The following is a 142,078-nucleotide window of genomic DNA, read 5'->3' as shown; positions in this document are numbered from 1 at the left end:
CCCAGACCCCCGGCCGTAAGATACGGCTGTGCCATTCGCATTGAATCGCCTTCTACTTTTTCATTTCAGCCTCCTACTTTTAAATTTGTTGAAAGGCCTGTATATATATCTTTTTTTTCATGATACATAGGGCATACATGTACCATTCTTATGATTATGACCATAGGACATGACAAATTAACGTTATAAGTTGATTGTATCATAGACATATAACAGAGGGACCGCTGACTTCCTTTCGCGCCAAATTATCTTCCTATTTTCACAGCGCCCTCACCGGGAGTCATAAGTTTTCTTTGGCATATATAATGTGGGCAAACTCCCAGGAATTAGTTTGAAACCTTTGCCTTAAAAATTTATAGTTTTCATTAAAAAGCATAAATATATTGTTCAATTCAAATATGTATATGTAATTTATTGAAATAACTTACCGTGAAACAATAAATTCTTTTCCTCAAAATGCACCGAACAAATATGCGAAGTGTTCGGATTAAAAAATCTATCACTGCGATTGACAGCTGCTATCAATTTTGATCGCCATTCTTTGTCCTGGGGGAAAGAAAAATAACTGATGTGCGTTAAATTGTTTTTCGTCTTTTCATTTGAGTTGTGGCAGCCGACCACGCAGCAATGCTTACCACCCATTGCCCAAAATATAGTAAAAACTTCAATCCGCCATTATATTTGTTTATTTACCATGACTCCCGGTGAGGGCGCTGCGAAAAATTTAACATCGAGCTCGTTCGGAACACTCGGACTCTGACGCAATGGGCGAAAAAATCCGAGAATCTCGAAAGAAGTCAGCGGTCCCTCTGTTATATGTCTCTGATTGTATCTATTAGTTAAGCTTCTTAGTGTAAATAATACAAAGAAACTCAATGATTTAGGAACGTTTCTACAACAGGCTACAAAGTTACGATCTTCGTGTAATTTTTTTAATGCTGTACTTGCAACGACATATTATTTACATGTACTGTTGATTGTATGTTGAAATGCATTGTATATCCTAAAAATTGTATCTGTATGTCTATTCATTCTCTACTAGCCGAGACATGTACAGCATCGACACCATGCTGCGGCCAGGCCAACTGAGCTGGGCTGTTCATGTTCAAAGAATGTAACAGCTCTCGTACGGACAGCTATAAAATGACTCAAGCTCCAGAGGTGATCAGGAAAAACCAGTACAAAGACTCCCTGAAAGTATCCACCAACCTGTTCCACATCGAACCTGACACAGGGGATATTGCGACAGAAATTAAAGTAAAATATAAATATAAACAATAAATTTCAGTTTTGGAAACACATGAGATTATGATGGACAAGCTTCACGCCAGCTGTCTTTTCATGAAGGATGTTGGTGTAAAGCGTCGCTGTTCAGACCCTCATGTATTTTCAATCTTTTATTTATCAAATAAATTTTTCAAAACTTAACTTTTGTTGAGGAAATTTCAAAAATCATACATCCATGTCGCAGTAATGAAAAGAACACAAAACTGAAAATTAATTGTTTAAATGTTGTCGTCATATTCTGGTAAATGAAAACGATGTCGTTGTGGGTTTTTTTTTTGGGGGGGGGGGGGTTAAACATAAATAAAATACAATCATGAAATATACTTTTGAAAATCCCAAACATAAAAGAGAACGTTTCTCAGAGTGTATATCAACATTGATATGTTGAAATATATGTGCATAATAATAAAACCTGTATAAAATTCCAATATCACAGGAAGTATAATTTATATAGTTACTAGGAAATAGAAGAATTTAAATTAAGTAAGTCCATATACATTGTAGTACGCTGTGAAAAACACACCATACCCGTATCAAGGTTTTATTCTGTAAATTTACTTCCTATACCAAACATTTTTTAATTAGTCAACTTCAAACTAACCCGGCATTAAGCCATCTAAGGCAAAATATAGGGGATTCCCATGTATATTTAAAGAAGCACTACGTCACTATATGTACCAATGAAAAAAAGATCCGAAATGAAATACTTCCTTGATCACGAAGTACATATATACATTGCATATGTCTCTACGGGGGGGGGGGGGGGGGGGGGGGGGGGGGGTCCACCGCGTGTGTTGGAATTAGTACTTTTCTATTTTACTAATACCGCGTGTGTTGGAATTAGTACTTTTCTATTTTATTGCATTTCAGGCTATTTCTATAAGCCCCTATGCAAAACAAATTGTACTAACTTCCTACAATGTTAGATAGAAATTCAAAAGGAAAATGTAATGGTGGTTAGCTGGTACAGTATTCAGAATGATGTATCCCTACGCCAAGTCATTTGTAATACTGTAATATAATAATTTGAAATTACATGTAAAGCTCACATAATTAAAAAGACGATTTCAATGTTCTAAGTAGGATACATACTTTAAGGTGCTCTTCCGACCTCTGAATGTTGTACATAATTGATATACATGTATACCAATAGTCTTGCAAAATCTGGCTTTAACAATTTTACATTTGCTGTTATCAATCGTAGAATCATCACATGTTTTGCTAATTTGATGTTGTCTTCTACTTTTTTGCATGTAATACATATACACAGATGCTCCTGTACGTGTAAATATCGTCGTACCTTAAGATCATTACCAGTTATAAATGTAATATTACAATAAACACTTGTATATATGCATGTTCAATGCAGTAGTAGGGAAAACACACACCAACAACAATGTATAATTAATAAATATGAATTGAATGATAGGTTTATGAATATAAATTCAACGTAAAGCGAAGAACCGTCGTTCACTCTACCAATCATTTTTAACCCCCCCCCCAAAAAAAAAACCAGTTCTCTTACAGTCTGTAGATTGAGTTGATAAGGATTGAATACATATGCTTTATATAAATATCGATAGTTTGCTTTCTTAGCGTAAGATGACAAGGACATAAAATTACAGTTCGTCTTCTACATCCACCTGTACTTAACTAGGGATGTGAACATGAAATGTTTCATTATTAGATTAGTTGGTTGCATCATTTAAGGATAGTTTGATATTTGGGACATTTAATTTTACTTAACTATGAAGTTAAATAAGTAACAATAATTACGTCTAATTTTGATGTAAAATATTTTGTTAATGGAGTCAGAGTTATCTTTCTTTGAATTCCAATTTGCTTATAAGGACTCGGCATTTCCCAAACAAATTCCTATTGCCGTATAAAAACAATAAATTTACATACAAAGGAAAGCAATTTCAGTGAAGAACATTTCCTGCGTGAACTGTATGCAATCATTTTCGTCCATGGTATGTCTAAACTTCCTAAAAATGTTTCATTTAATCTCGTCGTTTTGTCGGACATTCGGATAACACAGTATTAGTAGAAATAAGAGACAAAACATAGCTACAAAAATGATTGGATATTTACAAACAAAACCTAATGTCGTTTATCTCAAGTTCACCAAAGAATGTTCTTTATCAATATTTAAAGATAACTTTTGTTTACAATCATATCTCAAAAGACCAATCATATATCTCAAAAGACCAATCAACTTTAAAAACAGGAGAAAATTATCACTCAATTCAGAATGTCTTCACATTCTTTGAATATTGAAAAAGGCAGACCTAGCCATGTTTTAAGGACTGCGAGGCTTTGTAGATTATGTGACTATAAAGATATAGAAGACGGGTTTAATGTTATCCTGAAATGTCCATTTTACATCGATTTGAGAAAGAAATATATTAAGGGTTACTATTACACAAAACGAAGTGTCTTTAAATTCGTAAACATCTCAGTGTAGACAATACTAAAGAACTCAATATCTTGGAAAAATCCTTAGTACAAGCTGTGAAAATACGAAGTTGAGCTTTGTAAGTCATTGTAATTACATTTATAGTATTTTTCTAATAACATGTGCATCTCATAATGTGATTATAATTATTAAATTTGTAATTTTCCTCCTATCTTCTCCTGTCCACTCACCCGTTGGACATTACCTTATAAAATTATATATATTTTGTATGTACAGGTACTAGATGTATGCCGATGAGTTGTATAACTCAAGAGCAATAAAGAATTGATAATGAATAACTTGTTTCCAAGCTATGTACGAGGGTTGTCCCAAAATTCCATGAACAAGCGGCGTTTTTCAATTATCTAACGTCACTAAGAAATTAAACTTTTACAACATGAGGAGCCTAATCGTAAAATAAATAGTTTTCCAAAAAAGCTAAATAAAGTAGAAAGATGAAATTTTGGGTATTGGTCAACAATGGTATACTTGCTAATATATAACAGTTTTTATGAAATTAAATCAATACTTTAAAAGTCCATTTCACGGAATTTTGGGACAACCTTCGTATTGGGAGATACCTATGAGACGTGTGTACAATCAGAAGTGGCGGAAGGGTGCTTGTCACTTCCCACTAATTATGTACAGTGTACATGTATATACAAAATCACGTGCGCACAATTACATCACATGCCACATAAACAATTAATCATATGCCTAATAAACAATTAATCACATGCTTAATAATCATACATGTATACACAAAATGATATACAACTGCGTGACTTGCATTACATACTGGAGTACAAATAGACCCCGAGTGATGAGTATGCCGCACCACTACACAATCTGATGTGTAAACGACACGTGATCTAGATAGCGTTACGTGGTGAGATCAAACAATTACTATATTATTAATACTGTTAACATTTATTGACAAGTCAAGTACAGAACATTTTATTTAGAGTTGGTATATTTACATGAATGAAAAACATGAGCTAATAATAGATCTTTGAAACTTACTATAACATATTTACATACTAAGCATACAAAATCAATAATTGATAAGATATACAATCGATTTAAAACCAGAAAACCTAATAACATGCAATTAATTAATTGCATGTAAGTTATGTTGTATAAAGTTAAGGCATTTAAGAGAAGCGTAGACATGGTACACACAACATATAGAAACATCACGGTATTACAAAAGTTCAGGGACAAAAGCAGTCATTAGCATTATGTTACACATAGACGCACGTGTACACAGAACATTGGAAAGTGTGCACATGATTCATGCAGATGCAGATGGCTGGCGAAACGGATAAAAATCTGCTACAAGTATTGTTCGGACGGTTTTGCATCGTGAGTGGAATCGAGTTACAAACTTTCACTTATCAAACAAGTTGTGTTCAACAGACCATGTCAGCATTGTACAGCTGTTGAATGTTGCTGTGCAGGATATTATAGGACGGACAAACACCACCAAATGTTTTCCCATAGACTTCCATACAAATTCCAATCACTGTCAATTATTTATTAAGCCAATTTTCAAAAAAGCAGTCACCATTCAGCAAAGTTCATCATCTCCCCTTCAAAATTCCACCAAAAAATATATGGCTTGCCGTTGCGTTTTTCCTTCAAATTTTGGCCTGTTTACAACTAGTGTAGATCCGCACTGAATGAAATTGTCCATCCAAATATCACCTCTCCACTCAGATCTTCCCTTATAACTTCTGTATCTTTCTACATATTCTGTTATGTCACCTGTCATTTTTATCACTTATATTTCACTATTAAATTCCATCACAAAGATTTTCTGTTAATGACCAATCAGATCTCCTGTCAACTTTTCTTCTCCGCACAACTTTGGGTGTCCACAATGGCGGCGCCCTGTAGCTAGGCAATTCTGGTGTTTTTCCTATAACCAAATGGAAAACAAAGTGAAAAAGTGGCCAATTTGACATTTTTAGATAACATGCACATAGTACATGTAAAATATGTAACATGAAAAAATTACATGAAAAAACATGTAAATTATGACTATCTATATAATGTAACCCCTCACACATGATGAACTCAACTGTGATATGAAGCTGTGTTGAATGTCAACTTTATAATGACTTTTTACAGTGCTTATTGAAGTAAAAAATGTAAATAACAGTCTTATTGTCTTATTTTTGATGTTTTCAAGAGGATGTGAGGATTCACATGTAATTTACATATTCAGGGTACATTCTACCCGGTTTTTGAAAAAATGGCCAAAAAATCTTGATTTATCAAGGAAAAATGCTTTCAAAATGCATTTACTTTTCCAATTCAGAATGAATTCACTAAGCTGCTGACAGCCAATTAATAGAAGGTTATCAAAACATATGAGAGGTAATCTGATCTAGTAGTGTTGTTTCTCTGTAACAGTAAAACTGTCACTACCCTCTTTAACTCAGATACATTTTGCAGTGAGGGTTGCTTGCTAATTCCTATCATGATAATAAATTATTACACGATATCACTTAAACTTGACATGATGCTGATAGAGCACTGGAAAAAGCACATCACAAGTGAATTTCACTTCAGACAGAATATTCCTAGCAGAATTATATGTCAGTTTTCAAAGATGGGAAAATTCAAAAAAGGGAATAATTATGGTTTTAAGCCAAAATATGTGCCTCACAACAAGGGGAAATTACATGAAAAAAAAAGAAAACTCACCTGCACCATTCACGAGAGTTGATAGGGAAACCCTACAACTGGTGACGCATCCACCCTCTCTGTGCGAGGAGCAGGAAATGATGCTCAGGCCTGGGTGCCACCGACTGCTTCAGCCAAGACCCCTGAAAAAGGAAGGAAACCATGAGACTTTAAATCAGGCTGAATCCTCAGGGTTACGATTACAATTCTTCTAACTTTCTTAAATTATGAAACAAAACCTCTTTGAGTAGAAAATATTTTTTCTAATTCTCAGAATAGGCCCACATATGGCCAAATTGGCTGAAATAAGGGGTATCCCTAAGATCCTGTAAATTTAATTAGCTTAATTAATTTTATAATTAATAAACTCTCTAAATTATAGCAACATTACAATAATTGTTCATTCATATGAAGAGAAAGTTACAAAAAACAGTTGTTAGGGACTGTGATGAGCCCCTTGACTCAACTTTGAGAACAAGTATAGTCAAAGGGAAGTAACTCTAATTTCTGAACATGAACTTGCCTGGTTAGGAAGTAATCAGGTACATAACTGATTTCGGCAGGTGTGAAAATGACTCCTACAGACTGCTGCATCTGGAAAAGACATGTGGCATGTTCAACGCAGAGTTCAAAGAACGTGGGCGGGCCAATCCAGGCTGTGATGGTGACCTAACCTGGGACTTGGACTCTGAAGAGAGGCGTGGCCTGGGCACTAGGTTACGGCTTAAATGTAACACCTGCACCTACGTGTCCAAAATGTATAGCCTCTATGTCGAAGTAGAATCCGGTTCCAGGGGAAGGAAAGCAGCAGCAATAAACTATGGCCTACAAATAGGTCTCAGTCAAACCCCCATTGGCAGTTCTTCTCTTCGTAAAATCCTCATGTCAACCAACACCCCACCTCCAGCCGAGTCTTCTCTACAAAAAACAAGCAACACCATTATGCAAAAAGTAATCACCTTAAACAAGTCTGATATGAAAAAAAGATGTAAGAAATTAGTTGATATTAATAAATTGAGGGGAGGCCAAAAGTCCAAAAACCATAGGAATTCAGTGCGATGGGATGTATAATAACGCCCTATATTCTGGGGTAGGGGAAACCCCCTTCCAGCTAGCTACACAAACCGTCTTCTCAATTGCAGAGAATGTGACCAGTAGTCACAAAATAATATCTTTAGTAACTAAAAACAAAATATGCCCCAAAGGACAACATCTCAAGAACAATCCCAGTCATGTGTGCACTGAGCAGACATGTGGGGCGAATATACCTATGGCCAAAAACATCGGTGATGAATTCACCTGGGCCAAGGAAGGCATGGAAGACTCCGAGTCAGTTTCCACTCTGCCATAAGGGCAACTCTGTGGGCCTTTTCCACCTTTCTTCCCTCCTCTGGCCAGTAGACAGTTTGTAGCCCATAGCCAGAGGGGGAAATCCTACCCATCCAAATGATGCAGGTGCCCCCTTGGGGGCCCCGTACACTTTTACGATTTACTTTTTCTTTCAAATTATCAAAAAATGCATCCATTTTATTGTAAAACTGACAAATGGCGCTAAAAATGCACTACTTTCTTACACTTACCTCATAAACTGGTTCTCGCTACCTCAGTATAGGACAAACACCACCAAATGTTTTCCCATAGACTTCCATACAAATTCCAATCACTGTCAATTATTTATTAAGCCAATTTTCAAAAAATCAGTCACCATTCAGCAAAGTTCATCATCTCCCCTTCAAAATTCCACCAAAAAATATATGGCTTGCCGTTGCGTTTTTCCTTCAAATTTTGGCCTGTTTACAACTAGTGTAGATCCGCACTGAATGAAATTGTCCATCCAAATATCACCTCTCCACTCAGATCTTCCCTTATAACTTCTGTATCTTTCTACATATTCTGTTATGTCACCTGTCATTTTTATCACTTATATTTCACTATTAAATTCCATCACAAAGATTTTCTGTTAATGACCAATCAGATCTCCTGTCAACTTTTCTTCTCCGCACAACTTTGGGTGTCCACAATGGCGGCGCCCTGTAGCTAGGCAATTCTGGTGTTTTTCCATTAAAGTCGTGTTTGATTATAACAAAATCGATTGGAATTTTACATATATAACCAATATAAAACCTATCTTATCCTCGTAGTATATATCATATGTACACACCCATGCATACTAGTAGCAGACATAAAACCAAAGCGGATGATGTTAGAATGGGACTCGTTTGACGAGAATATCAGTGCATTTTGATGAATTTGATTTTAAAATAGACAAAGAGTTTCCATTCATGACAAAAACATTTTTAGCCATCTTGAATTCATTGGAAACCCCCACTGGGATTGTGTTTAAATAAATCATGTATAATATGCAATTAAATCAACATCTCAAATTCCTATTTCAGATCTGGTTTCTTTGTAATCAAACATATGCTTTACTATATACATTCAGTGTATTTTCGTGTTAGCAGTCGGTAATTTTATAGAGAAACCAAAACTTTGAGAACAAGTAACTGTGTAAAACGTTTGTAGAAAGGTTTTGAACTGTGTCTAGATAAGTTTCATACAATGTGTTCAAATCAAATATATCATATGTCGTCTCGTATGTCAAGTATTGGCTGGAGTGAAGCAATCTACTGTTAAATAATAAACTCTTTATCATCCATTTATGACATGTATATGTGCATGTATTATTATGATTATATCTATATTACCGAGAAAACCAATCAATCACTATTTCATTCATTTCCATATTAGTGGAGTACCGGGTGTTATTAATGACTTGATTTTAACCAAAGGTATTAAAAACCCAACTTTGACCAATGTCTTGAAATACATATTTAAATATCGTTTATATATGATATTTTTAATCTTCAGAAATAATACATTTCTGTAAAATAATTTTTGATATCTACTCACTTATATGTACAGATATTTCCAAGAGCGAAATAGAACCCGTGACTTTTTTTAACATACTTGTACATGTAGCTGCATTTTTCTTTTGTGTTTTCGTTTAGACTAAACTTTCATTTTTGTTTTTGTAACAGGGGGGATCATTGGCCAGATTTGGTTTTGATTTGAATTCCACTGTACTTTCTCATTAGGTGAAAGTGATACTTTACTGTTTTAAAGAATATCCCCATGTGCTCTGAGCGAATATTGACATCAATGCTGTGTAGCGGTCAGCTGAGTTCGATCGCCGGTGACCAGATAGCTCAGTTGATAGAGATTCTGGGGGGGGGAGGGGGGGGTCGAATCACGTTCTGGTCCGTTGAATTTTCTCCCTTCCTGTTACAGCTGTTTACTGTTGTTATGTGTGACATATCATGCGTAGAAGTGTGGGAGTGGCACTTGTATTTGTTATTGACAAATCAAAATTGTAATGTTAAACACTTTTAGAAAATTTATTTTATTTATTACAATTGCATTATATTGTGCTGTTTTAATTCCCATCAAATCATAATTATGCTGCATTTCTTGAATGTAGATCTATACTCGGCCTTAAATGGACTCAATCATGAAAAAATTGCCTTTACAAGATAAATATACTTTCCAGTAATAGATAGACATTGAAAAATATATATGTTGACATGCTATTTTCGTTGTTATTGCTTCTCAAAAGTAAGCACCCCATCAACATTAAGGAAAATGCACTCCTCCTTCTTTATTTTTCTTTTTAATTATTATTTTCCCAAACAAATGGGCTGTAATAAGCAACATAGACTATATACCCTTTATTTAATGGTATGTAGTCATTTATTCTAATAAATTAGAATAAATATTTTCACAATGTATCCTTTATGAGCCCAAACATGTGAAAGGAAATACTGTAGGAGATACCATTTGACGTCAATATTGGTCTTTTCCCTAATTTTGATGGACTAAACCTTGAATAAATTGTTTTTGATTTACAGATTATTATCTTAGAATAAGGATTTGAGCAAGAAAATCATATGTTGACATATTATTTTAGAAGCTATCAGAAGTACACCCCCCCCCCCCTTAAAATCTTGAAAAATTATACATTATCATAATTTCGTAAGACATGTAAAGTTTGAGCATATTTACAACCTTGAATAATAATTTGAACTATGCTAAACTATAACTATTATAAGATACATGTGGTTTACACTTAAATTTTACATTTTATCTGAAAAAAAAATTCTAGAGAGGCTTTGAACAATGTAAATGTAAAGCGAAAGTAACAAACTGAATTTTGATGATTTTGCTTATATGATTAATGTATACGTGTAATGTGTGATATATCTTATATCCTGAGACAAAGTTTTATATGAATCTCTACAGGTCATGAAATCATTTACATGTACATAAATTGGATGTATGCACATGTACACATACACTACTTACGCCGGTCTAAGTAGATGCAATCTCAATAAGGAACTAATAGATGCCGCCCCAATAATTTTGAAAAAGGAGAGAGGATGAGGAAAAAATGACAAATTCATGACGGTAGGTGAAATAAAACATATTATTTGCAGCTGATCTTTGAAGCTTGTGTCAATATCAGTAACATTGTAGCAGCGAACACAACTACGATATCTGTGGTCACTGGAGCAGCAAATTGTGAACTTTTCTTTTTTACACAGCGTACCATGTATTTGTTGATGATAATTTGGAACCTATTCTAACCCGGATCCTCATAAATGAAATATTATCATGATGCTCGTGGAATTCTGAATTGGTCTGACCCCCCCCCCCCCCCCCCCACCACCACCACTTTCTAATGTCCCTCAATTCCATATGTTGAACATTTGGATCATAGTAAAACTTTTACATACATAAATAGTCAGTGTACACTGAATGACTCACGGACATGTACAATGTAATTGACACACTCTCATCCACCAAAATGTTGTTTGTTCTCCAACCGATTTTTTTTTCTAAATCTATAATCATCTCTATCTCCCCCCTTTAAACAAAAACACCACAAAATCTCAACTTAAGATTTGACTGATAAGAAGATAAGAACACCCAGGAAGGAACTGATATCGGATATTCATATCTCGTATCGCCATGTAAAAATCAAATGGATATCGTTAAAGTATCACATTTCGGAAAACGGAAACGTGGTTCCGCATTTACAATTGATTGTGACAATGGACTGATATTTGGTAAGTGCATTTCAGACACCGCCATGCAATGTACAGGATGCACAAGATTATGCGATAACCGCCTTAATTTGACACCTGTAAATGTTATCGACAAATCAAAATTCGAAAGCTAAGCACGTTTGGAAGATTTTTTTTATATAATTCAAACTACTGTAATGTTTTAATTCTCAACAAATTAATTGTGCTGCATCTCATGAGCGAATGGACTGATACTTTATAAGTAAGTAGCAGGACGCACATGAGAAGGTCGTTGTATCGAACTAGTGAAATATGTTCTTTTTATGTAATTTTAAAACTGCATTACAATACCCTTACATAAAAAACAAACACGTCTACAGTGTAACATGTAAACATACACCAATGCACTTGACGCGCAATTAAATTACAGTACTAAACGTGTTTACAGCCGTAACATAACTATTGAACGTTCAATCAATAGGTAAACACAGACACGAGTTAAATGACCTGCAAATGTAATTTGACAACTAACGAGTGAAAATGGTTCAAAAACTTACGTATTGCTAAAACACACGATTTTGTTTCGTTTTCTTCGTCAAGTACAGTGATAGCGATACGATTGAAGCGCCGATGGTACATGTAGTTGCACACGTATATATGAACTATTGCAATTTCGTGGGCCAACCCTTTCCATAACTCAAATGCATCCATTACTAATGAATAATGATCACATTAATCAATAGCAGTAAAAATAAAGTGAAGTATTGTTAAAATTGGTCAGTATATCCGCTAAGAAACCTCCCTACATTAACCTGACCTGCCATCCTTCTTTACAACAGAATATTAAAAAAAGTTGATTTGAACTTATATCTTTTGATATTATATACATCGAAAGGATTGGGTAAAGGTTCTGACAGCTTACTATGTCCTTTCCTGGGATCTAATTATTAATTACTAACCAGAAAATTTATTACGTAATAAAATCAAATAAGTGTTGAACACGTGAAAACAATAAAGTTATCAGTTTCTTACACCGGAGTCTCGGAATATCATTGAAGGTTTGGAGAAAACTTAAATATTCTGACTTATTTCAGTAAGAAATCGTCAATTGATATTGTACTCTTCTCGCGAATGGCTATATTTGGTAAATGGCGAGTACAAAATATAATTAAACAGTACTTACATGTACTATAAACTGGATTTATTTTTATCACTCTGTGACACGTGTAATATTGTAAAGAAAAGAAATATGTTCTTAATCACCACAACAGTTTATTATATTGCACATCAACAGTAATACTTGTACTTCACACAATGCTGAAAACAATTTAATTGGTAATTTCTAGACCGCACAGCAATAAGTGTAGAGTAAATAACTTTTATATAGGCTACAGAATAGGCAAAACTGTTTTACAAAATAATATTCAATAAGACTCAATACTATAATATGTTTTATGCCTCCTATGAGAAGAAACCGTCCAAGCAGTGCCAAATAACCCAACATTGTAATGCAGTTTTGTCGAATATGTCATTTATTGAATGACAAAAGGTAAATTGTTAAGTAAAATGTATAACAAACCATTAAGGGGGATCACCTGAACAAACAATACCTGTTGAAACATGTACATAGGTGTCAGCTAAAGTGTGATCCCCCTTTGAGACTGACTAGAAAATTACATGTAGTGAAAGTACAATTACAAGTTATACAGTACATGGAACATGCATACAATATATACATAAATGAGTTAATACTTGGAGGCGTCCAAAAAATTAAATTGCGCCACAAGCCCTAACACAGTGAGAGATTGACACTAACCAAGGAAAGAAAAAAGAAAACAAAAACAAACAAACCAAAGAAAGTAACTCTGTAGAATCACTGTACTGTGATGTTCAACTAATCACAAGAAAGTACGATGATAAACTAGTACACAAAAGATTATTCATCCAGACTGCAATGGACTCTTTTACTCACTGTAAGGGAGAATGTAATTTATGATCAAAAGATGTGTAAACAATTTGTCATTCAAAAGACGATGTCATCAACAAATATGCAGGAGTGAAATACGAAACTGTGGCTATTTACATGTAAGTGTACTTAGGAAAATATTGCAAGAGGATGTAAACAAATCACACTGATTTGGCTGATCACAGATGATATAAGCAATGGCACGTATTTTAAAAAAAGTCGTGTACATACATGTATAGCATTACAAAAAACACATTGAGGACTGAGAAGGATGAGAAGGTTTGTGTCTAGTGTCAAAAGTTACTGATTTCAGTGCACAAATTATGCGATTCGTGCACCGCCATTTACACCCTTGTACATGAAATTATTATAGTATAGTGCACTCAAAACCCATTGCCACCAAATTTCGCATTCTCACTTAGATAAACAACATTTAAGCAAACTCCCAGGTTTACACATAAGCATCAAATTGTACTAGCAGGTCCTATAATCCTTTAAATAACCTTCGATATATTTTTAATAATTTTTTATCAGCATTTCAACAAAATGAACATTATTTGAGATTTCAAATGTAGGCCGATTGAAAACTCTGATGCATATATTACTCTAGTAAAACATTGATACCATACATTATTTATTATAAAGAAGAAAAAACCTTTAAAATTGTAATTTAACTAGTTTTATATATGTATCATAGCTAAATAACAAACAATTTCCCGAATATACACCCGAGGTGTTCACCGATACCGTATATAATGTCCATGCATCTGCTTAACAAAAGTCATTATATTGCTGCAGTAACAAAAACACATAACTTTAATATCACTGAAACTAATGATTGTTTTGATTTATCTGCACTTGTTGATTTCATCATGTTTCAAAAATAAGGTATAATCATTGACGTAGTGGTGTAAATAAAACCGCCATTTACAATGTATTTGACATGTAATGAAAGTACTAAAAGAAAGGGTAATGAATAGCTCTACTCCTGAAGGCATACATAGGCTCTGCCTACTGCCTAATCCTATTATGATATACAAAATAAAACATGTTTAGATTAAATTTAAAGATTCTTTACAGTTACCAATACACATGTATTTAAATGAAAATATAGGAATTTTCTGGTATATACAATGGATATGTACATGTTTCAGGATATATTAATAGATCTGTTCTAGTGATAGATACATGCATCTACCCAAATATCAAAACAATCGACAGCAATCTAAAATATGTATTGATACAATATTAATAGGTATATAACATTGAAATACCCAATAAACACTTTTAATGTATTATATTCAGTATAAGCATAACTGATCTGTACAATTTATGAAAATTCTAAGTCTCAAGTTGTTTTGAAAATAACAAATACCATTGGTGTTGTTAGTGATAAATTTCAAAGAATGGATAATTAGATAGATAAATGGATGAATGGATGGTTAGATCGGTCATCGAACACAAAACGTGATCGATAGATAGATTGAGTGATTAGTAAACAATGACATAATGCTTTCTAAATCAGTCCACTGATCATCGAAGACAAAAGTATGCTATGATAATATATCCAGATCTGAGAACTAAGTGACGTCATCTCTGTACCTCTGTGACAAATATGGAAAAAAAAGATGTCATATCAAGCGTTACCGTTACTTAAGGACAGAAATTCAAAAGTCATTGACATCATAAAAACAAATTATACAGATGAAAATGTTCATAATTACCTGTTGATAGTAAAACGATCATATACCGCCTTGTAACACTCATCATCTAAAAAACGAGTTAGGAAAGGTTTGTAGTGCCGTGTTACTTTGAACGTTAAAAAGAATTAGCCGAATCATGGTTTCAATTTGAAAGATCTCACATTCTATATGTTTGAAGAGTTATCAACGAATTAAAGCATACTGCTCCATACCTGTCCCCTACCGACGCCCCATTGATTGACGGATGTAATATTCGAAAGAATGTATATCTAATGTTGTTTGACCTTGAACTGTGACCTAAAACATTAGTACCAAGTTACCCTGTTTACCAGTATCGAATTAATTTGATTTTTCGTTGTTCATACAGCTGACACATGTAGTTTTTACCAGGGATAACATAGTCTTATTCAGAAGATTATTCTTAAATTCAATTCATAAACATATAGCAAATTTGGGTTTGAGAACTAAAACAACAAAAGTTCGGAACTCCGACATCGCGCGTCGTACCGTTTGCCTAGTTTCGATGCAGTTCAAAATATGGGGGAGGGAGTGAATAATACAAATGAAACACAAAACAACAAAACGATAAACATTCATATCGATATCTGTATATTAATTCCTTATAAAGGACTCCTGAACCCTGTTTGTAATACTATTTACTATCAACTGTTCAAAGGCCGATTTTGAATACCCGCGATTTAAGAATGCGGTAAATTGAGAACTGCCGACTGATCAGACTTTGCTTACCGTCTACAGAAAAACTACTTGCACGATTAACATATTTGATATATATTGTCATTGATGTGTTCCTTTTGCGATTAATGAGCTTGAAATGTTAGATTGGTGAAGCGATTATTTACACAATCAGCGAACGAGTTTCATCACGATCCCGATGAATATAAAAACGTAGCAATATCCAAATTAATTTCTTTCACACATGCCCATAAACATTACGAAATTAGAATTACATCTGTAGTTTGCCACCCCGAAAGTACACTACAAGTTTCAAATGAATCATTGCAGGCATATGAAACGGAAGAAGTCGGGAAAACCAATGGGACAGACTGACAGACAGAACGGACAGACTGAGAGACACCTATAGCCCCCTTCAGTTTTGCAAAACCGGTGGGAAACTATAAAAAAATGATATAACGTATTAGTGAGTGGATTATAGGTATATAAATAAATGATCTGTTTTATCCTGGGACATACATTGGTAGGCATCTGTTGACAGATAGTCGCTGACACAAGATGAACAAGACCGCTCGTAATACTCCTGTACCCTTCCGCCTAATGAGCTATATTCTGCACAGTGTCCTGGAAACAATGAAGGTAAATTAAGAAAGCCATTTGGAAACTGTTTGAACACGAATTCACATACCAATTTGTAAAATGCACTCGGACTGTATTTTGAAGACCAAGACTAAAAGAATTTAAAAGTCATTGCTAGCGCATATTATGGCATAATTGTCTCTTCTTCCTCTTATAATCGTACTGCATTCGTGTGACAGTCCTATTTTTATCACAACAGATTTGCCTCACCACCTTCCCATCATTGGACATTTGATCTGCTATTCCTTAGGAGTGAAAAACGAATATCTGGCAATATACCAGTGTGTAAATATTATAGCAGATGAAAATAAGACAATTTTAATATGAAAAGATGACAATCATTACATCTGTTTGTGTCGCGAAAACAGACGAACACAGAACATACAAATTAGGTGAACGCAGGAATGCTCGTGTACGCTTGAGGACACAAACAATTACATGGTCGATGAATGCCCTTCTCTGATTTCGTGATAGCCCAAGCAGCACTGTATCACAAACACTTAGGGCATTGAATATGCACCCCCACACCACTACCGCTTACATTATCTTATTTTTTTTCTGATCTAGGATCGACACACTTTTTGACGTTTTCAAGTATCTGCGCCAAATTATCTCTTTCGGAGGCTTCGGGCGTCATTGTTTGCATAATCATTGTGTAATTCGAAACATTCGAAGCAAAATTGATCCCGATTCTGAGTGATTGATCAATGTAATTAGATATTGGGGAGTTTTAAAAATGTAATGGAAGTGTAATGTGTTTACCTATATATCAGCGCCTACCAGGGCTCTTACCTCGTCAATTCAAAGGTTTGGGGGACGACTGTAATAAAACAATTTTCCTTAATAAAGGTCATTAGCGATATGATTGAAAACAAAGCCCTACAAATATATACAAATAGTGTGTAGGCTATACCTTATCTAGGTTAATAATCACTAAGATAATATGAAATAGAGGATCAAATAATATCTAATGATTGGGTCATTTGCATTGGGTGAATTAACTGTCAGCCACACACTGTCCAACCTCGGACTACCGCTTACACTGTAGCCTTATTCAGAGCATACAGTACCAGCGACAATCCCTCAACTGCTGTGCACACTGCAAGCCTATTGATACATGTATCAAACGAAAAATTTGACGGAAAACTTCATCAATGCGCGCATTGATAAAAAAGTTTTCCGTCCAATTTTTCGTTTGATATAAAGGAAGAGAACAAGTGGTGACTGGATGTATGCTGCATTGCGTTCGAGGAGACGTTGAACACTGGTTGTGTCGTAGGAACGGTGGTATCAAGTAAAAAGCTCAACATCTCTTCATCTAAATTGCCCTCAATGACTGAGCTCCATTTTCATTAATATCTCCCAGATCAAAAGACGCTGCTTGCTCCGTCATGTTATCAAACTCGTAAAGCAGACCGGGAACTCATGTTTACAATCTGGTCTACTTCTACCAGTCAGTGTCCTACGTAATCAAGTTGTCTATTCTGCCATGTCATCACTACTGACTAGGCATATGTGTGTTGTTTCTTTAAATCAATTTGTATTTTATTCGTATCTTTGGTTGTGTTTATGTTTGGTAGCATCAAACGAATTCATTTCGTTTATAATGCTTGTGTGGAAATTCCCGTTCTATAAATAGCGCTAAAATTAGGACAGGGAAGACGTATTCCAGAGAAAAGTAATCCCGCGTGCTTATTGCAGATGAACTACAATCTTCGCTAGTCAAGGCTTTACGATCCCTTGGCAAACCCTTGGCAAATTAAGGGCGATTTTCGTAGCTTTGAGTGGCGCACTCTAGAGGATGGAGAAAAGAACCCCGTTTGGATTACATCATGTTTCAGCTACCGTTATAAAGTTGTTTATAAATGACTGCGCTCGTTGTTTAGAAATGGCTGCGCTCAGAGAGTAACGCAACGTGGTATGCAAATCATTCAAAATATTAATAATAAACTAAACTATCTCTTAACTGCATACTTAAAAAAGAAATCAGTGAGAATATTATTTAGAAAATAAACATGTGGTGAACCAATGAAATTTATGAAGTCGTTGAGTCTACGTCTAAAATGGCTGCAGAACTGTAACTCTCTGAAAAAATATTCTGACAGACAGAGAGCTACAGATCCACCCTTTATAAAAACCTTCAATTTACGGCGCACAAAAAGCTGCGCACGGTTGAGGCCTGATATCGTTGTATTCTTGTGTTGCTGTCACATAAATTTAATATAAAAAAATTCTTAACATATTTTCCTACTATTCTTGTGTCCAAACATACCTTCAAATATTCATTAAAGTCCCATACGACCCGAACACTCGCCGCTTCAAATGATTTCGTTTGTTGACGTAGCCATGTTAGGTAGCCGGTCAATTCGAACTCTGTTGCTATTGGTATCTATTCATAAAATTCGCTATAAGTCATGTATTCGCTCTTCATTTGTTATAAACACGAATTATTAACAGAAATTAAAAAATATAGTTTTCCTAAAGGTAAAATAAGCTCTTGACAAATGAAAATGCTACAAAAGCCCATTATGGTCCTTAACACTCCAGTGGCAGGGATGGAGACCTAACCAAAATGCAAGCCGCGTTGCCGTGAGTTTACCTATTTGAATAATTATTATTTAACGGAACTGGGATGATATATTATTTAAAATAATTAACTAAAATATTTATGGAGATATTGGTTCACATCTAGACGTTATTGTGTAAGTATGGAAATGAACCGGGATTCGAATTGACTGGCTACCTAACATGGCTACGTCAACAAACGAAATCATCAAAAGCTGTGAGTTTTCATGTCGTATGAGGCTTTATTGAATATTTGAATGTATTTTTGGACACAAGAATAGTAGGAAAATATGTTAAGAATTTTTATGCCCCCGAGATCGAAGATCGGGGGCATATTGTTTTTGTCCTGTCTGTCATTCTGTAATACTGTCATTCTGTCTGAAACTTTAACCTTGCTAATAACTTTTGAACAATAAGTGATAGAGCTTTGATATTTCACATGAGTATTCCTTGTGACAAGACCTTTTCGTGGGTACCAACATTTGTGATCCTGTGATGATATTTGACCTACTTTTTGAAAACTTTAACCTTGCTAATAACTTTTGAACAATAAGTGATAGAGCTTTGATATTTTACATGATTATTCCTTGTGACAAGACCTTTCCGTTGGTATTGAACCTTTTGACTTTGACATTTGACCTACTTTTAATTTTAATTTTACATTGGTCATAACTTCTAAATGGTAAATATTAGAGCTTTCATATTGTACATGAGCATTTCTTTTGTCAAGATCTTTCTACTGGTACCAAGATATTTGCCCTTGTGACCTTGACCATCTTCGGAATTGGTCATTATCGGGGGCATTTGTGTTTAACAAACACATCTTGTTTTATATTAAATTTATGCGACAGCAACACAAGAATATAACGATATCAGGCCTCAACCGTGAGCAGCTTTTTGTGCGCCGTAAATCGAAGGATTTTATAAGGGGTGGATCTGTAGCTCTCTGTCCGTCACAATATTTTTTCAGAGAGCTACAGTTCTGCAGCTACGTCTAAAAGTAACCCCACGCGTGTAAGGTGAATTCCAAATTGGGTAAAATAGCTCTGACGCAACTGTCTAAATCTGGGACAGACAGAACATAAAACAACGAATTACAAGACTTATTGTACGGTACTGTATTAAATAAAATGCACTTCTTTACGCAGATACGAGTCTGAATTGCGCACGTGACATCATTGGTTTGAATATGTATTTGATACATGGCCGAGTGACAGTTGTAGGTATTTAAACATTCCTTTGTTTTGCACGTGATCTAAGGAACACGTTCTCTGATTGAGCAGGGGACTTTCCCTGTGTCCAATCATATGCTGAAAGTTGAGGCTACGAAAATCGCACTAAATCTGCCAAAGGTTTGTAGAGAAGCGGAGGGGATCGTAAACCCTTGGCTAGCAAAGATGATGAAAGAGAAGGTAAACAAAACCAACTCTATAATGGGACTTGTACGCAGAACAATGGAATTCATGGATAACACCACATTTAAATTACTTTATACAGCCTTAGTAAGACCACACTTTGAATATGCGAATCAGGTCTGGTGTCCTCATCTCATCAAATTGAAAACGTGCAACACAGGGCAATGAAACAACTTCCTGGCATGTCTAACCTCAGCTATTCAGAAAAATTACAACTGCTAAAACTCCCAACATTAGCATATAGACGAGTTTGAGAAGACATGATCGAAATGTATTAAACATTTAAATAGAAATATGACCCTGAAGTTACCAACTTGATCAGAATGAACACCGACTCAACAACAAGAGGACACAGTTATAAGATATTTAAAATCCGTCAAGAAATATCTATTTGTGCACAGACCCGTTGACATCCGGAATAGCCTACCAATATCAGTTGTAACAGCAAAACTAGTCAAAACATTCCAGGTAAGACTTGATAAACACTGAGAGAGAGAAACCCAGCCACTATATCATAATTACAGTGAAAAAATTCAGATAACCCAAACTGGACATGACCACGAATTAAGTTCAGACAATTGCCTAGAGCTGACAGTAGAGTATTCAAAAGAACCCTAGAGTCGGAAGAGGAACTATGTAAATATGTGACCATTCGGGTTCAGCTATAATGTTTCAGATGTAAACATCCGTGATGTGGTCACTTGACAAAAAGGTATATAAAGCCTTATTCTGGTGTTGATTAATTGTATATTGTCTAACATCCCTCTCCAGAATTTTTCACTCATATGGAAATGTCTTCACCTGCAAAATTTAGGCCTATACTCGGCGCTTATGGCCTTTGAGCAGGGAGGCCTTTATCGTGCCATACTTGCTGTGACACGGGACCTCGGTTTTTGCGGTCTCATCCGAAGGACCACCCCTTTAGTCGCCTCTTACGACAAGCAAGGGATACTGAGGACCTATTCAAACCCGAATTCTCATCCCAATGCAGGTTGTAACACACAAGAAAACGTTAAAAACACAGCGGTAAGTGAGACAATAAAGTCAGCTTACCGAAGCGATTAACCTTATGGTACAAGTAAGGTCTGAAATAATTCCATTTAAAAGGCTGTCGTGTGTTGGAGTGGCATGGCACTCGTAGGCTAACCAGCAGCAGAGGTTAGCCACCAGGAATATCGTTGGTTGTAGAAAATAATACATACGATATTTTTAGACTGTAGTAGTATAGAATTTTGAATATTTGATACACTCGTAACATGTAACCGTATGCATTGTGTCTGATACTCAGAAAAAGAGAAGACAATTTAATTTTCACGATTTCAAACATTATCTTTAGACTACATGTATAATGTATTGACACATAAAATGTATTATGCTTGTCCCAAGTACTGGGGAATCCTTCACGTATTTAAACGGCAAATACGCAATTGAGTATGAATATGAATGAAGATCAGTGCTCCGATTAGGGAAAATTCCCGCTTCAGTGAAACACCCTCTCTCTTTCCTAACCGGACATGTTGACCACGTGACCACTCATCTATACACTGTAAATTTCCGAAAAATTACAGAAGCACGAAAGTAAATTACAGAAGCACGAAAGTAAAGAAGAATCAAACCAATTTTTTTATACATGTATATCCAATGTGTTGACTTGTTTGAGTAAAACAAAAATGGCAAAATTTAAACCAGGTGTGGCAGACGACGAGTTGTTTGTCTTCTTCATTCTTATCATCAACGATAGTATGAATTTTTACTTCTATGTAACAAAGACAAAATTACCTTTTTGGATGATCTTTAATGCATATTTACAAAACATATGTAGGAGAGAAAAATAAATATGTTGATCACAGATCAGAAAAAAATAAGGTGGGGTGCGTAATCCATGCCCAGGCGTCTGTGAAAAATATCAGAAATAAGATATAATAAGATATATGGCCGACTCGATGATAAATAACATTCATATGCTTTCCATTTTGTATTACTCTAATTTGGTGTACTTTGTGCTATTCACGTACCTGATGGTATTTTCACTCGAGGAGCACACACTTCTAAGGTAATGTTCTGCCAAGGGTTTATCAAGCAGTGGTAGGATAAGTCACCACTACAGGTATGTGGGATAGATGAACAACTTTTCCTCAGTGCCCGTTCTTCCCACGTTGATTTGGTAGTAGGACATTTTGATACTCTACTCACAGTAGTCTGAGATTCTCCACAAAATTCTTCATCGTAACTCAAACAGAGTTTCTGAAACGAGAAAGTGCACTTGAATTGTTATGTGGCATGTGAAGCTATGCAATATTCAATTTTTTACACTCGTATAATTGTCCATTTGTATTGTATTATTTCCCTTTTGTATCATAACGTTATCTTTATTGTATTATTTTCCATTTGTATTGTACATTCGTAATATATAATGTTTCAATATCGAATACAAATGGAATTCACATACAATGTATACTGATATATATATATATATATATATATATATATATATATATATATATAAGAAATAAATATGTACAGTGTACATAAAAAAATGTACGAAAACCGGATAGGCTCATTTTTGAAAAGTAAAAAAAAATCTAATTCGTTATAACGAGTTAGTTATCTCATTATAACGACTTAATTATCTCGTTATAACGAGTTAATATCTAGTTATAATGAGTTAAGTATCTCGTTATAACGAGTTAGTATCTCGTTATAACGAGTTAGTATTTCGTTATAACAAGTTAGTATCTCGTTATAACGAGTTAGTATCTCGTTATAATGAGTTAATCATCTCGTTATAACGAGTTAGTTATCTCGTTATAACGACTTACTGAATTATCTCGTTATAACGAGTTAGTATCTCGTTATAACGACTTAATTATGTCGTTATAACGAGTTAATATCTCGTTATAATGAGTTAAGTATCTCGTAATAACGAGTTAGTATCTCGTTATAACGAGTTAGTTATCTCGTTATAACGACTTAATTATCTCGTTATAACAAGTTAATATCTCGTTATAATGAGTTAAGTATCTCGTTATAACGAGTTAGTATCTCGTTATAACGACTTAATTTTCTCGTTATAACGAGTTAATATCTCGTTATATTGAGTTAAGTATCTTGTTATAACGAGTTAGTATCTCGTTATAACGAAATAGTATCTCGTTATAACAAGTTAGTATCTCGTTATAACGACTTAATTATCTCGTTATAACAAGTTAATATCTCGTTATAACGAGTTAGTATCTCGTCATAACGAGTTAATTATCTCGTTATAACGAGTTAGTTATCTCGTTATAACGAGTTAATAATCTCGTTATAACGAGTTAATCATCTCGTTATAACGAGTTAGTTATCTCGTTATAACGACTTACTGAATTATCTCGTTATAACGAGTTAGTATCTCGTTATAACGACTTAATTATTTCGTTATAACGAGTTAATATCTCGTTATAATGAGTTAACTATCTCGTTTTAACGAGTTAGTATCTCGTTATAACGAGTTAGTATCTCGTTATAACGAGTTAGTATCTCGTTATAACGAGTTAGTATCTCGTTATAACGAGTTAGTATCTCGTTATAACGAGTTAGTATCTCGTTATAACGAGTTAATTATCTCGTTATAACGAGTTAGTTATCTCGTTATAACGACTTAAATATCTCGTTATAACGAGTTAATGTCTCGTTAAGTATCTCGTTATAACGAGTTAGTATCTCGTTATAACGAGTTAATATTTCGTTATAACGAGTTCGTATCTCGTTATAACGACTTAATTTTCTCGTTATAACGAGTTAATATATCGTTGTAATGAGTTAAGTATCTCGTTATAACGAGTTAGTATCTCGTTATAACGAGTTAGTATCTCGTTATAACGAGTTAGTATCTCGTTATAACGAGTTAGTATCTCGTTATAACGAGTTAGTATCTCGTTATAACGAGTTAATTATCTCGTTATAACGAGTTAATCATCTCGTTATAATGAGTTAGTATCTCGTTATAACGACTTAAATATTTCGTTATAACGAGTTAGTATCTTATTATAACGAGTTACTTATCTCTAAAAAAAATCTAATTCGTTATAACGAGTTAGTTATCTCGTTATAACGACTTAATTATCTCGTTATAACGAGTTAATATCTAGTTATAATGAGTTAAGTATCTCGTTATAACGAGTTAGTATTTCGTTATAACGAGTTAGTATTTCGTTATAACGAGTTAGTATCTCGTTATAACGAGTTAGTATCTCGTTATAACGAGTTAATCATCTCGTTATAACGAGTTAGTTATCTCGTTATAACGACTTACTGAATTATCTCGTTATAACGAGTTAGTATCTCGTTATAACGACTTAATTATGTCGTTATAACGAGTTAATATCTCGTTATAATGAGTTAAGTATCTCGTTATAACGAGTTAGTATCTCGTTATAACGAGTTAATTATCTCGTTATAACGAGTTAGTTATCTCGTTATAACGACTTAATTATCTCGTTATAACAAGTTAATATCTCGTTATAATGAGTTAAGTATCTCGTTATAACGAGTTAGTATCTCGTTATAACGAGTTAGTATTTCGTTATAACGAGTTAGTATCTCGTTATAACGACTTAATTTTCTCGTTATAACGAGTTAATATCTCGTTATATTGAGTTAAGTATCTTGTTATAACGAGTTAGTATCTCGTTATAACGAAATAGTATCTCGTTATAACAAGTTAGTATCTCGTTATAACGAGTTAGTATCTCGTCATAACGAGTTAATTATCTCGTTATAACGAGTTAGTTATCTCGTTATAACGAGTTAATAATCTCGTTATAACGAGTTAATCATCTCGTTATAACGAGTTAGTTATCTCGTTATAACGACTTACTGAATTATCTCGTTATAACGAGTTAGTATCTCGTTATAACGACTTAATTATCTCGTTATAACGAGTTAATATCTCGTTATAATGAGTTAACTATCTCGTTTTAACGAGTTAGTATCTCGTTATAACGAGTTAGTATCTCGTTATAACGAGTTAGTATCTCGTTATAACGAGTTAGTATCTCGTTATAACGAGTTAGTATCTCGTTATAACGAGTTAATTATCTCGTTATAACGAGTTAGTTATCTCGTTATAACGACTTAAATATCTCGTTATAACGAGTTAATGTCTCGTTAAGTATCTCGTTATAACGAGTTAGTATCTCGTTATAACGAGTTAATATCTCGTTATAACGAGTTAGTATCTCGTTACAACGACTTAATTATCTCGTTATAACGAGTTAATATCTCGTTATAATGAGTTAAGTATCTCGTTATAGCGAGTTAGTATCTCGTTACAACGAGTTAGTATCTCGTTATAACGAGTTAGTATCTCGTTATAACGAGTTAATTATCTCGTTATAACGAGTTAGTTATCTCGTTATAACGACTTTCTGAATTATTTCGTTATAATGAGTTAGTATCTCGTTATAACGACTTAATTATCTCGTTATAACGAGTTAATCATCTCGTTATAATGAGTTAGTATCTCGTTATAACGACTTAAATATCTCGTTATAACGAGTTAGTATCTTATTATAACGAGTTACTTATCTCGTTATAACGAGTTAGTTATCTCGTTATAGCGAGTTAATTATCTCGTTATAACGAGATAATATGTCGTTATAACGAGATAATTAACTCGTTATAACGAGATAATGAACTTGCAATAACAAGATATATTATGGAAACTTTGTTGGTCCTTCTCAAGATTGTTCCTGAAATCTAAGATTATTTTTAAACAAGTCGTTGCAATAATACAATTACATGTACTTAAAGAAATAAAAAAATAACTATTACACTGTAAGAGAATCTGAAAATGTGTTCTTAATCTAGATTTTTCAGAGTTAAAAACACATATCAACTTTGTAAATGTTGGTAAAAATGCGTGTATGCTGTAAAAGTAAATCACCACAGTACCCTGTATATTAATTTACCGATGTTTGTAAGTAAATATATTACTTATCGGTTATACCTTTTTATGGTGATATAACATAAATAAATCCAATCTGCTGTTGGCTTGGGTCTATTAAAAGCATGAATTTAAAGTACATGTAGTATTAATTTTCTTTGCAAGACAGATATGTCCTGCTATCTGCTCTATCTTCATGAAAAGGTGAAGATAACGAACAGTGATCAATCTCATAACTCCTATAAGGAATACAAATTAAAAAAAATGGGCAAACATGGACCCCTGCATATACCAGAGGTGGGATCAGGTGCCTAGGAGGAGTAAGCACCCCCTGCCGACCGGTCACATCCGCCAAGAGCACTAGATCTTGACCAGGTAAACGGAGTAATCCGTAGTCAGAATCCGCACGTTAGGAATAACCTAACAATTGGTATGAAACACATCAGACAGCATTTGGCCCATTAATGATTCTATTATTTATTGGTGGATTGATAATTCAAGTATGTAGAACTGTTTTCAAAGTGAGAGAAGTGGTAGGAGTAATCTTCTGAGAAGTTGACGTCACAATTGTCTATACATGTAATTCTTGACAAACAAAATCAAATAAAAAAGAATGAAAATCCAAACTTTAAAATCAGGGATGGGGTGGGGGCAAGTGAAAGTACACCCACAATATTGTAAACAGAGGGGATGGGGGCGGGGTTTAGCGAGTATTCGTCCTTTTCTACATGAGTTCAATTCATTATATCAATTGGTAGGACGGAGTCTTGTATCTTACTTAAAATATTGTTCTATCTAAAACAGTACTTCTCATAATATTGGCCTGCTCTTAATAATACTGGACTATGTTCAGTACAGTATGAAAAATAAAGTACTGTCAAGACAAAGAACTAACGTCACAACAATGTTTTAATGATCAGGTAAACAAGTAATCCGTGGTTGAAATTACTATGTAAAGAACGTATCGTACTTTGGATTGCAAAGAAAGTTTTTATTGTAGAAAATAACGGTAAATCAACGCTGTTAAAAAGGGGGAAAGAAAAAAATGAATCATCACATGTTATAACTAACATTTTCTTGTCATCTTTACGACAGATAAAATCTTGCACAATAGTTATTATGAAATAATCATATGCAATTCAAATAATTTCTAATCAATTTGTCGCAATATTGGAAAGTAGAGGCCCTCCACAAATACTAACTCGATAAAACGAGATACTTATAACTCGTTATAACGAGATAACTAACTCGTTATAACGATATAACTAACTCGCGAGATTATTAATTCGTTATAACGAGATACTAACTCGTTATAACGAGATAATTAACTCTTTATTACCAGATACTAACTCGTTATAAAGAGAAACTTAACTCGTTATAACGAGATATTTAACTCGTTATAACGAGATACTTAACTCGTTATAACGAGTTAATATCTCATTATAACGAGATACTAACTCGTTATAACGAGATAATTAACTCGTTATAACGAGATACTTAACTCGTTATAACGAGATATTAAATCGTTATTACGAGATACTAACTCGTTATAACGAGTTAATTTTTTTTTTACTTTTTCAAATTTGAGACTATCCGGCTTTCGTATAAATGCATGGTTGACGACGATGGCTTCAAGACTGAATAAACATGTAACCCCGTAAGGCACCGATGCTAATCCTGTCTCCTATCTGATTTCTAATCGAAAGAGGTATTTCTTTTTAAAGTCAGCTCGTAGGTGACGATTACAAAAAAAAATAGGAAAACTAAAGTAGAAATCCAACTAGTAATAATCAACGTACTGAAACGAGGTGACATTACTGTATATCTATTCTGTTTAATTGCTATGCTGCTCCACCACTCTTCAATTCCGATCATATTTTATTTAGTTAACCTTCTACAATGGCTAAAGTATTGTTAATACGGCGGTAAACCCCCAGAAGAATTGGTGCCTTGAAGGTGAAAAAAGAAAAACAACAGGAAGCAGATCTAAATCTAAGTTTGAAAATTCACATGCTGTCATTGGAACAGAGTTACAATTTGGATTGGTATTTAGTTTCACTGTCACATGATTAAGGATCAGCTACTTTCAATTTTAGACTTTATCCCGTGGAAGATGAGTTATAAGAGTCGTAATATTCAAGAAACTTGGAAAATTGAAAATCTTTCATGTAGTAAATCGGCGGAGAGCTGTCTTGAATTGGACGTTGACGATACGAGGCTTAATAAAAAGCGCTGCAGCTATGCTTAGCGTTTCAAAAATCAATAGTTGCATCTGTTATATGGCAATACTAGAATCATACATTTATCATAATTTCTTATCAGTTTTATCTTTATTTTGAATTTCTATACTCATAAATGTAAATACTGTAATTAGGTTTGAACTGTACGAAAGACAACATTACTGTAAATTGTATTTGGATGGAGTGCATAAGCAACATTTTCATATTCAAACGCAAAGCTTAATCGATATTAAGATATATACGGTGTAATTACTAAATAGATAGATGGATGGATAGATACATATTTTATCTACACATTTTAACGAACGAGAAAAATACTTACATTATGGAATTCCTCAAATCTTCCAATATTTTGAAAGGTTGGCATATTATTATGTATGCTTTTATGATTGCCTCAAATAGGTGAATAGATATGATTATATTTTTGGCGAATTTAACACAAAGCACTCCAATGATTGCAGTTTTGCACAAATAAGTACCCTTATGATACAAGAAGTTCAAAGGCACTAGATTAGTGTTAATAATCCATCATATAATGTCATCATAAATAGAACTAATTTAGAAATGATTTTAAATGAAGAACATCTTCAGGTATTGTCATCCATGAGTTTTCTTTTAAGGTGACTCACTACACCCAGAAATAGTTTTTCAAATCAGTACGAATTGATTTAATCATAAAAGATATGATGATATACAATAAGTATATATACTAAAAAGGCAAAAAATATATAAATTTGGATACAAAATCGATCGATACAAATAATTTCACAAAACATTCAAATCGCCACCTTGTGACGTGGTGTCATACAGAGTATAAGCTTTAGTGTAGTGAGCTACCTTAAGATAAGAAATTATATAGTAATAGTTATCAAACTACATGTAGGAAAATTAAATCATTACCAGTCCATTGGAAATTAGTATTAGAATAACAAATGTCCTTCTTAGTCCCGCAGATGAATTACATTGTTTCCCATATTTGTTCATGGCGCATGACCTACAAATAATAACATTTACTTCATTTTGATAAAGCTTTAAAACTTCATATACAGAAGCTGCCATAGCAACGTTACAACAGAACTATATGTACAGGAATAAAGTTTTATATTACTATGTGTAAAGTGGAGAACGATTAATTCAACAAATGAACATTTATTTACCGTTTAATTAAATAAGGTAATTAAAGCTACGTAATGTCCACATTTTTCTGTACAATATAAATAGAAATTTACATAAACATTTAAGCAGTTCAAGTTTTGTTGATGTACATGTAAATAGGTTGTGGTGTTTTCAGACAATGAAGAGTTATACTGTGTTGTAATGGTATTCGTCTCCTACTTTGTTTTGATTACATAAATGACAGAAACGTCGACTTCTAGGAGTATTATTCCATCTTTCATACTCAATGGATAGTTTTTAAGAAATGAAACTTATAAATCTTTGTTTAATGCATGTATCAAACGAAAAATTGGATGGAAAACTTCATGATGAAAAAATGTTCCATACAAGTTTTCGTTTAATACATGCATTAAACAAAGAATTATAAGTTTTATTTCTTGTCATTTGATTATGTTTTTAAAATAGAAAACAAATAGTTTCTCCCATCAAAAAGCTTGAATTAACGTTTTTAAAAGGGCGCGTAGAAATATTTATATATATATAACAAAGAAATTAACAACAAAACAGTATGACTGTGCGTTCATGTCAGTTACTGTGCAGAATTAAATGCTGAATTAAATATAAACGAAGACAACATGTGGTGACTGGATTTATGCTGCATTGTGTTGGAGGAGACGTTGAACACCTGCTGTGTCGTAGGAATGCAACACAGCTCCATTTCAATTCAATATCAAGTAAAAGGCTCAACACCTCTCCATCAAAAACGCACTCGTTGACTGAGCCCCATATAACGCAGGTCAATTTCATTTTTTAAATTTTAGTTTTCTATTCAGATTTACAATATTTCAATCAGCTAAGCATAGGCACATTAAACAACGTTGTTAAATGATAAAAATGGACTGGAATCAATAAAATGCATAAACAAATTGGAAGGAGGCAAACTAATTTGGTGTATGAAGATATTGGTAATCAATTTTACCAGGTACAAGTCCATTTCTTTGTCTCTTAGCATATCTCTATAACGGAACTGTTTCCAAGAAAACGAAAACGAAAGTAACTAATTCAGCTTCTATAATTAGAGGTCGCGTCATCAAACTAACATTATGTGGGTAGCACGTAACCTGTGTGTACACATTGGGATAAGATCATTTTGTGTTACTGTATTTCAAAATACCAATCACATGTGATGAAGCATACATGTACATATACATTCTATCTCAATGTGTTAAAACACGTACTATACCTTGTTTATGATCGGGAAAATCCGAATCGATTCAGTATCTGTTGCAGCATTCTCTACCCAGAGTTTGCGTAACGAGCCTTCTGGTGAGAGAATGCTGTTGCAGCGTAAACCAATCTGTAGCGGGTCATACGCACGTCACAATTTTTTTTTCTGATGCTACACGCACACATTCATTTCTTGATTTCCGATTTTTTTCTTTGGGGGGGGGGGGGGGGGGGAGGGGGGATACAACTCCTTAGGTCTCCGTAATGGTGTAAATGCGGGAGTGATTCACTCCCGCAACATTTTCGATCAGTCTAAACATTTGCTAACTTTCTTTACGTAAATAAAATGATATTCTATGTTTCTTAGTCAATATAAAAATTTTCAACCTGCAACTTATGATTTGTGAAGCTTTATTCTACCGTTTTCTACAATTTCGATAAATTCCAATTTTTCGATTCATATTTGTGCGCCATGTTTGACGTACTGAAGAGTTTCAACTTCCGATTGTCAAGTTATTTGCATATGTCATATAAGGTAGTATTTACATCAATGGACGAGTACGGAGGAGAAAGCTATTTCGTCGGTATTGAGGGTTTGAATTTAATATCAACTTAAAAACCAAACATCAGTGTAAATTCTTTCTGCAACCATATGATTTTCCTTTCTTTGTCGAAATGGCTCGAATAACTACATTTTCACCCTGATTGTCAATGTTTAAGATTTTCAGTAGATCCACCTACGAGATCTCGCGATAAAATGCATGGCGGAGCAGACGAAGAATTTTGCAGGCTGTACAAAATGATATTTAATGAAAAACACCTTTATTAGACGTGACCGAGCACAAAGTTTGTTCTACTTTTGGTGTAAACAACATTTGGGATTCAAAAAATTATTTTGCACCATTACTTTTTTGGAATTGTAACCCTATCCCGAAAACGTCAGAATAAAAAAAATAAAAATCGGGTAGGGCTACATTATTGCAGATAGAATTGGACCAGTGCAAACACAAAATTAATGATTCAATTTTTTCGAAACCATACATTATTTTGAATAATTAAAAGATTACTGTATACCCGTGTTTATGAATAAAGTTTCTAAAATTTATCCAACGGATGGCGTATTCTAAAGAACCTCTTGCTAAGCGATTACCTCTAACAACTTTAAATATCATTTGTTGCCTTATATATTTTTCTTAATAAAATAAAAATGTGTGAATTTTTTAAAAAAAAAAATCAGAGACTAAATACACAATGACTTGACTGCATCTGAACAGCGACCGGCTTTTTTCACATACAGATTGTACCCACAGTTAGGGGCGTACATGGACAGAGGTCAAAAAGGCTCGTTGGTTGGTTGTATGTTGTTATAATTCGAGATTTTTCACTAATATGGAGACGTCACTATTGCCGGTGAAGGGCTGCAAAATTTTATAGGCCTATGTTCGGTGCTTACGGCCTTTGAGCAAGTAGGGGTCTTTATCCTGCTACACTTGCTGTGAAACGGGGCCTCGGTTTTTGTCATCTCATCCAAAGGACCACCACGTTTAGACGCTTCTTACGACAAGCAAGGGGTACTGAGGACCTATTCTAACCCGGATTTTCACGTGATCATAATTTTTTTCGAGGAGCAAAACACAAGTACATGTATTACAATGACTTTAACATTTTACTTAATATAAAAGTTTCCTGTTTAATAATAATTGCTGTTAAAATATCAGTATTTGATATACAGAAAAAAGTGAATTTTAATATTTATTTTGTTAAGTTAGTTTCTTTTGTTGGAATTTTTCACAAAGATAAATCACAAAAAATTTCACTAACTTATTTAGAATGTCAACGATCTTTTACTCAGAGATGCCAGGAATCAAAGTTTTCCCATAGTACAACATAATACATGTATTATCTTAGTATGATTTCTCATAATTTTACTGTATTCGAGTTTTCAAGATAGTAAATTATAGTCTATTTACCTCTTTTGTTGCAATTTATCTTTGCACTCCAAATCACATGCATATCACTTTTTCAACCGGTCGGTTTTCCTCCGGTAAGTTAAGTGAGGGGCGGAGCTAATTAAAGGCAGGTGTGAAGCCCCAAGCCCGAGTGAAACAATACTGTATATTGTTGATTGGATGGGAAATACCTGAGTTAAAACTGGTGCACCACCTGCTTTTATTAGCATAATATAAAAGCTTACTTTTGTTCTCAATCTATATATATGTACAAGGGATGACACGAAAATAGGATACTGGTTGTAAAGAAAGCTCAAAATCACCATTAAGTTAGTTCCGAAACAGATCGAATCTCCCTATACAAAGGGCGTTAAACATTTCCCAAATCAAGTCCAACGTAGTCCGATCCTTTCATATTTAATTCAATGAGTTTTATAGACGAAAATAATTCAAGCTGTCTGCATAGGGTCTGTAAGTCTCGTCATGTGATTGCCGAGATTTAGCGAGATTTTTAACTTCCGGGTACATCAACTTCTCAGATTGTACTGTGTAGAGAGTGATATACATAGATATAGCGTTATCAATCGATTATGTGGAGGTTTTAACGAGATAAACATGGGAATTGAAGCAATAGTGGAATCGTCGATGATTCTTCGCTTCGTGTTTGAAGAATTACGTGAAATAACCGCCAGTGTACAGGAGTCGAATAGGGTACATCTTGCAGATAAAGTGCAGGTTGGTAAAAGCGTAATGTATGAGCTAGAGAAATGTACGATACGTTTTTATATTCTCAAATAATTTCAATTGAAAATATATGCATACTTAAAAATAAAAACGGATTATGCATAAAACATGCTTTGTGTTTTATACGAACGTACTGGGTGTAATGTTATTTGAGTTTATGGTAAATGACATAAGCGATGCTATGTTTGGTAAATGTTGTATGCGGCCTATTATATAAATATAGATTTGTAAAACGCCATCTTGTCGTCCTGACGTTACATGGTGTCAGACGTTAAAAGCGAGGATTTATGGAGCAACAAAAGCCTCCTAACCATCTTTCGATGGAGGGGAATCTCGCAGAAAACTGGAAAGAATGGATTCAAGGATTTGAACTCTACTTCACAGCAACGGGAATAGGCGAAAAAGACGAGAAAGTCCAGGTCGGAACCTTCCTACACGTGGCCGGCATCGAGGCACGCCGCGTCTACAATACCTTTGGAATCACAGGTGATGTTCACAAAATAGAAGTACTCAAAACAAAGTTCAAAGAATATTGTGAGCCCCGAAAGAACTTAACATATATTAGACATGTGGTTTTTTTTTTTTTTGTTTTTTTTTTTTTTACATGCAATCAAGGTCACGATGAGCCCACTGACAATTATGTGACAGACTTGAGGAATAAGTCACAACCGTGTGAATTCGGTAATTTAGCAGATGGATTAATTAGAGATATGATAGTGTGCGGAATTCAAGATGAAGCGTGTCGTGCAGGTCTACTCAGAAAATCGGATTTGACATTGGCAAAAGCAATCGATGTGTGCAGAGCTCAAGAAATGAGTACGAAACGGCTTAAATCTCTGAAAAGATCCGAAGAGCAAGCGATAGCAGCAATACGTAAGTCACACTGTACTAGAAAATTCAGCTCACAAAAGACCACTAAACATGATAAACAAAGAACAGATAATCAAAGGCCGGAAAGTACTACAGGGAAGCCATGTCTTAATTGTGGAAGGAAACACATGGTAGGTGACTGTCCCGCTTATGGCAAAACTTGTCATGTGTGCCAGAAGAAAAACCATTTTGCTAAGTGTTGTTTGTGTAAACAGTCTAACTCTGCAAAGAAAATTCACACCGTAGGAGTCCCACCGAATGCAGATTCTGACGCGGATACTGAACTTTTCATTGGAACTCTACTTGTTAACAAAGTCGAACAAGACAGAAGTGATTGCGTTGACAATCAATGACCGCAAGGTAGAATTCAAGTTGGACACAGGCGCTCAAGGAAACATTAATCCAAAACATGTGTTTGATCAGTTGGAATTAGATGATCATCAGCTTAAAAACACTAAAATCAGATTAGTGGCATATGGTGGACACAAAATCAAACCGGAAGGCACCAAGATTCTGGAATGATCAGTGCGTGGCCGAAAGTATGACTTACACCATTTTTCATTGTCGATACAAATGCACAGGCAATACTGGGTAAGAATGCATGTACAGAAATTGGATCGATTGTGCGGGTTCATTCTGTGAAAAATGAGTTGACAAAGGACAATGTACTGAAAACATATGATGATGTTTTCAAAGGACTTGGTGAACTTCCAGGGAAACAAAATATCAATATCGATGAAACCATACATGTAACTTCAGTGATACACCCACCGCGTAAAGTCCCTGCAGTACTTCAGGACAAAGTAAGAACAGAACTTGACAGAATGGAAACGTTAGGGGTTATCACGAAGCAAGACGAACCAACGGATTGGGTTCATAGTCAGGTGACAGTGCGCAAACCTAACAAGTTAAGACTTTGCATTGATCCAAAGGACTTGAACCGTGCGATCAAGAGAGAACATTACCACTTACAAACAGTCGATCGAAAAGCTCCCGCAAGCTGAAGTATTCTCCAAGCACGGGTTTTGGCATGTCAAACTTGATGAGCCCAGTTCAAAGTTATTGACATTTAATACTCCGTTTGGGCGGTATAGATACATGTGTTTGCCCCTCGGAATCAGTTCTGCGCCGGAAGTGTTTTCTAAACGAGTTCAAGAGATGTTCTCCGATTTGTCGGGCGTGGAATGCATTTTTATAATGACATCCTTGTTTGGGGAGAGACTACTGCAGAACATGACTCTCGCGTACAACAGATGTTACAACGGTGTCGCGAAATGAACTTTAAGCTAAATAAGAACAAAGTGGAATTTCGGGTACCGGAAGTTAGGTATGTAGGACATTTGATAACAAACAATGGCATCAAAGTAGACCCCGAGAAAGACCGTGCAATAGTGGAGATGCCACCACCTGATGACGTATCAGGAGTTAAGCGCGTTTTAGGCGTTGTTCAGTATGTGTCGAAGTTCATTTCGAACTTGTCGGATGTGACCGCTCCACTTCGTATACTTCTACAACAAGACGTAGAATGGCACTGGGATGCGCCCCAGCAGGAAAGTTTTGACAGACTCAAACAGTTAGTATCTAGTACCCCTGTACTACGTATTTATGATGTACGTAAGCCAATAAGGATTTCAGGAGATGCAAGCTCGAAGGGATTAGGTGTTGTACTTCTTCAAGATGGACACCCGTTAGCATACGGTTCGCGGGCGTTAACGGAAACACAGAAGCTTTATGCTCAGATCGAACGCGAGATGCTGGCGATTGTATACGGATGCGAGAAGTTCCATCATTACACATATGGACGAAGCGTGACCGTAGAAACGGACCACAAACCCCTTGTCGCAATCTACAACAAGCCATTGTACCGCGCGACTCCTAGACTTCAACGCATGCTCATGAGATTACAGTGATATGATCTCAAGCTAGTATACGTACCAGATAAGGAGATGCACATCTCAGATGCACTGAGTCAGTCGTGCCTGAAAGAAACCCCCGAGATTCTTGTTGATGACGAGATAGACGTTGATTGGATTGAGGCACAACTTCCGGTATCACCAACAAAACTGCAACAGCTCAAAGAAGCAACTGCTGCTGACGAAACACTACAAACATTGAAAAATACCGTGTTGGTTGGTTGGCCGATCGACCAATCAAATGTTCCATTGAATATTATTCAATTTTGGAATTATCGTGATGAAATTACTGCAATAGATGGACTCCTATATAAAGGTCAACGACTGATGATACCTACCAGCTTGAAAACAGAGATGTTGAACAAGCTACGTGAAGCTCACGTGGGCATTGTGAAAACACAGACACGAGCACGAGAAATACTGTTTTGGCCCAAAATGAATCAGGACATTGAAAACTTTATTGGACAATGCTCAGTGTGTAACAAGTACAGGAATTCTAACAGCAAGGAACCAATGGTACCACAAGAGATACCTTCACGTCCGTGGGCCAAAGTCGCGGCAGATATGTTTCAATTTAAAGGTTCGGAATACATTTTGTGTGTCGATTACTATTCCAAGTATCCAGAGGTAGTTCGTATGCCTACGACAACCAGTTCACAAACAATCACTGCTTTTAAATCTGTGTTTGCTCGTCACGGCATCCCGATGGAACTATTCACGGATAACGGACAACAGTTCTCGAGTTATTTATTTCGGAAGTTCGCGAGTGATTGGGATTTTGTTCATACAACTTCAAGTCCCAGATATCCACAGTCAAACGGGCAGGCGGAAAGGTGTGTTCAAACGGTTAAGAACCTACTTAGGAAGGCTGACGAATCAGGAGGTGACATTTATACGAGCCTTATGAATTATCGTGCATCACCAATTGATGGAATAGGACTGTCGCAATCTCAGCTACTCATGAATAGACAGCTGCGTACCAAGTTACCGATTACAGCTAACATGTTGAATTCGAAAGTAGTCGAATCCTGCAAAACACAACTTGCTGCGCGCCAAGAGAAACAGAAACACTACTATGACCGACAATCTTCAACGTTGCCCATCATGAACAGAGGTGAAATAATTCGTGTACAGAAAGTCTCAAAACAATGGGAACCTGCTGTCGTAGATCAGAAACTTTTCAACCGATCGTATTTAGTGCGCACAGGTGATAACAAGCTGTATCGCAGAAACCGCAGACATTTACTTAATACGGGTGAAACTATGTTGCCATCTGATGCCTCAGATGGTACCGAACCGATGATGGACGAGTCACCACAACCGCATCAGGATCAATCTGACTCGTCGACCACTTCACCAGAGAAGCCTAAACCACATGAACTTTCGAACGCCCTGCGTCAGGAACCAAGACCACAGCAAACAGTGAGGCAACCAAAACATTCTGAGGACTTTATTTGCAAATAAACTGTTATTTGAGTTTCTAGTCATCCTAAGGAAGGGAAAAGACTGTTATCTTCTTTCAAAGACTGCCTTTTTTTTTTGAAAGGGGAGATGTAATGTTATTTGAGTTTATTGTAAATGACATAAGCGATGCTATGTTTGGTAAATGTTGTATGCGGCCTATTATATAAATATAGATTTATACAACGTCATCTTGTCGTCCTGACGTTACACTGGGGAGTGGGGTGGGGGGTGAAAAACGATACATGTACGTACCTGCAGTGTACAGTTGTATATTCAATAAACAAACCGCGGTAAATGTGCCTATCTATATCAGTTACATCACAGATGGGTTAAGCTTGTTTAATATTTAATTATTTTATAGATATGCCTTGAATCTGAGGATAAAGGTGATGTGCACTCTGAAGTCATCATCAACATGGATGTCTGATGCCAGTATGCCCATAATGGGGCAGTATAAGTGTCAATCTTCATATGACAACAAGTTTTCAAAGACAGGTACACAATTTTTAAAAAGATAAAAACAATGACAATACATGTTTGGATCTATATATATTATGATTATAATATACCCACAGCAGATAATAAATGGGTTCGAACTGTGAAGATAAAACTTTTATATGTATATTGGAAATTTTCAGATATAAGAAGGCAAATAAAACTGATGTAAAATACGCCGACAGTTGGATAAAACATACAAAGTCGGCACAGCCAAAGGTCACAACAACAATGGAGGAATAAACTGCATCCTCATTTCTCAGGGGAACCCCTGAAATTCTTAATTGAGGATAAATCCCCATTTTCAGCTCAAACAATGACAATTAAAGAGGCCTGTGCAAATGTTGGGATTTCCCTCATGGTAAGTCAGCATTATAGATTGAACAATTACATGTATGTGTACCTAATACATGTACATTAGCTATACATATATGTATTCATATATTATGTATCTATCCAAGTTTATTATAACTTTATAGAAACATTTTGTGAATGAAATATAAGTACTACTTAGGCTTCATTGTGATATTGAAATTTTAATGTTCTTTATAAACTTTACTTGCATCACGTTTTGAATACTGCAGTACATCTATGTCAAAATAAGTATGCATGCAGTATAATACTTTCACCACTAATCAGAGCACTTGTAAGTCATGTATATTTTATCAATACATGTAATGACATTTGCCATTTTAGAATGTGATGCAATGGATGGTTCGCTGCACATCAAAACAAAATATGAATATTGGCATCAGATTCAAGGACATCAACACCTAAAAGACACCCAATGCTGTGATTTGCTAGTGTGGATTCCTATTGACACTCAAATAGTTCACATTGACAAAGATGTATTATGGTCAACAAACATTTTAAGCGTGATAGAGTTTAATTATAATCAGTGATTTTTCAACATTTTTCAAAAGGGTGCTGTGACTTTTGAATTGGGAAAACCTAGACATTATTGTAAACATGCTAAATATATCATATCAAACAAGAAATCAAACACAAATTGATCTCATTCTTCTTTTATTTTACATATTCAACTTTCTTTTCTTTAAGCTCTTAAAATTTTCGACTATTCTTTCTAACTTATTTAGAACTGATGTGTCTTTGTCATGTTGTACATAAACTATTCACATTGAACTTATTTTTTAACACATACGTTTTTTTGCCAGTTTTTATTATTGGGAAAAGTGCAAGTTGAATTGGGAATTGGGAAAATATTGGTAAAATTTGGAAGGGGAAAGGGCCTATATTCGGACCTAAAATGGGTCTTTAAAAAATCACTGATAATATTAAAGTAATTTGCAGTCTAAAACACACACATAAACACATGTACATATACTTTATTATGATATCAGTGGTGCATCTATCAAAGTTATGTAATTACATATATACTATTGAATAAACATTATAGACAGAGTTTTCCTTATTTTAGATGAACCAAAATAGGTATAGACAGTGTCCAGCTTTACAAAAATCATTAAATTACATGCATTTACTAAAAACAATGGACTTTACATTTTTTTTTTTTTAAAATAATGCAGATTTGAAAACCTTTAGAATGAGAACAAAAGGCTTTATTGTTAATTGATTGTATATTGTTTAACGTCCCTCTCGAGAATATTTCACGCATATGGAGACGTTCCAAAGGGCTTTATATTCATATGAATATGTAGAAAGTTATATAGCATGTATTGTATTTATTATGCCCCCCTTCAAAGAAGAGGGGCATATTGGTTTGCACCTGTCGGTCGGTCGGTAGACCACATGTTGTCCGCTCAATATCTTGAGAACCATTCACTTGATGATAATGATATTTCATATGTGGGTTTGTTATGAGTAGAAGAGGACCCCTATTGTTTTTCAGGTCAAAAGGTCAAGGGTCAATCTAATCTGGACATAGAAATATAATGTCCGCTCAATATCTTAAGAACCCTTTGTTTGAAAGACATCTAACTTGGCACACTAATACATCCTAAGGAGAAGATGACCCCTATTGATTTTGAGGTCATGTGGTCAAGGGTCAAACTGGGCATAGGAATATACTGACCATTCAATGTCTAGAGAACCCTTTGCTTGACAGACATCAAATTTGGTACACCAGTACATCTTCAGAAGAAGATGACCCCTATTGATTTTGAGGTCACATGGTCAAGGGTCAAACTGAACATAGGAATCTACTATCCGTTCAATGTCTCGAGAACCCTTTTCTTGACAGACATCAAACTTGGTACACTAGTACGTCTTCAGGAGAAGATGACCCCTATTGATTTTGAGGTTACATGATCAAAGGTCAAGGTTTAAACTGGACATTGGAATATACTGTCCGCTCAATATCTTGAGAACCCTTTGCTTGACAGACATCAAACTTGGTACACTGGTACATCTTCAGGAGAAGATGACCCCTATTGATTTTGAGGTCACATGGTCAAAGGTCAAGGGTCAAACTGTACATCGAAATATAATGTCTGCTCAATAGCTTGAGAACCCTTTGCTTGGCAGACATCAAACTTAGTACACTGGTATATCTTCAGGAGAAGATGACTCCTATTGATTTTGAGGTCACATGGTCAAAGGTCAAACTGGACATAGGAATATACTGTCCGTTCAATATCTTGAGAACCCTTTGCTTGACAGACATCAAACTTGGTACACTGGTACATCTTTAGGAGAAAATGACCCCATATTGATTTTGAAGCCACATGGTCAAAGGTCAAGGGTCAAACTGGACATTGGAATATACTGTCCGCTCAATATCTTGAGAACCCTTTGCTTGATAGACATCAAACTTAGTACACTGGTGTATATTCAGGAGAAGATGACTCCTATTGATTTTGAGGTCACATGGTCAAAGGTCAAGGGTCAGACTGGACATAGTAATATACTGTCCACTCAATATCTTGATAATCCTTTTGCTTGACAGACATCAAACGTAGTGCACTGGTACATCTTCAGGAGAAGATGACCCATATTGATTTTGAGGTCAAACGTCAATAGTTGAACTGGACATAGTAATATATTGTCACCTATATTTTAAGAATTATTTGCTTGATTGACACCAAATTTGGTACAATGGTACAAAATAAGGAGTAGATGACCCCTATTGATTTTTAGGTCACATGGTCAATTCACTCTTGACATAGGAAGATATTGTCTGCTCAATATTTTGAATTGATGATACTACTATCAATTAAATGATGTGTGTGTATAACCCTTTTCAATTTTGCACCATGGGGGGCATATGTGTTTTACAAACATCTCTTGTTACATTTAACTTTTATATTCAATGTGGCAGGTATTTAAGGTATATACATACATGCAATTAATCTAATACGTTTGTAGGATTTATCTGCAATCTCCTTCAAAAGGGGAACCTAAAATTCACATGGGCCACACAAAGCTGAATATTTTGCATCCTCTTTTGAGAAGTGGGATTTATTTGTAAGAAAGAGTGGGGTATTAAGTGTCATGTTATTTGGAAGTTTGTCAAATATACAAAATCCTTTGTCCGCCAGGAATATATCATCAACTTGCAACTTCTCTAAAATGCCACAATGGTTCACAATTGCCGAATCAGATTTGTATCCAGCATAAAAATTGGAAAAGAGCTGCATTAGGTGTAATACATATTAAAAGTCTTTTCTTTGTGGCGACTTTTATAATTACTGAGAGCGAAAGACTGGCTATTCATATCAATTTGGTCACATTAGGTCACTTCTGTTGCATCCATTGCAATCTTCAATTCTTCTTACTTTGGTATTTCAGTTGAATGGACACTCCCAACAGTGTTCATGATCCCTTCAAACAAAATTTCATGAGCATATGAAAATTATTCATAGAAAATGGTGTATACAGCAACATTTATACCCCCAAAAAATTACTAGGTAATTGAATATTGTGAAATCTGCGCTGACCTGTGAAATTGATAACTAGTCAGTGTATAGAAAGTGCATGGTTAATTTTTCCTTAACTAACTGCTAAAATATACCTTCCCAGGGTCTTTCAATTATGATGTTCCCAATTGTCATGGATGGTTTCCTTTAATTAAGCAGGTATATTTCCCACTGCAAGTTTACAACATCCTAGTCTTCAAGGGAAGCTGTAAGAACAAAAACAATACCATTATAGAATTTGGTGTGCATATAAATTTAGATAACACTGAAATGAGAATGAATACAGAAAATCACCTGACACTAAACTTAACAAAAGTAGTTGTAATTTCCTGGTTTGGTGTACAAGTATCTGGTATTGACAATATTTGTATCGTGCATGGTACCTTTTTAAATGTTGAGGACTTGATGCCGTATACTCGTGATCATTTAGATGCACTTCATTGTTGTCTGGTACAGATATATTGGTAGCATTATCAACTTCGGTTTCTACATGTACGTTTGAAGCAGATGCTTCTGCTTGAGCAGGATTCGTAACTTTGTGTCTATGAAAAAAAGTAATATACCATAAGTTGCTGTTTTTATTGACTGAGTGGCTCACTACACAACAAAGTTGTAGTTTCTGAAATCAGCACAGAATATGAGTTTTACAATCATTCTTCTCAAGGCCATATGGCACTTTTACATAATTATACAATAAAGATATACGAGTTCTCTTGAAACACAAACAAAATTCAATCATGCAGGAGCCTATACACAGGCAAGTAGTATCAAGGGTCTCCTGTCAACCCTTTCCCCTTTTTCTAGCAAGGTTATTTTTCTTCTATATTGATACAATAAATTAGTGTCCCTTCCCCTTTTCTGGCAGAAGGGAATTATGTAGTAAAAGATGTTATTAAATGTTTGAAATCGATACCGGAGTATAACTGCCCCCCCCCTCCTTTAGGAAATTGTAGTCAATTCTTTTCATTATTTTATTTTTATCAGTGAGTTCGTCTGTCAAAATCCTTTGTAGGCCTACCCTCCCCCCCCTCTGAAATAACTATACAACGCGTCCAGTATATTCTGTCAGTTTATACACACGTGTGTTGATTTGACATTATGATTATTCAGGCGCGGATCCAGAAATTTTTTCCAGGGGGGGGGGGGGGGGGGTCGAACCTTTTCACAAAATCGAACCCGTGATATAATGTTCAACCCTTTATTTTCCAACTTTCGAAAGAAACGCTCTATATAACCACTGCACCACGCGGGCGACCTTTTTGTCGTGTATTGATGTTTTCTGGTAGGAAGTGTTATTTAGCTAAAGAGACTTGACTGAAATAATCTTCGTTTTCCTTGCTTGATAAATGATTGTACAATTTCCTTTTGGTCAATTTCTAATGAATGGTGAAGATGCATTAGTGCAAGCCCATGCCAGTCAATCTGTCCTTTTGCATAGTACTGCGCATGTAACTCTTGATGCGTCTTAATCCAGAAAAGGATCTTTCGGCCTCACATGTTGTGATAGGTAAAACACATCCAATGTGCAGAAGGATTTTCACGTTCGGGAAATGAAATGACGTTATTGTGTTAACATGAGCAAAGAAACTTCAGGCAAGCTCTGCAATCTGCTCAATCTTTTCAACTTCGTAGATGGGGACCATCTACGAAGTTGAAAAGATTGAGCAGATTGCAGAGCTTGCCTGGAGTTTCTTTGCTCATGTTAACACAATAACGTCTCCAATCTCTGAGTTCTTTCCCCAAGATCAGAAAAATTCGAATCGTCAAAAGAAGTTTTATCTTTATCATGTTCTGTTGTCTTAATCAATTCATTGTCATCAGATTTGATATCTGTCTTTTCATTTTGTGAGTCCATTGTGATTTCCGGGGTATCATCTGAATCAATACAAAGTTTTCACTTTTTATGGGCAGGCTCCTTCATTTCATTGGATTCAGTAGGTAACCTGGGAAACAAACCACAAAATGATTTGGTGACCAATTGTTTGGGTTGTTATTTTCAGTGTGTGACCACATGATGTAGATGGGGAAACCCTGACGTACCTTTTCATCTGAAAATGGCTTTATTTCTTGATGAAGAAAATGTCTGTTTACAGCAACATTTTGTATTGTTGGATAAATGCTATATATTGGATGATTCAGGACATTTACCGCTGCGAAAAAAATGAATCAAAGAACAATATTCCCCTGATTTGATTGAATTTAGAGTTTCATTCTGAATCGACTTGAGAAAATTCCCCGGTACAAGTGATCTGTCCGATACTGACGTCTCCAAAACATATTGTACACTTGTGGGATGAGAACACATCTTGTCGTAAGTTGCCTGCGACTTTCTCGAATTTTTTACAAGTTCTAATACGGTCATGACACGAAGTTCAATATGTCTCTCTTCATGACCAAAAATGGCTTTAGAGAGGGCCCTATAGAAGCAATTGCCATCCCCGTACACTTTCACAGGGCAAATACCTACTGGACCATCTTCTGGATAAAGCGTCTCGGCAATTTGTCCAGATTACCATCTCTGGGCAATATATCGGACCTCATTACACTCAGATCATAGGTGTAGTCTTTCTTGCAACTTGCATATCTTAAAGATACATTGAGCTGCAAGGCTTGTCAGCCTTTTGCTGCTGCTTTCAGTAAAGAGGCATGTAAAATATCATTTGAAATCCCTTTCACCCATGGTATCTTTTGCATCTATTACTAAGCAAGACAATTAGTGTTAAAATTGGAAGGAAATGATAATCGGATTACTGAGAGAATTTCTATTAATATTTACTTAGAATGATAAACGAATACTAGTCTGTAACATTGAGTCTGAAGCAGAGGTATACTAAAGCTGATGACTTTATGACGATGCAGTAGCATAATGACAAGATTATGACGTCAATCACTCGTAATAAGATATTAAACAAATCGTTCCTGTTTAGATTCGTTTAGAAACTCGAATAACATTTGTGATTTGATTCTAACCTCATAATGACATTACAATACTAAGAAAGTTAATTCAGAAATATATATAATATAATAACAGTCCACTCATTTTTCTTATAAATCGTTATATTGTAATTTTTTTTATCTTTGCAAATTCCGGGGGGGGGGGGGGGTGGTCCCGACCCCCCCCCCCCCCTCTAGATCCGCGCATGATTATTCGTTGAAATATGATATTACGTACCTACATCTTTGTATCCACCGCTTCCTTACTGTAGCATCGACTAGGAACCTAAATAAACTACATGGCTGAGTTTTCCCAATCTCGTGTGTGCAGCCGATCGCAAAACAATACTCCAAATTACATATTAGAGCGGACTTGCTGTTATGACTGTATATGTTGCAAATGTTGTTGTACCCGGAAGTAGTAAAAACGAAAGTGAAACCAAACGAGACTTACAGACCCTATTGTCGTCGATCACACACAGGAGAAGATAACTCCTGCAATGAAATCCTTTTATGTTTGATTTAAAGAGTCTTATAGATGGGAGTGTGTACACTGCATTTAAAATCAAGCTGAAATAAAGTATCATCTTCCAAAGAAAAAAATTCCCGTTTACCGTCATTTGCATAAAAAAAATTCTAGATTGGGAGAACTTATTTTTTTCCAAAAACCCTTAAAATTTGCGTCATTTTTATTAAATTTCACCTTATAAAAATGATAGAAAATAGTACAAATGACTAAATAGGAGACTGAAAAATCCAAGAGCTTCCGGGGGTTCCATATCCCCTGCCTCATAAAGTGGCGCCCCCCGTAATCACAATTCCTGGATCCGCCCCTGGCTGTGGGCCTGGGTTGACCCCCGACCCCTCGCCTGTATGGGCTTGCACTTCCAAACAGGGCTAGCTACGCGCCTGATTAGTAGATCAATAAGGCAACTAGTCTTATAAGATTTTATACCAAAGTCAACAGCAGGCTGAGTTCCCTATCGTAGCGGCTAGTCTAGGGGTTAGGTATGGTGGCTGATTTCTGCCATTTTACACTTTATCGTCCCGGGAAAAAACCCCGAAAAGACGACAAAATGATATCATTAGCTACTTTTCACCTCAGAATAACGAAAAGACAACACATTTTAAAACGGCACAAATCAGCCACCATACCCAATCTAATTAAAATTAGATCCTTTGATCCGCTCACGTATATCGCTTGTGTAGCGATATACGTGAGCGGATCAAAGGATCTAATTCTAATTAGATTGCCACCATACCTAGCCCCTAGGCTAGCCGCTATCCAGGCTATACAGAGTTTACGCTTGTCCGATCGATCGATACAAAAATATGTTTGTCCGATCAATCGATATAATTTCTTTTCCGTGACGTTGTACGTTAAAATTTCTGATACTGCCAGTTTCCGTGGTCACGTGGTAAAAATTCTTACATTTGAATAAAAAAAATCTCTAAATGGAATACATTTTCACTATGCAGAGCGAGTTATTTCCCCCAGAATACAGGGGACTCACAACACGATGCGGTCCTCAATTCATAGCGTCAATATAAGGATTCATTATATCTTAATGTAATTAAGTGTCAGTCAAGGGATTTTTCTGTAATTAATGAAAACTACATGTAATATGTGACTGTAAAATAATTTTAGTCATTCTAATTCTAGATATTTTGGACAGCGTTTTAGTACGGTACTGTATCTATTGTAACTACGGGTACCATCAATGCGGATTTTAAACCGATTCGCGACCGGTGCCCAATCATGAATAGGCTTATTGTTCGCCAAGTTCACCCATCTTCTTTTAGGTGTTTTATTCCGGAATTGACTCTATGGTGTTTTCCTGCAGACTGAACTTGTATTCCTCTGAGAGGAAGCCTTTCAAGGCTTTGACTAAATATCAGGGCAATATCTGTATCCATAATGAAAAAAAAAGCCCGGAAAACTGTTTGACCTCTTTTTTCCTAAAAGTAGGTCAAGAATGGACCAATCCTGTTGAAATGCAAACTGAACTTGTATTCCTCTGAAAGGAAGCTTATGTGTAAATTTCAGGGCAATATCTGTAACGAAAATCCGGAAAACTGTTTGACCTACTTATAGCCCTAAAGCAGGTCAAGGATGGACCAATCCAGCTGAAATGCAAACTCACTCTTACAATTTTTAGGGAGATATTGTGACCGAATTTCAAAGTTGTGCATGCATCCGTTACGGAAAAAAGTACAGAAAACATGACCCGTGACGGACGGACGGACAGCCAGCCAGCGAGTCGCACGGACAGCGCCATAACATAATACGTCCCGTCTAATGACAGGCGTATTTAATTATAAAAATTACAAGACTCACCTGAGTTATCTGGTGCATGTTAAATGTGAACCGAGGGACCTCTTCAGTGGTCAGTGGCTGCCCCTCTCATAGTTGATCCATTCGAGGTGTTGCCGTGGGATTGGGAATTAGTTCCCGATGTTCAGGTGTCTGTGTTCTGGGCGTCCCACGGCTACGTTTCCCCTCGACCCCCCTGACCGGGGATCTCCAAGTCGCAGTTGTTTAGGGGCATTCCTCAGAAAAACTATCCCAGTATGCTACTGCTAGTTCACTTCTGTATGGATAATATCAAGGAGAAAAACTCCGACCACGTGCATAGATTAAACCAGGTTCCTGCTTCGGTATCAGGGGGCAGTTTCGCACTATAGGCCCGGTCAACTTTTAAAAAAAAATGGAGATACCCCATATTTGAAGTGATATTACATGTGTAAAAATGTATACAATAATTTTAGGATGCATGTCAAATGTAACTGAGTGCTTAATAAAAATGTTGATATACAACATCTAGGTGTCACCATGATTCCTAGCATATAGATGGGTGGAAATACGAAACTAAGACATGTGGTCAGTTGCTGACGAAATTCCGGTGAAAACATGCATGGTCCAGCAAAAGGTCTGTAGCTGTGAGGGAAGGTGGATGGCCCCATATGATAGGCAGATTTTTGAGAATGGCAGATAGGGTTCTTGATTGTGCACAGTGTCTAAATCCCAATGTTTGGTACTGTGATGGTGTGGGGGTAGTGCGGATTAGCCAAAATGAGAGAAAATCAAAGCAAAAAAGGGGAACCTGCTCAGAACATGTTTTGTGCACCAGCAACAGTATTTATAGATTACATGTAATTTAGGGTAATCATTTATTAACTACACTAATATGAAATACAAGTATTGACATAAAAGGGAAATAGGATTTTTCATTAGTCTGTCATAATCTGACTTTGATGTATACCCCCTATCCACATGTTTCAGAACCAAAGAAACTGTCCCCTGCCACCTTCGGTTGAAAATTGTCTAATTAATGGGTTCGATCTCAGTAACTCGTACGCTGTAGCAGATAAGTGACGTAGACCCAACATACATACACAGGCACTCGACGTTTTAAATAGTATCTATAAAAAAATGTCTTCCTGTAAACATAATATTACAGGAAGACAATTATTGTATTAGGGCCTGTAGATATTTAAAACGTCGAGTGCTTGTGCATACATAGTGTATCTAAATTAATAAGGACTATTTGATATGAAATAAAATAATCTCGATTATAGACATCATTCTTTATTAGAAGACTTCCGTGGTAACAGACATCAGTCCCGCAGAAACGCAGGCGACTTCTCCAAACTTATATCATAGAATGGGCCGGCTCGTGCCGCCCGTAATGAAAGGATTGTTCTACGTTGGACTTGATTTGGAAGATGTTTAACGCCCTTTGTATAGGGAGATTCGATCTGTTTCTCGTAACTAAGGTGATTTTGAGCTTTGTTTACAACCAGTATCCTATTTTCGTGTCATCCCTTGTTAGATATTTATCACAGACACCTGTTTCTGTAAATAACGTACGACCTCTGTATACTAATAATAACACTTATTAGTATACAGAGGTCGTAAGTTATTTACAGAAGCAAGTACCTGTGATATTTATGTATAGATTGAGAACAAAATGGATAAGAAGCCCCTGTGTTTAATGCATAATTGAAGTAATATACAATGTTTGATATGCCTACATATCAAGACATTCCGAACCAGGATAAACACGTGTCTTTGTGGCACATTGCTTGAAATTACTTACCTTATTAAGATCAATTCTATGTAAAAATCGAAGAAATCAGATAGGGTCTGGCCACTCAATGTCACAGATTTCTTTGATTTTCACAGTATTAACTTTACTTGCACCATCTTACATAATTTCAACCCCACCACCGAATTTCTACCATCCGTTGCCATGGAAACCGACAGCAGTCTATGAGGGCTAATTGAACTGCAAAATTCAGTCCGTTTTGCCCATGTTTTGTCCTTGTGGTATATAAAAAATTGAAAAAGACAACTAATTTTCTCCATAAATCTCGATTCCCCATAAAATTCCCTCCTTATTTATGATATCTATATCCACCTATGGTAAAGAGTGTGTTACTGACCGCTGTACCAATGTATTATAATTTGGCACTTTGCCAAAAAGTGATTTTTTGTTGGATTTCGTTGATGAATTTAGATAATTTGGAAAATACATACAGCATTATCAACTGTCATCAAAGGATGTCCATGTCAAAGACTCTTAATGTATATAAAAAGATTAATGGTGAAACGTAGTGCAATAGATCTATTGTAGCACGAAAACTGTAGATTTGGGCATTTTGCCAAAACGGGATTTTTTGTTGGATTTCGTTGATGAATTTAGATAATTTGGAAAATACATACAGTATAATCAACTGTCATCAAAGGATGTCCATATCAAAGACTCTTAATGTATATAAAAAGATTAATGGTGAAACGTAGTGCAATAGATCTATTGTAGCACGAAAACTGTAGATTTGGGCATTTTGCCAAAATGGGATTTTTTGTTGGATTTCGTTGATGAATTTAGATAATTTGGAAAATACATACAGCATAATCAACTGTCATCAAAGGGTGTCCATATCAAAGACTCCTAATTTATATAAAAAGATTAATGGTGAAATGTAGTACAATTGATCTATTGTAGTACGGAAACTGTAGATTTGGGCATTTTGCCAAAAATTCATACTAATGACAAATAATACAACCTACATCATTTTCAGTTAAAATGAATAACATGAGCAATTGATATTTCAAAAATAAACATGGACAAGTTTAACATATTAATAAAAATTAGTTAGAGTGATTAAAAAAACCCATGTAAACATAAACTGTAATCCAGTAGGACCCCCCCCCCCTCCCCAAACACCAAGTAGATTTTGCAATCATTTCCATAAACGAGCTATATTACATGTACTGTATTGTCATGTAAACTATTATCAATAACTATAAAAAGTCTTCTCAAGATATTGGGTAGATACCAATAACTTGTTCATTGTACTGCCTTGTATTTGTTGACCTTTGACCTGGAAATCATTAGGGTCATCTACTATTTATAACCAACCAACATATGAAATATCATAATTGAACAACAGGCCCAAGATATTGGGGGGACACCATTGCATAGAATACTAGCTACATTGCACCTAGTCATTTTTAATTGATTGATTTATTGATATTTTCCGCCACACTCAACAATTTTTCAGTTTTCTGGTGGTGCCCAGTGTTTATTGGTGAAAGTGAGAACCCAGATACAATGTACCTGGGAAGAGACCACCGACCTTCCGAAAGTAAATTGGGAAACTTTCTCACTTAATACCAGAGCGAGCGGGATTCGAACCCGTGCCGACTGAGGCCGTGTCATTTTGAACGCTATGCTCCAACCACTCGGCCACGGAGGCCCCTGCTATTTTTAATCTTTTGACCTGAAAATCAATGGGGGTCATATACTACCAGTGACCAACCCCTGTATGAAATATCACTATCAATCAAAGGGTTCTGAAGAAACTGGTCAGACATCAATTGTACAGAGTATTGTATTGCACCTGGTGACCTTTGGACCAGAAAATCAATAGGTGTCATTTTCTACTGCAGAAACTGCATGAAACTTTAAAATTTATTGAAGTTTGTTCAGTGTTACTGTAATCTATGTTGACATACCAGTAATTAGTAAATTTATAATATTAACACAGAACAACTCATTTTTGCAAAGTTGTTTATTCAACAAACATGGATCACAATGTTATCCAAACAACACAATCATCTTTTTTAAAAAATCATTATAATAGTGATTTTCCTTCAACTGTTCAGTAATGAATCCTTATTCAGTAGGCTCACATAAGACACTTGCAGGTTAATTTTGCAATGTTTTAGTTACATTAGTCTTCTGACACCAAAACTTGATCTTAACTAAGTCATGGTGTTTCCTTAGAATAATAGTTTACTGAATCAGGATGGACTTGTGTCGTGAGGTGTGTTCATTGACTGTAAAACTTGCAGTTTTTTTTCCATTCTCAAGAGCTCTTCTTTGTCTTCTATATCACATAAGAGTCATGGAATGCATCTTCTGCTCTTCAAGTTCTAAAAAATGTGTTGAACAAATATTGAAAAGTTCATCTTATTTTTCACATTTTCATACAGTACACACCTAATTCAATTTGATTAAACTAAATTTACATGTACAAGATCATTCATGATGCTAGAATAGTAATTTTACCACTTAATTAATTACGTAGTTGATAGATTATCATGCCCGCCAACCCGCCCCTCAAAAATCATCTGTGAAATAACATAGATTTATATATCTGGCATTAAATTATGCACTTCTGTTGACAAAAACTCGTTTGTCATCAATATATTTCTCAGAAAATCAAAATTAAAAAATAAAATCTTCCCACAGTCTGCCCCATACTTTTTTTTGGTGACCCAGGATGATAATCTTACTAATTAAGTTGAATTGGCCTAAAGGATGTTATGTTTTGATACAGTTTATATACATGTGTTTATGCTGTATTGAAGAGCTATTAATAGTGTTAATACTCATAAATTAACAAGATGTCCACAAACCTTATTGGTTACCTGAGTATTAATCAAATTAAAAAAAATTCAAAGTATCACTATAGCTCTAAGGGCTACAAAATCCATGTTATACACTATATGACTCTTCTGGACCCACATTCACAACCCTGTGTTTTCGAAATTCGCAATTTTGGTACCCCTTTCTGTTTTTCCTTCATAAGCATTCAGCTTTATTTAAGGTAGTTCCACCCTCCTGTGATGTCATAATATTTTGCGGAGTCAATGATTTAATAAGATTTATGCATAACATGAACATAAATTGTGTTTGAGTCTTTTTCAATAGTTATTGTAAAATATCTTGTATAACCATAAAATATTTCAAACGTATATGAATAATCAATGAGCTACATTTTTCACAATGCTATACGAGTTATTTCCCCCTGATTACAGGGAGCGCGCATCACATTACTGTCATTCGATGGTGTCAAGTAAGGAATAAATAGAAAATTTGCAATTTCTGATTGCAATCAATTGCCAGTTAAGGAATTTTTTTAAGAATTAAGTGTAATGACTTGAAAACAGTATAACTGAACAAAATTTCTTAGTCACTGATTACATGTATGTGGCCCATGTGTGTTTTTCTTGCAAGCAATGTATGGTCATGATGTAACAAAGTATGTAAATATTAACTAGTCCTCAATTTCTTTAGATTAGAATCATGATGTCCTTAGTATATCAGCAATTCTTCATTATTAATTTCTATCAATATTTTCGACAACCAAACACAACAAAACATGCAATAAGATATGCCTAAAACACATGTACAACCAACAGCATACATGTACATTATCAATTTATCGTTTCACAATGAACAACACTACTTGTTGCTAAATGTACACCAGATGCCAATAAACAAAGCATGTTAATTATCTTGAATTGGCATCTCTAGTGTAAAATTTTTGTTAAAATTTACTTGTTAAGAATTTTCAGGCATTATTATGAAGTCACTCCCCCCCCCCCCCCCTTCCTTATCACATGTATGCTTTCATTGTGCTCTTAAGTCTAGGTGTCTGTTGTTTTAAAAACAGACTAATACTGAAATCCTCAGTATTAATTGCATAATTTGGACACAAATAAATGTCAAATACACTTATACCCCCCCCCCCCTTCCCCAACTCTACAATTTAACGAAGTGTATATCTGAAAAAGTTTTCTCCATAAAATTGAAGAAATCAAACCCTGGTTTTAAAACAAAATTCTCAATTTTGGTATAGAGCATTTTTAAAAGTTTTAAAAGGGACTTAATTCTCCTTGTCCCAAAGATGCTTAAAAGAAATTTGAAAAGAATTGGAAGGGTGGTTATCAAGAAAAAATATTAATGTTCAATTAACGTCTTATGATGACTGACGCACACAAATAGCAACATGTAGGTCACTTGAGTGATTGTCAACATTGACCTAATTAGAATTAATCATTTTTACAAATGATACTGAGCTCATACACATGTGTACATATATATGTGCGTCATTGACAACAAAACAACTAGTCTTTTTGAGTATGCTAATTAAGTGAAGTAATAAATTTTTTTTAGGAAGTTGTGATGAAAACGTTTCAAGTCATCATGTCGCATAAAAAATGGATGGTCTCCTGTGATTATTCTAGAGAATTCAGTTTCCATGCAGGCTCTATAACCAAGAAACTAAACCCAATGTACCACATTCCCCACATCTATTAATTTGTTTTAGGATTTATGATACTGGGATTCAAATTTGAATTTCAAATTATGTATTCAATGTGTATGTATTAATGCTGAATATTTACCTCCTCAAAGTCAGCAACTTGGTCAACTCCATCTTTAGGTGATTTGCACAGTATGATGCTCATACAGCTGAAACACGGAAAAGCACACATTAATTACATAAAATAGTGGTCATGTACTTTGGCCAAAATATGTGATTATTGGATGAAAAAGTAAGAATTCAAAAGTATTTGAATATTTACAATTTACATTTAATATTTTTTGATTTACTTCAGTTGACAGGACCTACATGTATTAAAATTTGAGGGCCCAGTTACAGGACCCAATTCAAAATCATCAATTTTTCATCATTTAATTTTTCCAAATCAAGTGTCCTAAAGTTCATAATTACAGAGATGAGAAAACTTTAAATCATAATAGTATTTGTGTGATTTCTTCTGTAGATTAGAACCATCACATATTAGTGGGGGTTACCACAGGTAAACAAACTTGAAAGTAGCCTGGCTCACCAATATATATGATTTTAACAATCTTTATCTAGAATGCACACAGGCATTCACATGTTTGTTTTTATTGTAAACTTGACAGTCAGAGAGAGAGAGAGAGAGAGAGAGAGAGAGAGATAGAGAGAGAGAGAGAGAGAGAGAGAGAGGGGGGTCATCACTTAGGATTACATAAATTAAGCCTAGTCCTTTTGAAAATGTTCACATGAAACATGATTTGATAAGTATTCCCCAATTTTTACAGATCCTGAACTCTGTGTAAATGTGATAGGAAACTCCCTGAGTGAATGTTAGGTTGGGGACATACTTAACTAGTATTCTATATTGTACACCCATGCAGTAAATGACAGGACTACTTACAATGTTCAGTCTACATGTATACCACTATAGCTGACTAGCCTGGCTGGCAGTATAAAATAAATTGGGGTTCTCATATGTTTACTAAAAGCCGAATTTTCTGATACATTTTATTCAGCCTTTACTTTAGAATTTGGATTCTAAATCAAATAGAATACTTACGTCAATACAAGTTCCAACACCGTTACACGGCAACAGGCAGGGCTTTTTCTATGAATATGTCTGTCAGCCTTCTGTTTCCCTGGTCATTTTTTTAGTCGGATGTGATGCAATAAAGCGTTAAATTCCACACAGCATTTACTTTTTCTACGAATACGTAGACGATTGGATGCTAGAGTCCGGTGACTATGGCAAAGATCAAACGGATTTGTATTCCATGAAATAAACCGGAATCCTTTAGCACAATTGAAGATAAATATAATGGTAGTGAATTAAGTGAACAAAGAGCATCTGATATTGATAAACTTCTGAAGAACAAATTGAATAAAAACTCAATTTCCACCTCCTGCCATACTGAAAACAAATGAAGGCTGTTCATATCTCCAATACAAGAGAGTGTTACAAAGGGCAATAACTCTTTCTGGTGTATTTTGGTTTGTGCACCAGAGGAAACTACTGGTTTATGTGTTTACCTTTGGTTTCTCCACAAATGTGTTTCTGTACTTTTTTAAAGTAAGATTCAATACATTTTACTAGCATGTGAGTTTACACCAAATGACTGGGCAAATATATTTTATCCCTCTCTAAAAATTACATATATCAAACCCTTATACATCATAAAAATAATTATTTCTATTGTTTTCAAGGATTAAATAAATACAAAAAAATTTCTAAAAGCTAGAACCTAGCTCAAAATAATTTTTACAATTGTTGTTTTTATAAACAATAGCGTTTAATTTTGGTTTATTCAAAATATAACATATATGTGCATATCTTGTCCAGCTGTTGTTAGAGGATCGGTTTCCATGGCAACCGTTGCTAAGTCAAACCTTTGCATGCCCTTTTTGTTTTATATCTATCATAATATTGTTACACACAAAGTTTCATAAAAATCTGTGACATACCGTGGCCACTGAATTTTGATAGTTACATAGAATCAGTCTTAAGATTCTGGTAATATCCCTGATTATATGTTAAACAAGTGATCAAACTCTAACAACTGTCTCTAATCGTTACAGGAATAACAAATATAGATTTATTGGTCATTGAATATTTTTAAGGCATGAAAGAAGTCTTTTGTTTCGAGTTAAAACTCGAATAATTATCCATTATACTACATACATATATCAAATTTCCCTCATTATGCAATGTACCAGTTGTTCAATGTAATTGTAGAAATGTTAATTGTAACTTGAACATTGCAGAAATCATTAGTGCAATGTCAATTCAGTGAGTTGAAATGACTGCTAATGTTGTTACGCTGTGCATTATTCGTAGAATGTTTAGATAAAAACTTTTAAGCTGTCAGTGTACAATTTGTTCTTTGATAAATAAATATATAAAACTTGTTTGAGGTATAGGCAAATCCATCATTTGTTCTATTGACTTTTGAAATCAAATTCATCATCATTCGATCTAAATTCAACATCTGTAAGCCGTATTAATTGCTTTATTATGACGACAGGGGGCGCGTGTTATATCAGAAATGCACTATAACCTTTCGGAACTCTTCTGGGCTTAGGTAGTAATTGCATTCTCAAGGATAAGCGATCACAAGCCAAGGCAAGATTAAAAGAGCAATGGAAATACTCAACATTATATCTAATAAATCTGATTTTAGGCATGCAGCATCGTTTTTTCGGGGGGGGGGGGGGGGGGTTGGAAGAGAAGAACAACAATGAACACTGATGAAGTATTTTTGCTAAACAAAATCCTTTTCAAATGGAGCAGTCCCAAGACTCCTTGCTGCTTGGTGCAAATTTATCATTTGAATGAAGTTGATATTAGCGAAAACGAATGGAGTAAGATCGATAACTCAGAACTTGTCACTACAACCTGCGGCTGTTTCGGTAAACTTTCCTCATATATCGCTTTAGTAATGCGCATCAGTGCTTCTTTTGTATTGCCGTTTTATTGTATTCTACAATGCATTAGACACAATAGAATACGTACTTGGCTTCAAAAGAAATGTTAGGGTAACTCCGTACTCGCATTATTATCTGGAAAAAAAAGTTTAGCTAGTGTATCTAATTTCATTTACTTTTATTCGAGTTAAAACCAATAAATTATCAAACACAATACACTTTTTAATGCATGTATATGAGACATAAATCAACAGAATCATATTTCCTTGTGCTATGTTCCCACTATCACGATTCGCGGCACGATTGAAATCGTGGTCTTAATCGTGGTGGTTGTATCAACTCCTACCCAATCTTGGCGCTAGTCGTGACAATCGTGTTGATCGTTGAAAAGTTTGTGATTGTCAATTTTTTTGATGATCAACACGATTGATTTTCAGATCGTATTGATCGTAACAAAGTACAACATATCGCATATCTATTCGTGCTCCCAAATTGTGATGATACCAGTCAATCTTTTACAATGTAAACACCATGCTTTGATGCGACGATGCGTTTCGATGTCCCACGATCTGTCACGGTAGTTATAACATAAACACACAGTAATGCTGCAAATGTCACGTTGTCATCAACCTCAACCTTAGCCATATTGCTAGTGGTCGTGGGTTGTGTTGTTCACTTAAATTAAGTCATTGGTTAATCGCAACATAGCGCATCAGTCCGGGATTAACGTATCCTACCGTATACGAACGTATCTGCACGTACACGATCGTCTCAAATCGGGAATCCGGATCGTGATGATCGTATAAGATCGAGGTCCAATCGTGAACTTGATGCAGAAGGATAATTCATACCCTCAAGTAGGAGCAGGAGTCACCCGAACTAGTTCTAATATCTCGAAATGAATTTGCGTAGTAATAAATACAAATAACATTCTTACCTGTTAGAAAAGAGTGAATATACTTATTTTCTGAATGACTTTGTCATTGTCGGAGCACACATCTTTCGGCAGATAGACATGCTCCAATTTACGAGAGCTCCAGATAATTTTTTACCACAAAGAGTATTTACCCCCTGATTTTCAAATCGATGACTATATTTGCTTTTCAAAAAAATTCAAAAGCGTATTTTGTTAATTTACTGATTATCTTTGCTCTTTTGCACAGAAGATGTCACCAGATAAATGATGCTTCTTCCGTTAAACTTGAACTTAATGTTTACACTAAAAGGCTGCTCCAGCTATTCACGTTAAAATCCTTTGTAGTTCTTTTTATTAAAACTATTCATTGTCATTTCGAAATTGATATTTATCATTGATACATTCAATTTGAATATGTCAGACACTCAGTCGCATGATTATGATCTAATTCTGTATATCATTTGTCCACGATTGATAAGTTTTTTCCCCCTGTGCTTTCGACTGCACACTAACTCTTTAAGAAAGAAAGTATAACAAGTAGACCTATATATAAATAGTGTTTTTCAAATTTTTCAAAATTGTGATTGTCATCAAAACGTATTTCATAGCGCTAAATATCATATCTGATCAAGTCCTGGGCTAACCTCAATTCATATGAATAGATAATTCATATTCATATCATACTACATGGATCACAAATACGCGGACTAATACGCATTACTTTGGGAGTGCAAATCGTATTTACATTCGCTGATGCGTAATTGTACGCATGATTTTCAACTTAAATGCGTATTTGGTAAATTTTAATGAGTATTTACGCTGATACGCACCTTATCTGGAGCTCTGTTAAATTTACATTTTATCATGAATCCTTTTATTAGGTTTTTCCACTTTTCTGTGTTTTTTCATGTTTAACAATAGCTATTACTATTATCAATCTATATTTCTTTTCCTGACGGAGTGATCTTTTTGTTTCAATACCTACATATGAATAAATTCCATCATCATAATATAAAAACTTTTTTAAAAATGCTTTAGTGGGACCATATGGATATAGGAGAATGTTCTCAACCTGCTGATTGATGGTTCTACAAAGGTTACCCATGGTCACCATTTCAATATAATGATCATATAATGATAACCACCGGTCACCTATTGATGTAATGGTCATATAAGGGTTACCTCTGGTAACCTATTGGTGTAATGCTCAAATAAAGGTTCCCTCTGGTTGCCTATTGATGTAATGATCCTATGGGTTACCTCTGGTCACCATACTAGGTATAATAATCACATAAGGGTACCCTTTGATCACCCATAGAAGCAGTGGTTATAAGAGGGTTACCTCTGGTCACTCATAGTGTAACAATGGTCAAATAAGGATTACCTCTGGTCACTCAATGATGTAAATATCATACAAGGTTACCTCTGATCACGCTTTTTTCCTCTGGTCATCCTTTGATGTAAATGTCATGTAAGGGTTACATCTGGTCACCCTTTCATGTAATGGTCATAATAAGGTTACCTCTAGTCACACTTTAATGTAAATGTTATGTGAGGTTTTCTCTGCTCACCCTTTAATGTAATGATCATACAATAGTCATACAAGTGTTACTTCTAGTCACCTACTGATGTAAATTTCATATAGGTTTACCACTAGTAACCCTTTGATGTAAATATATATTGTTACCTCTAGTTACCCAATGATGTGAATATGATATAAGGTTACCTAAGGTCACCCTTTGATGTAAATGTCATGTGAGGGTTTCCTCTGGTCACCCATTGATGTAATGGTCATATAAAAGTTCCCTCTGGTCACCTATTGATGTAATGGTCATACAAGGGTTTGCTCTGATCACCATATATATAATAATCAAATGAGGATAACCGTTCATCACCTATAGAAACTGGTTATAAGAGGGTTACCTCTGGTCATTCATAGTGTAGCAATGGTCAAATAAGGATTACGTTTGGTCACCCAATGATGTAAATATCATATAAGTTTACCTCTGGTCACCCCTTTTTCCTCTGGTCATCCTTTGATGTAAATGTCATGTAAGGGTTACCTCTGGTAACCTATTGATATAATGCTAAAATAAAGGTTCCCTCTGGTTGCCTATTGATGTAATGATCCTATGGGTTACCTCTGGTCATCATACTAGATATAATAATCATATGAGGGTAACTGTTGATCACCCATAGAAACTGGTTGTAAGAGGGTAACCTTTGGTCACCCATAGTGTAGCCATGGTTATAAAATGGTTACCCCTGGTCACCCATTGATGTAAATTTCATATAAGGGTTTCTCTGGTCATCCATGGATGTAATGGTCATATAAAAGTTACCCCTAGTCGCCCATTGATGTAATGGTCATGCAAGGTTTACCTCTGGTCATCATTGAAAAAATTATAGAAAGGTGTCCTGAGGTAACCGACATCTCAGTGTATGGATGACCTTAGGTCACTCTTGTTTATGTTTCTACTTTTATTTCAAATACATAGCCAAGTAACAGGTTGATTAACCACATGACTAATCTCTTCCTCTGTCAGAAATCCATACTTCCCGTTATCTTTTATACACGTCTTACAGACACGCCTTAAATATGTTATATTTTCTATTTACACCAATTCTAATGAGCAACTACAAAGTCAAACAAAACATAATTTAGACAAAATGCCCATGGACCATCTGCACATAACTTTGGACGACCTTTACTTGAGGTTTGGTGACAATATGCCCAGAAAATTTACAAACTGATAGACAAATGATAAAAAAAACCTCATTTTATTCTTTGGCTCAGGTAAGCTAATCATTTCACCTTAACACTGTTGTAGCATCATGAAATATAATCAACAGTAACATAATTTTCATGTCCGAAATTAATAGGTGAACAGAGGTCACCCTCTATGTGCAACATTATCTTATAATTATCTGTAAATAAATTGCAAATAAATGAAAGGATGATATTCCAAGTTCAATTTCATTTCACTACATTGTATTTATTATTAGCTAGGTTTATATCACATTCTTGTATTTGGGAAAATCTGGGGGATGCAGATCGCGATAGCAGTGAATTATCATTTAAGAATATAAGATTTCGCAATACGCAGATGATACGTCTTTAATGTGCGACGGCTCACATACATTTCTAGATGCTATATTAAGGTTGCTAGATAAATACGCACTAATTTCAGGGTTAAGAATTAATACAAGTAAAACCAGGTTGATTTGAATAGGTAGTAAAAAGTTTTCAAGAGATGTATATCATCACTCGAGATGGAAATGTGATTGGAACCAAACCTCATTTGAACTTCTCGGAATACAATGCATTATAAACCTTGACGAAATGATAAAAATGAATTACAACAAGAAGTTAGAAAACATACACATAATACTTGTTTAATGAAAATAATGAAAATTAACCCCAATTGGCAAAATTGCTGTCATAAATAAACCACTCTTCCAAACCCTTCTGATGAGTTCATTAAGAATTTTGAAAAAAGAAAAGAACACAATTATACAAAATTACAAAGATGGTGGTTTAAAATTCATAGATTACACCAAATTTATTTTTGCACTTAAATCTAGGTGGATCAGCTAAAAATTCTTAATGAAAAACGTTGTTTGAAACTGAGTTCAGGATTTCGATTTCAGATGTTTTGAACTTTGGTTCAAATTACATATAAAGTTGTTAAAACACAAAACAAGTATAACAAATTTTGGACCGATACGTTGCAAAGCTGGATTGATATAAGTAATGCAGACAAATATAATCGCCAAAATATTGCATGTGATCATCTGTGGTATATCCCAGATCCAAAAATTGATAAATTACAAATACCCTATAAAGAGTACGGGATTTAAAGACATATCTACGGGAAAAGTAAGCTTCCTTCAGTTTTCTGGTATTGTTGCAGCAATAAAGAAACATATGCAACAGAAAAATACGACTTTGTAAAAAAAAAATACAATATCAGATATGTCTCTACTATTGAATTAATATTCAAATCTAAGAAAGGTTGTAAAGCTATGTATAACTTCTTATCTCAAAGAAAAAGTCATTCAACTTCTGAAAATAAATGGATTGAAAATGGTATCAACTTTAGCAGAAAGAATGGGATACCATTTGTATGCTTCATTTTGAAATAACTACGGAAACAAAATTGCAGTGGTCTGAATTCCAAATGCTTCATAGGTTATCTGCTACAAACTACTATCTGAATAAATGTGGTATTAAAGACTCCACATTATGCTCTTACTGCAATCAATTGCCAGAGACATTAGATCATTTGTTTTCGGAATGTTATTTTATGAAAAGATCTTCGGATTGAGGTAGAAAATTGGTTAAAATGTACATTAGATATTGATATAAACACACACAGAAATTCAACTTTGTTTGGTATTATAAATAATGTTATATATGTTCGATATTTATACAAATAAGTTCACCCCTTCAAACAGGTTGAGCTTAGATACCTTAAGAAAGAATCACTGGTATTAAACTGATGTACGTAACTGTTATCATAAGGTATATAAATCCCTGTTTCTCTCTATGTCTTCCATTGATTTACTTTCTCCCTTTCAAATTCTTATATCTACCCTGTTTTCATTTCTTCTATAAAAGCACCCCAAACTTTCAAAAAATGTTTTTGAATATTTTAAATTACATTTGTATTAACATTTGAATAATTGAAAAAAATCTAATTTGCAAATATATACAAATATGTTATTTTTTTTATTCTGTAAAACTACTATGAATGTGAAAGATAATAAAAAAATATATGTAAAAATTGGCACATGAGAATCTCGTGAGTTCTCAAGCCAGAATGAAAGTATGGTGTGACAAAGATGCCAGGAACAGAGTTTTCAAACCTGGTGATAAGGTTCTTGTATTTGTACCTGTTCATGGTCATGCATTACAGGTCATATTATGGTCCTTGAGAAATTGAAAGCAAGTTTTGTGATGTGAATTATGTTAACAAACCTGGTCGGCGCGAAGAAAAACCAGTTGTCATATGACAATAGCATGTTGAAAGAGTACTATAGAAGTGATTATTTACCCTGGGGTTTAGTACTCGTTCTTCCACGTCCAACATTACACATGGGGAAAAATACGCGGTAACTGAATATGATATATATTATATCAAAATTCATGACTAAAACCGTGGGGAAAATTTACTCGCTTAAGTACGTGACCGCGTAAATAGTGTTAATTTCCCCCACCCGTAAATAACAACTTTTACGGTACATTGATAGATATGAATGAACTCTTGTAAAATCAGCTTTGATATTGAGAGGGTAATGGAAAACGTCCATTTCAAAAATTGCAAAATTCTTGCCAAGGTCGGATATCTGAATATTCACCACAAAGAACAAAGTCTATATCTCATGACTTTCAATCGTTCTGGATGGTTAACAAACAATGATGCTTGCAATAATGTTGAATGGCTGACGCTTTGAATTTTAAAAAGGAAGAGTTAGAGATAAGTCTTGTACATAGAACATTCCTGGAATTTTGTTAGGTGACACCAAGTGCAAGGTTCGATGTCAGTACCAACAACAAGTGTGGGTCATGTGCATTATGTGGGATGCAATCAGACACCAAACAGAGTTCTCTTGAAGGTTGTAAAGGCGTCCAGATGAATGAGTGAGTGCTGCAGAGGGTTGCGAGTTTTACCAGTAATTTGCTAAGGCATTGTTTTTTTTATGGTAGCTGCAATGCCTGTTGCAACTTCGTACGGAAGTCTCGTTCCGGAGTTCACTCATGAACATAATATACCGTTCGTTAAGGGCCTGAATACTGTATTGCAGTCGCCCTGAGGCAGTGTGCGATGTATTTTTGAGAACGTCCCGAATTTCAGATATGAATTCGAAAAACCGGTACGCTTTTACAAACTTTGTTGTGAACCACACTTTTTCTGAATGTGGAGACGCCAGTACAGCTTTTGAAAAGTGATTGAATTGCGATGTGGCATTCGGATCTGTGGCATGACGAAGTTGTCGCAGGGTCACCGTCTGAGTACATTTCACTCTCAGAATTGCAGAAGCAGACGTGTGTTATTTCTTTACTTTAAAAGAGTTAATTCTATTTTGCATAATTGTTTAATTTCTTACTTATAATTTATCCTTCTGTGTTAAGTAAACCAGAAGTGATAAAAGAATTTGATAGGTTGCATGAGGAATATATTGTGGTTGAAGGTGACAAAGCTTGTAACAATATTGTCTTTGTAAGGTTCATTATCACAACTGTATTTTAAACGAACTTGGCATTAATTTCACATTTCGTAATCGTACTTAAACTCCAACTGCCCTTTCTCTTAAAAAACGAAAATTTTCAAAATGATGCTTCAGTTTTAGAAACATTGAATATCCCAGTCAATTGATGAATGTGAGTTACCGTACCTATACTGGATTACTAAACATCACAGAAAACTTTACAAACACAATAAACATTCTACCAAGTTCTTATCTTTGTTCATCTCGAAAATATAAACTGCTGTAAAGGAAAAATTTCAAACGTACCACAATATATATCAGAACTTGTATAAAGAATTTTAAGTAAATTTGAAAAGGCAAAACTTTTCTCAAATCAACAACATCAAAACGCATAACGTTTCAACACTTTACACAACCATTCCGCGTGATAAATTAAAGACTAGGCTTTTTGAAATCATAGACAATTGTTTCGTCAAACAAATGGGAGAAAAAATATTTATATCTAGAAACAAGTACTTTGAAGTTGAAATAAAAAAAAATATGCTGGAGTTCCTCTGTGACAGTATCTTCGTGGTCTTTGATGATCAGTTCTTCCATCAGTCTGTTGGAATTCCCATGAACAAGAATTGTGTTCCTTTCTTAGCTGACCTCTGTTTATATTCGTATGAGGCAAAATTTATTCAAAAGCTTCTACATGACAAGAAAAAATATCTTGCTGTGGCCTTCAACTCGACATTTAGATATATTAATGACGTTTTATCTTTTAACAATAATCGTTTTCATTGATATTTTGATTTGATATATCCCAGTGAACTCAAAGTAAATGACACCACAAAATCCACTACATTTGCTTTGTACTTAGATGTGTTATTGAAAATAAATATTAATGGCAAACTAACAACCCATCTTTATGACAAACGAGATGATTTCATCTTCTCGATCCTCAACTTCCCATATTTATGTAGCAATATTCCATTATGACCTGCATATAGTGTTAATAAATCTCAACTGATACGATATACAAGAGAATGTTCTGCGTATGATCAGTGTTTAAATCGAGGCAGGCTACTGACAAACAAGATGATGTAACCAGGGATTCAACAGTCTCGTTTAAAGTCAGGATTTCGTAAATGCTATGGTCGTTATAACGATCTAGTTTGCCAATACAACCTGTCAACTGCTATCTGACTTGTTTCATACCAATTGTTAGGCCGTTCTTGGCACATTGATTCTGAATACGGATCACTCCGTTTACATGATCAAGATATAGGCTCAAGGCGGGTGTGACCGGTTTACGAGGGATGCTTACTCCTACTAGCTCCCACTTATGCTATATCCAGGGGTCCATGTTTGGCCAACTCTCTACTTCGTATTCCTTATCGGAGTTATGAGATTAATCAATGTTTGTTATCTTCATTTTTTCATTTACCTTTGATATTTGTTTTTGAATAAAGTTTTGATAAAGTTATTTAGATTGATAGAATTGTAACATTTTTCTCTTCAGAATTATGAAATTGAATATATGAAAGATCTATAAATACAAACCTTTCAGAGGAATCCGCAACATTTCAGTAGAAATTAGTTCCGACGGAGGTTTTTTAATACCATATGCTACTAACTTTTCAACCAATAAAAAAGCATAGGAGTTATGAGATTAATCAATGTTTGTTATCTTCATTTTTTCATTTACGTTTGATATTTGTTTTTGATGAATAAAGTTATTTAGATTGATAGAATTGTAAAGTTTTTCTTTTCAGAGTTATGAAATTGAATATATGAAAGATCAATAAACACAGACCTGTTGTAACATTTCAGTAGAAAGTAGTTCCGACGGAGGTTTTTTAATACCATATACCACTAACTTTTCAACCAATAAAAAAGCATGTTACAATCAATATTATATGATAAAAGGGTTAAATATCTTCTGAAAAACAACAGCTCAAAAATGATTCAGATGAACATTGTGGCCTATGAGTCTCTTGTTATAACGGTACACAAAATAATTTCTTTTTACGCAAGAAAAGGTAACCTAGTGATTAGGTTGTTCGCTTCGGAATTGAGAGGACCGGGTTCGATCCCGGTACCGCGTCAAGTCTAAAACGTTTAACAAAGGTAGTGATTTTTCCTTCGCCAAGTGTCCGAATGTGGAAGGGAAAGTCACGGATTTTACGGTGATTCCTTGTCACGGAGGGCGTTGGCACGATGGATGACACTCACTGCTTCGACTCTGGGCGCTATGTATAGGTCACGTGGCACTCTATCTAAAGCTAGTGACGTATGTACATAAGTAAAATATTCTCGAATGAGACGTAAAACAATATAGAAAGAAACAAAGCAAATATATATTTTGTAATATAATTCTATTATATGCTAAATTATTTTTCAAAGATTCCGATTAAAATACAAAATTAAGAGTAGGACAAACACGGACGCTTGAACAGATCAGAGGTGGGATAAAACGCTTAGGAGGAGTCAGCATCCCCTGTTGAACTGTCACACTTGTCATAAGCCCTACATCTCGATCAGGTAAACGTAGAAATCCGTAGTCAAAATGGTGTTTAAAGAACGATCTAACACTTGGTATGAAACGCGTTGGACAGCATTTGACCTTTCGACAGGTTGTATTTCTAAATTACATCGTTATCTAATTTCTAAATTAGATCGTTATGACGACCATAGAATTTGCGAAATGCTGACTTTAAACCGGACTCTTGAAACTCTAGTAACATCAACCTATCTCCTAGTAGTCTGTCTAAATTTAAAAACTGATCGTATACAGAACATTTACTTGCATATCGAATCAGTTTAGAGACATCAACATCGTATGCAGGTGATAATGTAATATTCCTACTTATATAATCAGTATGGAAAGCTGACGATGGAGAAGCTGAAGTCATCCCGCTTGTCACAACGTTGAGTTGTTAGTTTGCTGTTAATATCTTCTCCTTGTCTCACACTTTCTTCCACACAAAACCATTTTGACATACATCCGTTAACATCAATAGCAGTTTGTGTATCAATATGGCAGTCATCAATGATGAACAATATCCTGCCCTTGATCCCTAATTAGTAATAGAAACGGGACCTCATCCGAAAGACCAGCGAATCTCACTTCTACCTAGTGATCAGTAATCTAAAAAAATTACTTTATTAACCACCGCACTGATTCTACGCACAATTATTCTGAAGTTGATATTGGATACTGGAGTTCTTCATCGACAATATCTATGTAGTCTTTGATTATTAGGTCTTCCAACAATCCGTTGAAATTCCCATGAACACGAATTTTGCTCCTTTATTAGCTGGCTTGTTTTTATACTTTTACAAGGCAGAATTCAACAAGGAAACTTATCTCCTCCCGAACCAGGTCTTTACCACATGTCTGTTTGGATATCTTAATAACGATGAAAGGACAAACTTTGAATTCGCCAGTGATACATGTTTTAGTCCTTAGAAAGGTTCATTGAAACATATAATGATCATTTATACTGATTTTCCAACAAACAACATTTGGAAAAATATCGTTAAACAAACTGTCAATTCCTATTATAATAACAGTATGGAAAGATATAATCAACAGTAATTCTGATTTGTCCCGTGTTCATTCAATGTTAGAATATATCCTCAATATCCCTTGCTTGTTGTAAGAGGCGACAAAATGGGACAGTCCTTCGGATGAGACCGCAAAAGCCGAGGCCCCGTGTCACAACAGGTGTGGCATAATAAAGATCCCTTTATGCTCGAAGGCCGTAAACACCGAACATAGGCCTAAATTTTTCAGCCCTTTACCGGCAATGGTGACTTACTTTTCCGCAATTTTGATTTTCCAACCTGTCTGTTTTTTCCGCGACTATTACATGTTGCTTTTCCGCGATTGTTTTTTGCTATATGTATACGGTACCAATTTTGATACACCAGATGCGCATTTCGACAAATAAAGTCTCTTCAGTGATGTTCAACCGAAATGTTTGAAATCCGAAATAACAATGAAGTTTTAGAGCTATTATAGGGAAAAACAGTGTGCCAAAAACGTGGAGTCAAATTCGTCTAAGGATAAGAGCTATGTGTGAGGGAGATAATCCATGTTATGTGTTATCTCCTTTATTTGATACCTCTTTTCCGAGATTTTTAAATGTTCACGGTTAACACTTACCATCAAATGGTTGCCGAAATTTACCTGCATCCCCCATGAAGTTCTACACAGTATGAATAGTAACTCACACTATGATAAAAATTGAAAGAGTTCCGCATTTACACTGGTCAGTGAAAGGAACTAGACTCTATTGAAATTGTTCAGACAGAAACAAATCGTGGCAACAAATGCATTATATATCATGGACTTACATATAGAAAAGTCAATGATTTAAAGAATGGAGAAGTGTCCTACTGATGCAGGGTACATAAATCATGCAAAGCAATAATTAGAACCGATGGAAAAGGAATTGCCGTATTGAAATCCAAAAACACTAACAACCACCCAGTGATGAGAAACCCATGTTTAAATAAGTTGCGGTAAAACAAAAAATATAATCGCGGAAAAGTAATATGACTTGTCGCGGACAATCAAGATTTTTTTCGCGGAAAAGCAGAGTCGAATCGCGGAAAAATAAAATTGCGCTCTGTATGAATGAAAAATTCTCAAGGGACGTTAAACAATATACAATTAATCAATGCAAGGTGAAGATAACGAACAATGATCAATCCAATGCAATCTAATGCTAATTTTACCGATTTCAAGTTTCTTCAGTTAACTGTACATTTAGCATCGCCATATCCACTCTCATGAAAGATGAAGATAACGAACAATGGTCCATCTCATAAATCCAATAAGCAATACAAAATAGATAGTTGGGCAAACACGGACACCTGGACACACCAGAGGTGGGATCAGGTGCCTAGGGGGAGTAAGCATCCCTGTCGACCGGTCACACCTGCCCATCTACAGAAGTGGAATTAGTTAGCTACATCGCTAAATTGTGGACTCCTGTACCGCCACAGGATATCCAACAGTGTTCTAAACCGTTTACAAATGTTTTGCGACAGGTCATAACATCTTGTCTTATTTCTCCTCATGATGAATATGTATTTTTATCCGATCTTTTAGTCGAATACGAAGACGTTTATGTAGATTTAATCACATTTAACGAATACGATTTCTACATATCTATTTTGAAAGGTACCCAAAAAGACGTATTTAATCAAAAATAATTTATGTTAAAATGTTATTCATTTATTGCCACTTACCATGAGAATGTTTCTTACAAACATTTCATTTAAAGTAACATACTAAATGGTTGAAGTATACATGTATGTTTATTATACAAGCAGCATAACTTTATGTACATTTATGTTTGTACTAATGTAAACATGTTGTATTAATTGCTTACTTCCAAAGATCTCCAAACGGAGGCATATCTGATACAGATTGAATGAATTGAATTGTTAATGACTAACTGTATTCATAATTACAAATGACTGGCTATACATTTAAGTTGGGTATTACAATACGTTTCTATTAATCTGTAGAGGTATAACATTCATTAAATTTATTTACTCCTTCATTCGTTTATTGTGAATGAAATTTAGAAATGTTTCACAAATACAATTCATTGTGAAAGGATCATTTAAAGTTTGTCAACAAATTACAAATGCATGAGCCGGAAATTGTGAAAACGAGTATAAATTTGACATAAATCTCAGGATTACTCTGATTCACACCATGATTTGTACACTCTGTTTCATAACCTGGATATCTACATTTGTACAGTGTGCATCAACACCGAGAGGTTTCTGTGGCGGGTATGTTCAGTATCGTAAAATTTAATTCAAATAATTCAAGGATACATTGTAAGTATGGTTTACCATAAGCAAAGAAAATCCTCTACGGAAAGACTGCTTGACAGTATGAATTTAAGGATAAAAATCGCATGGAATTGGACATGTTGTTTTCATAACGTAGCAGATTATCTAGGGCCCTTATTCAGCATACTTATTTAAGCATTTTATTCTATAGAAAATCTCTTTAGATATGTCAATGCATCCTAGACTATTTCCGCATTCATATACATGCAAGTTTTAAAATAAATCAATATGCATTAGATAATATAGGTTGCTATACATAGTTAATTGAAATTGCTAAAAACCGGAACTTTTGTTTAAATCGTTCTTTTATGCCGAAACAAAACTGCTAAAAATACCTATGGCATTGATGACTTAATTAATGTAGAGTCTACTATGATTATAATGAACACAATGAAACTTTGATTTACTATCATCGTATAAATGTATTAACTTTCAATTTTATTTTATTTTGATATATATGACCCTTAACTACTAAAACGAAACCTTTAAAAAGTCTAAGATCTAAGTTTCCTTAAATGGTGCATGATATATCTCGTCTACAGTGAAATTATTGTTATTGTGTGGATTTGTATTAATTAATTACTAATGTAAAAAATAACAATAACAATTGTTCGTGATTGTAGAGAATAGCATTCTTTAAATCAAATAAAATCCAGTTATTTTTCCTACCAAAAAATTGTAACACAGGTAGTAATTGTTCCTTTGCCAAGCACCTGACGTCAGAAGCGAAAATCACAGGAAAGAACCCCTATTGTTGTCGCCTTGAGCGCCATTTACAGGTCTAAATGTGTGACATGTCACCTACAGATGGTGACGTCACTATATGTGTGAAAAAAGTCTCAAATGGCATGTAAAACAACGAACTGTGAAGCATTGGTTTCTCATAGTAATAACGTACTATGACATTTTGATTTTACGTAATATACTGTTAATTAGAACGACAACATTGTCTCTGTAGCATAAACGTTAAATTTTTTGGAGAAGTTTTTGATATACCATGATAGTCAAGAATATTAAAACCGTAATTGCATGTAACTTTAAAACTTTGATTTGTCATTGTAACGAATATGAAACCTTTTATTTGTTGATAGTAAAATACCTTTTATTAGCGCTTCGTGAAAAGTATGAAGACGTGGAGCGTTGCTGTTCAAACCCTAATGTATTTTCGGAAATAATCCTGTGGAGATCCTGGTTAGAATAGGTCCTCAGTACCCATTACTGGGGCGGTCCTTTCGGATGAGACCGCAAAGACCAAGGTCCCGTGTCGCAGGTGTGACACAATAAAGATCCCTCTTTGTTCAAAGGCCGTTAGCGCCGAGCATAGGACTAAATTTTGCAGCCCTTCACCGGCAGAGGTGACGTCTCCATATGAGTGAAATATTCTCGAGAGAGACGTCAAACAACATACAATCTTTTCAAAAATAAAGTGATATTTACATTCTACTTTCATTTCTGTCGGAATTCCCAGTAATTCATTATACCACACCTTATATATCCTCTTCCTGCCCGCCGACACATAAAGCTCCAGGGGTTTCCATAATCTTGAACGGTTTGCTCTCTCTGGTACTTAGCCATGCAGAAAGCCTTGGACTCGGAATACCAGTGCTTTTCTGATAGGGTTTCCCTTCCCTTGCCCACGTGTTTCAGTTATGTAAAGGTGACATCCCACTAGATCAAACCAACATTTGTCCTCAGCTATTAAAGTAGACGTATCTTTATTAAGATTCTTGCGCGAATTCTTCACACTACAGCGTGATGGGCATGACTATCAATACAATAGGTAAATATGTTAGCGACAACAACATTAAAAATGTAAACAATTTGATTTACAATTATAATTAGAGAAATTTTTATAGCTTTGATGTAACACATAGTTAAATATTGCAAACGAGACCTACAAATATAACGATGGATTTAATATGATATACACATTTTGAATACAACGGTTATATTTTTCACTAACTCTATGTAAGAAGAATATATGCATTGAGCAATATGAAACTTTACTGAAAATCAAGCCCCATACTTTCAACCCCGATCCTTTTATTCAATTTACTATGATTTATATTCGAAGTTCCAAAACATTCTCATTCACATTCCATTTATGTGGTATGGCTTAATTAAGGTGTTTCAATGTGTGAAATATAAAAGTCATTTCCAATGTACCATGCATTGAAAATGGACAAATCATATAAAATTCAACATAACTTAACACTTAGAACTATGTATAGATAAATCGGATTTGTAGATGAATGAATGAACATATCAGCTATACTGTTGTATAGAACTTTCTTGTATTACTTGAAACAAAACTTATGTCTCTATTACAGACCAGCCAGATGTTGTAGAGGGCACAAATGGGACGCCCAAACAGAGAGCTGTGTCGGTAAATATTATATAACGGATAGGTGTTTTGTTTATCCTTGTTCACATTAAATATGATATTGTAATCATTGATATTCCCTGAATAAATTCTACATTCAGGTTGACAGTATCCCTATTATGGAAGGCTTTGTGGCTCTGTGTGTGATTGTACAGAGCCGAACTGCAGCAAGTTTCACGGTTGTAAAACAACACCTATATTTACAGGTACTATTAATGAATAACAAGTTGAATATGTATTCCGACTGAATATTTATCTCAGCAAAGTGTAACAAACAAAATAAATAATTTTTGGAAATTTATTATAATAGATATGGCGATATTATGGCCACAGCCATTTGGAATTAATTACAACTGCAAATGAAATAACATGGCCAATGGGCCGCAAAACAAAGAATATCCCCCAAAATAAATGCATATATAGCACACATTTTACTACACATACAAAAGTGTAGCTAAAATGTTCATCGACAGTCACAGTTCAAATATCAAAGTTCAATGTTCACTGACTTTACAAACATCAAGTTCACACCTGGTTGTATAGGATAGAGTTCAATATCAGAAAGCAATGGCCCTGGGAGGTGCAAAGATCAAAGCTTAATATTCACGATATTTCCGCTTAGACACCGCAGGTTCATCACTTTGATTAAGGAGTCAAATATTAACCGTTCCGATTCCATTTTCCGCTTATGACAAACTTATTCACAAATCTAATAATGTACATCAGACAGCAAAACAAAGCGAAATACCCGTTCAAAAAAGGGGAGGGGGATGGGCGGGTAATTTACAAATTTTCCAAAATAATAGCTTAAAAATTACACCTACCTCATTCAAACAGATGCAAAACGAAAACGAGACAGCAGGGGCTATGTCAAGGGGAACAACTCCTTAACTATAAATATCAATTCATGGGTGGATCTAAGGTGAAATACATGGTAACCTCAAACATGAGCTGCGCAAAAACTCTAATTCAAATTGAATCTGATGTTATATAAAAGAAAAGGTGAAGATAACGAACAGTGATCAATTTCATAACTCCTACAAAGAATACGACATTACGAGTATGACAAACAAGAACCCTGGACATACTAGAGGCTGCAACAGGTACCGAGGAGGAGTAAGCATCCCCTGTTGACTTAATCATTTGAGAGACATAAACGCCATACGATGCTGATAATGGAATATTGCTACATAAATTAATTATGGGAAGTTGACGATGGAGAAGCTGAAGTCATTCAGTATGTCATAAAATTTGCTTTCATTCGTACAGAAATGACATTATTTGACATATGAGAACTATATTCCTCGATTGGGCACCAAATTCACTATGTTTTGTTTCATTGGATCGACCCGATAAAAGGATAGCTCACAGTCAATGTTGAATTTTTTCTGAAAAAGTCCTGGAGTATCGCCTTTGTTTTTTTTCCCCTTTGTTCTATGGTAATCTCTAATATACCAAATTATCACTTATGGATCTGTTTTCAGGTCGCTAACGGAATATTTAATATAAGTCCTTTCCTTGATATTCGTGTATTTCGCTCTATGCTTGGTGTTCGATCTTTCAATGTCACTCTTAATGACCTCAGTCCGTTTCATAGCAGATTCTTCAGCTTCCTTCACTGAATAAAATACGAATTCAAAGGAATTCGCACTTGACTCTATGACTTTAACAAATACTATTTTCATATTTGTAGGAACCCCGTAATATATTGAGACATAGCTGCAATAATGTATCCCTCTCCGATGTTTTGGGAGAGGGATACAACTCACTTAGGATTTCCGTAAAGGGTCAAATGCTGGAGTGATTTACTCCCGCAATATTTTCGATCAATTTAAACATTTGCTTATTTTCTATACGTAAATAAAATGATATTCTATGCTTCGTAGTTAATATATAGATTTACAACCTGCAACAATTTGTGAGGATCTGTTCTTCCGTTTTCAACGATTTTGATATATTCCAATTTCTCGTTTCATATTTGTGCGCCATATTTGATGTACTGAAGTTTCAACTCCCGATTGTCAAGTTATTTGCATATGCCATATGAGGTAGTACTTACATCAATGGACGAGTACGGAGGAAATAGCTATTTCGTCAGTATTAATTAAAAAGGTTTAAATATAATATCAAGTTAGAAAACGACCAACAGAGTGTAAATTCTTTCTGCAACCATGCGAGTTTCTTTTCTTTGCCTCGAGTAACTACATTTTCACGCTGATTGTCAAAGTTGAAGTTTTTCAGTAGATCCACCTACGAGACCGTGCTATACATGTAACAAGCATGGCGGAGCAGACGAAGAATTTTGCGTGCTGTATATGATATTTAATGAAAGACATCTTTATTAGACATGCCCAAGCACAACGTTGGTACTCCTATTGGTGTAAATGTTACGGGATTGCAAACCGCTTCTAATGACCACACAGACCATCCATGACAGGTTATGAATATTTTGAAGAAATCAATCTATTTCTGACATGTAAATAGCAGCTCTGAAACATAACAAACAATTATAAGCATACACAATCACACACCATATACAAATACATGTACTAGGACATTTATTTCAATACAATGAACACAAATTTACTGAACCACAAATTTGTGTGAAGTTTTAAGAAAATTAATACATTACAATTAAATCTCAAAATGAGGCTCCTTACCCATAATGCATTGAAATATGATAAATCTTATCATTTATGACATTTATGCAAACTATATGGTAAAGTACACATTTAACACACACAAAAGAAACTACATGAATAATACACTAGACATCACAGAAATACATATAAAACAATGATCTTACCAGATATAATATGGTACCAGAGCGAAAATATCAAAATATGAAGATAACTGATTTTCAAGGAACCTGTATCAAATATTAATTCTATTTTACTCCTTTGTTAAATATGAAATAAAGTACATAATGTAAAACTTATACGGTACCCATTGTGATGCACTAGATGCGCATTTCGACAAATAATGTCTCTTCAGTGATGCTCAACCGAAATGTTTGAAATCCGAAATAATAAACTTGCAAGAGCTATTTTAGGAGAAAATAGAGTGCCAAAAACTATTGTTTTGTCCAGTTAACAAAATGCCTCAAACCAAAGTTCAAAATGTAATCCATTTATTGATCAGCCAAGGGTCTGGGACAGACATCATTGTGAGACATTCTGTGAAAGCTACCAAAAAATACAGAGAAATATGTAATTCATGTAACTTTTCAATAAACGAATACAGATTTACATATAAACATTGTGTCAAATTAGTCAACACATTCAAAAATATAATTTAGAGTCCTAACATTGTATATTATACATAGTATCAATTACTTAACAGTAGATAATCAGTTTTGTCTTGTTCATAATGCACAAATAATTTACTAAATTCAAAATTATCTCATTCAAGACAGTCTAAAGATTCATAACATTGCAAAATTAAAAATAGTATTCACTCGAAAATGAAATGAACAGCATTTACACAATTACTTATAATTTCCACAATTCAACCTTTGCATAGTGAAATAAACATTACAATATATCGTTCTGACAATTTTCAAGAATAAAACTTACATGGTTGCCGCTGTCTATGAAAATAGAGTTCTGTTACAATCTCGTGCAAAAGATACCGGAAATGAAAATAGATACATAGAAAACAAAACCGTACATAACCAGGTATGAAAATTCCGGATTGACATGGCGTAATTACACTACACTCCCCGTCTGATATGATAATATCACTACTATTTTCAAAACAAAATTATGAACGAACTACCCTTGTAACATATATGCTCATAAAATGATTTCTGTGCTAATCAGTTCAAAACCCTATCTGAACACAATCACATTACTGTTTGTTTGGTATAAGGAGCACAACTTCCGTTGCTGGACGTTTGAAAATCTTTCTGTCTGAGCCGAAACGAATATCTACCTTGCGGACACGAGAGTCAACACTAGGACATGTGTTCTCAATAATTCCCATCGGCCAATCATTGCGATGAAGGGTCTTATCGCGAAGAAGGACGATATCACCAACTTGAAGATTTCTTTCATCCTGTTGCCATTTCATCCGCTGTTGGAGTGAAGAAAGGTATTCCATTTTCCACCTTTTCCAAAAACAATTCGAAAGTTGTTGTACACAGCGCCACTGGTCCCTCATCAAATCCTTTGCTGTAAACTTTTCTAAGTTGAAAGAGTCTACCACATGTTTTGTTTTCAAGGTAAGTAACGTTGCGGGGGACAAAGGAATGGGTGAATCTGGGTTGTATGAAATACCACTCAGAGGGCGCGCATTGATAACAGAGCATACCTCTGCCATGAAGTTTACCAGAACTTCATGAGTAAGTCTTGTCACTTTAGGATCGGTGAGCAGAGAATCCAATATCCTCCTAGAGACACATATCAGCCGCTCCCAGGCCCCACCCATGTGTGAAGCATGTGGGGGGTTAAACTTCCACTGAATTTCTTTCCTAGTCATGAAGTCTTTCAGCTGTGCATTGTCGATGTCAATCTTGTTGATATTCATTTCCGAAGTGGCTCCTATAAAGTTAGTGCCACGGTCTGAGCAAATGGTACGTACTTCACCTCTAAGGGCTGTAAGACGACGTAATGCACTGATGAAGCTAGAAGTGCTCAATTCCTCTATTACTTCAATGTGGACTGCTCGTATCACCAAACAAGTAAATATTACTGCCCATCTCTTAGCTTGAGCCTGACCGCTTCGTGTTTTTCGGGTTACAATGGACCAGGGTCCAAATACATCCACTCCAATATGTGTAAAAGGGGGTCCAGGATGAAGGTGTGCTTCAAAGATGTCAGCCATTTTTGGTTGTTGTTGCTTGCCTCGCAACTTTCTACAAGTTACACACTTCTGTAAATGAGAGTTCACTCGACGACGACATCCTACTATTCAGTATCCTGCACTTCTAATTGCTCCTTCTGTGAATAAGCGTCCTTGATGTTTCACTTTTCGGTGGAAGTGATCCACAAGCAAATTGGCAATATGGCTCTTTTTTGGAATGATCAGTTGATTCTTCTCTTGAGGCATCAAATTAGAATGACGTAGTCTGCCTCCTACTCTGAGGAATCCAGCTTCATCCATGTAAGGGTCTAATTTTAAAAACAGGACTTCTACGGTTTACAGTTCTGCCTGTCTTGAGAGCTGCAATTTCTTCAACAAAGGCCTCTTCCTGCATCAAATGAATGATAAAAAGTCCAGCTCCCTGCATTGTAAGTGGGGTTTGATTTTTGTTGTCATCACTCTTCACCATTTTTCTCTTTTGTATTATCTTCTGAATGAAACATATAGCTCGAGTCAGTCGCTGCCAATCTGAAAATCTTTCAAAGCGATGACATCCTAGTTGACAAATGCTTTGTACATCCGTTCTACAAGAACTGACTTCCGGATCACAATCAATGTCAAGGTCATACTGTTCATTTTTTGCTGCTATCTAGTAATTCATGTGGACCGTTCAACCAGAGACTGGTTTGCATTTCCTTCACTGCCACTGATCGGGTCCCTTCATCTGCTGGATTTATTTTCGTTGGAATATAATTCCAATCTTTCGGTTCACTAGATTTGCGAATTCTTTCTACTCGGTTGGCCACGTAGGTGAAAAAGCGCTTAGTTTCATTTCTAATGTAGCCCAAGACTACCTTACTGTCTGTAAAAAATCGAATTGAGTCAAGGTTAGTATCAATCTCTGAGGAGATAAGTTCATACAGTTCTGTTGCCAATACGACCGCACACAATTCCAATCTTGGAACAGTATGTCCATGTTTAGGTGCCAGTTTAGCTTTTCCCATAACGAAACCAAGTTGCTCCTTCCCTGTGTCTGAAGCAAGTCTGAGAAACGCAACAGCTGCAATGGCCATGGTTGAAGCATCTGAGAATATCATAATTCTGTGAAACTTGCCTTACTGACAGACACCTCACCAAATGTACGAGGGATGTGCAAACTTTCTAAGTCTTTCAAGGATGATTTCCATGTTGTCCACTTTTGAAGGAAATCATGTGGCAAAGGTTCATCCCAGTCTAACCCACTTGTCATAGCTTCACGTAGAATACTCTTTCCTGCAATTGTCACAGGTGCAACAAATCCAAGTGGATCAAACAAACTGTTGATAGAAGAGAGGACGCCACGTCTAGTAAATGGTTTCTCCTCCATGTTTACTTTGAATATGAAATTGTCATATTGAAGGTTTCAACAGATTCCTAAGCTCCTCTGTGTTGGAAGATCATCTGCCCACAGTTCTGTGTCTTTCAAATCTTTAGCCAGGTCCTGAGAATCGAAGGCAGATAAAACTTCACTAGAGTTGGATGCTATCTTGTGTAGCCGCAAACAGCCATGTTCTATCAAAGCCTTCTTAGTACGTTGAAGTAGATCTATTGCCTCTTTTGCCGATGAATGAGAAGAAAGAGCATCATCTACATAGAAATTACGATGCACGAGGTTTTTCATATCTGAACCATACTGTGCCTCTGCGACATCAGCCGTACGACGTAGTCCATAAGTCGCCACCGCAGGGGAGGGACTATTACCGAAGACGTGTACTTTCATTTGGTAGTCCACCAGAGGTTGTTCAAAACAATTGTCGTTATGCCAAATGAATCTCAAGTAACGTCTATGTTGAATGTCCACCAGGAAACTATAAAACATCTGTTCTATGTCTGCAACTATTGCTAAACATTCTCTTCTGAATCTCAGTAATACACCCACTAAGTTATTCATTTGATCTGGTCCGCTCATTAGGACATCGTTAAGTGATAGTCCACCACACTTTGCAGAGGAGTCAAAAACTCCACGGATTTTGTCTTTCTTTTGGGGGTGATAAACACCAAACAGAGGTAAGTACCAACACTCGGTGTTTGGTGGAAGTTGCGGTGCTAACTCAATGTGACCCGCTTCAAACAAGTTCCTCATAAATTCAAGAAAGTGAGTTTTCTTGGTTGAGTTCTTAATCAAACTTCTGTCCAGGCTAATGGCTCTATCCAATGCTTGCTGTCGATTGTTTGGTAAAATAGGTCGTGTCCTTTTAAAGGGTAAGGGAGCAATACAATGCCCTGAAGAGTCTTTTTTTCATATCACTGTCCATCTGAGCCAAGAATTCTCTATCTTCACAAGACAATGACGGTTGGTTGTCTGTACTGGTTCTCTTAAATACTGATTGTTTTTCAACACTTTCTGAAACATGCATCTTATGGTCGCATGGCATCAAAATGCCAATGGATGGTTGTTCAGAAGTCGAACACAACATAGTTTTCATAACATCAGCAGATTTAGGTGTGTGTATTCCATCCAAACACGTCTCTCCAATAATTACCCAACCTAATGATAGACGCTGAGCATACGGCTGAGATGGGTCGCCTCTTATCTGCTCAAGGACATGATGTGCACTCAAGAGATCCCTGCCTATGAGTAATGATATGTTTGCCGTATTGTCAATAGGTGGAATAAAATTTGCTATCTTAGTAAGATGAGGATAATGAATGGCCACATCACAGGTTGGAATTTCATGACGATTGTTAGGAATAGCGTCACACTCAATCAAAGTCGGTAAATTGAATGTAGTCTGATTGTTCAATGAGTTGATAACAAAGCCATGAGAACGTCTGCCACTCACTACTGAGGATCCACTACATGTAGATAGTTTGTATGATTCGCAAGTACTGTTTGGGTCAAATATTTCAAAAAGTTCAGGTTTAGCTAGTGACTTGTTGCTCTGTTCATCAAGTATGGCGTACACATTAACTGGTGGATGTTCACTAAGTCGGTGGTGAATGCTGACTAGGACAATCTTAGCACACGATTTGCCTCTAAAATTTCCGCAGATTTCTGTACAAGCTGCATTAACGTGTGCCGCAGTTTTAGTCCGTGCTATCTCTCGTTGTAGTGTCGGTTTTTCACTTGTCAGTTTCTCCCCGCCATGATTCTGAGAGGGTTGATTTGATGCGTTATCATGCATAGCAGTGCAGTGATATCTGCTACCACAAGTGTTACATTTCACATACACACGACAGTCCTTTGACAAATGTTTTCCATCACAGCACTTAAAACACTGACCATGCTTCCTTAAAATGTCCCTTTTCTCACCAATACTCTTTGTGCGGAAGGCATTACAGTCACTAGTAGAGTGGGATGAGTTGCGGAGTGCACAGCGCACTCTTTCGTCATCTTCCGACACAGCTGTTTTATTGGAATTAACAGCCTGTTTGTGAAACTGTTTGTTTGATTTTGTCCGTGATCCCAAATAACTTGCTGAATCAAGTCGCTGCGATTTTTTTTTCTTGTGGTGGATCATCAAAATCAAATCCCGGGTCATTGATTATGTATGCCATATCTTGAACAAAGGTACAACATAAAATGAATGGGGGATACACCACATCATTATTCCTTTTTTAGCTGATCGCCTTATCACGCCATTTGTTCTGAAAGTTCTTGGGAAATTTACGTAACACAGGGTTTACTCCATCAGATGTGTCAAAGTAGCTCAAAGTCTTGCTGTACTTTGGATTGTCTTTAACAGCATTGATTTCATTCAGGGTGTCTGAAAGACAAAAATATTCCAGCTTGTTGCTAAAGCCAAATTTCTCAATAATGTCCCATAACTTCCTCTTTAAAGCCTTTGCAATACGATCTGAACTGCCATAATATGAATCTAGTCTTTCCCATGCTTTTTGAATTGCACGAATTGAATCACTAGTATTGGAGTTCTTAATACTCTTCACTTGTTCATATGGCTGTCCTTTGAGGTTGTGTATCATGAGGTCAAGTTCAATAGATGGAGATGCATCAATTTCACTCATCACTTCCTTGAAAGTAGATTTCCATGCTAAGTAGATCTCAGGGTCACCAGCAAATAGTTTCACTCGTTCTAAGATGAAACTTTTCTTAGTCAAAAAGTTTGTCATATCCACAAATGCTCGATTGTGTTCAACTGTCTTGTTCTGATCACTCATACTCATCGCGACACACAACCCTCCCGCCCATCTGGAACAAAGAGTTCAGCACGGGGATTCAGTCTACTGTCTGGTGGGGTAACAGGTGGTGGGGTGACCATGTTAGATAATGTTGGTATCATTGTTACCAATGGAGTTTGCACAGGGGATAAATCTGGTTTAGGTGTTAACAGTCTTACTCTATCAGCCTCCTTCTCATTGTTCTCAACATGTACACTCTGATTTACAACATATCGGTTTGTGTGCGAAGTAGTCCAGTCACTTTGTTCACTTTCACTAGCCACACTATGATCTTGAAGTTCCTCCTCGAGAATCTTCATGCTAATTTCAGCAACTTCTTTGTCCTCTTCTGCTTTCATGTGCATCAATTGGCTATCAAAGTTGGCCTTCTGCATGGGGGCCTCTGCCTCCACCTTCGCTATTTGACATATAAGTTCACTTTCTTTATCAACATATTCCAATTTTTTTCTTGCTGTTTCTGCTTTTATTTTCAGCTGTAAATATAGGTCTGATGCTGCACTGCTTGTTTGTGATCTCAGAGATTTACGAGTTGATTTTACTGATCTTGCCTGTGTTGAAGAAACTTTCTTTACTTTCACTGATTTCTCCATTTCTTGAGTAAGAACTTGTTTCACTGATTCTTCCTGTAAGTGTAGAGCTCCCTTCACTTTTAACTGCACAGTGTCATAAATGAGTGTCTGCGACTGTAGCTCATTTAAACTGTCCTCTGTATGTGCCCTCTTGAGATAGTCACAAAAAGTTTCATGCAATGTCACATACTCAGTAAAGTTTTTCTTAATGAGATCTTGGGTCAGTTTCTTGGTATCCTCGTTTTCCGTATGTTCAATAACAAGAATATGTTCATCGATGAGCCTGCGTATTCGAGCAAGTTTTACTGAATATCTTTCCACTTCTTCATGAAACAAACCTTGTCCTCTTTCTGTCATCTTTCGAACCGATTGAGTGTCAGGTTCCATCTTTCACTGTTTTGTCCAGTTAACAAAATGCCTCAAACCAAAGTTCAAAATGTAATCCATTTATTGATCAGCCAAGGGTCTGGGACAGACATCATTGTGAGACATTCTGTGAAAGCTACCAAAAAATACAGAGAAATATGTAATTCATGTAACTTTTCAATAAACGAATACAGATTTACATATAAACATTGTGTCAAATTAGTCAACACATTCAAAAATATAATTTAGAGTCCTAACATTGTATATTATACATAGTATCAATTACTTAACAGTAGATAATCAGTTTTGTCTTGTTCATAATGCACAAATAATTTACTAAATTCAAAATTATCTCATTCAAGACAGTCTAAAGATTCATAACATTGCAAAATTAAAAATAGTATTCACTCGAAAATGAAATGAACAGCATTTACACAATTACTTATAATTTCCACAATGCAACCTTTGCATAGTGAAATAAACATTACAATATATCGTTCTGACAATTTTCAAGAATAAAACTTACATGGTTGCCGCTGTCTATGAAAATAGAATTCTGTTACAATCTCGTGCAAAAGATACCGGAAATGAAAATAGATACATAGAAAACAAAACCGTACATAACCAGGTATGAAAATTCCGGATTGACATGGCGTAATTACACTACAACTATAATTTCATTCCTTTCATTCATTAACACATTCACACTAATTGATATGTTAACATTCGTTTTCTTACTTCAAGTCAGATAAAACATGTCAAAAAATATGCAAAGAAAACCACCCTTCAACACTCTGCTAGTGAATACAACCGGTATCTTAAAATGCAACACAACTCACAAAACCCATTACATATAACCTTCGACATTATGCCTAGCCAACCAAAATGAACTAAATAGGCCATGAACAACAGCTGCTGGCATGGTGTAATTATAATGATAATCACAAGGAAAGCCATTAAGGTCATAATTACATTACTACATATCTTAATAGAAAAATATGGAAGACCATTATTGAATCCAATAAAAGTCTACGTTTTCCAGCTTGCATATTTTATTTACACTAAAAATAATATTAACCTTTGGTATTAATTTACACTACTACATAAACAACGTTTGGGACTAATACAAGGAGCTTATTGTCGGTTATTCATTAAAAAAAAGTTTGAACCATTACCGAGATCTTATGGAATTGTAGCCCTATCCTGAAAACGTCAGAATAAAAATTGGAAAAAAAGCAGATACGGCTGCATTATTGCAGCTAACTGAACCATTGCAAAAGCACTTTTAATTTCATGGCAAAAGGCTTATGTAGCCATAGTTCAAAATGTTTAATATTCAAACTGAAGTCTGAGATTTCGTAATAAAAATGTACATGTACATAGTTGTAAAGTTTACGAATGTTCTCTTTCTTGAATAGTTACAATTCCAATTAATGTGATGCTGTTTTGAACACAATGTGGGTATGAATCTTGATAAATATAGTACGCCTATCTTAACGGTTAGGAATTTCGACAGAAATGCAACAAGAAAATATAATACATGAGAGTATGACCCCAACGCTTCACACAGGCACACTTAAATTTCAGGATGCGCTAGTTAACGCCCTTTATTAAATTTGATAACACACATCATCGCAGTGTATATTAAAAACAATTTAAAATTTGTTTATTATTTGCATTTCCATTTTTTCCGTTTGATATCTCTAAAATTGTTAACAATGCACCTGTAAAGATAAATACAACATTATTCCTTTTTCAACGGATAGGATTTCCGACAGAGATGAAACTAGAATGTAAATATGAGAAAAAAAAACTTTCTTTTTTCAAAATACATGAAGGTGTGAACTGTACCGCTTCACACAGGAATGCCTTTCAAGAAGCGTTAACTCATGAAATAGGCCGGCGTGAAGCTTCGCACTTTATACATGTACATAAACCCTGATGTATTTTCAAAAATGAAATTAATTTCTTAATTAAGGTTGAATTGTTCTTCATTTTATTTTGTGTGAGAGGAAACGATATTGCTACAGTGTATGATTTTATCCTCAGGTAGGATTATTCAACATTTTTTATCCACGGTGAACACTTTACGTTCAGACATCTCTTCATTTCTGGTAACCACCCGACCAACCAGTCAGTCACAACACACCACAAAAGTGAAAGTAGGAATGTCAGATACTGGAATAAGGCAAAAAACCGGTAAATTCATTTAAAATTTTGATTTCAGTTTAACAGGAGGGGAGGAAATACAATGGACCAGACCGGGATTCAAATCTATTTTTTTTTATTTGCATTTCCATTTTTTGCGTTTGATATCTCTAAAATTGCTAACAAAGCACCTATAAAGATAAATATAACAGTATGCCTATTTCAACTGCTAGGATTTCCGACAGAGATGAAACTAGAATGTAAATATAAAGAAACTTTCTTTTTCAAAATACATGAAGGTGTGAACTGTACCGCTTCACACAGGAATACCTCTCAAGAAGCACTAACCCATGAAATAGGCCGGCGGGAAGCTTCGCACTTTATACATGTACATAAACCCTGATGCATTTTTAAAAATGAAATTCATTTCTTAATTAAGGTTGAATTGTTCTTAATTTTAACTTGTGTAAGAGGAAACGGTATTGCTACAGTGTATGATTTTATGCTCAGGTAGGATTATTCAACATTTTTCATCCTTGGTGAACACTTTGCGTTCAGACATCTCTTCATTTCTAGTAACCACCCGACCAACCAGTGCGTCAAAACATACCAGGAAACCGAAAGTAGGAATGTCAGATACTGGAATAAAGCAAACAAACGGTAAATTCATTTAAAATTTTAATTTCATTCTAACCGCAGGGGAGAAATACAACGGACCAGAGCGGGCTTCGAACCCGGACCCCTGAATCTCTAGTCAGGTGTTCTACCAACTAATCTTACTGTCTCCTTAAAGAGCCGGTCCCGGCACTTTTAACGTATTTTTTCAATGGGTATTTTTTTACGATTATAATGCGTTGTATTATTTGGTCAATTATATAAATAGAAAACATAACAAAAATATGCAGTTTCTTTGGTTTTTATGATAAAAAGTGAGAAATTGTAATTGATGAAATCTTCAGTTTGTTCGGCAAGTCGCGTTTCCGAAATTTTGATGTGACGTCCCACCCAGAACTCGATCAAAAATGATGCAATGACGTGTTGTCGGTGGATGCAGCAACACTAACAAGAATGCCTCTCTATACGAGTTTCCTTCGAACATATCTCTGAGAAAAGAGTGGAACAAGTTTATTCCACTCATAACGATAGGAAACGATATATGTACGTCTGACTGTTGTGTGCGACAGTTATTTCAATATTATTACCTCCAATGGCGAAACAAAGTGGGTCCAAGAAGAAGTTGACACTGACAACTGGGGCCAAATCATCCACTATACCCTCAACATGAAAGCCTGAGCAATGCAGACGCGCTGTGCAGAAGAGTAAGAAGCTACACGATATATGTAATGTGTGCCATTGTGTGTTTACATACGAGTCATGCAATGCCATGTCAATCTTCATTGCTTTTCATTACGCATTTCATGATTAATTTCAAATTCTTTGTACTATATTTTGCAGTGATAAGAATACAGATTCTTACGGGGCCCCCGCCCCCTAAATCCGCCACTGCATCAGCATGCTTTCTGATACATAATGATACATGTACATGTTCATCAATCATTTTGGCAGGTAGCTGCTTCATACCATTAAATGGCTTTTTTTTTAAAAGTACTAGTTGCTTCTTTGTAACATACTTGTACATTTGAAACTGATACTGAAGCTATTCCTGGTCCAGAAACAGTCAGAGGGAACTCAATTAGGACAAAAGCGAGGGAGCTACAGAAGTATATAAGTAAATTATATTGTATATCGATACAGTTTTCAGCTCTAATAGTTTTGCATGTTTAACTCTGAAAATAGTTTTTAGCAAATGAGTTTTACTGGTGGATAATATATATATATATATATATATATATATATATATATATATATATACACACACACACGAACAACCAGATTGTCAAATTTTCGAGACGACCTCGATCCCTTCTTCAGGACAAGTTTGTTTTTAGGCTTGTCAATTAATGTTAAAGGCGGAACGAATTAGGACATGCCTTATTCGTCCAAAGAGCTGATCCAAAATGTACGAAGTAATAAAAATAGACTTAATTAATCTTAGGTGGAACGAATTAACCATATTACGTTGACAAATAGTAAAGCTAACTCGTACCCAGAGAGATTCTATTTTGACTATGCATTGAGAATAAATAATTTATAAGATAATAATTAAAAAAACTAATAATAAAAATGATATAAAAAACTAATATATGTATATAAATGAACACTATAAAAATAAAGTATAAAATAAGAAATGAACAAAAATTTGAAAGACAAATAATATAAATCACAAGTTTGAATAAGTAAACAAAGTGGACCAACTCAAAACAAAAACAAAGAATAAACAGCCTAGGAAATCGAATCAACATCAGACATTCCCGTAGTGATCCTGTCTACGGTAAACGTGTAAAAACATAGAATCACGGAAACTGATAAATCAGTTTTACATTTATAAGCAATCGGTTATGAAGGTCGTAGTAAAAAGGGAGGGGGTGATTCTGTAACAGATTTTTTTTTAAAAAATGTTCAAAAATGGTCATAACACCACTGTTATGGACATGATCAGACGAGGAGGTCTAGATGAAGCTTAAAATCTAGAAAGGGTTTAGCCCTTAGGCTTGGTATTTGTCCTTGTATCCATGTTGTGAATCCGACACTTTTAGGTATCGGGTGTTGTTGGAACTTAGTTTATATATATATATATATATATATATATATGGATAATGTTTTAGGTGCTCCGGTAGACAGAATGTTGGTATTCAGTGTGAAAAGACAGAAATTGAAGATCTAGAAAATGCCACAACGCAATCACTGAAACACACGATAGTCCTCCTAATGATGAACCGTTAGTATTACATATGCATATATATATTTGCTTTTCCAAAAGACCCATCTTCAGTAAGGCCAAAATAGAATATGGATGTTTCCGGTTTTCCGACCATACCTACATTTCAGCTGCTGACCCTCAATATTTTATTGATGATATGTATATAAAGGAAGATAAAAATCCTAAATTAGGATTTTTTCTTTCTGCATTCGAAGTTCTCTGGTTTACTTTTAAATAACTACTATTGATTGATCTTCAAAATGTGTGAAAAGTACATGTATCTGTAATGTATATAGATTTGTATTGAAAGGGTATCAAAAACCAAGATTTCAAAAAATAAGATGTTTTACCTACCTACCCTACCTAATTTTTGGGAGAGTGAAATACGAAATGCACATCTATTTGGGGGGGGGGCTAAATAGCAAAATAAATGCTAATTTTATTTACAGCAGATTTGATATGTATCCTATGGTCTAGTTTGGACATGTTGAATTTTTAGTCTTTCTGTCTACCTACAATATTAACTGTGTCAATTTGATTTGAACTCACTTCATACTGAATTGGTCATGAGAATTTGAAACAATTAAGTTCAGGGATCAAAATTTAATTGTCAAGATTGGTGTCTGTGAGAACACAGTATCTACAAAATGTTGGGTTTTTTTATGAGTAGAAAATTGGAAATTATGAGAATATCATAACTCTGATATTTTGCCAATGTTTGGCTCATAATAGTAGTGGGCATTTTAACTCGTAGAAACAAGATTGCTGAATTCAATATGCCTGACATGTCACATAATTCGTGGTATTATGTGAAGAAAAGGTTGCAAAACAAAACTACAAATACAAAAAAATACTTATATATATGTGTGTAATTTTTCAAACACGGAAGAAATTCCCAACCTTTAAAAATGGAAGATGATTTTCCCCAAATCAACAGGGAATAATGGGCGAGATCAAAAGACGGATGTCGGATAAAAATCTAAATTCAAATAATTATGGGGAGTGGGTGAAAACTTGCAGAGGTTTTTGTCATCCGACATTGATTATGCTGTAATTGAAAAAGAAAAAAAGACAAGTGACTGTTAAAAGCCACATACAAATTACAATTTAATGACCATTATTGTTAATCGATTAGTTTCAACATTCATAATATTTAGTTTTAAAGGGAGGGGGTCTTGGCGAAAACTGTGTGAATTCAGTTTTTTATCAGACATTAAACTTAGGTAATTTTCAAAATTGTTGTAAAATACATTGCAACTCGTACTGTGGCTGCTTTATGCTGCCTTCAAGTGTTGTATTTTTGGATTAGTCATTTTAAAACATTCTTTAAATTTTGTAGTCCCAAACACCTACCAGTGGAGGAGCCAGGGCCATTTCATCTGGAGGAAAGGTTCCTTGTTTTGTAGTGGCAACTACTTCAGTTTTTGAATTTTGTCCAAAATACCACAATCCTGCAGCTGGTGTCATCAATAAGAGAGTTGGGACTTACATCATCAAAATTGCAAAACAAGTGTAACTTCATAATTACATGGTTCAGTGAACCATAAGTTGAAAAAGTTCCTGCCTGAAATTTCCTTCTGTCGTGATCCATTTTATACTCCTACAGTTTTTATAGCAAAGTCTTGCTAATGTTTAAATTCTTGAATGTCGCTTGCATGATTGGACGCATTGCATATTTTACACACAGTAAATCGTCATTTAAATAGCGTGTATTTCATATTCAATATCAAGCATGAAGACATTCATTGATGTTGGGGTTTTTGTGTTCTGTCCTACTCTTGTCGGTAGGCACAATAAGCCGTTTTTTAGAAACGCATATCCAAACATACACTTTTAAATCCTGGATGAGATGTAACTCAGATAAAGGAATAGTTGATTTGCTTGTTTTCTTGCATATTTAATACTTCTAATAAGTAAGTAAGTAAAGTAAGTAATTTTTATTTAAAGTCGGAAACTATATACAGGTAAACAATAAACATGAGCTAAGAGGTCTTTAACCGAATATATAGCATTAAAAAAAACCACAAAGCACTAATGATATATAATTGCATGCATAGACATAAAAACAGAAATTTGAAATAAAACAGGACGCATACATGTATACAGACATCACAAGTCATGCATATATATACACAGGGACTAGCTATATTAAGATGAGCATGCATCACTGAAAACAGTTTGCAACACAAACATAAAAATATGGATATATACATAGAATAGATAAATAGCCATACCTAAGAGACATAAGAGTAATAAGTACATATATGAAGAATGACTTATTAAATCTTAGAAACAATACTCGGTTTAATAAGAGAATAATGTATGTACATCAGCGTTACGCTATTCCAATAAATGAAAACACTTTGTAAAGACTCGGTCGTATCCATTAATACCTGTCAATATTAACTGACTGGAGACCATTTGTCGGTGAGCATATTTCAAGTTTTACAATTGGGCAGTATGATTATTACTTATCTTATTATCGATTACTTTGTTTGCATAAAAAACTAGGTATATCTATGTATGTCATTAATCTTGTGTGATCGTTTTCAAACTTCCAAATGATGCAAGATATGTAACAGGAAAAGAGAAAATACAACGGTGCACACCGCAATTCGAACCCAGGTCTGTACGAACCGCTGAATCTCCAGTTAGGTGTTCTACCAACTGAGCTCTCTGGCTACTGGCGATCGAACCCGTCTAACTGTCACATTCCGTAGCTTAAAGTCACTGGTAGATGTTTTCACCTGTCTGTTCCAGGGGCTGGTCACAGCACTATATGTATATGTAACGGGAAGGGGGAAATGCAACGGGCGAGACAAGGATTCGCATCCGGCCCCCTGAATCTCTAGTTAGATTCTCTATCAATTGGACTATCTGGTCACCGGTGTTCGAACCCGTCTGTCCGTAACAGATACCTGTAAGTTGATTATTACCATTTGTTACATTTCATCAAATTTATTTTTTCTTCATTCATTCAAATAAATGTCTCTATATTTCTATAAAGATTTAGTTTTCACAAATACAATTTATTATTAAACGATTGCTTAAAAGTTTGTCAACTAATTACAACTGCATAAGCCGGAAATTGGGGAAACGTGTATAAATGACATCAAACTCGGGATTACTCTGATTCACACCATGATCTGTACACTCTGTTTCATAACCTGGATATCTACATTTGTACAGTGTGCATCAGAAAGGAGAGGTTTCTGTGCCGGGTATGTTCAATGATGTAATTTTTTTTAAAAAACAAATAGTTTAACTGATGAATTGTAAGTATAATTTACCTTAACCAAGGAAAAGTCTATACCAATTAACTACAGCATGAATTTATTAATAAAGATCACATGAAATGAAAACATGTTCTTTTTCATAATGTGACTAATTCTCTACAGCCGTTATTCAGGATAGTTATTTAAGCAATTTATTTTCCAAACTTCTCATTAAATATATCAATGCCTCCTAAAATGTTTCCGCATACATGTACATGGAAGTGTTAAAAACAAATCAACATACTTAGATAATATAGGTTACTATACATAGTTCATTGAAATTGCTAACATCCGGAACATTTGTTTAATATCGTACTTTTTATAGCTGTAACAAAATTTCTAAAAGTACGTAACGTATTGTCAATTTGACCAACGTATAGACTACTATAGCTACAATGAATACAATGGAACTTTGATTTTCTACCATTGTACATGTAAAAACGTATTAAATTTCGATCTAATTTCATTTTATATCTATGAAACTTAATACTACGGCGAAATCTTTGAAAAAAGTGACGGGCATCAAAAGTGAAAGTCAAAACAAACAGTCCTCACTACTGCCGCCTTTAGCGCCATTCAATGGTCAAAATGTTTGATACGTCACCTGCAGATGATAATGTCTCTTTATGAGTGTGAAGTCTCAAATGGAACGTAAAACAACATGCTGTGAAACATTCATGTCCTTTAGTAATAAGGTAATGTACCTCAAACTAAGACAAAACATTATCACTGTAGCATACACTTTAATTTACCTTTGTTTTGAGAAGTTATTGATATACCATGATATTGATGCATATCAAAACCGTAATTACATGTAACCAGGGCCGTAAATTAACCTTTAATTTGGAGGAGGCAGGAAATTAGGCGGGGGTCTGGGGGCAAAATCCTTGATTCTAGGGCCTTCTAAGATGTTACTTGACTAACTCATTCTAAAAGAAAGATTTGGAATGCTTTTTAAGGGAGGTATCATGTTCTTAGTTATTGGAAACAACATAAATTCTAATGAACTTTAAATTTTAATTTTTTTTTGGCTCAAAAGTTGGAGGAGGCAGCTGCCTCCTCCGCCTCCACGTAATTTACAGCCCTGGTAACTTCCAAACTTTGATTTGCCGTTGTGATGAATATGAACCTTTTGATAGATTGATAGTGAAACCAAAGATATATGTACTTGAGAAATAAATTTCATTTTTGAAAATATATTAGGGCATGAACTTTGACACTTCACGCCGGCATACTACATGAAGCGCATTAACAAAGTTAGTGCTTCATGAAAAGTACGCCGGGGTGAAGCGTTGCGGTTCATATCCTCATGTATTTTCAAAACTGAAGTTTATTTTTGTATTTACATTCTACTTTCATTTCTGATACCAGCCATTCAGTTCACCTCTTACATATCCAGTTCATGCCCACTGGAACATAAGAATCCATCGGTTTACATAATTGAATATTTTGCTCTGTCTGGTAATCAGCCATGCGGAATACCAGTGGTTTACTGTTAAGGTTTTCCTTCCCGTAGCCACATCTTCCAGTTATGTAAAGGTAACATCCCTCTAGATCAAACCAGCATTTGGCCTCAGCTACTAAGATAGACGTATCTTTATTAAGATTCATACGCGGATTTTTCACAACTGCAACGCATAAATGGGGGTGACGATCATATCAATGGGCAAATATGTTGAAGACAAAAAAATAAAAAATGTAAACAATTTGATTCACAATCATATTAGGTGAAAATTGTATAGCTTTGATATGACACATCGTGAAATATTGCAAACCAGACCTACAAATATACCTATAGGTTTAGTATGATATACACATTTTGAATATAGAGATTATATTCTTCACTAACTCTGTGTAAGAAAAGTATATGCATTGAGTAATATGAAATTTTACGGAAGATTAAGCCCCATACTTTAAAGCCCGACCATTTTATTCAATTTACTGTTATTTATCCTCTACGTTCCAAAACATTCAAAACTTTATTTAATTTTTTATGAGGTCTGCATGATTAAGATATTCCAATTTGGGAATAAAAACCAATGAATTCTGGTTTGTCAAGAGCTAGACGGTTACCACTCAAATAAATGACTCTGTGCATATGAAATAATTTTTTGTTTAGATATTGTGTACATACATGTAGATTAACTTAAAGGAAAAATATGTATATAAAATAATTGAAGAAATGAATATTGGTGAGTGACTGTGAGGTTTGAACCGGGTGTCTTTCGCTAACTTGACTGGGTACTCTACCACTAAGCTATCAGTGACTTGTTTATTATACTGAATTATATTATATAGGCCTAGTGAACATTGCATCTCACAAAACGTTATATTGTGTCTTGCATTTGTATCTGCAAATTCGACTGAAAACTCCATGTGGTACATAAAACTAAACTCTTGTGAGGTGTTACCTACCCCTACTGATCCTCAGTTATGCATAATCTACATTTCTATTTTGGGCAGGAAGCGTTTGAGGATTTCTTCGTTACTAGCTTGAAAATACGGATGTACATTTAATTGCTGTTATAAAATTTAGAAATTCATTTCAAAATTAAGGATTATCTCCCTCATGCACAGCTCTTATCCTTGGACGAATTTGGCTCCACTTTTTTGGCACGCTGTTTTTGGCTATATTTAGCTCTAAAACTTCAGAGTTATTTCGGATTTCAAACATTTCGGTTCAGCATCACTGAAGAGACATTATATGTCGAAGTGCGCATCTGGTGCATCAAAATTGGTACCGTATAAGTTTTACATTATTGCAGATCAATTAATGAAAGATGCCGTCGATTAAAACATATCATAGCGTACCTGTTGAAGCATGAGACTTTTTGAAACAAGGGAGGGGCGTCATCTGTAGTTGTTTCATACAATACCATATATACAACATTCGTTATAATTTTTATGCTCTACAGTAATTATAAATCTTGCGAATTTTGTATTAATATTAAAATAACTGCATTTGAAATTATCGAAATGCGCTGACTCGGTGACATGACATAAAATGTTTTACTTTGTCTTCATTGTCGGCTGCTCCACATATCCTCCATATGCATCCGTCTATCTTCAGTGACGGATCAATGTTTTTCTGACACTTTCCGAAGGTAAACATGTCCGTTTCCTTTCAATGAGGCTTGAGAGTAGATCTCACTCTGTTGGGATATTATCCCACACTGCATAAAGGTTTGGATCCGCCATATTCCGCGCACTTAGTGTGCTTGACACCGCAGCACCCGTAGCGATCATGAAAGTTAAATTCAAGAACGATAACCGAAATTGCATGAAAATTTAAACATTCATAGAGGATTCAAAATGTTATATTAAAACTTTAAAATAATGTTTATTTCAGAGCATGCCTTTTCATTTCCTTATATATTTTTCATACCCGCTTTGCTGTTTTCATATTTCAAAGGTATTACAAGTAGTATTTTGTATAGATTTGCACGAAGTCTGAATGCTCCATATTCATAAATATCTGTCCATAATTTTGGAACAAGGCGAAATAAATCAAAACTACTTCGTACATTTGCTAAACATATCACGGTGACTTAGTATGCTAAGTTTGGAATCATTTCATGAACATGGACCTATCACGAAAATGCGATTTTGCCTGATTTTTACGTGAAAACATACTTAAGATCCATGCGCGAATTCTTCACAACTGCAACGGGATGGGGGATGGCTATCATTACAATGGGTAAATATGATAAGGGCAACATTAAAAATATAACAATTTGATTAACATAATCATAATTAGAGAAAATTTCATAGCTTTGATGTAACACATAGTTAAATATTGCAAACTAGACCTACATATGTAACAATGGCTTTATGATATACACACATTTGGAAAATAAAGGATATTTTCTTCACTAACTCTGTGTAAAAAGACTATATGTATTGAGTAATATAAACTTTTACGGAAAATCAAGCCACATATTTTCCAACCTGATCCTCTTATTCAATTTACTATGATTTATAGTTGAAGTCCCAAAACATTCTCATTCACATTCCATTTATGTGGTATGGATTAATTAAGGTATGTCAATGTGAATGGAAGAAGTCTATTCCATTGTACCATGCATTGAAAATGGACAAATCATATAAAATTCAACATACCTTGACACTTAGAACTGTGTATAGATAAATCGGATTTGTAGATGAATGAATTAACATATCAGCTATATGGTTGTGTAGAACTTTCCTGTATTACTTGAAACAAAACTAATGTCTCTATTACAGACCAGCCAGATATCATATGGCGGATATATGTTTTGTTTATCCTTGTTGACATTAAAGATGATATTGTAATCATTGATTTTCTCGGAATAAATTCTACATTCAGGCTGCCAGCATCCCTATTACGGACTGCTGTGTCAGTATGTATGTGATTGTACAGAGCCGAACTGTAACATGTTTGATGGTTGTAGAACAACGCCTATATCTACAGGTACTATTAATGAATAACATGCTGAATATGTATTCCGACTGAATATTTATTTCAGCAAAGTGTAACAAACAAAATAAATAATTCTTTGAAATTTATTATGATAGATATGAAGATAACATGGGCATGGCTGTTTTGAATTAATTACAAATGCAAATCAACTTTCAACATTAGCAATGGGCCGCTAAACAAAGAGCATGCCCCAGAAATAAATGCATATACAACACACATTATGCTACATAGACAAAAGTGTTGCTAAAACGTTCGACAGTCACAGTTCAAAGTTTAAATATAAAGGTTCAAAGTTCACTGACTTTACAAACACAAAGTTCACAGATCCGAAAAAATTACCCTGGAAGGTGCAGAGATCAAAACGTAATTTTCACGAGAATACCGTTCATCACTATGATTAAGGTATCAAACAACAGCCGTACCAATCCCATTTTCCGCTGCTGATGCAGCTATTCTCAAATCTAGTTATATACAACAGAAAGCAAAACAACTCGAAAATATCCGTTCAAAAAGGGGAAGGGTAATGGGCCAATGATGAAACCATTCACAAATCTAGTAATCTACAACAGAAAGCAAAACAAATCGAAAATATCCGTTCCAGAAAAGAGATGGGCATGTAATTTACAAATTTTGCAATAATAGCTTAAAAATCACACCTACCTCATTCAAAGAGATGCAAAACGAAAAAGAGACAACAGGGGCTATGTCAATGGGAATAATTCCTTAACTTTAAAAGTTAATCCATGGGTGGATTTAAGGTGAAATACATGGTAACTTCGAACATGATCTGCGGACTTTCTTCCAAAAAAAGAGCCCAATTCAAATTGAATCTGATGTGATAAAAACGAAAAAGTGAAGATAACGAACAGTGATCAATTTCATAACTCCTACAAAGAATACGACATTACGAGTATGACAAACAAGAACCCTGGACATATTAGAGGCTGCAACAGGTACCAAGGAGGAGTAAGCATCCCCTGTTGACTTAATCATTTGAGAGACATAAACGCCATACGATGCTGATAATGGAATATTGCTACATAAATTAATTATGGAAAGTTGACGATAGAGAAGCTGAAGTCATTGAGTATGTCATAAAGTCTACTTTATTTCGTACAAAAATGACATTATTTGACATATGAGATCTATATCCCTCGGTCGGGCACTAAATTCACTATTGCAGCTAAGTGAACCATTGCAATAGCACTTTTAATTTCATGGCATAAGGCCTATTACAGATACAGCTATAGTGCAAAATGTTTAATATTAAAAATGAAGTCTGAGATTTCGTAATAAAGATATACATGTACATAGTTGTCAATTTTACGAATGTTCTCTTTCTTGAATAGTTACATTTCCAATTAATGCGATGCTGTTTTGGACAATGTGGGTATGAATCTTGATAAATATAGTACTCCTATCTTAACGGTTAGGATTTCGACAGAAAATATAATACATGAGAGTATGACCCGCAACGCTTCACGCAGGTACACTTAAATTTCAGAATGCGCTAGTTAACGCACTTTATTAAATATGCTGACATGCATCATCGCAGTGTATATTAAAACAATTTAAAATTTGTTTATTATTTGCATTTCTATTTTTTGCGTTTGATATCTCTAAAATTGTTAACAATGCACCTATAAAGATAAATACAACAGTCTGCCAATTTTAACGGCTAGGATTTCCGACGGAGATGAAACTAGAATGTAAATATGAGAAAAAAAAACTTTGTTTTTCAAAATACATGAAGGTGTGAAGTATACCGCTTCACACAGGAATACCATTCAACAAGCGCGAACCCATGAAATAGGCCGGCGGGAAGCTTCGCACTTTATACATGTACATAAACCCTGATGTATTTTCAAAAATGAAATTAATTTCTTAATTAAAGTTGAATTGTTCTTACTTTTAATTTGTGTGAGAGGAAACGGTATTGCTACAGTGTATGATTTTATGCTCAGGTAGGATTATTCAACATTTTTCACCCACGGGGAACACTTTCCGTTCAGACATCTCTTCATTTCTGGTAACCACCCGACCAACCAGTGCGTCACAACACACAACAAAAGCGAAAGTAGGAATGCCAGATACTGGAATAAAGCAAACAAATGGTAAATTCATTTAAAAAATTGATTTCAGTTTAACAGGGGGGAGGAAATACAACGGACCAGACCGGTATTCAAACCCGCACCCCTTAATCTCTAGTCAGGTGCTCTACTAACTAATCTTACTGGCGACGCTCATCGAAGCCGTCTAACTACCATATTCCTCCCTCCTTTTAAAATGTCTTCAAGCTTTAAAGACAGCATCCCCTGAAAAAACATTTTTATCTCTCAGTTCCATTGGCTTGTCTACATTACTAACTGTAAGAGAAACGTGAAATTCAGTGGGCCAGATTGGGGTTCAAATTCCCCTCTGGTCCATTGCAGTTTCTCCCTTCTTGATACAACATAATTATATTAAAATCGATGAACTTATTTGCAGCAGAGGCGGAAAATGGAATGTAATGAATAGACAGATGTCCTCTAAAAATCTATCAATGTCGTAGACCAAAATTGAAAAGATAAAATGCATCGAGATTTGAAAAGTTTATTCAAATAGCCCGATATTTTAGTGATCCTTGCACACACCATTTTTCAATACTTCCAATATATACATACATATAGAATGACTTTTTAAATCTTCGAAATGATACTCGGTTTACTAAGAGACTAATGTGTGTACATCAGCATTACGTTATTCAGATACATGAAAGCACTTTGTAAAGACTCGGTCGTATCCATTGGAACCTATGAATAACTGACTTGAGACAGGCTGTCGGTGAGTATATTTCAACTTTTGAAATCGGGTAGTATGATTATTATATATCTTATTATCGATTATTTTGTTTGCATACAAAACTAGGTATATCTATGTATGTCATAAATTCTGTGTGATCGTTTTCAAACTTTCAAATAATTTAAGATATGTAACAGGAAGAGAGAAAATGCAACGGTCCAGACCAGATCACTGGTCTGCAGAAAATACACTGAATCTCCGGTTAGATGTTCTACCAATTGAACTCTCTGTGCACTGGCGATCGAACCCGTCTAGCTGCCAGATTCCTTAGTTTAATGTCTTTACATCGATTTCCTGGAAGATGTTTTCACCTGTCTGTTCCAGGGGCTGGTCATAGCACTAAATGTAACAGGAAGGGAGAGAATGCAACGGACGAGACAAGGATTTGCACCAGGCCCCCTGAATCTCTAGTTAGATTAACTACCAACTGGGCTACCTGTCCACTGGTATTCGAACCCCTCTGTCCGTAACAGATACTTTTAGTAAACTTGAAGTGGCTAAGAGTTTCTCAAATCAACAACATCAAAATATTTGCCTTTTCAACACTTTAAAAGACCATTCCTCGCGATGAATTAAAGACTAGCCTTTTTGACATCATGCACAGTTGTTTCTCCAACAAAAATGGAAAACGGAAATATTCATACATAATGATCAGTCATCAAAAAATTACGTTGTTAAATATAACTCTGATTCCACGCACAAGTACTCTGAAGTTGAAATAAAATTATGCTAGAGTACCTCATTCACAATATTTTCGTGGTCTTTGGTGATCAGGTCTTCCAACAGTCTGTTGGAATCTCCATGGGTACGAATTGTGCTCCTTTGTTAGGTGATCTGTTTTTAAATTCATATGAATATGAGATTGATCACTGTTCGTTATCTTCACCTTTCATGAAGCAGAATTCATTCAAAAACGTCTACGTGAATAGAAATAAAATATCCTTACGACATTTAGATATTTTTACACATATTTCAGCTTGTCTGTAAATATGTGTCATTATTTAAGCGCCCCCTTTTACTTCTATGAGTAATATTGCATTGAAGTAGATGAGTGTTATTGTGTCATTTAATTTAGGCATCAATGCCAGGTATGTATATAATCCGGAATTGTTTTCTGGATTTTAACAGGCATCATTCTAAATTCACTGCAGCATCACTTCCCTTTTCCATTTTGCAGCATTCGAGAAGGTCGGTAAATATTTTAGAGCGGAGAAATTTGAAACACCCACCCAACTCACCCTCTTTCTGCTGTTTAGATCTTTCGTTTCAGATATCGCTTGCTGTCAGCATACCTGGACCTTCCATACTTGCACAACTCATCACAATGACATTCAAATGGAGTCTTAGTGGTTCGGGGCGAAATCGTCACCTTCAAATCGGATGTTATATTGTGATGTTGACAATTGATGTGTGGATGTTGATTTATGAATTTTTATTTGTATATTGACAAATACAATAAGGTTACAAGTTGAATACATATTTTAAGGCAATGTATATTGGGTGTGTCAGTAGTTTGATTGTGATTACACAGCAGGCTACTTGCCCATTCGGACGACACAAAAATATTGTCGGGGTGAACCCTGTTGTTCGGTGACCCCACCGTTGTTGGTTGTAAATGTTGTTTCTGACCACCGTAGCCATTATCTGCCGAAAATCAATTGTTATCTAAACACTTGTATTGCGTTTCATCTCAATAATCCATCAGGAAGTATATCGTATAATTCCCAATATACGTTTATGTTTGGGAAAGCTGAACTAATCATTTAATGCAGTCTTAGATAACGACGACGTTTTATCTAACAATAATCACTTTCATTCATATGTCGATTCAATATATCCCTCTGAACTCGAAATAAAGGACACCACAGAGTCGTCCACTTCTGCTTGATACTTACATATTTTATTGAAAGTAGATATTAACGGCAAACTAACAACTCAACTTGATTTCAGCTTATCCGTAGTCAACTTCCTATATTTATGTAGCAATATTCCATTATCACCTGCATATGGTGTTTATATTGCTCAACTGATTCGATCCGTAAGATCTTGTTCTGCGAATGGTCAGTTTTTAAATCGAGGCAAGCTTCTGACAAACAAGTTGATGGTGCAGGGGTTCCAACAGTCTCGTCTGCCACCGTAGCCTGTCATTGGGCCAAATGCTGTCTGGCGTGTTTTATGCACACTGATTTTGACTACGGATAACTCCGTTTGCCTGATCAAGATATAAGGTTCACGGTGGGTGTGACCGGTCGACAGGGGATGCTTACTCCTCCTAGGCACTTGATCCCACCTCTGGTGTGTCGAGGGGTCCGTATTTGCTTAACTCTCTATTTTGTATTGCTTATAGGAGTTATTATATTGATCACCGTACGTTATATACACCTTTCATGATGGTTTGTTTTAATCTGGAATGTTGATTAAAAAACTTTATCTCCCCCTCCTATTTGTCCATCTTCATAAATGTATGCCAGTTATCTATGTAAATTTCTTGATGCAGCTTTGCAAAAATGTCTATATGTAAGTTAATTATCAACGTCGCCTTACTTATAGATCTAAGTGTCCAAAGATGAAAACGTAAAATTTTTAAAACCAAAAATAATGTACAGCGACAAAGAATAGGCCTGCATCTGTTATTTTCATACGTCCGTCTTTAGATGGGACGTATATGGTACAGCGATGTCCGTACGTCTGTCCGTCCTTTCGGGGTTTTCTGTTTCTAATTTCCTGTCTCGGTTACATATCAAGCTGCAACTTCCTATGTAGCTTAGGATCACTCTAGATCATGTAATTTTGATCCATTTCCACTTCTCTAGATGGAGTTTTGCCCCTTTATTTGAAAATTACTGTTATACGAAGGGTATATAATTTGTCCGCTTAGCTCCTTTCGTCATTTTCAAGTGAGAAAACGATATTGACCAATACGTGCACATTGAGATGATCGATGATCGCGTAATTTTTTTTGCAGTGAATGTCGTCAAAAAAAATCTGAATATCACTGTTATAATTTACCGCGCTTTTGCAACTGTGATGTCACGCCGTTAACACGGTACAACCAGGGTCATATCTCAAAGCCTGTGGCAGAAATGATATTCGAGTTTTAACGTAACAGAATATACGGAGCTGATCAGAGCGTGTGAACAGCTTATTGTTGTAACCATTTCATTCTTCTTTTGAATAGTCTCATACGTCAATATGCATCTTGGCACATTTGTAACGGTAACAAATTGTGTTGTCTATTTACATTCACGACGAGGTTCAACTAATCAAAGTAGATTATTATTTATCATTATTATTATTACCATACATCTATTTAGCGCTTTATCTAATTAAGACAAATACCCTAAAGCGCTTTACATGTAACACAATAAAAACAAACTAAAACAAAGAACAATAAATACATAGAAAACGGTATAAAATAATACTAAAACTGAGGTAACACAATAAATACAAACTAAAACAAAGAATAATACATAGAAAAAAATTATTGTAAAATGATAAAACTGAGGTGGGTTTTATTTTAGGGAGGGGATTTGTTTTGTGTTTTGAAAATAACTGTATATATATAAATACCCAATTACAGATTAAACGCAAGTTTTAAAAGAAGATGCGTTTTAAGTTTGTTTTTAAAAACAGCTAATGAACCCTCGACACGAAGATCAAACGAAGATCAAACGAGAGGCAGTTCCACAGAGTTGATTAAGAAACATCAAACCGTCTTTCGCCACACGGTTTAGTGCGAGCGCGTGGCTTTAGAAGTTCGCTGTGGATGGTAGACTGTTTCACCATATCACATAAGATATTAAAATTGAGAATATTTTGTTTTGATTTGTATGATATTACAAGCATATTCTTGATTTGATATGTAAATATGTTAAACATTGGTTGTAGACAATCCATCTTAAATATTTACAACATTATTTATGTAACATTTAAATAGCCGTTAAAGATGACTCCATTGCTATTCAAAATGTAACGTTGCTCGCTTTTCAATGATCGTTTTTTTTATCACTATCTAACGTTAATGTTTCATCAGGGTCAACTTTTAGCGTTAAGAAATGACATCTGGGGTCGTTTGTCTATATGTTACACCAGCATATGTTTCATGAGGTGGCCGATGTGAAGAGTCGCACTGCATAATTTCATGTATTTTCTAAAATGAAATTCATTTCTTAACTAACTCTATTAATCATGCATTCGTTGAATTGTTCTTAATCTTCACTTGTGTAGCAGAAAACTGCATTAGGATTTTATTTTCTGATATGATTATTCAACCTTTCCCATCCACGGTGAACACTTTGCATGAAGACACATCGCCTTCTTTTCTGGTAACCGCCCACCCGACCCAACCAAAACTGGGAATGAAGGTACTAAACGGTAAATTCGTTTCAAAGTTTAATCTTATTGTAAGCGAAGGGGGAAAATGCAACGGATAAACCGGTATTTGAACCTGGGTCCTTTCAGTCTCCAGTCAAATGTTCTATTAACTGCGATATCTGGTCATCGGCGATCTAAGCCGTCTGACCGCCATTTTCCTCCTTCCTTAAATGTATTCACGCCTTGAAGACATCAATCCCAGGATCTTTATCCACTGACAAGCATTTTCACCTCTCAGTTCCAGTGGCTGGTCTACATTATCAACTGTAATAGGAAGAGGGAAATGCAATTGGCCAGAGCGGGGGTTCGAATTCCGTTATGGTCCATTGTAATTTCTCCCTTACTGTTACAACATAATTACCGTACAATTCATAAATTAACTTGCAGCAGAGATGGCAAATGGAATGAAAGGAATAGCGAGATGTCCTCTAAAAACTATCAATGTCATAGACCAAAATTGAAAACATAAACTTCATCGAGATCAGAAATGTTTATTCAAATAGCCTGTAATTTATGTGATCCTTGCATAATTCATTTATGAATTTTTCTAATTAGTACATATAATGACTTATCAAATGTTAAAGATAATACTCGGTTTGATAAGAGACTGATATATCTAAATTAAAGTTACGATGTTCCGATACATGGAAGCACTTTGTAATAACTTGGTCGTCTCCATTATTACCTGTTAAAACAACGGACTGAAGACATCGAGCTGTCGGTGAATTTATTTCAACTCTTTCAGTTGGGTAGTATAATTATTATTTATCTTATTATGGATTAATTTGTTAGCAAACAAAACTACTTGTGCATATGCAAATATCTTTCAAACAATTTAAGATATGTAACCGAAAAAGAGAAAATGCAATGGACCAGACCGGAATTCGAAATTGTGTCTTCTGAATCTCCAGACAGGTGTTCTACCAACTGAAATCTCTGGCCTCCGGCGATTGAACCCGTCTAATTGCCACATTCAACCTTCCTCAAATGTCTTCACGTCTTGAAGATATCAACCAGGGTTTTTTTTTTCGCTGATAGGCATTTTCACCTGTCCATTCCAGTGACCAACATGACACTGAATGTAACAGGGAGAAAATGCAATTTGAGATAAGGATTCGAACCCGGCTCTGAATCTCTAGTCAGGTTTTCTACCAACTGACAAAGGCAAACGGTGATTGAAATCGACTGACCGCCAAAGATGCATGTAAGTTGAATGTCACCATTTGTTTCCTTTGATCTACTGGGATATCTTTGACCAAATTATGTTTTTCTTTATTCATTTAATGTGAATTTCTATAGAGATTTATTTTGCACATATGCAATTTATTGTGAAAGCATCATGTATGTCATCTGAGCCGGAAATTGGAATAACGTGTATAAATTTGACACCAAGGTCAGGAATATTGCACTTATTCAAACCATGCTTTGTAGGCTCTGTATCATAACATGTTTCTCTACATTTGTACAGTGTGCATCAACACGGAGAGGATTCTGTACCGGGTATGTTCAGTATTGTAAATCTTCAATCTAATAATTCAATGGATGCATTTGTACATATGATTTATCTTAAGTAACGTAAAGTACATCCCGATTGACTACAGTATATATGTATGGATAAGGATCACATGAACATGTCCTTTTTCATAACGTGAGAGATTGTCAAGGGCCCTTATTCAGTATAGTTATTTAAGCATTTCATTTTTACAAAATTCTCATTAATTATATCAATACGTCCTAAAAATATTTCCGCATGCATCTAAGTGTTAAAAAACATAAACACGATTTATAAAATATTAGTACATGGTCCACATCTCGATCAAAAGATTTGTGCGTGTACCAAATAACTTGGTAGACCCCAAGTCCAAGCTTCATGGTTGAGTAAACGTGCCTTTGTATTTCTGATTATTAGACCAATAATTATCAATGATAGGTAACAATCAAGGAAGGGCGTCGCGCTTTCTAAATATGGTGTGCCAGGTACCAGAGAATAGACATGATCTATATAAGATACACTCTCTCTCAGTCGGGACGCATGTCAGTAAAAATAAAATATTGATTCTACAAATGTATAATAAAATTCAACAGTTAGACATTCAAAATTTCATTTGCTTGTTGTAAAACAACATATTTTTTCTTGTAAATATCAAAATAGTCCGCAAGTACATATATCTGCATTAGAAAAATAGTTACGGACAGAATTGTGGTTGAGAAGTACTTGCTGCTAAGAAACTGTAGACATGATGATTATGAAATTCACTGGCAGAGAATATGTGAAAACTCATATGCATGATCAGTATATACATGTAGGTCTATAGGTACTTTTTCATCAAATACGTTTGTGTTTCTTTTTTCTTTCGTTTTTTCTTTTCTTTTTTGAGTGTTGTTTGGTTTGATCAATAGATACATTGTAAATCATATCTAGATCTATATGTACATGTACTATAGTTATCAAAATATGTTACCAAGAAAATAATACTTATGTACCCTGCTCGCTCTCGCTCTCTCTCTCTCTCTCTCTCTCTCTCTGAGGTATTTGTTATGTCCCATCACCAAGTTAACACTTCATGAAAATAGTATGAGAGAATGTGTACTCACCATCTTATGTTCGGGCTTCAGCCACAAAGTGATACATCCAGCAATCTATCATTTCAAATAAATTTAAAAGACAAGGGCATTTTTATATCACTCTATCAACATATCTGATCCGTTTTTGTTGGTCACCTAAATAGTCAGTTTTCAAAATCTGTTTCAGAAATTATATATAGGAAACGCATGGAAGTAGTTTCTATCTTGCCCAACATGTCCAAAACAATAGATTTAGTAATAGGGCACGAATTATCAAACCCAACCAATACAAAATTACACTAATAACGATAAATGCTGATGATCTTGATTAAAGGATAAAAAATATAGAAGGGTTATATTAAATTAAATAGAGACCACAAAGATTTCTCATTTCTCGTGTGAAACATGTACCAAGTATGTTCTTGCTACTCGATTTGGTCCCTCGCTTCGCTCGGCACCACATCTCTTGGTACTCGAGAAAAGTTTACCAACATATACTAGGTTAACGTCACTGAACACAGTTCATTGAAATTGCTAAAAACAGGAACATTTGTTTAATATCGTTCTTTATTATAACCATAAGAAAATTGCTAAAGGTATCAACTTGATTAATGAATAGACTACTATAATTACAATGAATACAATGAAACTTTGATTTACTACCATTGTACATGTAGAAACGTATTAACTTTCAATGTTTATTATATTGATATCTATGAAACTTAATACTAAGGTGAAATCTTGGGGGGGGGGGGGGAGTTAGGTTGCACGTCTGGGGGTAATTCTTTCCTCGCCAAGCGTAAGGCATCAGAAGCGAAGGTCACAGGAAAGAACCCTCATTGCTTCTGCCTTGAGAACCATTCATACGTCAAAATGTGGAACACGTCATGTACAGCTAGTGAAGTCACTGTATGTGTGAAAATCTCGAATGGAATGCAAAACAACAACCTGTGAAATATCTATTTCCTCTAGTAATAAATACTTGGCAGCTGAGTGGCAGTGGGGAATAGCGAGTCTCCGACACCTTTAAATAACTGGAACACGTGGGTAAGGGAAGGAACACCTTACAGAAAACCACTTGTCCTCTGAGACCAAGAGTGGGAATTCCGATACAAATGAAAGTAGAATGTAAATATAAAAAAATAAACTTCATTTTTGAAAATACTTCAAAACTTGCCGCTAACATGCTTCATGAAGCGCATTAGCGGTTCATGAAAAGTATCCTGGCGTAACGCGTTGCAGTTCATGCCCTCATGTGTTTTCAAATAAAGTCTATTTTGATATTTACATTCCTACTTTCATTTCTGTCGGAATTCCCCGTCACTTCAATCATCTACTACATATCCTCCGTGTCATGTATTCTAGTTACAATGTAGTATTCTAGTTATTTAAAGGACTGAACCAGCATTTAGCCCCAGCCGTCAAAATGGACGTATTTAACTGTATTATAATTCCTACGTGCATTCTTCAGAACTGCAACGCAATTGGTAAAATGTCAAAGACAAAAAAATTGAAAATATAAATATTTTAATTTACAATCATATTTAGTGACAACTTTATAGCTTTGATGCAACACATAGTTAAATTTTGCAAACTAGACCTACAAATGCAACAATGGGTTTAGTATGATATACCTATTTTGGTAATAAACGTTATATTCTTTACCAACTCTGTGTAAGAAACGTATATGTATTGAGTAATATGAAACTGTACGGAATATTAAGCCCCATACTTTTGTAACGTGTAACCTATCTAGCTACCATTATTATGTAAAACTTATACGGTACCAATTTTGATGCACTAGATGCGCATTTCGACAAATAATGTCTCTTCAGTGATGCTCAACCGAAATGTTTGAAATCCGAAATAACTATGAAGTTTCAGAGCTAAATATAGCCAAAAGCAGCGTGCCAAAAAGGTGGAGCCAAATTCGTCCAAGGATAAGAACTATGCATGAGGGAGATAATCCTTAATATACTATTTACAACAGGGTCCCCTCAGATAACTTGCTGAGGATTTGAATTTATCAACAATAGATGTATATATATATATACATATTCTACTTAGAAACGATTATATACATATTAACCAAATAGAAAATTTTCCATGTTAATAAATCATTGATTGGTGTGTACGGAGTTATCACACGGCTTCTTTCAAACTAAGAATCAAACTACAATGGTTTCTTCAGCCCAGTCACATCAAAGCGACCGCGGCGCTTTGAACTTGAAGCAACAGCGTTACATATAACTCAAGCAACCAGCGTTGCTTATAACCAGCATTAGATCCCGAAGCAACAAAAGTTACTTCACTAAATCATATCAAGAAACATACATTGACAATGTTAAGCATATCGCATAGCAATGGTGACTTACTAACACTGTCAAACTCTTAGGCCTAAACGTAAACTATCTAATACTTTCAACTTTGATCTCACCGATGTTAACGCTGCAATAATCTTTGTCAGACTAAATCATAGCTGCAAGTTTGCGCCGTATTTATAGGGTTTTACCACGTGACCAATGTATGATAATTTCGACAGTACATCGGGTGTTTTCAACATATACCTTCGTATTCTATCGGACATTATCGTATGCCCCATACCAGTACACAAAAATCCGTTACACTTTAAACCACGACCTTTTTATTCAATTTACAATCTGAGTTCCAAAACATTCACACAAATTATTTTAATTTATATGGTATAGATAATTAAACTATTTCAATGTATGAATCGGGAAAAGTGTATATATAGTATGCATATTTTCCAATGTATCAAGCCTTTGAAATAGCCAAACCATATTAGACTTAAATTGACTTCCATGCATAGATAAATCAGATTTGTAGATGAATGAATTAACATATCAGCTATACGGTTGTATATAACTTTCCTGTATTACTTGAAACAAATAAACTAATGTCTCTATTACAGACCATTCAGATGTTGTAGAGGGTACAAATGGGACGCCCAAACAGAAAGCTGTGTCGGTAAATATTATATGACGGAAAGATGTTTTGTTTTATCCTTGTTTACATTAAAAATTACATTGTAATCATTAATATTCCCTCAATAAATTCTACATTCAGGTTGCCAGTATCCCTATTACGGACTGCTTTGTCGCTATGTGTGTGATTGTACAGAGCAGAACTGCAACAGGTTTAGAGGTTGTAGAACAACACCTATAACTACAGGTACTATTAATGAATAATATGCCGGCTAGGTATATAATATTAGAGAATTATATCCCGACCGGGGTAAATTTCATCCAGTGAATATCATGCACGAGTAAACTCTGAATTTAATTACATGTATATACACATCCTTCCCATTTAAATGTACTCAGCCCAGAGTATATTGTTTACTACTGGCATTACTTTACAGAAAAATACAGTACTGATCCAATATCTGTGACTAAAAAGTTTTAAAATATCAAGACATGATGTGTTGAAGCATAAAGAAACTCTTGGTTATCATTGATACGGTTGATTAGTAAACTTATTTCAAACTGATACTTGGAACATTTAAAGAAAGAAAAAGCATTTGAGTGTCACATTGTATACTATGTCAGGTGCAGTCCGAATATTTCCTCAAAGTGATTTAGAGCTCATAAAACAAGTACGTTTATCGAAATTGATTGAAAACCATTACCATTATGCGGGTAGACCAAAGAAAAAGTTTCTGATTTATATTCAGTAAATCTACATGTTAGTTTTTCATTCCATTAAAACTTTCTACGTCTTTCGAAACTCTAAATGAATGTAGAATGTAGAATGCTGTGGAAAATCTTTAGGGAATTACAAGATTGCACCACCCACTTCAGTTTGGACAATTGTAACGAAAAGGTACAACTTTGTGTCATAATTGAGAAGTGTAAACGCTACTCATCCTTCAGGACGAAAGGGTGACATTTAAAGTACAATATAGCCCTATTGATCTGTCTTTGCAGCGATGAACCTAGAAAGGAAAGGTCAATTTCAGTTTTGGTTCATCAATTATAGTCAAACGCAAACATGAATATCACTGTCTTCACCTTTTTGTACTGAGCAGTTTAGTGAACATACATGTAGATGTTAACGGCAAAGGACCAAATTAACTTTATGACAATCTTCTCTGTTACATTTCTTAGTACTACCCATAGGTCTAAACGTAAGTACAAACATCTTCAATTTTCTTGCAAATTGAAATGCAAGTATCTTCTACGAAAAGGGATTAAGCTGTGCAATCAAATGGCTGAAGAAAAAATCAATATGAATTCACTTTTAAACAAACAAACGAACGAAGGAACAAACAATAACCAACACGAGTTAGTGATTTTTCATTCTCGCAAAACCATTTATAACCCTTGGTACATAAGGTCAATAAATAAGATAGAAACATACATTTCTGGTCAGAGATATAAAGCATACACGTTTAAAGTATGAAAATAAGATTCAAGAATGTAAGTATAAATCATAAGACAGGCTAAACCATATATCTTTATTGTATACATACACATATTTTTCAGTGACGTGAGATCTCCTTTTGACATGAAATAGGAAAATTTAATAACAATGGTTTTACAAAAGAATGTTTTCATACAGTTCTTTTGTATGTGAGAAAGTGCACTACACTCTAATATGTAATGAAATCCATCTCTATATTCCCTGTGTTAAATGGTAAAAATACTTTTTCATTCAATTATTGTATACCCGACAATCTTACTAGCTCGACCGCTGGTAGACAGAATTACAAATTACGGAATTTTACAATTATTTCCCGAGTTCACTGGCAATACGCTCATCTACTTTTCACGTTCAAAGTTCGATTTAAAAAGCTTATAATACACCTTTAGGGGAAGTGTCCATTTCAGCATGCCTTCCAACTAATTTAAGTGTTATGTAATGGTTATCTTCTAGCATCCGAGTAATATTCACATTATCAAATAGATGCACGGCCCTGTCACGAGTGCGCAGAGCGCACGAGTGAGAGAAGGACCGTCCATCTCTTTGATAATGTGAATTTTACGAGGATGCTAGAAGGTAACCGACTTGTCACATATTTCAAAAGCTTCTCATTTTACATGTATTGAACCATACATTCAATACAATGGTAGATTGCCATATACCATCGTCGGACGATGCATGTGAATTTAATATGCTATACCCGTACAACAAAAAACGAAAATTGATTATCCCTGGCAGTATCAATCACATATTGGTGGCTTCATAAATAATTTTTCAGGAATTTAATTCTATACATGTATTTGTACAAATGTTTTAAGAAAACATGTATTTATTACAAATATTAAAATAGGAAAAGGATTAAAGACTTGCATTAGCAAACTCTTTATAAAATGAGAGAGAGAGAGAGAGAGAGAGAGAGAGAGAGAGAGAGAGAGAGAGAGAGGGAGAAACTATTTAACATTATTGACTTGAAAAACCCCTGGTCACAGGTATGTGTATATCTGTTACATAACAATTCCTGTCAGCTTCAACGCCCATCAAAACAGCAAAACTAACTTAACGAAAACTGATTATCTCTGGCAGTATCTGTCACATATTGGTGGCTGTATAACATAAATATTAAAGTGGCAAAAGGATTAAAGACTTACATTTGCATTATAAAATGAGAGAGAGAGAGAGAGAGAGAGAGAGAGAGAGAGAGAGAGAGAGAGAGAGAGAGAACTATTTAACATTACTGACTGCAAAAACGGCCACATGTATGTGTAAACATGTATTTGTTACATAACACTTCTCTGTTTCAACGCCCCAGACATCGATCGGTGCACGCTTTACCCGTGAAACAGCAAAAGTAACTTCACGAAAACTGAATTATCCCTGTCTTGTTTCTATTGTGTAATTCTGATGTTAGTACCGCCCATGCGATAACAAGGTGAGAGGAGCTCGTTTTATCACATATGCGATAAAAAAAAACCTGTTGATGATAACCAGATACAATACCTGAACAACAAAAGAAAATCACTGTAAATATGTGACAAAACTATTTACAGTAAAACAGTATTTTAGGTTTCCCACTTGGGCATAAAGATTACCCGTCAAATGTATAAATTTTTGGTCCATTATGACAAGGATATGCTCTTGCTCAATTTCTATGAAACAACCTGTACAGGAATATTTGCTCCCTTCAGGCGAAATACAAATTACACCATGTATCAGATATTCACAACTGTTAAAAACAACTTATTGAACTTAAAACAAAAACACATATCTACAATTAGTATTGAGAATCGTAGCATGTTTCATGATATCATCACGTATTCATAAAAGCATTGTAATGAACTAATGTTTCAAAGGTTGTGTGTCTTTTTTACAAATGTCACATCGCCAGGAACATTAAGATCCTTCGAATCATCTGGTTTTTGTTTCCATGAAGTCTAATACGTCGTACTTTGTTATAATTTACAAAATTCTATATAGTTCGGACGTCTAACGTTCAGAGATAAGAATATTTGATTGATTTTAGGTTTATCACGACGCGATATAGTGTCCCTGCAATTTTTGGAAGTCTAGCTGTCCTATGTGCCCCTAGGCGTCGGTTGAGAGGCATGTCTGTAGCTCTTTGCTCGGTGTTCGCTCTTTCAAGGTCACTCATATTAGACGTAATCCGTTGATATAAGATTCTGCAGTTTCCTTCACTAAATCTAACACAAAACCAAATGAACTTTTATCTGTCTCTATGTTTTCAACAAAAAACGACTGTTTTCATACGTACTGCTAACCATCAAATTCGCAGGATAGCCGTAATATATGGAACCGATGTAATTTGAATTTTACAACAGACAAAAGATATCATAAGACTTATTACATGTGCCACCATAGAAATAGTTGAAAGTGTCGAGTCAATATGAAGTTTGAGATATGTTAAAGATCCACATAGTTGTCACGTTTAAGAATACACTCATTTCCAAATACTTACATATGCAATCCCGTGGGAATCTGTGTTAGAATAAGTCTCATGCACGAGGGCTGTTCGATATGTAATGTGTATTGTACCACAGTGTGATAACGATTTGCACGATTTCGAGAATGATGATACTCTTGTATTCAATACCTTTCCAACAGTATCAACACGAGCCTTCATATCCACATAGTTTTAAACTTAAAGTCATTTCAATAGAGCCAGCCGTTGACCACTGTTGTTAAAATGGCTGGGAAACGAGTTGAGAATATTGAAGGAGCTTATATAAAAGTTCGCATAAAGCTCGGTCATTCGGTGATACAGATGTTTACTGAATTGGGGGAAATTTATGGGTTTGATAAGATATTTTATAAGTCAGTTCGTAGGTGGAGAAAGATATTTCTGACTGGCACAGAGTCCGTCAAAGATGCAGCAAACTCTGGTCGACCTGTGACTGTAACAGGCAAGGGAAATGTCTCAAAAGTCAAGGAAATTATCGAAAGTGATGGCAGATACACGATTCGTGATATTGCCAAAGCTGTTGGCACATCGCTATCGCGGTTGCATTTCATTTTGAAGCGTATTTTGAAAGTACGAAAGATTTCTGCTAAATGGAAAGCGCATACATGTATATTGACAGATGACCAAAAACGGGTACGAGTACAAACCGCTAAGCAATTGTTTCCCAAATTCAAAGACAATTTGCAAACATTGTTACTGGTCACGAAACATGGGCTCACTATTTCGAACCAATAACAAAAATTGGAAATAAAATATGGCTAACTAAACACGGTAGAAGGCCTGTAGTTGCCAAAAGAACCATAAGCACAAAGAAGGTTCTTTATTGCATATTCTTTTCATGTGATGGTATAGCCGTACAAATTCGGGTGCCGAGGGACAAAAGTGTTACAGGTCGGTATTACCGAGAAGTCATACTAGAAAAGGTCAAGAAATACTATCATAAACGACGCCCTGTGTCAGGATTTATGCATAATCAGCTAATTCAAGATAATGTTCCATCACATACATCTGAGTTTGTGAAGCAATTTTTGAAGTCGGAGAAGATTACCGTCTTGCCACATTCACCATATTTTCCAGATCTAGCCCCATGCGAGTTTTCCCTTTTTCAAAAACTTAAAAAGTTCTTATCTGGTCGTCGTTTCTAGTCCCGACAAGCCCTTGACTCAGCCATCAGTTAGTGCCTCAGAGGTCTACCTAAATCAGCGTGCCGTGATGCATTTCAGAAATGGGTTCAGAGATTGAAATTATGTGTTTCAAACCGCGGAGAAAACTTTGAAGGGATGTACTAGTCATTTCACTATTTGAGCCGAATGCTTTTGAGATATCGTACAATACACATTACATATCGAACAGCCCTCGTACCCCTTGCTTGTCGTAAGTGACAACTAAATAGGGCGGTCCTTCGGATGAGACATCAAAAATCGAGGCCTGGTGTTACAGCAGGTGTGGCACGATGACGATCCCTCCCTGTTCAAAGTCTGTAAGCGCCCACCAAAGCCACAATGATGACGTCTCCATATGAATTAAAAATTCTCGACCGGTACATTAAACAATATACAATAAACCGAATGCAATGTGTTTGTCTTCCATTTCTTTAGCAATTGTAATGATAACCATTTTCTCATGAATTCGATGAAGTTTTGAACAATGTGTGTATGAATCTTGATAGATATAGTACGACAGAAATGCAATATAGAAAATAGAATTCATGAGAGTATACCCTCCAACGCTTCACCTTCGCATACCTTCAACTTCATAAAGCGTTATCACGCTTTATAAAGTATGCTGGCTTCGCAGTTTATACTGTCATATATTTTCAAAATTGAAATTTATTTCTTAAATTATTTACATTTCCAATAGTTTTTGCTTTTGATATCTCTACAATTTGTTATGATAGTCATACCTTGATATCTCTAAAATCATTAACAATGCACATATCAAGATAAATATAGTACGCCTATTTCAACGGCTAGGAATCCCGACAGAGATGGAAGTAGATCGTAAAAAGAAAAAGGAAACTTTACTTTTTTTTTTTAAAAATATGATGACATATACTGTAACGTTCATACCGGCATACTTTTCATGAAATGCTGGTCACGCGTTTCATGAAATGGGCTGGCGTGAAGCGTCCTACTCCATATCCATGTGTATTTTCAAAATATAAATTCATCTCTTAAGTCTGTTAATCATGCAATCATTGAATATTTCTTAACCTTAACGTGTAAGAGAAAATGGTATTACTATGATTTATTCTCAGGTAGGATTATTCAACATTTCGCATCCACGGTGAACACTTTGCAAACAGACATGTCGTCTTCCTTTCTGAGAATCACCCAACCATCCATTGCATCACCACACACCACTCAACCAAAAGTTGGAATAAAAGAACCAAACGGTGAATTCATTTAAATTTTGATTTCATTGTAATCTAAAGGGAGTCAATGCAACCGAACAGACCAGGCCCCTTGAATCTCTAGTGAGGTACTCTATCATCTGAGCTCTCTGGTCATCGTCGATCTAAACCGTTTGGCCGCCATATTCCTCCCTCCTGAAATGTCTTCAACCCAGGATTTTTATCCCCCTGACTAGTAGGTTCACCTCTCAGTTCCAGTGGCTGGTCTACAGTAACAAATGTGATAGGACGGGGGAATGCAATGGACCAGATCAGGGTTCAAATTCAGCTCCGGTGTATTGCAATGTCTCGCTTCCTGTTACAACATAATTATATTAGAATCCATGAATTTATTTGCAGCAGAGACGGAAAATAGAATGTATAGAATAGCCAGATGTCCTCTAAAAACCTATCAATGTCGTATACCAAAATCGAAAAGATAAAAGTAATCGAGATTAGAAAAGTTTATTCAAAACAGCCTGTGATTTATGTAATCCCTGCACAATCCATTTCTCAATATTTCTAATGAGTACATAGATGACTTACTAAATCTTAAAGATAATACTCGGTTTAAGAGACTGATATGTCTAAATTAGCGTTACGCTATTTCGATACATGGAAGCACTTGGTAACGACTCGGTCTTATTCATTTGTACCTGTGAATAATAACTGATTGATGACAACGAACTGTCGGTGAGTATATCTCAAGTCTTTCAGTTGATTAGTATAATTATTATTTATCTTTTCTTGGATTATTTTGTTTTCATACAACCTACATGTATCTATATATATCATTAATCACGTGTGGTCGTTTTCAAATTTAAAAACAATTTAAGGGGGAATGGGCCATCGTCATGATGGCGGTAATTCCGGTGAAACTCCATTGTCTTCCAGTGGAAAAAAAATGATTTACTCGTGTAACAACTTAGGAACCCGCAAGCAAAGTGAAGGGAAAATGTGAAGTACCATAGTGTTAAGTTTCTTTATCCTGCCAACGCCTGCCATGACACGGGACCTCCACCTTTAAGGTCATATCCGAAAGACCTATGACTTTCGCTTCTAAATGCCGAGTATTTGGTGAAGGGGTAATAGATCTAACTATCAAAGCTTTACATCTGATGTTTACCGAGTCCATGTCATCAGCAGGATCGAACTCACGACCTCTAAGTTACGAAGCGAGCGTTCTACTGCTGAGCTACCGCGACCGTTCAAAAAACGAAGGTAAGTTCACATAATTCTATGATGTGTATCTCAAGCAAACCTTTTATCATATATAAAATAAACGAATATATGGTTATCACCAAATCAACATAAATACCATTACTGAATTAACTGGACTTTTTAAATAAACATACATGTATCACGTGTAAGGAAATTATTACATCCTTATTATTGAAATTTTATGTATATGAAATAGTGTTTTTTGCTTTTGAAAGATATAGTTTGTACATGCATGAATACGAATTTCAATTCTGTTTATGTTTTAAAAGGGAAGAGAGAATGGCCTGACAGATTAGGGTGCTATATGTAAATTATACACCCTGTACTATTGGTCCTGGCCATTTGTATTCAAGGTTAATGGCATAACATCTAAATTAGGAAAATAGTTATATATAATATGCATTGCTGTGAAATAGAATATTGCAGTCATTTAGTAGAATGTAACATTTCTTCCTTAAAAGGAACACATGCACTTCTGTGTCAGATCGTGAGCCTGTTCAGTCCAGTGATGAAGATGAATCAGTTTGATGTAGATGAACATGTGTATGGTGACTCCAAAGGGTTATGTACATAGTAATAGTATGCGGAAGGGATGTACATTGTTGAACCTGACATTTTGGCAGAAGATCTACATTGTTTACATCTAATTGAAATTTCATTTTAACATCATTTTTGGATTTAGAAGAAATACATTGAAGTGTTACTGAAATGTACATGTATGTATCTAATGTATACATCAAATATTTGTAAATCAAATACTAGCTGCTTCAAACTTCCCAGCATATTCCAGTCTGCCATAAAAAATTTACTTTTAAGAGAAGCATGCTTTTATGTCATCAATATAATGTGCATTTTCTATTTACAGAAGTTGGTACAGATTTAACCGCCACGTTTCAAGAAATTGAAGTTTCATGTGTAAAAAAAAAAATTAAAACAACCTTTTCCAAAAATGATAAAAAAAAAAATGCCTACAAATATTGTTTTGATGTATCTTAATTCAGATAGCATAAACAGTAATATATCAATGGACAAAAGGAGGAGTTTTGGAGTATGCAATAGAAAATTAATGAAATTCAATTTTTGTTAAAACATGAATAAAAAAATTGTGAAAAATGAATGACAAATACTTGTGATCTAGGGTAAAGGAATAATGGTACAGGAAAAAGCACCAGGTGTATATCATTCCGCCTGAAGACATGCAACACGAAGAGAGAAAATGCAACGGACCAAACCGGGATTTGTACCCGGGGCCTTTGAATCTCTAGTCAGCTGTTCTACCAACTAAACACTCTGGTCACCGTCGATCGCACCCGTCTAACCGCCACATTCCGCATTCCCTAAAAATGTCTTCACGCCTTGAAAACATCAACCAGGTTTGTTATTCGCCGCTAGACATTTCCATATGTCAGTTCCAGAGGCTGGTCATGGCAGTAAATGTAACGGAGAGGGAGAAAATGTAACGGACCAAACCATAATTCGAATCCGAGGCCCCTGAATCTCCAGTCATGTTTTTTGTTCTCTTTTGTTGATCAACATTTAAACAGATATCACAGACTAATAATCAGTTACAATCACATTTAAAACAATTTGTATTTAAAATATGAACAATAATATTCCCTCTGTTTCCAGTCATGTGTTCTACCAACTGAGCTATCTGACCACCGGCGATCAAAGTCGTCGGACCGCCGCAGATACATGTAAGTTGAATGTCAACATTTATTATGTTCCCCAAACAAAGTTTGGGAACATATTGTTTTTACTCTGTTTCTTATTATTATTAAGGTTTTCCGTCTCCTGCGGAAGACCTTACTATTATTGTTCGCGTTCTTCTTCATTATTATTATTATTAAGGTCTTCCGTCTCCTGCGGAAGACCTTACTATTATTGTTCGCGTTCTTCTTCTTCATTATTATTTATTATTATTTTCCTTGGTAGTACACGCGTTTTTCTCAGCCATTTCTCGATCGATTTTCACGAAATTTTCAGGAAAGATGTCTTTTGGTGACGAGAATTTGCTTGCAAAATTTCATGCCTGACGTCACTTCCGGTCAGGAGTTATCTCTCTTTTAGTGACTTTTTGAAGGTCCTTGTTGTCCACACATCTCCTCCGTTAGTTTTGAAGCTAGAGTCTTGAAATTTCTACACAAGATCGAGTAAACATTTTAGAAGATTTGTGGGGGATTCGATTTTACCGGAGGCGATTTGCCTAAAAGCTCGCCTGGACCTGAAAAAATGGATGCCAAAATTTTTCGCCGATTTCGGCGATTTTTGACCTTTGATCTCCAATATCTTTTTTCTTGCAAATATTTTGTTAAGACATGTAGAACAAAAGTTGTGCACATCTACGAGATCTTTTCGAAAATATCAAGATTTAGGGGCTAGCCCCTTAAATTAGGGATCTAGAAGGGCTCAAAGTCTAGATCAAATATCTCAAAAATCGTTAATATTTTGGTATAAGTCAAAGAATAAAAAATGTTCATCTCAACAATCCAAATCTATTCATATAAAAATTTAGGTCATATGTTTCGTAATAAGGGATTTTAAGGGCCAAAACCATAAAATTTTTACCCCTTGTATCTCGAAAACGACAAATATTTTGAAAAGCAATAAAGAACAAAAGTTGTTCAGAATGATGATCTAAACAATATGCATATTTCGTTTTTACCCTATATGGCCCCGTTAGGGAGCTACAGTTTGGCCCCTAAAAATTACTTCTAGAAATAACTCGAGAACGGTAAAGAATTTCTAAATACTTGTTGAACAAAAAATGTTTGAAATGTCATGACCTTTCTTACGATATCAAGCAAAAGGGTCTGACCCTTTAAATTAGGGGCCCAGAAGGGTCCAAAGGTTTATGAGAATATCTCAGAAACTATTAATATTTTGTAATAAGTCATTGAAGCGGAAATGTTCATCTAAACGAGCTTGTTCTTATCAAATCAAAAAGTAGGTCATATGTTACGTAATAAGGGATTTTAAGGGCCAAAATCATAAATAATTGACACCTCATATCTTGAAAACGACAAATATTTTGAAAAGCATTATTGAACAAAAGTTGTTCAGAATGATAATCTAAACAATATGTACATTTCGTTTTTTCCCTATGTGGCCCCGTTAGGGAGCTACAGTTTGGCCCCTAAATATTTCTTGTAGAGATAACTCGAGAACGTTAAAGAATTTCTAAATACTTGTTGAGCAAAAAATGTTTAAAATGACAAGGCCTTTCTTACGATATCAAGCAAAACGGGCTGGCCCTTTAAATTAGGGGTTCAGAAGGGTCCAAATGTTTTTGAGAATATCTCAGAAACTATTAATATTTTATAATAAGTTGTAGAAGCGGAAATGTTCATCTCAACGAGCTTGATCTTATCAAATCAAAAAGTAGGTCATATGTTACGTAATTAGAGATTTTAAGGGCCAAAATCGTAAATATTTGACGCCTCATATCTTTAAAACGACATATTTTTGGAAAAGCATTATTGAACAAAAGTTGTTCAATGTGTCATAACCTATCGATCAATATCAAAAAATGGGTCTGTGGGCCTCATGGCTCGCCTGTAGAGTCGATTTTTGTGGATATCAGTCGATTTCAAAAACCTGTAACTGGTAAATATTTTGTAAGGACATATTGAACAAAAGTTGTTCAGTTTATCGAGATCTATCGATTGATATCAAGAAATAGGCCTATGGTCCTAATGGCTCGCCTGTAGAGTCGATTTTTTGTCGATATCGGTCGATCTCAATAACTTTTTACAGGTAAATATTTGGTAAAGACATATAGAACTAAAGTTGTTGAGTCTATAGAGGGCTAACAAATGACATCAAGAAATAGGCCCGCGGGCCTTATGGCTCGCCTGGAGAGTCGAATTTCAAACGAATTTCACCGCAACTTTGCTTCAGAAGCTTATGATATGAAAAATTGATTATATCTAAAGTGTCTTAAAGTCGGAAACTAAATTGGGACTCATTTGTCTTTTTTTTTTTTTTTTAACTCCGAGTGCATCAACAAATCGGACGGAAGACCTACTCGTTGCTCGCAACGAGATCGTGTCTAGTTATTATTTTTTTTTTCCCTTTCGTCTCCGAGACCGTTGGATGGATTTTCCTGAAACTTTCACAGATTATAGAGAACGATGGTACCTCGAGGCATTATTTTCATTTTTTCAAAATTCACTTCCGTTCGTGAGATACGTCCGATTTTCCGGTTTTTCAAATGTAACTTTGTCCGGGGGTAAACTTGAAAACGAGTAAAGATAATGAAATGAAACTTTCAGGGATGATAGATTTATTTTCCCTATGGTGCATCCACCTATTATTTTTTGTCGCCGTCACTTCCGGTCGTCACCGGAAGTGCTTAAAAGAATCATCAATTTCAAACTTTTTTCTTTTAAATTGAAACCTATATCGGTTTACTAGGTCTCGTTCTAATTCTCAAAAAATGTTGACCCCACCGGAAGTTGAATCTCCAACTTCCGGTTATATCAAAGAAAGACCAATCATTCTCTCATTTTTCAGTGCCATAAATCTCGGTCATGAAACAAGTTAAGGAGTTGAGTTTTACATATATTATAGTCACTATAAATGTCTAAAGTAACGTCAAACATTTTTGTAAAATTCACTTCCGGTCGTTAGATATGGTGTGGACGAATTCAGACTTTATTTCCCTGATATCTCTGCAACGAGGATAAATATACACTTGAAACTTGCAGGGGTTATAGATTAGCGATAGTCCATCTTAAACATATTTTGTGTATGAGTGTACGTCACTTCCGGTTTCAACAGGAAGTGGTTGAAAAATTTACTACATTCAAATTTTTTTCAACACGATTTCTGAAAGATGTCTGAATGGATTTTCTTGCCAATTATGGAGATGATAGAGAATTGCAATACCCTTAGACACGATCTTTCATTTCTACAAAATATACTTCCGTTCGTAAGATATGTCCGATTTCAATTTTTCAAAAAATCATCTTGTCCGGAGGTAATCTCAAAAAGGACTAAAGAGGAACAAATGAAACTTTTAGGTATTATAGATGTCTGGATTGCATAGTGCATGCACATTAATTTGTTTTTCGTTATCACTTCCGGTCGTAACCGGAAGTGATTGAAAGAATCACTAATTTCAAACTTTTCTTTTAAATTGAAACCTACACTAGTTTATTAAGTCTCTTTCAGAGTATTCAAAGAATGTTGACCCCGTCGTTAGTCAAAACGCTTACTTCCGGTTTCTCGATAAAATACTCTTATACCTTTCGTCTTTGTGTCCCCATAAATCTCGTTTATATTTCAAGTGTTTGACATGATTTTCAAATATCTTAAGAACAGTATCAACATCTAGAGTGAAGACAATTTTATTTTTCAAAATTCACTTCCGGTCGGTAGTAAGGCACTACGTTTTTTTTTTTTTTACTCTTCTTCTTTTTCTTGAGAACTCTTTCAAATAGAGAGGTGAAACTTTATGGGAATATAGACAATAGAGAGTCGCTGTGGTTTATGGGAAAACACATCTCAATATTACTTCCGGCCGTCACCGGAAGTTACTAGAAATGGGTGACAACTTCATTAACACACATCTCATGTCTTGAAAAGGCATTCTCTGATATATTTGAATGATTCTCGTAAGAACAGAAAGCTGTGTACCGGAAGTGTTCAAACGGAAGACCTATTCATTACTAGTAATGAGTATCTAGTTATTATTATTATTATTCTTTTTCTCCGGTACTTTTTTGTCCGGTAGTGTTCTCAGAAACTACAAAAGGGATCGATATGAAACTTTCCAGGATGATAGTATAGTGTTTGTAGATGTGCATAGTGATAGTCATTTTGTTTGCACGTGCATGCACGCGCGCGCACGTGCATTGCAATTTTGGTACAAAAAATGGAAAATCAGAATATTGAAGGAAGCGATATAAAACCTAAATAGGATGATAGTATATCATTTGTACATATGAAAAATAATAGTTATTTTGCCAGCACGCGCATTACAAAATTTGTACGCTAACTTTGGAATCAGTCTAACTTTTTTGTTTTTCATTGAAATGGCTTGAAATTCATATCATAGGTAGATATTGAGACCCTTAACTGATTTACATGGTCAAAATTACCAATTTGCACGCGCATGCACGTGCATGCACGTGCGCTTCATTTTGATTGGATAATGCTAAAACGTTTGTAACTATCTTATTTATGAAGCGAAAGAGATGATATTCACAGCATACGTAGACAGTATGTGTATCTATATGTTGGTGTAACATTTTTTAAATGTTCAATTTTTAAAGGACGATAACGTTTTTGTTTTTCATCAAATTCTATTGATATTAGGGGTTTAGATGTATCTTGGTACTCCTTACAAATTGCTGTGGTTAGAATTACTGCTCAGCACGTGCATGCACGTGTGCTGATTTCTGATTGGACGATTTTAAAATCGCTATAACTTCCTTATATTTGGTGGAAACGTTATGAAATTCATACTATGGGTATATGATACAAATGCCTGTTGAACGACATCAACAAAAATTCGGAATCATACACGCGTGCGCGTGTATGCACGTGCAAGGCTTTCTTTCATTTCTTGGTACTGAAATGACCATATTGAACGTACTACATGTAATTAAAGGCTAAAATAAGATGATTTTTTCCTATAGATTCACAAGGACATCACTTTTTAATTGGGGGAGGTTTGGGGAACATCTGTAACGGTCCCCGTTACAATTAGAACTAGTTTCTTTTGATTTACATAGATATATATTTGATCAAATTGATTCTTCATTCATTTCATTCCTGTGTGGGTTAGAATAGGTCCTCAGTACCCTTTGTTTGTCGTAAGAGGGAACTAAATGGGGCGGTCCTTCGGATGAGACCGTAAAAACCGAGGTCCCGTGTTACAGCAGGTGTGGCACGATAAAGATCCCTCCCTGCTCAAAGGCGGTAAGCGCCGAGCATAGGCCAAAATGTTTGCAGCCCTGGTGACGTCTACATATGAGTGAAAGATTCTCGAGAGGGACGTTAAACAATATTTAATCAATCAATCAATCAATCAGTTAATGTGAATAATCTTTAGGGATTTATTTTTCACAAATACAATTGTTTTATAATCTGTAAACGAATTAAAGCAGGAAGTTGTGAAAACGTGTGTAAATGTGACATCAATCTCAGGATTACGCTGATTCACACCATGATTTGTACACTCTGTATCATAACCTGGATATCTACATTTGTACAGTGTGCATCAACACCGAAAGGTTTCTGTGGCGGGTATGTTCACTATTGTAAATCTTAATTCTAATCATTCAAATGATGAATTATATTAGTATGATTTAACTTAAGCAAGGAAAATGCCATACCGAGAGACTACAGTATGTATATCCACGTCACACAGTATTAATCGTAAACGATTTCTATAATGGATGATGGAGACTTAGATTTTAGAATTTTAGGTGAAAAAAGAGAATTGCAATGCATTTTAAAAAAATGTTTTCGCTTTAGTATTAAGTTTCAATATAAAAGTAAGTCAAAAGTTTCAATATATTCACCATGTATATATATCTATAAGCACTGAAAAGGCTACGACACTATTGGTTTATAAATTTGTTTTTGGCCATGTATCTATATATAACATAAAATTGAACATGAGAGATTGCCAAGGAACCTGATTCAGTATAATTATATAAGCATTTAGATTTGTTTTACAAAATTTTAATTAGATATGGAAATTAAAATATTTCCGCATACAAGCGGCGAAACAAATCAACATGATTTTAGATAGTATAGGTCACGGAATGACTAACACCGGGACGTTTCAGTGTGTAATAAAGTACCAGCTGTTTTTTAGTCCTAACAAAATGCTAAAAATAGCTATCATAAAGTCAATTCAATTAATGTACAGTTTACTAAATATCAATTAAGCTCATTACACCAAAATTGTATTTAATGGCTCGTTAAAACACCTCTTATGAAGTATGATTTCACTGTCGAAGGAGTGATATAAGCTCTCAATTATTTTACATGTATGTGATGTATTTGTGATTTATCCCAGAATGACGAAAAGGGTGTTTTAGACCACCGGTTAGTAAAGGTAATGGGGACCCCCTAGGTATTTTTGCAAACAAGTCTTTTTTGAAATTACATAGACCCTTAATTATAAGTCACGTTGTTTAACATTTCTACGTGGAGACGATTAACGAGTTTTGGGGCGAAAACATGAAATTTGTACAAATAGTATCAAAAACTGGAAAAATTCTTCATATCTGATATTGAAGTCAATGACATTTGCAAACAAGTATTTTGTGAACCTATGTAACCTTTCCATTACATATCAAGTTGTTTGACATAAATATCTGGGGACATTTACAAGTTTTGGGACTAAAACGTGATTTTTTTTCTCTTTAAGAATAGCTGAAAATGGAAAACCTCTTCAGATCCTATATAATAGATAATATGGACCTTTGAAAACAATTATTTTCTGTAAACATAACCCTTTAACTATAAATCAGACTGCTTGCATGGCGACCTTTCCGAGTTTTGGGGCAAAAACATGAAATTTGTAAATCATGATAGCCGAAAACTTGAAAAACTCTTTAGATCCGATATAGATGTAATTGACATTTGCAAACAACTATTTTGTGAATGTATGTAACCCTTTGGTTATACAACAAGAGTCCCACAGGCCGTATCGGTCACCTGAGTACAAGTTAAAACTATCACAAGTCCCAAGGTAATGCAATTTAGAAAAAAAAATCTGTTCTGAATATCTAAGCTAAATTCTAATATTGAACAACAGTATAAAACAAGAGGTACTGTGAGCAATGCTCACTAAGAATACCCCCCGCTTACCCCAATCTTCCAAAGGGTGTTGTTAATAGGTATAAACTACCTCTTTTCTGAGTGTAAAAAACAAATGGCATGACAAACCGAACCATATTGCTACTTCGATGTCCAGTGCGCGAGACATTTGACCTTTTGACCCCAAAATCGATAGGGAACATCATCCCATTGGTAGTCCATATGTATGATATGGTGACTGTAGGTGGAAAGGATAACGCTTTAGAGCCCGGAAACCATATTGCTACTTCGATGTCCAGTGTGCTTGACCTTTGACCTTTTGACCCCAAAATCGATAGAGAACATCTTCATCCCATGGGTAATCCATATGTATGATATGGTGACTGTAGGTGGAAAGGATAACGCTTTAGAACCCGGAAACCATATTGCTACTTCGATGTCCAGTGTGCTTGACCTTTGACCTTTTGACCCCAAAATCGATAGGGAACATCTTCATCCCATGGGTAATCCATATGTATGACATGGTGACTGTAGGCGGAAAGGATAACGCTTTAGAGCCCGGAAACCATATTGCTACTTCGATGTCCAGTGCGCGTGACCTTTGACCTTTTGACCCCAAAATCGATAGGGAACATCTTCATCCCATGGGTAGTTCATATGTATGATATGGTGACTGTAGGTGGAAAGGATAACGCTTTAGAGCCCGGAAACCATATTGCTACTTCGATGTCCAGTGCGCGTGACCTTTTGACCCCAAAATCGATAGGGAACATCTTCATCCCATGGGTAGTCTATATATATGATATGGTGACTGTAGGTGGAAAGGATAACGCTTTAGAGTCCGGAAACCATATTGCTACTTCGATGTCCAGTGCGCTTGACCTTTGACCTTTTGACCCCAAAATCGATAGGGAACATCTTCATCCCATGGGTAATCCATATTTATGACATGGTGACTGTAGGTGGAAAGGATAACGCTTTAGAGCCCGGAAACCATATTGCTACTTCGATGTCCAGTGCGCGTGACATTTGACCTTTTGACCCCAAAATCGATAGGGAACATCTTCATCCCATGGGTAGTTCATATGTATGATATGGTGACTGTAGGTGGAAAGGATAACGCTTTAGAGCCCGGAAACCATATTGATACTTCGATGTCCAGTGCGCTTGACCTTTTGACCCCAAAATCGATAGGGAACATCTTCATCCCATAGGTAGTCTATATAAATGATATGGTGACTGTAGGTGGAAAGGATAACGCTTTAGAGCCCGGAAACCATATTGCTACTTCGATGTCCAGTGCGCTTGACCTTTGACCTTTTGTCCCCAAAATCGATAGGGAACATCTTCATCCCATGGGTAGTCCATATATATGATATGGTGACGGTAGGTGAAAAGGATAATGCTTTAGAGTCCGGGAACCATTGCGTCTACAGACGGACGGACGGACAGACAGACGGACAACCCGATTCCAGTATAACCCCCCCCACACACACACACACACACACACACACAACTTGTTGCGGGGGGTATAACAAGATGTGTTCGTAAAATTTCAATGCCCTCTAAAGTACATACACTGATGAAAGACTTTACATAATATATGCATTAACATTAACCGATATTACTAATTTGGACCCATCCTAGAGTCAAAACCCTAAGGGTTGTAAAATTCACCATTTTTGGTACATTCTTTTCCGCGATTCCGTAATAATCATTTAGATTTTTTTTTTTACAAACTTTTAAAAGTCCTTGAAATCCTTAAACCAACCCCTTACCCCCCCCCCCCCCTCCCTCCTGTAGAGCATGAAATTTACAATTTTGGTAAAGGACTACGTACTCCTTCTAAATATCCATTTAGTTTCAAATCAGTATCAATAGCATTAAAACAGATATCATTTAATATTTACGTTTCGCACATATACACTATTAGCTGCAATAATGTAGCCCTATCCATTTTTTTTTTATTCTGACGTTTTCGGGATCCTCTCCCTAAAAAAAAAAAATCAGAGAGGGCTACATTATTGCAGCTAATACACTATGTATACCAAGCTTGGCCCCACCATGGAATCAGAAACTCTACACTGGGGATCCTGAGAGTTACAATTTCCATAGAGTCCTTCCTGCTTTATATCACTATGCATTTAGTTTTTCTTAAAGATATGCAGGTGTAGAGAAGAGGATTTTTGAAAATTGGTAAATTCTTGGTATTTTTACCCCACCTCTCAGGCCCCGGGGTGCAGGAGTTCTGAAATTTACAATTCATGCCCCCCCTTGTCCCAAAGATGCTTCATTCTAATTTTCAAAAGAATTGGAATGGTAGTTATTAAGAAGTTAAAAATTTCTCTCTCACACACATTTAATAACTGATCATTTTGGCCACATCCTGATATCAGAACCCCTACCCCTTGGATCATCAAATTTATCAGTTTGGTAAAGGACTATCTGCTCCTTCTAAATATCCATTTAGTTTCACTTTAGTATCAATAGCACTAAATAATATGTTATTTAAGTGTTTTGCACATCAAAACTATATACTAAGTTTGGCCCCACCCTGGGGGTCAGACCCCTACTCCGGGGATAATGAAATTTACAATTTCGGTAGCGGTCTTCCTGCTCTACATCACTGCATTTAGTTTTTCTTACACATGTGCAGTTGTAAAGGAGAAGAGTTTTGAAAATTGATCAATTTTTGGCAGTTTTTGTCCCGCCCCTATAGCCACAGGGGCGCAGGAGTCCTAACATTTACAATTTGATATCCATCTTGTCCCAGAGATGCTTCATACCAAATTTGAAAAGAATTGGAATGGTAGTTAGCAAGAAGAAGTTAAAAAATTTCTATTGTTCACACAATTAAAAACCTGACCATTTTGGCCCCACACAAATACCAAAAGCCCTACCCAAGGGATCATCAAAATTACAATTTAGGTTTCACTTTAGTATCAATAGCACTAAAGAAGATGTTATTTAAGTGTTTTACACATAAACACTGTATACTAAGTTTGGCCCCACCCTGGGGTCAGAACCCCTACACCGGGGATCATGAAATTTACCATTCTAGTAAATGTCTTATATCTAATACTATCTTTGGAATTGTGAAAAAATTTGAGAAAGAATATTAGTGATAACATGTCCCCACACCACTTGTCCTCACCAATCTAATATTTTGTATCTACATATTTCACATGCTGTGGATCACATTTAGCTACCTAGGTCATACCATGGAAACAACAAATAATGTTCGTTAGATAACAATAATTCAGCTGCCAAGATGGCAAATTTTTCATCATGCAGTCTAGATAATGCATCTGGGATGATATTATCACGTCCAGCGATGTGACTAGCAGAAATATGTATGTTGTATATCGCAAGAATGTATTATAGGTCACGAATATACTGCATGCCCAGATCGTTCCTAATGCTACCTTTGTTAATGGAGAACATTGTCACTTGATTGTCACTTGATTGACCAGATATCATATGTTTATTTTTCCAATGATGACCCCATCGCTTAACGGCAAGCCACACTGTAAATAACTCCTTCAGGTTAATGTGTACATTCTCATACTCTGGGAAGTCCAAGGCCCAGCAAACATAGAACCAGTCACCCTTAAAGAAAGCAGCTCCTCAGGTCTCACAAGCATCGGACGCAAACGAAAAATCGGGCGACGGAGACTTACTAACGATAGCTACCGTACCATTGAATACACAGGATGCAGTAAGAAGCCATTGGAGATCCTCTTTAACGGACCGTGTTAATCGCATATGATGTGATGGGCGTTTAAGTGTACATATAAGATCTATGAGTCTACGTAGGAAGGACCGGTAAGCATATAACAATTTGGCTGCCCAGTTTAACCTCCCGATAATCTGCTGTAACTGAAGTTTTGTGACTTTTGTCTTGCCTGTCCAGTCGTTTAGCTCTGTTTGAAGAGAATCCAATTTATCTGATGGTATAGACAGAGTGAACTTAACAGTGTTAATTGTCACACCCAAAAACACAATAGATTGTGTGGGAGGGATAACCTTTTTCCAATTTACAGTAAAACCTAAATTGTACAATAACTGAGTAAGACACACAAATGCCTCCATACATCTGTTTTTAGAACTCTCAACAATAAGAAAATCATCTAAGTACACAAAAACTCTATTAAAAGCTCTACGTTTCATCATTCTAGCCACACTTTCTGTTATACTTTGAAAAATACTAGGAGCTTTTGCAGCTCCAAAACAAAGCTTAGTGTCATACATGTACGTAAATTGTTTACAACCTGAAAACTTCCATTTTAAACCTGTAGCACAAAAATTGGAAGGTGAAATTGGGACTGTGCGATAAGCCTGTGACAAGTTTATTTTGGCACAAAAATCGCCAACATTAATATGGTTGCATACTTTGTCTAAAGAATCATAAGTTGTTTTGTTAACTACAGCATATGTATTCATAGATTTTCCATATGGACGTGAAGCATAACGAATTAAACGAATATCTGAGGAATTAGGTTTTGGGATACACCCTATAGCACTAACAATACATGGTTTCTGACCAGTTACTACATAATTGCCTTTATTGATTTCTTTCAATATAGTTTTCTCCGTGGCAATACGATTTGAATGGGAGGAAAAACAACTTTTATGGTTTTCAACTGCTGCAGGTTGCACATTAGTGTTGTCAATAATCTAAAAACCCTGCCGAATACCAGATATCATGAAGTCTTTATGTTTGTCATGTTTCAGTTCCGATTTCCACAATGCGATTTTTTCCGTCAACGGGCTACACATAGTCATCCTGGGGGTCTGCTATCGTCCACCTGAATCCTTCACAACGATCGTGTGGAGATATTCCGGATGATTTTCACGGCATCCATCTATGGCACACACGTGGATATATTTGCAATAGCGCCTTTTACATCCATCTTCGGTTTGGTAATCACGGCATAAATTATGTCCCTTTGAATCTTTCAGAATCGGCTTTGGTTTTCCGCTAATGGTTGCGTTTGAATTAGCATTCCGCAGATTTGGGCGGAGGTAGAAGTTCACAGAATGGAAATCTGGTGTTCCCCAACGAAAGTTCTCTTTCGCCTACCGTTCCCTGTAACGGTGATCATACAGCATGACGGATGGGGTTGTATATATCTGAAAGTAATCCCCCATTTCCTCGGTATACTTCATGTAGTCAATGATGTCCTGCTTGGACAAAATATCACCTCGATCTATGAGTTTTGCTAGTATCCGCATGTTGGCGCCTGTCCACTGCGCAATTGAGATATTCTCGGGCGCACTTTTGTACCCTGTGACCTCATAAAGACTGAAGATCCACTCCCAGAAAAAAATTCTTTTTCGTCAAGTTCATTAGGAACAATTTTATTATTTGAATTAAATCCTTAATGAAAAGTGTCTTTTTACCTGCGTTGCCGGTGGTTAGCATGTTACCGGTGGTCTTCATATTCGAGTCCTTTTCGAACGCTAATAAATCGTCGAAGCCATAAGCTGAGGATCCCTCGTTACTAATCTCTCCGAGAAGTTGGTTCAATACCTTATCCTTTTGCAAGTCCTTGGATGTGATAGGATTAAAGTCCGGTACGGATGGGTTTGCAGGCTTGGCCGGCGCGATTGATTGAGCGCCTTCCTCAGGAGAACACGTTGGCCGACAGAAATTTTCAACTCTCTTATATTAGCATCAAAATTAGCGCCCAATAACGATAACGACCCGTAAGTATTCAGTTCCTCACTCTCAAGAGCGGCAATTGTAGCCGAAGATAATCCATTTTCACTGGCAAACTTATCAAAATCGAAAGATTCCGCCATATTCGAAAACACGTGAGCACACTGTCGCTCATAGCATCCAAAAACGTGGTCTACAAGCACTGACCCATAGTTATACGGAAAGGTCGCATGATCTACAGGGTGTTACAGAAAATATCTCGTGAATTAAATGTAGATTAACAAGTCAATCTTCCACGCCAAATTCATCCCAAGATTCTTGTTCTGCTGAGTGCTATAACTGTCTTTAAAGCTTATAATTTGAGGTTGTTCGCATTTGTTCAAGGCTGTAAGAACCCTGGCAAAATTCGCAATGGGGTGGTCTGACATGTCTGCTCTACAATAAAGATGATCTGCTAGCTTAACAAATATACCCTCTTCAAGCAGGTCTCGCAAAAAAACGGCATGTGTGTTCTTCTAAAACTGTCTCAGATCCAGACATTCCCATAGTTGAGCGGGTGTAGACACGGATGCCTCGGAAATGTGTAACAACTCCACAGTATTTCATGGAGCCTCTGGCAAGAGGGATTTGGTAGAACGCTTTGGTAAGGTCTGTCATAGCAAGGTACTTCCATTGGCCAATTTTCTGTAGAAAAGAATCAAGATTTGGCATTAAGTTCATTAAACTTAGTCTGAAGGAATTTTAGTTAATTACGAAAATATTGTGGCAGTCTACCCTTTCTCTGTAGGAGCATGACAGGTCCAATGCTTACCTCGGCCTTAAAGGATCCAGCGTATCCATTATAACCATTTGAGATAGGGCTAAAAACCAAGTCGTTCTCTGCACGAATATCTTTAAAGTCTTGAACAGTCTCTGAGGGAAGAGGGTCATCAAAGTCTACCGTGACTAGCGATGAGTATGGTGTTAAAATTCTGGAGTTGCTCACATAACTAGCATAGGTATCTGTCGGCATGGTGGGCACTAGCTCTGTTGATGGAATATAAACCTGCCGGACATCACAGAGGTGTTCATGCTTGCGAACTGTTACATGGTCACTGCTAGTATTCTCAATGCGAATCTTGTTCCCAATACTGTGTAAAATGGAAGGGGTAACAAGGTATCCGGGAAGGCAAGGTTCAACGGCGAGTAGACTATCACGCTGAATGTCTACCTCTAGATACTAGCAGTCCTCTGGCCACATGACCATTGTATGAAGAACATGTGCTTTGGACAGTTCTATTAGCAGTGGTAACTGATCCACAAGTGTATATAGTGTCATTTCCAATCAACACTTGACGTTTTGGATGGTCGAACAGCTACACGACATATGTCGTTTGCCTCCATAAAAGGAATACCCGTGAGAACATCAATATCTAGATTCTTGACCAATAGCCCCTCAAAGAAAAATGAGTGGGAATCTCTGGAGAAGCACAACTTTGTTTCGCCCACAACCTTAAATGGTGAGAAGACATTGGTTTGATGAGCTGATTGGTTGATGGGGCTGACTTCTCCATTCAAGTTAGTTACAGTTGCTCTTATATTCCCTGAAGCTCCAGAGTCAATTGTGAGACAAATATGAGTGAGTTAAAAGAAAACACCTACATGTAGATACAATTCTACGGTGACTGTCAAATAGACACATAGTTGATAACTAAACTAACCATAGGCTCAACATGGAACTCCCCATCAGGGTTATCAATATCAGAGTCAGTGTATTGATCTGTGTCAAGGATGTCAAGGACTTGTCTCGCTTTTTTTTCTGGTAGAAAATGGCACTCGCTGAGGAAATTTGTACTCGTGTGCCTCGCTGGTTTACATAACGGACAGGAACGGTTTTGTGACTTCATCGGTGGTCTCTGACTATGTGAAGTACTAATATCCCTATGAGTTCGAGTGAATGTTCGGAAACATCTGGCATCCTCGTTGTTGCGAATTTCATGGTGTGTGAGACCACCTTCTCTTTTTAGCATGTTGTCGTCCATGAAGGCTAGAAGTCTCTGATAGAGATCCTCAAGACGCTCATCTTGGCGCAAAGTGATACCATTAAAATCCAGGAAATGGGTGTTGGATGACTAAAAGCCAAAATGTAACCTTATAGACATTGCTTCACAGAAGTCGAGGTTTTCACTATTACATTGCGGGATATTACAGGGCAGTAATTGGTGATTTGGTCAAGCATAAGATCTTAGAATGGTTGACTTTTGCTGTCCGGCGTTGGTTCTCTGGAATCGGGTCATCGTCATTTACGAAATTCCGATTCGGGATAGCTTTCGATTTTTGACCCATTGTGTCATAAGATAAAAATGCAGCAAAGTTTGGATCAAGGGATAATGAGTATATTAAATTTTGCTTCCAATTCTCGAGGGATTTACAGTTTCAGTTTGGGATTGGGTGCTCTGTGTGTGTTTACCATACTTTTGTCAGGTAAACATGTTGGCTGGTGCATGTAGAACTACATACACGAGGATCCTCGATGTTCTCTTGGACCGGAGGCGTAGAGTTGAAGTCGTTGCCACCACGCCAAGGTAGGAGAGAATCCACAACAAACGTGTTACTGTAATACTTTTTATTCCCGGACACTAGCAATAAACAAACTTACAATATGGCGCCAAGCACTCGGATCACCTCGGCCGATTCCATCTACCCTCGTATGTATGATTTTTTCCACCTTAGTATGTATACCAGTGACGTATAACATGTTTAACGTCACTGATCAACTGGAACTACTGGCAGCACCAGCGAAATGCAGTCCTTTTCATCATATAACACTCACAATGTGTGTAACTGTTTCTCGTTAAGAATTATGGGGTGGGGTGGGTTTGGTTTTTTTTTTTTTGGTTTTTTTTTTCGAAATAGAGTGCAGCTTTCTAAGGCAATCTCGATCAATTCATTTAAAAAAGCAATTTTCATATAAAGATGTATCAACATAACGTAAGGCTGATTTACACTAGAATGCAGTAACGGAGTTCCATGGTATGGACATTTTTTAAATGATACTTTAAAGCAATACAATACGGTAATCGACGGTGAATAAATTGAAAAATAAAGGAACAAGTAGAATGACATACAAATTGTGGATGAGTAATTTCATTGAATCAGAGTGGATCTAAAGCAATAAACTCATCAAATCAGCAGAACATATCCGATGTGGCCCCGGTCACCATAAGGCCCCCATCGGTTTCCATAATCTTAAAGATTTTGCTCTGTCTGGTAATCAGCTATGCAGAAACCCCTTAGACTCGAAATACCAGTGGTTTTCTGTTAAGGTGTTCCTTCCCTTGGTCACATGTTCCAGTTACGTAAAGGTAACATCCCTCTAGATCAAACCAGCATTTGGCCTCAGCTACTAAAATAGACGTATCTTTATTAAGATTCCTTCTCGAATTCTTCACAACTGCAACACATTCATGGGGGGGTGACGATCATTACAATGGGTAAATATGTTTAAAGACAACATTAGAAATGGAAACAATTTGATTTACAATCATTATTAGAGAAATCTTTTTATAGCTTTGATGTAACACATAGCTAAATATTGCAAACTAGACCTACATAATACGAAAATGTAACTATGGATTTAATATGATATACACATTTTGAATATAAAGGATATTTTCTTCACTAACTCTGTGTGAGAAGACTATGTTTTAAGTAATATGAAACTTTACGGAAAATCAAGCCCCATGTTTTCAACCCCGACCCTCTTATTGAATTTACTATGATTTATAGTTGAAGTCCCAAAACATTTTCATTCACATTCCATTTATGTGATATGGATTAATTAAGGTATTTCAAAGTGTGAAATGGAAAAAGTCTATTTCCATTGTACCATGCATTGAAAATGGACAAATCATATAAAATTCAACATACCTTGACACTTAGAACTGTGTATAGATAAATCGGATTTGTAGATGAATGAATTAACATATCAGCTATACTGTTGTATGGAACTTTCCTGCATTACTTGAAACAAAACTAATGTCTCTATTACAGACCAGTCAGATGTTGTAGAGGGTACAAATGGGACGCTCAAACAGAGAGCTGTGTCGGTAAATATTATATGGCGGATAGATGTTTTGTTTATCCTTGTTCACATTAAATATGATATTGTAATCATTGATTTTCTCGGAATAAATTCTACATTCAGGCTGCCAGTATCCCTATTACGGACTGCTGTGTCAGTATGTATGTGATTGTACAGAGCCGAACTGCAAAAGGTTTGATGGTTGTCGAACAACACCTATATCTACAGGTACTATTGATATATATTAATTAAATTGCTGATATAATTATTGTGCTGAAATAATGAGCGCTATAATTAAATTGTTGCTCTCTTGCGAGCATAAATTAAATTAATACGAGCTATAATTGAATTATAGCTCTCTTCAAATGAATTATACCGTGAATCAATTGAATTAAAGCGTGCAATAATTGAATTATTGTTCTATTCAATTGAATTATTGATATCATAAATTCAATTGATGTGTGCAATATATTTTTATAGAGAGAGCAACTAGATAATTAGAAATACCGTCAATTCAACATATCTACACTTGCATTAGAAATCTTTAATTGAATGAATTGTTATTCTTTAAAGGAATATTGATGCGCGCATTAATTTCTTATATATAAAAACGCGATGTGAATAATCAATGATATGTTCAAATGAACTAAAGAGATCATCAAATCATTTACACCGTCGGAGCTCCAAATTAGATTTTACGAGCAATGATTCCACCACATAGAAGCGTGCATCAATTGAAGAGATGAAAATAATAACTGAAAAATTTGATGCGCACATCAAATCAATCGTTGCTCTCATAGATTGAATTACTGATCACAATAATTGACTTGATGCACGCAATAATGAAATTGATATCTTCAAATAATAACCTTCATTTATTTGAGTTTATGCTAATTTAGCGTTCCATAGAACACGTATTTCTCTACGATACAGGAGATATGATCTATGAAATTCACCGAAATACTTAAAGGACATATATACCTGCAATTGCATCTATATAGGTTGTGTTTTTGTTTAAAAATGATAATGATCTTCTCCTTTGAATTACCATTGATGACTTAATTACATACAGTACATATAAATCATGTTGCTGTAACACTAGATTTTTATTTCAAAACCAATATATTACATATTCAGTGCATTACTTGAATCTTAGAGGCTGGAACATACACGAGGGTGGATACAGGAATAGCAAGCCTTTCTACAGAACCGGCTCTAACAACGGGTTCACACACTTCAGTGACCCACGACAATACAACAGAAGGGCAGGATTCCACAAGACAAGGAAGTCTGGCCTCCACAACAAGACAAGGAAGTCTGGCCTCCACAGCAAGACAAGGAAGTCTGGGCTCAACAACAATACAAGGAAGTTTCGGTTCCACAACAAGACAAGGAAGTAAAGGTTCCAGATTCTTCACGAACAGGGCACTAATAATAACTCTTGTTTTCCTTTCCATTTTGGTAATTTTGTTGATTCTGGCCTACGTGTCGATTCGAGTTTCTGATGCTGTGAATACACGACTGCGAGGAAGAATTTCAGAACAGGAAGCTGCCACGCCGAATCAATACGAGGAAATAGAGCTCAATGGAATGACTCAATTATCCTAAAAGATTGCTGCTCTTTATATTTAACCCTTTCTCTACCGTATCGGTCAATATGACCGATAGCGCGTAAAAACAAGGCTACGCAAAAGGAGTGTCTATAAATCTTTGAAACTACGGACGTAATATATATGTTTTATATATCATATTTTTGGAAATTTTCTATATTTTTTAACTATGTAAAAATCAATTGAATAAATAAAGCCATTAAATTAAAAAAAGCATTTAAAATGAAAGATGACTTCGTCTAAATATTACGCAACGCTTTGTCGCAAGGCCATTTCCCCCCTCGCTATGATTTTTTTTATTTTCCCTATGAATGCAATATTTTTTATATTTTTGAGAAGCATATATTCCCTGCTTTCAGTACATATAAAAAATATTTTTAATGCCTGGCAAAGTTATAAGAAAATAGCAATTTTTTGCACATATACGTTATTTTACGATTTTATTTCTCAATGTTTAAACAGATCGGCGTTTTATCTATATTTATATATGGAAATAGGGAAAAGTAAATACATTCTGTAAAAGTAGAGGAAATGTTCTTTTTGATGGACCCTTATTCATATTATAATTCTCTGTAGTTTTTATATTACGATAAAATGAAATTGGGACATGCTGCGCGGTTTTCTTAAAAATTAGCGACAAATCGACGTCGCTAACAGCAATCGACGCGCGTCGCACAATAAAGTGGTGAAAACTATTTGTATTGTCCTTTTTTTTTAGTAAATTCAGTACCTGTTGATACACTAAAACAACATACATACATGTATGAAATAATCAGCCTGGTATCTCTGCTTTTTTAAAAAAAAAAAAAAAAGAAGCATAAAACCAATATTGGTTTATAACAGTTACACAACCTACATGTAACTTCATAAATGCTACATCGGCAGATTGAATTTAAAAAAGATTAATAAAGTACTTCAAATTCAAATATAAACGTTATATTTGTTCGGAATAGTAATAATTTTTTTCTCTGCCAAAGAAAGAAAACAAAAAAGAAGTTCGCCTATATATAGCCTGTATACTTTTATTTTTCCGTGATCCGGATCGCGGGCCTCGCGGGGTTTTCTGAAAGTGTGCACGGAGAACACACGTGTTTCCGTTTCAACGAAAACAAACAAACACTGCTTCACCGTGACTGTCACAGCGAACGCTTGTATTTTACTTTTACGGCAGGGTCTATAAGCCCGTGAACTGATACAATCGGAAGTTCCGTGAACTCAAACACACACAAATTGCATACGTCATACAATTTACTTTCGTTTTTACTAAAGGCCTAGTATTAACTCGTACCCGAGATGCATATTAAAAATCTTTTGTAAGTGGAGGTACAGAATCAACACTAATAAGGATTTGATTGAGTTCACAGGGTTCTAATTAGGATGTGATTGAGTTCAAGGATATGGTCCACTTCACGGGCCTGTCTCTAACACTAAATAGGATGTGATTGAGTTCACGGGCCTGACTCTAACACTAATTAGGATATGATCCAGTTCACGGGCCTGATTCTAACATTAATTAGGATGTGATTGAGTTCACGGGCCTGATTCTAACACTAATCAAAATGTGATCCAGTTCACGGGCCTGATTCTAACACTAACTAGCATGTGATTGAGTTCACGGGCCTGCTTCTAACACTAATTAGGATATGATCCAGTTCACGGGCCTGGTTCTAACACTAATCAAAATGTGATCCAGTTCACGGGCCTGATTCTAACACTAATTAAATGTGATTGAGTTCACGGGCCTAATTCTAACACTAAGTAAAATGTGATCCAGTTCACGGGCCTGATTCTAACACTAACTAGCATGTGGTTGAGTTCACGGGTCTGCTTCTAACACTAATTAGCATGTGATTGAGTTCACGGGCCTGATTCTAATACTAATTAGGATATGATCTAGTTCACGGGCCTGATTCTAACACTAATCAAAATGTGATCCAGTTCACGGGCCTGATTCTAACACTAATCAAAATGTGATCCAGTTCACGGGCCTGATTCTAACACTAATTAAATGTGATTGAGTTCACGGGCCTAATTCTAACACTAAGTAAAATGTGATCCAGTTCACGGGCCTGATTCTAACACTAACTAGCATGTGGTTGAGTTCACGGGTCCGATTCTAACACTAATTAACATGTGATTGAGTTCACGGGCCTGATTCTAATACTAATTAGGATATGATCAGTTCACGGGCCTGATTCTAACACTAATCAAAATGTGATCCAGTTCACGGGTCTGATTCTAACACTAATTAGGATATGATCCAGTTCACGGGCCTGATTCTAACACTAACTAGCATGTGATTGAGTTCACGGGCCTGATTCTAACACTAATTAGGATATGATCCAGTTCACGGGCCTGATTCTAACACTAATCAAAATGTGATCCAGTTCACGGGCCTGATTCTAACACTAACTAGCATGTGATCCAGTTCACGGGCCTGACTCTAACACTAATTAGGATATGATCCAGTTCACGGGCCTGATTCTAACACTAATCAAAATGTGATCCAGTTCACAGGCCTGATTCTAACACTAATTAAAATGTGATTGAGTTCACGGGCCTGATTCTAACATTAATTAGCATGTGATTGAGTTCACGGGCCTACTTCTAACATTAATTAGGATATGATCCAGTTCACGGGCCTGACTCTAACACTAATCAAAATGTGATCCAGTTCACGGGCCTGATTCTAACACTAACTAGCAAGTGATTGAGTTCACGGGCCTGATTCTAACACTAATTAGCATGTGATTGAGTTCACGGGCCTGATTCTAATACTAATTAGGATATGATCCAGTTCACGGGCCTGATTCTAACACTAACTAGCATGTGATTGAGTTCACGGGCCTGATTCTAACACTAATTAGCATGTGATTGAGTTCACGGGCCTGATTCTAATACTAATTAGGATATGATCTAGTTCACGGGCCTGATTCTAACACTAATCAAAATGTGATCCAGTTCACGGGCCTGATTCTAACACTAATCAAAATGTGATCCAGTTAACGGGCCTGATTCTAACACTAATTAAATGTGATTGAGTTCACGGGCCTAATTCTAACACTAAGTAAAATGTGATCCAGTTCACGGGCCTGATTCTAACACTAACTAGCATGTGGTTGAGTTCACGGGTCTGATTCTAACACTAATTAACATGTGATTGAGTTCACGGGCCTGATTCTAATACTAATTAGGATATGATCAGTTCACGGGCCTGATTCTAACACTAATCAAAATGTGATCCAGTTCACGGGTCTGATTCTAACACTAATTAGGATATGATCCAGTTCACGGGCCTGATTCTAACACTAAATAAAATGTGATTGAGTTCACGGGCCTGATTCTAACACTAATTAGGATATGATCCAGTTCACGGGCCTGATTCTAACACTAACTAGCATGTGATCCAGTTCACGGGCCTGACTCTAACACTAATTAGGATATGATCCAGTTCACGGGCCTGATTCTAACACTAATCAAAATGTGATCCAGTTCACGGGCCTGATTCTAACACTAATTAAAATGTGATCCAGTTCACGGGCCTGATTCTAACATTAATTAGCATGTGATTGAGTTCACGGGCCTACTTCTAACATTAATTAGGATATGATCCAGTTCACGGGCCTGACTCTAACACTAATCAAAATGTGATCCAGTTCACGGGCCTGATTCTAACACTAACTAGCAAGTGATTGAGTTCACGGGCCTGATTCTAACACTAATTAGCATGTGATTGAGTTCACGGGCCTGATTCTAATACTAATTAGGATATGATCCAGTTCACGGGGCTGATTCTAACACTAACTAGCATGTGATTGAGTTCACGGGCCTGATTCTAGCACTAATTAGCATGTGATTGAGTTCACGGGCCTGATTCTAATACTAATTAGGATATGATCCAGTTCACGGGCCTGATCCTAACACTAATCAAAATGTGATCCAGTTCACGGGCCTGATTCTAACACTAACTAGCATGTGGTTGACTTCACGGGCCTGATTCTAACACTAATTAAATTTGATTGAGTTCACAGGTCTAATTCTAACACTAAGTAAAATGTGATCCAGTTCACGGGCCTGATTCTAACACTAACTAGCATGTGGTTGAGTTCACGGGTCTGCTTCTAACACTAATTAGCATGTGATTGAGTTCACGGGCCTGATTCTAATACTAATTAGGATATGATCTAGTTCACGGGCCTGATTCTAACACTAATCAAAATGTGATCCAGTTCACGGGCCTGATTCTAACACTAATCAAAATGTGATCCAGTTAACGGGCCTGATTCTAACACTAATTAAATGTGATTGAGTTCACGGGCCTAATTCTAACACTAAGTAAAATGTGATCCAGTTCACGGGCCTGATTCTAACACTAATTAGCATGTGGTTGAGTTCACGGGTCTGATTCTAACACTAATTAACATGTGATTGAGTTCACGGGCCTGATTCTAATACTAATTAGGATATGATCAGTTCACGGGCCTGATTCTAACACTAATCAAAATGTGATCCAGTTCACGGGTCTGATTCTAACACTAATTAGGATATGATCCAGTTCACGGGCCTGATTCTAACACTAAATAAAATGTGATTGAGTTCACGGGCCTGATTCTAACACTAATTAGGATATGATCCAGTTCACAGGCCTGATTCTAACACTAATCAAAATGTGATCCAGTTCACGGGCCTGATTCTAACACTAACTAGCATGTGATCCAGTTCACGGGCCTGACTCTAACACTAATTAGGATATGATCCAGTTCACGGGCCTGATTCTAACACTAATCAAAATGTGATCCAGTTCACGGGCCTGATTCTAACACTAATTAAAATGTGATTGAGTTCACGGGCCTGATTCTAACATTAATTAGCATGTGATTGAGTTCACGGGCCTACTTCTAACATTAATTAGGATATGATCCAGTTCACGGGCCTGACTCTAACACTAATCAAAATGTGATCCAGTTCACGGGCCTGATTCTAACACTAACTAGCAAGTGATTGAGTTCACGGGCCTGATTCTAACACTAATTAGCATGTGATTGAGTTCACGGGCCTGATTCTAATACTAATTAGGATATGATCCAGTTCACGGGGCTGATTCTAACACTAACTAGCATGTGATTGAGTTCACGGGCCTGATTCTAACACTAATTAGCATGTGATTGAGTTCACGGGCCTGATTCTAATACTAATTAGGATATGATCTAGTTCACGGGCCTGATTCTAACACTAATCAAAATGTGATCCAGTTCACGGGCCTGATTCTAACACTAATCAAAATGTGATCCAGTTAACGGGCCTGATTCTAACACTAATTAAATGTGATTGAGTTCACGGGCCTAATTCTAACACTAAGTAAAATGTGATCCAGTTCACGGGCCTGATTCTAACACTAACTAGCATGTGGTTGAGTTCACGGGTCTGATTCTAACACTAATTAACATGTGATTGAGTTCACGGGCCTGATTCTAATACTAATTAGGATATGATCAGTTCACGGGCCTGATTCTAACACTAATCAAAATGTGATCCAGTTCACGGGCCTGATTCTAACACTAAATAAAATGTGATTGAGTTCACGGGCCTGATTCTAACACTAATTAGGATATGATCCAGTTCACGGGCCTGATTCTAACATTAATCAAAATGTGATCCAGTTCACGGGCCTGATTCTAACACTAACTTGCATGTGATCCAGTTCACGGGCCTGACTCTAACACTAATTAGGATATGATCCAGTTCACGGGCCTGATCCTAACACTAATCAAAATGTGATCCAGTTCACGGGCCTGATTCTAACACTAACTAGCATGTGGTTGACTTCACGGGCCTGATTCTAACACTAATCAAATTTGATTGAGTTCACGGGTCTAATTCTAACACTAAGTAAAATGTGATTGAGTTCACGGGCCTGCTTCTAACACTAATTAGGATATGATCCAGTTCACGGGCCTGATTCTAACACTAACTAGCATGTGGTTGACTTCACGGGCCTGATTCTAACACTAATTAAATGTGATTGAGTTCACGGGCCTAATTCTAACACTAAGTAAAATGTAATTGAGTTCACGGGCCTGATTCTAAAACTAATCAGGATATGATCCAGTTCACGGGCTTGATTCTAACACTAATTAAAATGTGATCCAGTTCACGATCCTGATTCTAACACTAATCAAAATGTGATTGACTTCACGGGCCTGATTCTAACACAAATTAGGATATGATCCAGTTCACGGGCCTGATTCTAACACTAATTAGGATATGCTCCAGTTCACGGGCCTGATTCTAACACTAATTGAAATGTGATTGAGTTCACGGGCCTGATTCTAACACTAGTTAGCATGTGATTGAGTTCACGGGCCTGATTCTAACACTAATTAGCATGTGATTGAGTTCACGGGCCTGATTCTAACACTAATTAGGATATGATCCAGTTCACGGGCCTGATTCTAACACTAATTAGGATATGCTCCAGTTCACGGGCCTGATTCTAACACTAATTGAAATGTGATTGAGTTCACGGGCCTGATTCTAACACTAATTAGGATATGATCCAGTTCACGGGCCTGATTCTAACACTAATTAGGATATGCTCCAGTTCAGGGGGCTGACTCTAACACTAATTAGGATGTGATTAAGATCACAGGCCTCTAATTAGAATTATAGCATTATTATTTATTTCCACAAATCACATTTTCATACAACTCTTTATAGTGAAATGTTACACACATCTATTTTGATTTAAATCGTATCATTGATTATTCATCTATAACTTAGACTTTTGAAATAATTTATTATACCCCCCGCAACAAGTTGTGGGGGGGGGGGGGTGTATACTGGAATCGGGTTGTCCGTCTG

The 142,078-nt window shown here is 35.6% G+C and overlaps 4 protein-coding genes and 3 long non-coding RNA genes across 18 annotated transcripts; 3 read left to right on the top strand and 4 right to left on the bottom strand.

Annotated features, from left to right (window-relative positions):
• Window positions 1-3,828: 3,828 nt before the first annotated feature.
• Window positions 3,829-11,098, bottom strand: LOC130052652 (uncharacterized). Its single transcript, XR_008801019.1, has 2 exons — window positions 6,458-11,098; window positions 3,829-5,666 (listed from the first exon to the last, which is right to left on the bottom strand). It is a non-coding gene; the product is annotated as an uncharacterized LOC130052652 (long non-coding RNA).
• Window positions 11,099-12,769: 1,671 nt separating this feature from the next.
• Window positions 12,770-33,008, bottom strand: LOC125674995 (uncharacterized). The gene is made up of 6 exons (XM_056158232.1): window positions 32,978-33,008; window positions 29,565-29,658; window positions 22,514-22,742; window positions 16,399-16,503; window positions 15,208-15,253; window positions 12,770-15,087 (listed from the first exon to the last, which is right to left on the bottom strand). The coding sequence occupies exons 2-6, from the start codon at window positions 29,646-29,648 to the stop codon at window positions 15,000-15,002; spliced, it is 552 nt and encodes a 183-aa protein (XP_056014207.1). The 5' UTR covers window positions 29,649-29,658; window positions 32,978-33,008; the 3' UTR covers window positions 12,770-14,999.
• A 277-nt stretch (window positions 33,009-33,285) lies between these two features.
• LOC125674999 (uncharacterized protein K02A2.6-like) lies at window positions 33,286-39,865 on the top strand. Of its 5 annotated transcripts, none has more exons than XM_056158229.1 (5): window positions 33,286-33,691; window positions 33,924-37,905; window positions 38,309-38,442; window positions 38,586-38,803; window positions 39,139-39,865. In XM_056158229.1, exons 2-3 carry the CDS (start codon window positions 36,517-36,519, stop codon window positions 38,372-38,374), a joined length of 1,455 nt encoding a protein of 484 aa, XP_056014204.1. In that variant the 5' UTR covers window positions 33,286-33,691; window positions 33,924-36,516; the 3' UTR covers window positions 38,375-38,442; window positions 38,586-38,803; window positions 39,139-39,865. The 5 variants fall into 5 exon arrangements, 2 of the variants coding, with proteins under 2 accessions (XP_056014204.1, XP_056014206.1); XR_008801012.1 differs by having other exon boundaries at window positions 33,301-33,691; window positions 33,924-34,186; XR_008801013.1 differs by lacking the exon at window positions 33,924-37,905 and having other exon boundaries at window positions 33,318-33,691.
• A 990-nt stretch (window positions 39,866-40,855) lies between these two features.
• LOC125676404 (uncharacterized) lies at window positions 40,856-45,688 on the bottom strand. The gene is made up of 4 exons (XR_008801020.1): window positions 45,511-45,688; window positions 42,722-42,880; window positions 42,434-42,544; window positions 40,856-42,243 (listed from the first exon to the last, which is right to left on the bottom strand). It is a non-coding gene; the product is annotated as an uncharacterized LOC125676404 (long non-coding RNA).
• A 5,346-nt stretch (window positions 45,689-51,034) lies between these two features.
• On the bottom strand, window positions 51,035-55,871 carry LOC130052653 (uncharacterized). The gene is made up of 3 exons (XR_008801021.1): window positions 54,934-55,871; window positions 53,974-54,040; window positions 51,035-51,714 (listed from the first exon to the last, which is right to left on the bottom strand). It is a non-coding gene; the product is annotated as an uncharacterized LOC130052653 (long non-coding RNA).
• Window positions 55,872-69,598: 13,727 nt separating this feature from the next.
• LOC125674994 (uncharacterized) lies at window positions 69,599-100,066 on the top strand. 8 transcript variants are annotated; one of them, XR_008801017.1, is made up of 6 exons: window positions 69,599-69,723; window positions 72,117-72,172; window positions 94,676-94,780; window positions 96,754-96,903; window positions 97,537-97,612; window positions 98,759-100,066. XR_008801017.1 is itself a non-coding variant. In XM_056158233.1 (6 exons), the coding sequence occupies exons 1-6, from the start codon at window positions 69,644-69,646 to the stop codon at window positions 98,975-98,977; spliced, it is 528 nt and encodes a 175-aa protein (XP_056014208.1). In that variant the 5' UTR covers window positions 69,599-69,643; the 3' UTR covers window positions 98,978-100,066. The 8 variants fall into 8 exon arrangements, 4 of the variants coding, with proteins under 4 accessions (XP_056014208.1, XP_056014209.1, XP_056014210.1 ...); XR_008801018.1 differs by having other exon boundaries at window positions 97,537-98,818; window positions 98,901-100,066; XM_056158233.1 differs by lacking the exon at window positions 97,537-97,612 and having other exon boundaries at window positions 98,759-98,818; window positions 98,901-100,066.
• Window positions 100,067-103,240: 3,174 nt separating this feature from the next.
• Window positions 103,241-135,992, top strand: LOC125674977 (uncharacterized). Its single transcript, XM_048912415.2, has 8 exons — window positions 103,241-103,504; window positions 107,502-107,557; window positions 107,657-107,761; window positions 113,746-116,474; window positions 116,731-116,798; window positions 133,577-133,632; window positions 133,731-133,835; window positions 134,764-135,992. The coding sequence occupies exons 4-8, from the start codon at window positions 116,445-116,447 to the stop codon at window positions 135,213-135,215; spliced, it is 711 nt and encodes a 236-aa protein (XP_048768372.2). The 5' UTR covers window positions 103,241-103,504; window positions 107,502-107,557; window positions 107,657-107,761; window positions 113,746-116,444; the 3' UTR covers window positions 135,216-135,992.
• Window positions 135,993-142,078: the final 6,086 nt, after the last annotated feature.

The sequence above is a fragment of the Ostrea edulis genome, chromosome 3 (assembly GCF_947568905.1).
Source record: "Ostrea edulis chromosome 3, xbOstEdul1.1, whole genome shotgun sequence".
NCBI classification, from domain to species: domain Eukaryota; kingdom Metazoa; phylum Mollusca; class Bivalvia; order Ostreida; family Ostreidae; genus Ostrea; species Ostrea edulis.
Note: the sequence above shows the minus strand (reverse complement) of the source record. Positions and strands in the feature narration are given on the sequence as shown.

Bases quoted from the DNA above. Each gene is read 5' to 3' on its own strand.
- LOC125674995 (XM_056158232.1), bottom strand. From the start codon at position 29,648: ATGAACAAATATGGGAAACAATGTAATTCATCTGCGGGACTAAGAAGG. The intron at 22,743-29,564 runs GTAATGATTTAA...TTCTCGTTTCAG, and splicing joins TACTAATTTCCAATGGACTG to AAACTCTGTTTGAGTTACGA. The intron at 15,254-16,398 runs GTATGTCCCAGG...CTCGTTTTTTAG, and splicing joins GTCAACAGATGCCTACCAAT to ATGATGAGTGTTACAAGGCG.
- LOC125674999 (XM_056158229.1), top strand. From the start codon at position 36,517: ATGCACATCTCAGATGCACTGAGTCAGTCGTGCCTGAAAGAAACCCCC. The intron at 37,906-38,308 runs GTGAGGCAACCA...ATTATTTTATAG, and splicing joins AACCAAGACCACAGCAAACA to ATATGCCTTGAATCTGAGGA.
- LOC125674994 (XM_056158233.1), top strand. From the start codon at position 69,644: ATGATTTGTACACTCTGTTTCATAACCTGGATATCTACATTTGTACAG. The intron at 69,724-72,116 runs GTATGTTCAGTA...TCTCTATTACAG, and splicing joins CCGAGAGGTTTCTGTGGCGG to ACCAGCCAGATGTTGTAGAG. The intron at 98,819-98,900 runs GTCGGTAAATAT...CTTTCGTTTCAG, and splicing joins ATTTTGCAGCATTCGAGAAG to ATATCGCTTGCTGTCAGCAT.
- LOC125674977 (XM_048912415.2), top strand. From the start codon at position 116,445: ATGTCTTCACGCCTTGAAAACATCAACCAG. The intron at 116,475-116,730 runs GTTTGTTATTCG...CTCTGTTTCCAG, and splicing joins GCCTTGAAAACATCAACCAG to TCATGTGTTCTACCAACTGA. The intron at 133,836-134,763 runs GTACTATTGATA...CTTGAATCTTAG, and splicing joins AACAACACCTATATCTACAG to AGGCTGGAACATACACGAGG.